Here is a 144,179-nt window from a genome sequence, read left to right as displayed (position 1 = left end):
GATAAGAGCGTCTGCTAAATGACTTAAATGTAAATGTAAAATTAAATATGCATATATTCCGCTATATACATGGGTGTGTGTATGTGGACTTCCTGAACTGCTTGGTTGCTTCAAGGGTTCAGGGTGTGTCGAGGCTATATGCAATCCCACTGCAGCTCAAAAAAGATTTTTTTTCCGAGTAGCCTATTACCTAATAAAAGCTCTGTACATTTACGCAGATCTTTCGTATGTTTTCTCATAAAATCGTGTTCCCAATACTACAATAGTTGTTTCCACATAATATATCGATTATTATATTTCTCTGTGAAACGCTTTCCAAAAGCCAATCGAAATAACAATAGATGCAACAGTTTCAAATATTAGTAAAGCCTATAGGTTTCTACCATGATTTATCTGACGACAATAGGCTGAAATACACAATTACAATATAGTCAACACATGTATATTCTGACATGGAAAAAAATTATTAAAATAAAGAAACGGCCATCTTCAGTCACATCTGTAAAATAAAACGCAGCTTTTTGGGGCTTTCATTTTCGCCATTCATCTAACATTTGCACTGTCGCCAACGTCCCTTTCACCGACTTAACGTCACATCCCTGCTATGTTCCTATTTAAATGCTTCACTTCCACTACGTTAAACAGATATCATATATTTATAACAACAACGATAACAAAAAAGAGAGCGTCTACAACAATGGAACTACATTGGCATGAAGATATTAGCTGAGCGGTCTGGCGTTGGCTGTCGGCCCGGATTTCAGGCCAGTCATCCCGAGGATGCAGAAGAACCATTCAGGGAGGTCTTCCGCGGTTTTTTTCCGAAGGGGAAGGGTCTGGTCGGGGCTGGGGCCGAGGTGGAGGCTCCATTGACGGGTTTGGAGATGTGGGGGAAGTGTGGGTGTGGGGACTGCACCGGGGTGCCAGGGCTGGGCAAGGAGGAGGAGGTGGAGGGGATGCCGGCAGGGCTGCAGGCTTTGTCGCTGGCTGTGTCGCTCTCAGCCGACCGACCAGTGCTGTTCTGGCCCTCCTGCTGCGGATGACTCTTCTTCATCTTCTTACAGCTAGGTCTGACGCGGTACTTCAACGGCAAAGGGCCATTCTGCAAAATATTTGTAATATTTAGAGCTAATTTGCAGGGCAAGCATGATTTTTTTTCCCCATTCATGGACAATAAAGCTTTTCAACTCTGAACATTCATGTATTCCACACTCCAAAGTAGGCCTAGAAAATATCACAGAGCCAAAGGTTGAAATAAAAACTCATGCAATAATTAATTATTTACAAAGAAAACATATCTTCCAACTTGTTAAAAACGTTTACATTGCCTTAATTAATATATCAAACATTAACAAGAAATATCAAAAAAAAAAAATGATTTTGAAAAATCAATTCAATATACCTCTTAAATTATAAACGTCTCCACTGTATTGGGGGAGGTGTATTGGTTTGGGATAACTTCATTGTTGGGAGTTCACATTTTTCATTGTTAAATTGTAAATAATGCTCAAAATCAAAACCTCATTCAAATGTTTTTACAAACTTCCCCTTTAATTTCATGTTTCTTACCCTTCTCCATGTGTAGATGTAGGCTATGTCCATTAATGTATAGTAATCTTTCAGTGGCTCATCTTCATACATCACTTCAACCTACATTGTAGAAATGACAAAATTATTTATAAAAATAGGCCAACGTATTTTTTCTACTGAACTTCCATTGTCCTTCAAGAGTTGCTGAATATATTTTATATTTTTGATTGGTTCAAGAGCAGCATATGAGAGAATGATCTTGCAGTGATTTGTACTAATGTTGTTAAATTCATCTTATAAAAAATAAAAATGGTGATACAAGAGTTATGGCTGCCTTTGTGTCATTTCAAATAACCGAACAAATCAAATCAATCAATTTTTACCTGATAGGTACAGGGGATGTCCATCTTACTGCGGAGGAACTTCCTCAGGTGCATGATGGTCATGGCTGCTGGACACTGCAGATACCTCTTATTGTTCACCTGGAGGAGGACACAGCTATTTAGATCAGCTCAAACCTCCATTTTACTACAGAAGAACTGAGCGATTTCCGCTTAGATAAGCCAGCTGCAAAGTCAAAATTGGCTACATTGTAAAAATTAATGCAAACAAAAATGAGCTTTTTGGTTAAGGTTAGGTTTAAAATCAGATATTATGACGTTGTGGCTGTGCCAGCTAGTGACCACTCTGCAGAGCTGCCTCCAGAACAAGATTCATGACTAAAAAAGGCTAACCTGCACTTTATACAGTACCCTCATCTACAATAAAGTAGAAAAGAAAATGGAGATGAGACATGCAGTGAGATTTGAAGACAAGCTCTTTAAGGGTCCAGATTTAAGAACAATCTTATATCAGAAACCAAGCAATAGGCTCTGTGCAGCAACAGGGTCTTAGAACTATCTGATATGGAATACTTCTGAGCTTCAGCATTAGGCAGCCTACCGGTTCTTGAGAGGGTTGGTCCTCAGCCACGCCTGTCTGTTTAGCCCTGAGAAAAACAATGTTACACTTGTTTTACAAAATGTGTTAGAAAACATCTTGATAATGCACTGAAGATTTTCATGGTTTGAAATTCATGTTAAAAAAAATTTGAACACTACTAAAACCAAAGTCTCTAGATTAAAATGATTATAGAAAGGAAAACATATTTAATGTATTGTAATGAAACAGGCAGGGAGTGTGGGTCAAACCCTCAACCTTCTGGCCCCAAGCCCAGCGCACCGACTGTGCCACAAAAGCATGGTTGAGTGACAGCGTCGATATCTGTGCTTATAAACCAGGGTCCCTACAGAATAATGTATAATAGACACTAACACACAACTGACATAATCAGTTTTTGAACACACTGAACTAATCAATATAAGTATACATCTATAAAATGTTCTAATATAATTGTCTTCCTTAGATCTTATGATGAATCCGTAGCGAACTAGATTTAATACTTATTTTAAAGCCTGGCTGTATCAGACTTGTTAACGTACTTGTTGTGATCGAAGAACTCAATGGAGAGGCTGATGATCTCATCATCTGTGATGATTCTCTTGTCCTCGTCCGCCACCTCCCCTCGATCCTCATTAGACCTTGTCGTAGCTACACACACAAAATCAACAAGTTGCATGAGTTTTCCCCAAAACATGGAAAACCGTGAAAGTGAGAGCTCAGAAATCCTATCATTATAGGAGAATACTATCAGCTAATATTGAAGTTAATTTTAGTGGGTTTGAAGAGGGGAAAACCAATAGAATCTTACTGGAGCAGGAAATAAATACAGACCATTATTTTAGTTGTTGTTAAAAATAAAACGACTTAATGACAATTCACTTTTTACATCTCCAGTGGACTTGCACCCTGACTGACCTACGAAAGCAAAGTAATGAACCCTTTTCTTAACATTTACATTTTAATCGTTTAGCAGATGCTCTTATAGGGTAGCTAGGTGAGACAACCATATATCACAGTCATATAAGCAACAACAAAAAAACGAAATAAAGAAACTATCAGCAAAGTCAGTGTAGAGACTCACCATCTACAGAAGGGTGATCCGTGTAAAAGTCTCTCCTTCTCTTCATCTCATCTAATGGGAGAGAAAAAAACTGTCACAAATGTTTATTTGAATAGGGATAGAGATACAATTGAAAAATGGAAGTATCAATCGTCTGATGCGTTGCACCCTTTGCTTTAACTATATAGCACCCATTTCCAGCATCAGTCCAGAGGTGGGTTTTAACCCATTTTCCAGGGGAGACAAAGCAGCAGCTCCGATATTAAACAGGATTATCAACCATTCAGGATTAACCATTTAGTAGATACAGAATACATATGTCACAGAGAACAAGATAATGACATGACTGATAAGAGGGATTTAACACATTCCACTTACTTTTGAAGAGACCAGGGACCAGCTTGTAGACAATGTCTTGTAGGGTTTTGTCAGACCTTGAAGAGTTTTCATAAATCAGTCATATTGACCCATAACTCATTGCATGCTATGAGGTTTTAATAAATTGACGGATGTTGAGAAAGTAGCAAAGTTTTAATGGAACTAGACCAATCCTTTGATGATGTCTAACTGCACTGGGTGGATTGGATAATAGCAACAAACAGCAGAAATGCGACATAACAATTTAAGGCTATAGAACAAATGCAAAAGAAACAAAGTGATTATTTACCTTATATTGAGCAGAGGCTTGGTTTTGTGCACTGGCACATCACAGATGGGGCAATACTTGCTGGTCTCCAAATAGCGCACAATGCACATCTTGCAGACTGAAACCCAAGGGAAAAAACTCTGGATCAGTTTCTCAGTGGATAACACAATGCACTACAGTCCAACTATGAAAAATGCCTGTTACATTTATCAGATAGCAGAGTTATTCATTTCCCCCCCAAAAACGATTTGCTTTGTAGCATCTAGTGAATTAGACATAAATAGTGTAGCCAATGCAATTATGTGAAAAGAGAATGTGAGAGTGAAATTGGCCTACAAATACTTGAGTAATTAACTAACTACCTATTTGTGTGAATTTGCAACAGTCATATTTATCATGATTGGTCCAATTCCCATGTCTGTATTCAGCCAAGTGTCACTCACATGAATGGAGACATTCTATAATGGTGGTGGCATCGATGAAGTATCCACCACACAGCACACACATGAGGTGGGGGTTCAGCTCAGTTATCTTTATTCTGGTTGTTCGATGCATCGTCATGGAAGGAAGAGACCTGTGAGGGAGAGAGGACCACATAGTCACAATCTTACAGGAACAGTAGCCGTTATCTTGTTTATAAAAACATCACAAAGACTTTATAAGTTGAGGATACTTTTGAGAAAAAAGAAAAAAAACTGCAACAATGAAAGCCTATCATTAGATCGGGACTACAGATCTTTCACAGCTTGATAAAGTGGTCGTTCATTGAACCGCTTTAAACCCATTTGGATGGATGTTTTGTTGTTCTAGTGTTAAGAGAAACACCATACTTTATGCTAATAGTATAATAAGCAGGGAAGGGGTTGGTCGTTTTTCAGACGCTGACCCAGAGGTTGATTGATAGGTAACAATTGGTGGGAGTCGATCCGTGTGGATTTGTCGAGGGCGCAGCTACAGCCGAAAGAGCTGCGTTACCATAAATCAATCCTTTCATTGGGATGGTTCATATAGCCTACCTCCCAGCGCTCCTCTATAGATAGATATGGGAGAACGGAGGTCGTTCGTCGCTCAGGAAATGTGATAGTAGCCTAGTCATATAAAACACTGTATAGACTCACGTAGACCTATCCAACCTACATCAGGGTGTCTATTCTAAAGCGATTCAGTGTAGAAGTGCCAAAATACAGAGGGGTTCGAACTTTCTAATATTGGAATCCGATGATAAGGCGCAACATCATTCCGGTCAGTTGCAACATTTTATATCACATTCGTCAATGAATAATTCGTTCAACTCTCGAGGATGCTGGAGACGGTAAGCGAATTCACTCGGTGTCAGGTGTAACCACACACTTGGAAGGTCTTACCGTTTCTATGGCAACTTAGGTTGCACTATTTGGCATCTTGCCAGGGAACAATACGGAGAGACTTGCTTCGCCCGAGACCCGATAACGGCTCGCGTTGATGATGATGTGACGGTGAATAATATGAAAATAAATATCTGTCCTTCCATCGCGAAGCGAATAGTCTACAGTCCGTCCCCACACTATGGCTGCCATTTTGTAAAGAACGTCTCGCTCGAAAATCATAGCGCAATTCCCGACAGGTTTGAACAATTTTCACACCGACGCCTGTTACATTCGGTTCCTATGTCGCCAACCGTATAGGCTACCCATGCATGCCTTGCGCATTAGTTTTGATAAATCTAACAGTTTTCCGTAGCTTGTGTCGTTTCCGTGTGTATGTTGCACAGGCAGCCTGGGTGCACCGCACAGTAGAATAACAACATGACTCGACCAAGTATTTTCTCTACCCGTATGAAGTTGAAGCCCGAGAGAAACATCGCTACTGCTCATCCAACACGACATGGATCACTAATGAAGTCAGATTCAAATAGCCAGCAGTTAACAGCAATGTGGAGTAGAAAAAGGTTTTAAAAAACGACTGTCTGGAGGGAAATTATGAAATAATTTGCACACTATTCGTCTAGTTGTGACGCCTTTTTGTAACCTAGAAATTTGTGTCTTCTTCACAATAGCTTTTTGTATTTCTGCCGCACATGGGATGCGATCACATGGGCAGTCCAATTAGGATATTTTTCCCACTAATTGGTCTTTCGACCAATCACATCAGATATTTTCACAACATATATTTTTCAGAGCTGATCTGATTGGTCAAAAGATCAATGAATGTTGGGCTGCCTGTCTAAACGCAGCCATGGTGACTGCGGTGCCAACTCAACGACTCTGGGTCTGTCTGTTCCCAATGTTTGAGCCCTCAGTTAAAACATGGGGGAGATGACTGATTCTGCGTGTCAGATGCTTTTGGCTTGCTGGCACTAGGAATAAACTCATGACAAATAAAACTCATGACAAAACAAGAAACATAGTGACATGGGCACTGGGTCATGCCTGCATCAAATGTGACCCGCGCAATATGTTGCATGGTGGCGCTATAGAAATAGGAACGGATTCTGCGTGTAGCCTATGGTGAAAAAACCCTACGGGGCTTGCAAACAGAACCATCGTCATTTTGTACGGATGCACCTTAATTCAAATAGATATATAGAAACACCGATATTGGCTCTACCAACAGGTCACTGGTGTGGAATATACCAGCTCTTCCTGTCAGTAAAAAATATATTTTAAAAGGTGTATTTGAATGTAACGCAGTGGAGGACCCCACAATGCCATTACAGTGGGTGTCACGCATCGTGTGCAATGCAAACAGCTAGCCTGTTACGCCATCAATCGATTAACTACTGATGTTTGCACAACTGTTACCACTGGTAATATAGCAGAGCCTTTGTAGAGTAAATTATACAATGCTTCAACATGCATATTGAAACTTCATCTACAAGCATCATTATGTAACACATTTATCCGTACAGGACACAGCCAAACAACCAATAAAGAACTGAATAAAAATGTATCCTAAAATCTATTTCCAGATACATTTTAGTTGAGAGACTCATAAGACAGGGTATTATCAACAACGATGTTGGCAAGATTGGCTCCCAATTGCATTATATCTAGCCTACTGTATTCAGCCCAACCTTCTGGGTCATGAACTGTGTGCTGCAACCCAGGGTTTCTCCATCTAGCTAGAAGGAATGGCTGAAAATGTTAAGTAGAATAGGGGGGTCCTTCCTCCAAAAATGTGGATGTACACAATTTTTACTCTGGTAATGTAGTATGAATAAAGATGCATATCACCTTTTTCTCCATAAAGTTAGGCTAGTCTTCGAGGGCTGTGGTTGTTTTGATCTATATATGCTGCACCATTCTATCTATTTTTGGATGGAACCTTAATCTATTCAACAGCTAGATTTTCATTACCATTTTCAGAAGACTTAGCTACAGACGAGGCCTCACTTCATAGAATTCATCAAGAAGTCAGCGGTCAATGTCGAAATCTCTATTTATCTGGCTGTGCGTCAAAGTTGCATTCCAACAAGTAGCACAAACAGAAACCTTGTATCAACACAAATCAGCCTACACAAGAATTTCAACTAGCACCGACGTTGGCAACCTTCATCTCACAGAAATCCTCTACGGGTAGGTTGTCAACTGTCAAACAACGTTAGGCTATTTATCTTTCCCACCAAACAGTTCCCTTCCACATTACAGATAATCTCACACGTGATAACCTGGTCATAACGAGATTATTACGAAGGAAAGCATAAAAATATCAGACACCATGGATCCATGCAAACACATATCAAACAGAATTTTCCACCACGGAGCAAATCTTCTGACATGTTTGATCTTTGCATGGTTGGTTTTTACATATGTTCCTGCTTTATAAACTTGTTATGCGCCATTGTGAGTTAACAATAAGCGGTCAGATTGTTGCTTCCAAAAGTGAGAGGGGAAAAAAAGAAAAATCCTCTAAAAACTAAATGTTGGCAGATGGAGGCACATAGCCTGCCCAATAATGTCGTGACGAAACTCAATATTAAATATCTGCCTTTTACAGAGAATTCAAAGATGGTTGGCTAATTGAGAGGACCCTTGTACTGAATCAGTCAATGGACCTTTGTACCATCTTGACATCATGGTAAGAAAAATCAGAAAATTGGTTTTACGTATGATTAATGTTCGCCAATATCGTTACGTTGTCATCTTGCGTGTAGGCCTATACATTCAAATTCTTCTTTAACAACTAACTAACTGATCGTGATGATATTTCAGTAAATCATTTAAATGGTTTACCCTCCACCAGGCTACAGAGGACCCGTTCACCAAGAGGGAAGTTAAGTTAATAAAAACAACACTTGGCGACATGTGCGTAATGTAACCACACTGATCTATCCCCAACATCCAAAAGATCATATTTCTATAAAATGGGGACAGTATATGGAACCAAACCAACCAGGAGAACCATTGGACTGTGTGCTGCCGTAAACACCTCACCCATCTCGGTCCTGTTCGATTGAGATCACAGGCTTTGTGGAAATCTAACTAATGTCACAGAAACACTCTCAATGGACACTCATAACAGATAATTACATAAAATACAAAAGAATGCAATGCGCTGGTCTGTTGAGCGCAAAACCAAGGCGTGTGCAAGAAGGGAACACAATTTTAGAAGCAGTACGAGGACAGAGCTCCACGTCCGTGAGTGCGAGACACCGTCAAAGCCCCACATCCACCACAGGCTGGAAACACATTTAAACCCGCAGAAAAACACATATACGCGGCGAAAACTCAATCGTTATTCATCCATTGGTAAGAAAATATATCGAATAATACATACCTAGAGAGACTGCTGGCGATCTGTGATACTGGAGACGGAGAGACAATGAAAGTTAGGAGGCGATCAGCAGAAAATGAATACGAGAGCCGCCATCTTGAAACGAGCTGCAGACGCTGTCAATTGCAGAAAGCGCAAGGCAACCCGTGGCTCATTTCAGATGCGTACAATTCGAAATTTTCTCCTTCTATGCACTTTGGGCGCGTAGTGTCCTCTGTTGTCGAAGATTTCAGACTTTTGTCTGTGCGTTCCGAACGTGTTTGTGTTCCCGATGAGACTCCTCGAAAAATGCAGCAGTGTGGCTCAGTGGAAACTGACACCGTCCCCAAAATGGCTTGTAGTTCGCCCGCCCCGCTTTGGTCACGTGGTATCATTCCTTAAGGGTGGCCTGGAAATTAGTGTCGGTGTATTCCGGGGCTTGCCAATTCACGATGCTTCTTAAAATGACACAAATAATATGTTATCATGTTGACCGATCTCGTAATTTGATTTGAACATTGTAGTTGTGTCACTAAAGACTACAATAGACATCACCGATGTTTTCTAAATAATAGCCAGTGTGCGTTTTTCCAACCATGTTTCTATTCTGTGCCTCCCGTGTCCATTTCCAAAGGCATGAGCTTGCAAAATGCGTCTTTGTCATACATGCGTTGGTTAGGCTACCATTTCCAAAGCCGATAGAAAGCTGGGGCTACTGTGTTGATATTCCATAGCCAACGACCCCATAGAATACTAATTCATGATCGAACTGAAAATGGGGGCATTTAGGAATTTGAAGCATCGCTAATAGGTTGGCTACTATAAGAGACTCTGAACCATAAACTATATGCTGTTCAATTCCCTCTGGTGAGCCGGAATATGATTTAACCAATGCATTGCCACCTGTTTGTAAACTAGATATTCTCTAGGCTACATATCTTTGATATGAACTATGCATTAGACTATGGGACACAAGTATGCTATATAGCCTACTTTAATATCATTTGGCTCCTCTCATCTCATGCCTGCAAATTACAAGAAAAAATAAACCCAAGCATGCATTGAACTGTTTTATTGATAACAATAAGCCTACATCATTGCAGAACGTATACAAATATATTTAATTACGAATGAAATTAGTATAAAATACAAAGCGGATATCAACGCCGCTGGAAATCTCTGAACTTCAGTGCTTTCAGGAGCGAGATGAGGGGAGCAGAGGAGATCACGTGAGAACCCGGATTCCACAGTTCGTGCAGGGTAAACTCACAACTGCGTAGCCTTCTCAAGACTCTTGGCAGCGTCTTTCATCTTTCCCACCAAATCCTGAAAGCAAAGTCACATACACAGTCCGTACACTTCCAAACAGAGAAAAACGGAGACTGAGTCACACACCATTTAATGGTTTCCCTCACTTACTGGAAGAGTTTTGAGCTCTGTTGAGTGTAAATTATAACCTTGTCTCAGTCTGTATCCTGTCTATCAGATTACCAGGATATTTTACACTGAAACCTGTCTGGATCGGAGTCAATTCCATTTAAATTCATAACGGAATAGTCATCATAGTAGGTCTGAGTACACTTCGTTCATTAGTGAATATATTTTAGATTAATTCTAAGGATGTTCACGTCAACTGAAATGCAATGCAACCGTTCTTGTTCACCTCATACCCAAAAGAGGTGTAGACAGAGCGTCCCGAACATACACATTACCAAACTTCCTTCCTTAGAACTGTGTCTTGGCACAACGTAAACACATTTCAATATATATATATATATATTGCCCCCTATTTCAATATTATTAAACTCTGGATAGAAGCGACAGCTACATGGCTAGTGAAGAAGCCAATCCATGAGATGACACGTTGAAGCAGACAACCTCAGGTCTCAGTGAAGATAGACATAGACCTACAATACATTCGGGATTTGGCTTACGTCGAAATTAATTGAGGAAAAGTAAAAATAACAAGCCACAATTTAGACTTTTTAAGATAAGTTCATAGGCTAAACTTAGATCCTGAGACATCACTGCATGCCCTGTCACTCAGCGGCTCTGCTTATTTCTTGCCATCAATATTCACACAAAGTAATGGATGATTTGGAAATAGACAATTCGAGTGACAGGGCATGCATTGTTTTCCTGTTAAATATACATTTTTTAAAATAAATTAACAAATGTGTAAACAAAGGTTGAATCAAAGTCTGCAGAACACTATTGAAATTCCAATACTGCACATGGATTAAAATACACTGGATCCATTTGCAAATTCAGATTTTAATCTCTGCTCAATCTGGCAGAAGGACACTCATCTCGACACAGAACATTGTTGAAAGACATGTTATTCAAGAAAATGTTTAATAATCGTTTGACAAACGTTAAGTAGGACTAATATGATTTATTTGTACTAATTCACGTGGACCTAACGGCTAGCCAATAATTATATATAGATCTGTAAAGTATGCTGAATTGGAAAATACAGTGTAGGCTATCTATTTAAATCAATTGCCACGTTCAAGAGTGCATGTAAAACATTATCACAGATATTCTGTGAAATTACCTTATTCAACTAATGGATACCCCCACATTCCATTTGGCTGTAACAAAACATTAGCTACCTGAAGTTGTTCTATAGTGCAGCTAAAATTGACTTCAGACGATCCTCCGTTGTTGGTATTCTGTAAAAGTATAGGCTTACGTTTGTAATGATGACACGTTTTAGATCACTGGGTTCTGGAAAGGGACATACCTCAACGTTTAATGAAATCAGATAGGACGGCTCGTTGACCTTATGTACATGCCCGTTCTGTCATGGAAACAAAATACGTTAGGGCTATACGTTAGTCACCATAACAGCTCTAAACCATAATTATCTGATCCTATTGCAGTTTATTATTACCAACCAATACCTTGATAAGGTACTCCAGACGCCATGACACGTCGTTGATATGAGGAGGGCATCTCCCTATACTAAAAGGACAACCAAAATACAGAATTACCAATGGGCTACAGATACACACAATAGGCCTATATTAAACAAATATATTTACAAGGCAAGAAGCATCCCATGAATACAGATTTATATAGGCTGTTCAACGGTAACCTTATTCATTAAAAACCTTTGTTTATTTAACCCAGAATCATTCCACATATTAGGCTAAGTGATCATATTACGTGTGTTAAAATCAAACACCAAAACGTCTTGTCACGGCTGGAGCCCTATGGGCAACAGTTTTCAGCATTCTGAAGTTTGGTTGTCAGGAGGAAGACAAAAGGGGACAATCGTGGTGATTAATTACAATGTAAAAGCACCTATCAATGCGCTACAAACAAACGCTCATCGTAAAAGAACTGCGCTTTCTCCAAGGAAAATAAAACGATTCAAAGTTTGTGAAACAAATTGTCATGTCACATTCGCAGGTTCATTCCCTAATCTTAAACGGTTAAGAGATCATGCATGGTAAAAATATGTCACAAATAAATGTGAACCGAGTTAGGCTACTTCCATTCCCTAGTCTGCTGCACTCTATGAAAGTGAAGCACAAATATTGAAGACATATGGTCAATGTGCTGACAGTTTCTATAAACTTTTTGAAGCTCAGTTGGTTGAGCATGGTGCTTGTAACGCCAGGGTAGTGGGTTCGATTCCCGGAACCACCCATACGTAAAATGTATGCAAGCATGACTATAATTATAATAATAATAATAATAATAATATAATATGCCATTTAGCAGACGCTTTTATCCAAAGCAACTTAGTCATGTGTGCATACATTTTTTGTGTATGGGTGGTCCCGGGGATCGAACCCACTACCTTGGCATTACAAGCGCCGTGCTCTATCAGCTGAGCTACAGAGGACCACATAACTTTGGATAAAAGCGTCTGCTAAATAAATATGTATATACATAAATACACACCACACAAAAATAAAATGCAACAATTTCTAAGAATTTACTGAGTTACAGTTCATTTGAGTGAATCAGTCAATTGAAATAAATTAATTAGGCCCTAATCTGTGGATTTCACATGACTGGGAATACATATATGCATCTGTTGGTCACAGATACCTTAAAAAAATTGTGTTCGTTGTCAGTAGTTTATGCCTCCCCATACTGTAACCCCACCACCACATGGCAGTCTGTTCACAACGTTGATCCTCCACACAACGCCATACACGTGGTCTACGGTTGTGAGGCCGGTTGGATGTACTGGCAAATTCTCTAAAACGATGTTGGAGGCGGCTTATGGTAGAAAAATGAACATTCAATTATCTGGCAACATCTCTGGTGGACATTCCTGCAGTCAGTGTGTCAATTGCACGCTCCTTCAAAATTGAGACATCTGTGGCATTGTGTTGTGTGACAAAACTGCACATTTTAGAGTGGCCTTTTATTGTAAACTAATTTGTTCACAAAATTTGAGAGAAATACCTTTTTGTGCGTATGGATCATTTCTGGGATATTTTATTTCAGCTCATGAAACATGGGACCAACATTTACATGTTGCATTTATATTTTTGTTCAGTGAGCTAAAATGTGTAAAATTATCACAATTAGATGCAAATATGCAAAGCAAGATTATTAAGTTGATTCATCCGAGTTTATGAAAATGTAGTATCTATATTTCCTGACCTCACACCGAAAGGTTTCAAAGAATTTCAAACAAAATCGGTGGTTCATTTAAATGTAACTGTTCAATACATTTGAAATAAAAAACAAACTGTTATTGCCCAACTTCAAACCATTTTTAATTATATATAATGAAATAATTCACTATTTTTTTAGGCTGTACTTGATGTTTCAATGGGGATGGATATGTGTATTGGGGAAAATATATAATATTACTGGAAAAGTTCAATAGAATGGATTAATAACATTTGTAGATCTACAGAGATGTTAATGAAGTGTAAACTGCATGGTCAACGTGATGTTCCATGAGCCATATAGAGAAGCCATATCAAAAATGTAGGGCTCTGATAAAGTCTTGTCTGTGTCTGCATTGTTGGCATGTGTTAGAATGTGACTATGTTCCCACAGTTTACAAACGTTTAACTGTACTGTGGTGACCCAGAAGCCTATCTGTACAAACAGACAATATAGTAATTTATATTTAAATCTAATACTTTAAATTCAAGTAGATTTGTCCAGTCAAAGCTTCAGCCACAATAGCCCCACAGTCATGAATTGTTATGGCATTTCAAATAGGCCTACTGGAAATGAAAACATCAGAAAAAGTTACTAAAATTATCTCACCTTGACAATAGAGTTTCCAGATCGCTTTTATATTTCTGGAGAACAAAGAAACAGTCAGTTTGGGGTTGAGATCTGGTATGGATTTGCATTTCTTTACATTAAGGTAATTAAGATGTTAAACATAATAAGGTGGTCACCTGGTATGTGATGTAGAACACATCTGTTCTCTCCGCATCAAACCTAACATCCTCCAGGCACAAGCTGTGATAAAATCAGCTCAATCATTTATCAATTCTGTAATCATAATGAACACACTTCTTTTTGCCTCATGTTGGCCTACGGATTTTATTTTGCAGGTGAAGTGGAATGCTCTTGATAAGAGTACTCCACATTTTGTTGTGTAATTTTGCCAAGCCCCAATATTGTGTACAGTAAAGAAATGTCAAGGCCTATTCACACTAACTCTTTCTTTTTTCTACTAGCACTGACTTTGCTGATAGCTACTTTATTGAAGATAAATGTACTTACTATGACTGAGATGTGGTTGTCCCACTTAGCGGTCTTAAAGGGCAACTCCACCACTTTTCAACCTAATTTTCATTATCTCCAGCACAATACCAGTGTGTACATATGCATGTGAAAATGGTGCATTTCTACATTTAGTAGAAAACAATAAAGTTAAGTTCCACCCGATGAAATGATCAAAAGTTATAACATTGTAAAAACAGTGATTTTCAAACACAGATTCGCAGTGAAGTGGGGAGCAAGAAAACCCCCTCCCTCTGATTAGAAACTCATTTTTACTTTTAATCCTACCCTGTGATAACACAAGCTAGGTTTCCATCCAATTGGCGACAGACTTTCATGCGAATATTAGAAAATCAGCAAAAAAACTTGCTTTAAATAGCAAATGTGCCTACTCTATAGTCTAGCCAACAGTTCGCAGATACTGTGCGGTTAGGCTAGTCTACATGATGAGATTATTATGGATAAGAGCAAGAATATGTTTATTTGTCAAACAGCAGTCAAGCATCTATCATCTTGTCACCAGAATAAGACCATTGATATTTATTGGAAAGGAGCATCAAGATTACCATGCACTTTCACCACCCTGTGAAGTCCACCATAATTTATTTAATCTGTAGCCTAATAAACTGCATGTTTTCCCAAGTCAGTGTGTGGACCACTTAACTGGAGTCACGTGATGACATGTTTACTTTGATATGATTGTTATTATATCAATATTTATACATAAACGTTTCCACCGCCATTTCTCGCATAATTAATTAAAGTGGTGGAATTGCCCTTTAAGATGAATGCACTAACTAAGTCGCTCTAGTAAGAGTGTCTGTTAAATGACTAAAATGTAAATGCATTATTTTCTAACCTCGACCCCAGTCTCTGGGGGACGAGATTAATGATTTAATAACTTCAGAGTGATCAACCCCCATTAGCAATAATATAGCAGGCCAAACCAAGCGTTACCTTATAGTGGATTTGTCCACGTTTTGTTTGACCCCCTCCAGTATGCAGGTGGTGGCAGCTGTGTGACAATGTTTCAGCAACTTCTGGTCAATATGTTTCAATTCAGGTTGATCTACCATCAGAGAAAAACATTGACCAGTTATTCATCACACAGATCTTAAAGAAAAAAATCCAGTCAAAAACGATATATATATATATATTAAGGTATTAGTCCACTGTTAATACCTATCAACAGTGGACTAATGAAAAAAAATACCAAAATATAGTTGGAGAGGATTTTTCCTTTAACTGTAGCCTAATGCCTCTGCGAGCTGTTGTATCGTTTTATAGTGGGTCTAATCATCATTCAAGTGTATCTAATCATCATTCAAGTGTATCATCCAGTTTTAATAACCTAAACCTAACCGTTTAGACAGACAATGGGATGCAAATGTACAACATGCAAGACGCGCGCAAACACACACACACATATTCAATACCCCAATTAAATAAACAATTTAGGTTGAACATTTGATTAAAATTTCAAATTTAGTCATTAGGGAGAAATGTCACTTGCACGTTTTCAGTTCCAGATTGCTTCCTACATTCTCATTTTCTAGCCTATATTTTTGAACGGTAGCCTAGCCTGCCTTCTCAGTTGTAGCCTGATCAGTAGTCTTATTTCCTGTAACTACCACTTGAAACATAGAGGATACAAACACTGTTACATTTGATTCATTTCAGATCCACGGGTGTTAAAAAATTGTAGCGTGCATTCCACACTTTTCAATGCGAGCCTTCAAGTCAAACTGAGAAGAAACCGGAAGCTGTGAAAGAAGCAGAAACAAAAGGCGACGGTAGAGAGAGAGCAGAGCAGGCTTACCGAGAACACTACGGTCGGCATGGGCGCTTAGCAAGCTGCGAAAGGCTAACTATCAACACGGAGAAGGTTTTCAGGTCGAAAAGCGTCGGGTCTGCTAGAGACTGCAGCCCTTTCTGCACGGACTCAGACAACTCCATTTTGAGACAGAAACGACCCACGAAACCGGATCACGTGACGCGATCAGCTGACGCAGCATGCAGAGCAGAGGAGAGGGCAAAGCTCACACGTCGTTCATTCACGGCTCGTGGTGGAGTGAAAAAATGAACAGCTTCACAATGTATCACGTCTGTTTGTTTCATTTAGGCTACAGTATCTTTAATTGAGAACACAATTTATATAGGCATAGTTTATTCTCAAGTGGGCCTACATAATTTGCAGGATTGGGCATGTGAGGCTACAGGATAGACTCAGAGTCACGGCGTATTTTGTTGCATCATCAAATCAAATCAAACGTTATTTGTCACATGCTTCGTAAACAACAGGTGTAGACTAACAGTGAAATGCTTACTTATGTTGCCTTCCCAACAATGTAGAGAAAATATATATATAAATATTAGATAGAAAATAACACGAGGAATAAATACACAATGAGTAACGATAACTTGGCTATATACACAAATGTGCAGGGGTACGAGGTGATACCATTCCACTAATTCTGCTCCAGCCATTACCACAAACCCGTCCTCCCCAATTAAGGTGACACCAACCTCCTGAGACATATAGGTAGGGATAAAGTGACTAGGCAACTGGATAGCTAATAAACAGTAACAGCAGCTTATGTGATGAGTCGAAAAAGTTAGTGCAAAAAGGGTCAATGCAGAGAGTCTGGGTAGCTATTGGTTAACTATTTAACTAACTATTTAGCAGTCTTATGGCTTGAGGGTAGAAGCTGTTCAGGGACCTGTCATTTCCAAAGGTCTTAGAGGGTGTCCTGATAGTAGTCACATTATTGCACTCAGAAAAGGTTTGAGGGTAGAATAATAAAGTAGGCATACTCTAATTTTGGTCTGGACCTTAAGTGTAGCATGCTTCTGAAGACAGGGCAGGGATTCCCCAAACTATTTTGGATCCTTACAGGGATCTTGTTTCCCCTTATTGAAAATCTGTTTTTCAACCCAGAGGAAGGCCCATCACGTTTAGACTAATTAGGCTATCTGAATAGATATTTTAAGGAGACAGTTGCATTGATTGAGGGTAGTCTGGTGGTAAAACAATATTCAGAAAACCGCCCCAAAGACAACATAGATATTTTATCTTCTGTCTGAAAAATCTTGTTTCTGATGCAGACAGGGAGAATGGGTTGTCCAGGACTGGACTGGCATCAGACAGACACCTCTACCAGAGCAGTGTGTCTAGGGTTTTATCTCAGCAGGGTGTGCATCTACAGGAGAAAGACAACCTGGAGCTGATCAAGGTCAAAGTTCATGACCTCTCACCTGGCTGGCTCTCAGGGGTCATCCCAGACAGTGCAAAGGCCCCCCCAATTTTTTTTACCCTTCATTTTTTATTTGCCAATATCCAAATGTAGGATAAACATTCAGTATTGCAAACTGTATTGTTGTTCTTTTCAGGACAATAGGCTATAACTGAAGTATTTCTGTCTTAATGAGAACTAGTTTTATTTTAGTTTTACTCAGTAACAACCTGAGTTGTTAACTCTTCTCTTTTTTTTTTCTCCAGGGGCAATAGGGACACATCTCAGAAAAATCCGTTTTTGACACTGGACCTCATATTTAGCCTTCTTATTTAGCCTTTGCTTCATTTTTATTTTTTACCTTGTCTCTATCTGGCTCGGTCCAGCGCCCTATACTCTAAATAGCATACTTTTGTCCTCGGGATTCCGCTGACCATTAATCAACCGCGAGCACAAAGATTAATCTAAATTTGGCCCCTGTCACTTCTCGAGCGCAAGGTCAATAATCGAATCTGCATAAATCTGCATTATAACCACTGACTGTCATTTGATGCCAAACCGATTTCCAATTATCAACACCATTCAGAATAGCATAGCCTATATAGCCCACATTTACATAATAATAACTTTCAAAGATAAACAAACAAAAAAACTTGTGAACAAAATATGTTGGGTGTAGGCCTACAGCCTAATCAATAGACTATGCTCTCCACATCCAAAACAATTAATTCACATCCGTTAACTTCATATATTACTTTTTGCTGTTAGATGTTTGGTGACATCTTGCCTGATAAAGTTTCCAGGTGATTCCCCAAACGGAAGAGGCCTTTATAGCCTATTTTAACGGCTCCTATTTCTGGACAAACCAACAGAAGAATATCGATTGGATTGCTAAAGCAAGGTAGGCATATAGTCTTAATATCAAAATCGAAAGCTGTTGTTTAGAAGTTCTCGTTTAAAAAGTTAATTCGTTTCAATTGGTCCCTCAAGTCATGGCAATTTAACGTTGGATATCACTGATTAAATGTGTTTTATCTAAATCTGAATTTATCAAACTCACAGCTCATTCTTTTATAGGTTGAAATTGTCAGTTTGGCCACACTGACCATATCCAAACTAAAGTCATTGAATATAATAGACCTTTCCAAACCGTTATTTTAGTATTTTTCAGTCGCTTAGTCATGCATGGGAGAGGCTAGGACTCGGGAGAACAGCTGCTAATGCGAAAGTAGAGATCAACAAGTCCTATGAAACTCTTTTATGTGTTTGTTTAACTTTTACTCTAACATTCATACTCTCAGGTCAAGAAACAAACATAAGGCTTTGGAACCCTGAACATGTCTGGAACCGAGAGAGATGTTGATGTTTGTCCATCTTGCCTTTATCAAACCAAGAGGCAAGATATTTTATATTAGTTTAAATAAAATATTATACATATGTTTTTCTCAAGTCAATTACTAATAATCATCTTGTGGCTTCCATGGATTCAGTATTTGGAGATGGTTTCTTTCGCTTTCAATTCTTCAGCTGAAAAATAGGAAGGGGTCATCGAATATTTTACGTGAAGATATGACAAGTTTGTCAACCCAAACTAACCTCACTCACATTATTCAGAATAAAAATAGCCTACACACTGCGGGTCCAGAGAGGATTAACTCGACAACATGTGAAAGATAAATTAAATAGGTCTACAAGCAAACGTGTGTAGAAAAAAAGGACAAAAGCTCTGTGGCATAATTTGAGACTTTCGGTTTGGTCAATAACTGCAGGTATCACGGACCCAGATTAAATAAATGCATTTGGGCCTAATATGGTTCAACGTAATATGATTAAATGAAAAGTAATGAAAGTTCATTTAGACTTCTGATCTAAAGACATCCCATGCGACTCAATCAACTCAAAACGTTTTAATTGAAGATTGGCCTATTCAGTATATGGTCTTGGAATACTTTAACCAAATGCTCTATAGTGTTGATTAAATCATGCCATCTGACATTGGTGGATTGCTTTAAAAATAAATAAACGATTATATATTTACATTAATATAAATTGTCTTTATTAACCACCTAGCCTACACATAAGTATGTGTTAATGATCTGTTAATGATCAAATTGATCAAATTGATTAATTATGACTTAGGCCGTCATTGTAAATAAGAATTTGTTCTTAACTGACTTGCCTAGTTAAATAAAGGTAAAATAAATGTTAAATTTAGTTTTGGATGAAAGTTAAAAGTTCTGAGGGGAGACTTCATGTTGTTATTTGTTATTACATGTTTTAAACGCCCACACCAGTAGAAAGCCACTTTTTCGAGCTGAAAGACGATGGCCAGAACTTACCTATGATTTAAGTCAGTAAGTCATCGTTTTAGTCAAAGTATGATATATTTGGGCTTGAATTCTGATGAATCAGAACTGCCCCCTTCGTGCAAATTCGCCTGAATGCGGTGTATTTTCCTATGATATGATGTACAAATTATTTTCAGCCTATATTTCGTTTCAGGGCTGGGTTTTATTTGAACGTTACCACCCACCAGTATCACATTGTTTCTTAAATCAGAAACAGCTGCAAAGTTTTTCCTCTTTGCGACTGAGATGAGCCAAACATCCTTGTGTCCACTTGACCGCTTGAGCCATAGAGCAAATGAAAATAGCGTGTGCAAACGTATGTTTCTGCACCTCCACTTTTTTTTTAACCAGAAAAGTATCATAATTCATTGGATAATTTGTAAATGTTCACTTATTGTTTAGCTACTTGGTCACCTCCTTGACCAATGCCCTTCTCCCCCCGATTGCTCAGTTTGGCCAGGCGGCCAGCTCTAGGAAGAGTCTTGGTGGTTCCAAACTTCTTCCATTTAAGAATGATGGAGGCCACTGTGTTCTTGGGGACCTTCAATGCTGCAGACATTTTTTGGTACCCTTCCCCAGATCAGTGCCTCGACACAATCCTGTCTCAGCGCTCTACGGACAATTCCTTCGACCTCATGGCTTGGTTTTTGAACTGACATGCACTTGCAACTGTGGAACCTTATGTAGACAGCTGTGTGCCTTTCCAAATCCTGTCCAATCAATTGAATTTACCACAGGTGGACTCCAATCAAGTTGTAGAAACATCTCAAGGATGATCAACGGAAACTGGATGCACCTGAGCTCAATGTTGAGTCTCATAGCGAAGGGTCTGAATACTTATGTAAATAAGGTATTTCAGTTTTTTATTTTTAATACATTTGCAAACATTTCTAAAAACGTGTTTTCGCTTCGTCATTATGGGGTATTGTGTGTAGATTGATGAGGGAAAAAATGTATTTAATCCATTTTAGAATAAGGCTGCAACGTAACAAAATGTGGAAAAAGTGAAGGGGTCTGAATACTTTCGATAGTAATGCCTTCTTCTTATTTGTTTTCCTTGACATGGTCAAATAACAAGCGTAGATTGGTCACTTTTTTTCTGATTTGGCACACAGAGACCAGAGACCTTGAGTAACTATAGGTGGCGCTGTTATAAGCATTCTCACTTAAACCCTCATATCCGTCGCCCCATTTGACCTAGAGACTTAAAACTTTGTATGTAGGAGTCTTTCCTCGTGCAGAACAAATTTGCCTCAAGGACCCATTAGGTCCTTCAGGATAGATTTTCTTCCATCTTGGACATTTTGGAAAACCTTTGAAAAATGTATTCTCATGAACCATAAGTCCAAATAACACCAAATTCGGTTGGTTAAGATATTGTTTAAGAGATGGCTGAGTTATTGATGAATCAGGAAATCAGATTTTATGTGTCAATTTAAATCCTTTGTAAATCCACTCCACAATGGCCTATCAACTTTCAACTTTTTCGGGTCATCAAAGACATTACCACAATGAGCCATTGTTTGGCATTGCTATCTTAACTTTTTGAAAATGTAACGCTTTAAATAATCATAGAAAATCTTCTTCTCATAGACTGAAAGTCGGATTCACTCCAAATTTGGTATTTGAACTCCTCAGAATAGTCTCTAAAGAGTTTGAGAAAATAACATTGATCCATTCAAAGATGGCCACATTATACCAGTAGATGCTGGTATGCTAATGTTTTAAAATATGCAAAAAATACTTTAAAAAGGTTATTCTCATGAACCATAGGACCAAATTACACAAAATGTGGAATGTAGGCCCATGGCATGTCTTAACTTAGTTTGAGAAGCTAAGGGATTAGTAAAAAGAAGATGGCTGAGTTAGATTGTAGGTGTCCATTTAAACTACTGTAAATCATCTCCACAGTGGTCTATCAACTTGAAACTTGTCATTGCTATTATGGACCTCCCTAAGATGAACCACACTGAATTTGGCATTGATATCTAAAAAAACTAGGAAACTATTAATAACTAATTAGCATATGTAATGGTCATGCTCAAAATCATCTGCAATCATCTTCTCCTCATGAACCACACGTCAGATTCACTACAGATTTTGTATTTAGACTCATTACATCAGCCTTAAATTGTTGCTGCATTCAAATATGGCCGCACTCTACCTATAGATGCACATTAGCACATATGCTAATGCTAAAAATATTTGTAAAATCTTCAGTCAGATTGACTCCAGATTTGGTATCTAGACTCAATGAATTAGCCTCTAATGAATTTGAGAATGATTAATTGCTGCATTCAAAGTCGGACATGCTACACCACTAGATGGCACCACATCACACCAGGGCTATAAGAACTGAACCGATAGACATGGGGCCATGAAATGTTATAAGTAACCTTATGCATACACTGAGTGTACAAAACATTAGGAACACCTTCGTAATATTGAGTTGCACCCCCTTTTGCCCTCAGAACAACCTCAATTCGTTGGGGACATGGACTAAAAGGTGTCAAAAGCGTTCCACAGTGATGCTGGCCCATGTTGATGCCAAGTTGTGTTTGGTTGGCTGGATGTCCATTGGGTGGTGGACCATTCTTGATACACACGGGAAACACACTGGAAACTGTTTTGTACACTCAGTGTATGTCCTTAGAAGTTGTTGTGTGAATATAGTCACTGCAACCTTAGATGGCTAATCAGTTGGTGGCACTATAGATGTCATTGACACCAGTGGCACCATAGGATACTAGAGCAATAACTACTGATCGAGTGGACTTTGTCTCATGCAAATTAAAATTTGATTTCAATTATGTGGACGAACAATGTGAAATATTGTGATTAGTAGATCTATATAATTACATATTGTTGCCCTATTATGTGGTCTGAACACAAATATGTGTTAATAAAATATGTTTCTTCAACAATGAGGTACAGATTTAAGAGTTATTCTAATTTCTGAGTGCACTGTGCATTCTGTGAGGCACGAGGCAGCAAACAAAGAGAGGGGGTGTGTTGTGCCTCCGGGGTGGCAACCTGCCCTTAATCATATTCTCATGGCATTGAAGCTATAACGTGGCCTACATATATATATATATATATATATATATATATATATATATATATATATATATATATATATAATGCCAGACAGTTATGACCAAAGCCATACAAAGTTAGGTCATCGTCCACTTCGGTTAGATTTTTAGTAGACACAAATAAGGCATGCATTATTAGAAATTACACAGAGATACAACTAGGCTGCAAGATTGAACGTTTTTGTAATACTTCAGAAGAAGCCTAGAAGGAGCATTGAGTTGGAAATTATTTTTTTATAGGCCTAAAGTTTAGCAGTTTAGGTGTGATGTCCAGCCAGGTCGCTGAAGATCCACTGAGAAATTAGATGTCCATCCAGGTAAGCAGGACATCAGGAGATGACTTTAAAACCGGCCACTAGGGGCAACAGTGAGTACTATTACCATCAAGTAGGCTTGCGCGTTGTGGACAGAGATGGCAGATGGGCGTAAGCCACAAGCACTAGACACAGTTTATTTTTTTTACCCTATCTCAAAAACCAAACCTTGACCCTTAACTTAACCTTTCGGAATTACAGTTTTTTTCAACCACTTTGGTGCAATTTTCACAAGTATGTGGTACATTTTCAAAACTCTAAGCACATTTTAAATTGACTGAGTACAACAAACACATTCACAAAGTCACTTGTTCATGGCACAAAATCACTCTTTCCATTAGGATACATATTCAATCTAGGTATCTGCTTTTCCAAATGCAATATTCACTACTTTTCAATATGATTTTCTTGTCATTTGTTAACAATACAATTAACTATCACTTAGTCAAACTGCTCAAAACTGATAACTACTGAACTAAAATTATGTATTGCCTAGTTAACATATATACTTAGCTATTTGATTTTGAATTTTAACACCCTTTAAGGTATCAAACAAATATATATAAACAATTATTGGATGAAACATTGAATTGTGCATTACTGCTATTAGCCAATAGAAATGCATTGAATACCAGATTCACTACATGGAACAACTGATAGTCCCCCAAAAAATCTAAAGGAAGTTTGTTCTGAAGTGTCTGTCCTATATCTGAGAGATATAAGAAAGATCAGGAAACATACTTTTTTCTTTTTTACTTAGAATTATCCCCTTATTTTAGGCAATAAACTATCTCCATATATACTTTCATTAATTTTTTTACTGGTACCAGGACCTTCAGAAGAGTCTTGTGAGGCTTGTGGGCAAAACGGAGAACACCCCCGTGTTTGTGAGAGTCTCATCTTTCAATAGAGTGGTCATAAAAGTTTGTAGGCCAAACATACGATTTTGTGAGAAGACTGATTTCTGGGATGTCTCATGGTCTGACAAACACCACTCTAGCTCTGCCACCTTTCATTGCAGATGCAGAAGGGCGATATCGGGGATGTGGTGGATTGAGACGCAGCCCATGGAAAAAAAAACATATCTCTAGCTTAAACAGATGGATTTTTATGGGGATTTTTGTATTATGTTAATTAAATTTCCGCAGGGATGCGACCATTGTAGGTTAAGGGTTGACTCAGAATGGTAAGGGTTAAGGATTGGAATAGGCTTAATTATAAAAAAATTTAACAACTTTATAGCGCTGGATTTGAACATGCAACCTTTGGAATCATAGGCAAATGCTTACCGAAACTTACTTGAAGGTAACTGTGCTCACCGTTGCCCCTAGTGGCCGGTTTTCACGTCATCTCCCAAAGTCCTCAGATATTGATTGACGTCGAATACTGACTTGTATCAGGGTGACCTGGCTGAAATACTACCTCATCATTCTCCATCAGCCAGTGTGCTTCAATAGGACAAAGTGGAAAGAGTCACTCATCAGCAAGTGTGCTTCAATAGGACAAAGTGGAAAGAGTCACGCTATGTGCTACCATTTGAAATTAAAGTGTAGGGTACAATGCACTGCTGAAATATCTGGGTTGAATATAATAATATATTTCACTCATTATCTGAATTTCATTGATACACTGTAAGCTGATGAATTTCAAGCAGAGAGACAGGCGATACTGTATCAATTGACAAGTCATGTAGAAAGGTGATCTTGTACAGTACAATGTTGCATGGGGCAGAAATGGCATACAACACCGTGCTACGTTTTCACATTAGCCAACTTCTTTACAATACCCCTATACGTATACCTATGTACTGTATATGGATAATAAAACTGTAAGACTGACATATTTATCAACATGCTCACAACCTGCCATTGGATACAAACATATATATTGTTTAATTGCATTTCAAGTTCTAGTCAAATACTGTATGAAAAAGTATATTTACCATCTACTATTCCTTCTATTCAGCACTTCAAAAAGAACAGTCTAAATACAAAATCTGGAGTGACTGTATCTTGTATTTTTTGTATTGGATTAAATGGTAGTTTAAATTACTAAATGATGAACCTATACCATTATCTGACTAAACTAAATGTTCTCAGGGTATTTAACAGGAGAGAGAGAGAGAGAGAGAGAGAGAGAGAGAGAGAGAGAGAGAGAGAGAGAGAGAGAGAGAGAGAGAGAGAGAGAGAGAGAGAGAGAGAGAGAGAGAGAGAGAGAGAGAGAGAGAGAGAGAGAGAGAGAGAGAGAGAGAGAGAGAGAGACCACCCTACTAGAATCTGAAGTCAAATGTTTACTGTTTGCTGATGATCTGGTGTTTCTGTCCTCAACCAAGGAGGGCCTACAGCAGCACCTAGATCTTCTGCACAGATTATGTCAGACCTGGGCCCTGACAGTAAATCTCAGTAAGACAAAAATAATGGTGTTCCAAAAAAGGTCCAGTTGCCAGGACCACAAATACATATTCCATCAAGACACCGTTGCCCTAGAGCACACAAAAAACTATACATACCTCGGCCTAAACATCTGCGCCACAGGTAACTTCCACAAAGCTGTGAACGATCTGAGAGACAAGGCAAGAAGGGCCTTCTATGCCATCAAAAGGAACATAAAATTCGACATACCAATTAGGATCTGGCTAATAATACTTGAATCAGTTATAGAACCCATTGCCCTTTATGGTTCTGAGGTCTGGGGTCCGCTCACCAACCAAGAATTCACAAAATGGGACAAACACCAAATTGAGACTCTGCATGCAGAATTCTGCAAAAATATCCTCCGTGTACAACGTAAAACACCAAATAATGCACGCAGAGCCGTTAAATTCTACAACCACCTAAAAGGAAGTGATTCCCAAACCTTCCATAACAAAGCCATCACCTACAGAGAGATGAACCTGGAGAAGAGTCCCCTAAGCAAGCTGGTCATGGGGCTCTGTTCACAAACGCAAACAAACCCCACAGAGCCCCAGGACAGCAACATAATTAGACCCAACCAAATCATGAGAAAACAAAAATATAATTACTTGACACATTAGAAAGAATTAACAAAAAAACAGAGCAAACTAGAATGCTATTTGGCCATAAACAGAGAGTACACAGTGGCAGAATACCTGACCACTGTGACTGACCCAAAATTAAGGAAAGCTTTGACTAGGTACAGACTCAGTGAGCATGGCCTTGCTATTGAGAAAGGCCGCTGTAGGCAGACCTGGCTCTCAAGAGAAGACAGGCTATGTGCACACTGTCCACAAAACGAGCTGGAAACTGAGCTGCACTTCCTAACCTCCTGCCAAACGTACGACCATATTAGAGACACATATTAACCTCACATTACACAGACCCACAAAGAATTCGAAAACAAATCCAATTTTGATAAACTTCCATATCTATTGGGTGAAATACCACAGTGGGCAATCACAGCAGCAAGATTTGTGACCTGTTGCCACAAGAAAAGGGCAACCAGTGAAGAACAAACACCACTGTAAATACAACCCATATTTATTTATTTTCCCCTTTGTAGTTTAACTATTTGCACATCTTTACAACACTGTATATAGACACAATGACATTTGAAATGTCTTTATTCTTTTGGAACTTTTGTGTAATGTTTACTGCTCATTTTTTAATGTTTATTTCACTTTTGTTTATTATCTATTTCACTTGCCTTGGCAATATGTTTCCCATGTAAATAAATCCCCTTGAATTGAATTGAATTGAATTGAGAGAGAGAGACAGAGAGAGAGGTTTTTGTGCAGAGTGATTCTGCCCCCTACGGGTTCTGAGCGTGTCTTTCTCTCTCTCTCTCTCTCTCTCTCTCTCTCTCTCTCTCTCTCCAAACCATTTCATATAAATAAAAGTAATTTATTTTAGCAGGGTATATGAGTTGTCTGTCTATAAAAATCTTTATAGGCCTAATTGAAATGATACTTTTTCATTTATTGATGTCTTCGTGCTCCTAATGGTTTAATTTGTCTATAGCCTTTGTGTTTTAATTTGTCACTGTAATGCCAACGACTCATTTCCACAGTTCTGTTATAGGCCTAGTTCCACAAAACCTTGAAATCGATAGACTGGTCATATCCTATATAGTCCTTTTATATTGATCCTTGCGAATGAAACGTCAAGTCACACGATATAAATATCGTTGTCATCCAAGCAGCCATTAGATATCTGGTGACAGGAATTTATATTTATTTAATTTAGTGGGACATTTAGATGGATGATAAGGCCTAATCATGTTAAATGACGCACTCATCTTATGTATCTGATGAAAAAATGCAATGCACGACAAGAGACAGGGAGAGCGAGGGAGGGAGAGGGAGAGGGAGAGGGAGAGAGAGAGAGGGAGAGGGAGAGGGAGAGGGAGAGAGGGAGAGGGAGAGGGAGAGCGAGAGAGGGAGAGGGAGAGCGAGAGAGGGAGAGAGAGAGAGAGAGGGAGAGGGAGAGGGAGAGAGGGAGAGGGAGAGGGAGAGCGAGAGAGGGAGAGGGAGAGGGAGAGAGAGATGTAGGAACGGTAATGATCGTTTCCTCGTCAAGTATCTCATTAACATATCTAGGCATAATTAAATTATATGAATTTCACCAGAAGCCTTCAGTATTAAAGGTGCTTCCGCCTTCATTGTTCTGGTGAAAACCACGAAGAGACGCATGCGTGGTGAGAACAAGGGATATGCACGGCTGAATCCGACATTCTTTGTCTTCAAATATAGTCTATTTGTATGCATTTTCATTAGGCTACATTAGCCGATAGGCTATACCTCTGTAAATACTCGTATACAGTAGGATGTGTAGACCACTTGCCCGAGTGAACAAAGAACTCACACACAACACACACGCGCGCGCACTACACGCACGCGCGAGTGGCCGCTGGGTGGCAGTGGTGTGGTTTGGGTGATGAGCGACAGCCAGCCACCCCCTCCCCCTTACCTCTCTCTCTTTTCAGCTTGTATAGAGAATCAATGGAGGGGAACAAAGAGCGCAGAGAAGGGAGGGGGGGAGCAGGGACTGGATCGACAGGAATTTGAATATGTTTCCAAAGTTCTCATCATTGATCGAACTGGTGCACGGTCTAGATTGCCCTCCACACACACTAAGACCGTCATTTCCACAAGGGGTGCATTGCCAGTAGGCCTGTAGGCTACAATAGTTCATGGTTTGACAGACATATTAGCGACGAACAGTTCTTGCTTGCACTTATTTATGGCCTAATTTGTGTTAGCCTATACAGCATATAGAGATCAAGGACTTTGAAAGGACAGGCTTCAATGTTTAGACCTAGGCCTATAATGTTAAAGATTTAGGCCCTATACAACCATCTCTTTAGAATAGCTAAATATGAAAATCCCATCAGTGTATGAATCAGTAAACGAGGAGCCCATAATGTTATCATTTGACTGTGCATAGACAAGTAGCCTATAGGACACAACAACAACAACAACAACAACAACAAAAACAACAAACCAGTATTCACCGTGTAGGCTTGGTCAAGGAGGACACGAGCTGCACTGGCCGGGTCATAGGCATGCATTTTGTAAAATCCATAGTGTAGAATATAATATCTATCTCATTTAATGCATCTAAATATCCAACCAGTGCACGCAATATTTGACCTGTAGTTTTTTTTTAATGTAGCCTTTATGTTTTGAAATAATGGCTACATTATTATTATTATTAGGTTATTATTATTATTATGAGGCCTATTATCATTATATAAATAATAATATAATAAAGACTATAAAGTTACCGATAGGCTATTGTAAAATGTAAAATGTAAAAATGCTATTGCTATTACGGCCTATTGTTGTTTTACTATTAGGCTTTAGCATATTGTTTATCTGATTTATTTAAGTATGTAATGACATTGCATCATATCCATTAGGTCATTTAATTTTGCTATAGAGTAAAACTTGTTTTTCTCTTCCTTTTCCGCAGCGGTTTTTCCTCTCTCGATCTAGCCGGGGAAAAGCAGCTCTCTTCCCGGCTCTAGCTTCTCGCAGCAGCCGCCCTTGCACGCACAGATTTCGATGTGAAATCCTATATAGCTTTACCGGGTTCCACTGTGTAATAGTCTAAATACCCCGCCGCCAGTGATATAGGCATATGTCAAGACTGCAGGAATACGGTTAGTTGCCTACATGTTGTCAGACTTGAGACATATCCCTCGATCCACCGCTATACTTTCTCCATTCACAATCGTAAGGCACGTTGCCATCATTTCTGTCGCACGTGCAGCCAATTCTCGCGGGTGCACACCGGGCAGCATGCGCAGCTCATGCAGATGTGCTAACGCTAACATGTAGGTCTACTTTTGTATTTCCGTATTTCCAACATTATTTCGGGTAACTTGGTCCGTCTGTTACATTTAGACTCTTGCCTCTTCTACAAAAGCTGTTCACTTTATTTCCCCTTGAAATTAGCATATTTATAAATATTAGATGGTTGAATAAATGGCTCATAGAAACACATAAAATAGAACATACAAGGTCAGGACCATGATTGTTTAATCTACTGAAGAACATTTTGGACAAAAGTGCAAAAAAATGTGCGCAAAAAGTAAATAAATAAAGAATAAATGTATAGGACCTAGGCCTGAATAACTAAAAAAAGTCACGTTTTATATAGGCCTATATTTGGTAGTGTGAAAATTGTTTTGTGTGAAAATTAAGCATATCGGCCTATATTTGATATTAGATTATTTTCCAAAAGCAACAGTTGCTTTTCCTTTGCATTGTCTGTGCATCCTGAAATACTTTTGAAATGAACCAAAAATGGCATGCTATAGGCTATCTGAAATCTCATTCATTCATTAATTCAATGTGTGTGTGTGTGAGTGTGTGTGTGTGTGTGTGTGCGTGCGTGCTTGCGTGTGTGCGTGTGTGTATGTGTCAGTCATTACCTCCGCCCTCGGGCGATATTTGCCCCCGGCGTGGTGCATGTTCCCCGGGTTAAGGTCAGCCAACTACCGGCTCTGTGGGTGTGGGTCAGACCGGGGCTGTTGGACAAAATGGAAGCGGGTGTGATGTGTAGGCTACAAGCCTACCTCTTGATATAGGCTAGTGGGGTAGGTAGGCTAAGTCTGCACCTTCGTCTCGCTCTCTTCAAACAGTGAACTCACAGCTCTAGACGTGCTAATCATAGTACTCAATTCGATTCCGACCCAATTAAACAATGGCCGAGGCTGCGGATCCAAAGGTAACCGCCCCATTCCGCACCCCTAACCCTCTTCTGCAGAGCTAAAGAACCGATTCACGTTCTGCACATGTGTTTCTTTACCTCTACTTTATGCACAAATCTGTGGTCACCATCCACAATCAGCTCTCACAGTCTCACTGCAGAATTAGACGTTTAACCACGTTTCTCCAAACATCAAATTTCGAAGTTGCTCCAAAGGTCAAGTTTTTGACATCCTGTAGGGCTTTCACTCACTGCTCTAGAATGTAGTAAAATAGGGATAAATTCAAGAGGGTGCTACTTAATTAATGTCTAAACATAGTTTTCTTTGCCCTATGTCATCATGATTCATATTAAACTGTTCATAAGATTTTTCTCTACACTATTATAACCTTAATATGCTTGTAGTTAACAGTGTTGATTAAATAATAACGTTAGTTTGTTGTGACCGTTGCTAGTTAAACCGCCCAGGTCTTGGTTGGATCTCTTCCATTTTCCTGCATTGGGAGGTGGTAACATTTGTGGTGTTTCTGCGGTTTGAACCAATCCAGATCAACTTGATACCCTCCTCATTTTCATCACCAGATCTGTGGCTTTCTATTCCTCTAACCCAGTCAATCAATGTTGAAAGGGGCCGTTTCTATTTAAAGGGAAAGACTCAGAAATACACTATGAAAACTGGAACAGATTGTCTTCGGGGAGGTTAGATATTGAAATTCAGTCTGTTAGCTTTGTAAATTAATAATTATATAGACCCAATTTTGTTTTGTATTCCGTTGATTTCATTTAGAAAAACCCCATGTTATCACACAGGAACCTGCAGCCACTAGCTAGCTTGTCAGTTGACTTTCGAAGTTAACACCGTTCTGCCCTCATAGCAGTGACAGAGTTCTATTGAGCAGCGACCACTTTTTGACCATGGCCATAATGACATTCTATTCACTCTAATCATGCTAAATTCTCTGAGTAAATAATCTGTAACTTGTGAACCCTATATTATGGTTGAGACATAGGGCTTGGATTATTAAAACAAAAATGCAATTCTCTATTGAATGAATATATATTTTTATAAACATTGAATGAAATAATAATTTTATGGGTGAACACCCTACATCCTGGTTTGACCTCCTGCTCAGTATCATTTTGTTTCTCCAAGCATCCAATTTAGAAGGTTAAGGGTTAAGGGTTAAGTGTCCACCACTGGGATCGAACATGCAACCTTCTGATCCAGAGTCATGAGATTACACTGATCCAGAGTCACGAGATTACACTGATCCACCACCACTGTACACATCACCCTAGCAAAACCCAAGCCTACTTGATGGTAATAGCGCTCACTGATGCCCCTAATGGCCAGTTTTGAAGGCATTTCCCCACCTCCTCAGGACATGGATAGACATCCAATTTCGAAGTCACTCTTGAGCGATCTGCCTGCACCATCACCCTCCCTTCACATTTCTCACTGTCAATCACTAATGATAATTTTTCACATTTTACAGGTGAAATGTCCATGCAGAATCTGCATGCCACCATTTGTTCTCAATCATTTTCATAGAAATATGCATTTAGATCTTCTTGGGTTATGTACAGTGTTGTTTTGAATTATGTACAGTGAGCAAATTTTAGAGCACATTGCATTAACAAACTGTAGCATAGCCTACCTGTGTTTTTTTCCCCCAACCAAAGTACATATTGCGGATTCAAAGGAATACCACTATTATATTTTTAATGTAATTTATTTGCAGGCAGAAACTGCATCAAAAGTCCCACATATTGTACCTATAAATGTTAAGATTATTGATACATTTCCTCCACGCGAACTTTGTGAATAATAATTTATATGGAGTTGTATATGCAGAGTAAAAAAAGAGTGAGTATGAATGATTATGAATCAGGAATTAGACGTTGTTGTTGGTGTTGTTGTTCTTCTTCTTCTTCTTCTTCTTCTTCTTCTTCTTCTTCTTCTTCTTCTTCTTCTTCTTCTTCTTCTTCTTCTTCTTCTTCTTCTTCTTTTGCCGCAAACCATCCGTTCTCTCTCTCTCTCTCTCTCTCTCTCTCTCTCTCTCTCTCTCTCTCTCTCTCTCTCTCTCTCTCTCTCTCTCTCTCTCTCTCTCTCAATTTAAGGGCTTTATTGGCATGTGAAACATATGTTTACATTGCCAAAGCAAGTGAAATTGATAATAAACAAAAGTGAAATAAACAATAAAAAAAGGAACATTAAACATTTCAAATGTCATATAATGTTCAAATAGATAAAATACAAAAGGGAAAATAAATAAACATAAATATGGATTGTATTTACAATAGTGTTTGTTCTTCACTGGTTGCCATTTTCTTGTGGCAACAGGTCACAAATCTTGCTACTGTCTCTCTCTCTCTGGCTCTGGGTCTGGCTCTCTCTCTCCCTTTCTCTCTCTCAGAGGTAGTAGAGAGAGAGAGAAAGAGAAAAAGGGAGCATGCTTTTCCCATGCTCTCCCTCATAGGCAGGCGTCCACCAATGCCCAAATGAAAGTGATTTTACAATCAGACAGGGTGAAGGACGACCCAGGGCCTCTCAGGTTCCTTGTGCAGGGGGATCAACTTTACATTTACATTTACATTTACGTCATTTAGCAGACGCTCTTATCCAGAGCGACTTACAGTTAGTGAATACATTTTTTTTTTTTTTTTTTCTTTTTTTTATTTTTTTTTTTATACTGGCCCCCCATGGGAAACGAACCCACAACCCTGGCGTTGCAAACGCCATGCTCTATCAACTGAGCTACATCCCTGCCGGCCATTCCCTCCCCTACCCTGGACGACGCTGGGCCAATTGTGCGCCGCCCATGAGTCTCCCGGTCGCGGCCGGCTGCAACAGAGCCTGGATTCGAACCAGGATCTCTAGTAGCACAGTTAGCACTGCGATGCAGTGCCTTAGACCACTGCGCCACTCAGGAGTGGCGCAGTGCTACATGTGCTACATGTGCTCTGAAAGAAGGATGTTTCTTTGTTCTGTTTCCCCAAGAATCTCTGCTGCATGTGTTTGTGTGTGTGTGTGTGTAATGGTGTTTCCATTTTTCATTGTAGATTTTTTTTTAAAACATTGATTATCCTTTTCCTCTTTTACAATATTTTGTGAATTAAAAAGCAAGTTTGCGGTTTAAAGATAAAGATAACTAGATAGCTTGTAATTTGTGCAGAGGAAGAAAACTTACAATAGAACACTTATTATCAGGGTATTGGACAGGCATTATGTTTCACTAACTGGCATTATGTTTCACTAACTGGCATTATGTTTCACTAACTGGCATTATCTTTCACTAACTGGCATTATCTTTCACTAACTGGCATTATGTTTCACTAGCTGGCATTATGTTTCACTAACTGGCATTATGTTTCACTAGCTGGCATTATGTTTCACTAGCTGGCATTATGTTTCACTAACTGGCATTATCTTTCACTAACTGGCATTATGTTTCACTAGCTGGCATTATGTTTCACTAGCTGGCATTATGTTTCACTAACTGGCATTATGTTTCACTAACTGGCATTATGTTTCACTAACTGGCATTATCTTTCACTAACTGGCATTATCTTTCACTAACTGGCATTATGTTTCACTAACTGGCATTATCTTTCACTAACTGGCATTATCTTTCACTAACTGGCATTATGTTTCACTAGCTGGCATTATGTTTCACTAACTGGCATTATCTTTCACTAACTGGCATTATGTTTCACTGACTGGCATTATGTTTCACTGACCGGCATTATGTTTCACTAACTGGCATTATGTTTCACTAACTGGCATTATGTTTCACTAACTGGCATTATGTTTCACTAACTGGCATTATGTTTCACTAACTGGCATTATGTTTCACTGACATTTTTGTTGTTTTGTTCAGAAAATGAAAGTGACTAACCACTACTCCTGACAGGCTTGGAAACAATACGTTGAATGTAAGATGTAAAAGAGGAACATTTTAAATGCTTCTTCCCCTACACAGTAGTCTGGGCTAAACCAGAACTTACAGTAATTACAAAAGGAAATATTGTATGTCATTGTTGAGACGCTAAAGGAGGATGACTGTGTAAACGACGTTAATATGGTCGATGTGAGGAGAAATCATATCCCCCAGATTCTACCAGTAGATTTTAGAGTGAATACGCTCCCAGTCACAAAACCCCCACAGATTCTACTAGTAGATTGCAGAGTGAACAGAGCCACAGGAGAGGATGAAGTTTGTGTGTGTGTGTGTGTGTGTGTGTGTGTGTGGGGGGGGGGGGGTATAGCATAAAGCAACAATATGTTTATTTCTGATGGAGACAAACAAAATCTATTTTCTGTCTGATTCTATTTTCTCCTGTTTCTTTCACTGTCTGTTCATCGATCTCTCCGTGTCTCCTTGCCTCAACCCCTCTTCCATCAATCTATCCATCCTTTATGTCTCACTCCATCCCCCCCCCTCCCCCCCTCTCTCTCTCTCTCTCTCTCGCTGTTTTGCTTTTGTCCATATCAGTCTGTCCATCCGTCCATCCCCGGCCTCCGTCCGCAATGAAGGAGGGATGTGTGTGTGTGTGTGTGTGTGTGTGTGTGTATGTGTGTAAGGCAGGGCAGTGCGACAGAGGTCTGATCCATACTAATGTCCATTGATAGGAAAATCAATGCTGCATTGATCCAAGGGAGAGAGAAAGAGGGAGAGATGGAGGGAGAGAAAGAGAGAGAGGGACAGAGAGGATTAGATGAGTTTGGGAGGGGAGAAGGCCAGAGGAAGGAAGAAGACAGGGAGAATTGGAGAGTGAATGAGAGAATGAGAAAGGAAAGGAAGGATGAGACAGGTGGGAGGGATGGAATGGGAGAGAGGGATGGAATGGGAGAGAGGGATGAAATGGGAGAGAGGGATGGAATGGGAGAGAGGGATGAAGAGCAGGAATGGGAGAGGTGGAGAAGAGATGAGAGAAAGATCTTCAGATGATTAGACCTCTGTGTATCTCAGCAAATACTCTGCAGACCTCCCTCTCCCTCTCCCCCTCTCCCTCTCCCTCTCCCTCTCCCTCTCCCTCTCTCTCTCTCTCTCTCTCTCTCTCTCCCTCTCCCTCTCCCTCTCCCTCTCCCTCTCCCTCTCCCTCTCCCTCTCCCTCTCTCTCTCTCTCTCTCCCTCTCCCTCTCCCTCTCTCTCTCTCTCTGACTAGAGTAGTTGATCAGACTACACATGGAACCTGAGAAGAGAAAAATAAGCGGAGAGAGAGAAATGAGGAGGAGAAGAGTAAGAGAAGGGGAAGAGAAAATCAATGTTTCACAGACAGACAGACATACAGACAGACAGACAGACAGACAGACAGACAGACAGACAGACAGACAGACAGACAGACAGACAGAGGCTAATGGGGCTCTGAAGTAGAGGACATTTTTCCCTGATTACCCCGTGGTCCCTGAGAACCCACAGTTCTAGAATGACGAATGGAAATTATCAGTTCTATTAATTATATTCTATCAATTCTAATTCTATAGTGAAACAAAGCTCAACTGAAGGATCACAGACTGACCCGACCCAACCCAGAGAGCATAGTGCTGTTTACTACTGCATTTTATTGAGGAAATTGGAGCGTAAGCAAGGTTACACAACCCACTCCTGTCCTTGGTCTCAGAGAGAATTTAAGGTAGATAAACCTTTTCATTGGACAACATGATTCCTTTATTATCATTACAGAGAAATATGTGTCTGACCTCGCAGGTAAAGGTTTTAGACATCCAACAGTATGATGCATGATGACAATGTACCCCTGAACTGCTGTACATATACTATTCTATCCACGTATTCTTCAGATATTCTTCAGATATATTACATATTCTATCCATATACTGTCCATAATGTCTATACGTCCCATCATATGTATATATTTATACTACGGACTCCGACATTGCTCGTCCTAATGTTTCTATATTTCTTTTACTTTTTTTAGATGTGCGTGTATTGTTCGATATTACTGCACTGTTGGAGATAGGAACACAAGTATTTAGCTACACCCGCAATAACATCTGATAAATGCTGTATGTGTATGCGACCAATAAACTTTGATTTGATTTGAATTGAATTGAAGGAGATATAAGGAGATAATTATGAAAAATAAAATATGTTTCTGTTGCTTGGAAAATATATGGGTTTAGACTGGTCTTCCTCACCCATAAGGGCGAGGCGCCATGGCAATGCATCCAATGTCATGAATGCTGGCTACTAACTAACTTTTTACTTAGCTATGTCACGTGTACGGCGTTCTCTCTCTCTCTCTCTCTCCGAGGTGACATTGGGCACCATGGTAACGGCACACTCTGTTTACGCAATGTCTCACTTCATCACAAGCTGTTGATGGGTTTGATTAGCATGTGTGTGTTCTCCTGGTTACACACACACAAACACACACACACACACACACACACACACTCACACAACTTTAAAATATTATCTTACTCTTTATTCTTCCTTTTGTTCTGTATACTCTGTTTTATTTTTTAGGAACACAGCTGGTGCAGACTTTGCACTAGAGACAAAGCTTAGTAAAAACTTTTAACAATTAAACGTTATTTTGATTAGTGTACCACCTGGACAATCTACGCGAACATCACTGGAAGATGTACTAGTGATGCTTCATTGTCAAACTCATAAACATTTCAGAAAGAAAAAAAATGTGTACTTTGACGCTTAACGAAACATTTGATCAGAATCCTTTTTTTTGTCACAGAGCTGACCTCATACACTTCACCGCTTAAGTCATTGAAATTGGTGAAGAGGGAGAGAGGGAGGGAGGGAGGGAAAGAGAGAGAAAGAGAGAGAGGGGGATGGAGGAAGGGAATAGAGAGAGAGAGGGGAGGGGGGTAGCCAGTTGAACCCCCTGCCGGGCAGAATGAGGGAAGAATAGATTCCATACCAGGAAATCCATTAGAGCTTGGAACGCTGCGGAGCACGGAATACAGACGGCTGCCATGTTTTTAAAAATCCCTCATTAACTGTAATTTATAAATTACAATCAGCAGCATGGCCAGAATGACAAGCAGAACATCAGACTGACTGAATAACTGGGAGCATAGTTAGGTATAGGATGGAGGAAGAGAGAGAAGGAGAAAGAGAGAGTGGAGAGATAAGGAAAAGAGGAAGGAGTGTGAGAAGGGAGCGAGGGAGGCCTCTGGGAGTACAGAGGAGTAGTATGAAGTCCCCAGACACTGAGCTAAGGTCCGTTTTGAGTCGTCCCCCTCTATTGGGTTCGTTACAATTTGGGGGAGGGTAAGCTGATCTTAGATCTGTAAAGAATGGTAACTTTTACATTCAGAAAAAAAGGTGCTATCTAGGACCTAAAAGGGTTCTTTGGCTGTCCCCATAGGATAACCATTTAAAGAACCCTTTTTGGTTCCAGGAAAAAAAGCTTTTGGTTCCAGGTAGAACCCTTTTGGGTTCCATACAGAGGGTTCTACATGGAATCCAAAAGGGTTCTCCCTGGAACCAAAAAGGGTTCTACCTGGAACCAAAATCTGCCGTTCTGCCCTTGAGCAAGGCAGTTAACCACCCACCACAACAACTGCTTCCCGGGCGCTGATGACGTGGATGTTGATTAAGGCAACCCCCGCACCTCTCTGATTCAGAGGGGTTGGGTTAAATGCGGAAGACACATTTCGGTTGAATGCATTCAGTTGTGAAACTGACTAGGTAGCCCCTTTCCCCTTCCAAAAAGGGTTCCTTCTCTCGCTCTCTCGCTCTCTCGCTCTCACTCGCTCTCTCATTTCAATTCAAAGGGGCTTTACTGGTATGGGAAACCTATGTTTACATTGCCAAAGCAAGTGAAATAAACAAAAGTGAAATAAAACATTGCCAAAGCAAGTGACAAAACAAAAGTGAAATAAACAATCAGAAATTAAAAATTACAATCACAAAAGTTTTAAAATAATATATATATATATTTGTAATGTTATATAATGTTATATATTAGTGTTGTAACAATGTGCAAATTCTCTCTCTCTCTATCTCTCTCTCTCCTCTTAAAATTACTGGTTTCCAATCTTCACCCCACTGTCAATCTCTCTACTCCACCCCTGAATGAGAGAGCAAGTAGAGAGGAAGTGGAGAATGAGAGAGAGGGAGATGGATTATGGGGTGAGAGAGACAGAATTAGGGGGGAAAAAGAGTGAGAGAGAGAAAAATAAAGAAAAAGGGTGGGACAGTGGAAGAGGAAAAAATAGAAAGGAGAGGGTGAAGGGGCCTCTGAGAGGGAGGGAAGAAAGGAGGGAGGAGAGGAGGTTAATTTGCACATATTAGAGAGGGCAGGATTTTTCATTAAAAAGAGATTGAAGTTGATATATGCCTGTGTGCTCCTGACACACTGTACACTCTGATTGGGTAAGTCCTTCACAGAACAAAGGAACACCCCCCCCACTCTCTCTCTCTCTCTCTCTTTCTCTCTCCTTCTCTCTCTCTCACACACGCGCTCTACGGCTGCTAAAGACAGCTGTAGCTCCAGCAGCTCAAAGCCTACGAAGCCTTATAACTGTGAATAGAAGCATTACTATTAAGCCCTCAATCTCTTCTGCTCTCTGTCTCTCTCTGGCTCCATATCTGAGGTGATAGAGACTCCCCTCGTTGCCATTCCATGCCTCTACTCCCTGCTTAACCAGCTGTTGGGCGTATTTGTGTGTGTGTGTGTGTGGGTGTGTGTGTGTGTGTGTGTGTGTGTGTGTAAATAATGTTAAATCACAATAAGAAACAGCTCTGTCCTTGACGGACGGACTGACTGACTGACTGACTAACCGACTGACTGCGGGTGCAACTAGCTCTCACAGTCCCATGTCAGAATTAGACGTTCATCCATGTTTCTCAAACATCTAATTAAAAAGTTGTTGCAAACGTCAGATTTTTTATTGTATAAGGTTAAGTTTAGGCATTAACTCTTAATTTTTAAGGTTATGGTTAAGTTTAGGCCTTAACTACAGAATCTTAAGGTTAGGCATGAACTCCGAATGGTTAAGGTTTAAAAAATATAATCTAAAAAACAACTTGCTATCACTGGATTCGAACTTGCAACCTTTGGAATCTTTAGATTTTTGCAACCTTTGGAATCAGAGGCAGATCCTTATACCCATCCACCATCCCCGTCCACAGCTCTCACTGTTGCCCCTGGTGGCCGGTTTCCACGTAATCTCCCAACGTCCTCAGACATGGATGGACGTCGAATACTGGCTGGTATCACGGGTGACCTAGCTGGGGGGTGTGGGGGTGCAGAAGTGGAGTCTTTAAAAGAATGAATAACATTCAGAATTCAGAATAATCTGAAAGTTTCAACTGTAACTCTCTCAACTTTTCATGTATACATTATCTAAGCGTCTCTTTCACTCACTGTCTCTCTCTCTCTCGCTCTCTCCCATCTCTCTTTCACTCTCTCTCTCTGATGAACTCTCATTAGTAGACTGTTATCCTTGAAGTGCCGTTTTGTTTTATAAGTTATGCAATCACATCCCCATAGCAGCACCCCCCCCTCCCCTCCCCTCCCCTCCACCCTCTTCTGGTACCCCCTCTCACCCCTACTCCCATCTCCCTTTGTCTGGCCATTGAAAGGCCACTGCTCTCTCCCTTTCTCTCTCTTTCCCTCTCTCTCCCCATCTCTCGCTCTGCTCTCCTCTCCCTCTCAGGTTTGCCCTGCACTCTCCCACATAATAAAAATAATACATGGAATAGATCTCTTTCCACACACACACACACACACACACACAAACGTTACAATGTCAAACTTCTAATTTGAGTAATGCACTTTCCATCTCTAATTGAATCTGCCTAATTGGAGGGTGAGTCTTCAGGTTCTGTGGTTTGGTTCAATTCTTTAACTCCCAGCTTTTCTACTGATTAGTGTATATGGTTGTCTGAGAGATCCACTGGTCTTGGTCCACTTGAAGTGTATGTGTGTATGTGCTTGCGTGGTTGTGTGGTCTCTAGGGCTTGTAGATAATGTTGACAAAAGGTCCACCTGGTGCCCTTAGATTAAGTTTCTCCACCCTCGTCCTCCATTAACCCCCTTGTTGTCTTGGGAATATTTAGAGATTAGGCACAAGCTTAATGATACGATTTTAACGTTATTGTCTGTTGAGAGGCTTGGGGGAGGCTGTAGAAGTGAAGTGATATACAGGGAGGCAACAGTTGGGCTGAAGGTCATCTTAATCCAGCTAACCTGACCTAAACACACTGTTGTCTTTCAGAGAATCAAAGAAGAACAAATATCAACACTAACCTCTAGAAGCCTTTATGGCCTGGTGTGTTCTTTCTTCCTTATGGCATTGACTCTCTCCTTTCTCTTTCACGCTCTCTCTCTCTCACTCTTGCTCTCTCTCTTTCTCTTCTCTTCCTCTAACCCTAACTCTGTCTCTATTATCTTTATGTGTGTGTCCTTGGAGGGAGAATATGATTACGATGTGAGTGTTTCTCTACCATAGCGCTTGTCTTCTGTAAGGTCCAAGGTGACACAAACACACTGTAGGAAGGGCTGTCTCATCAAGGACAGCAATATACTGGAATACAGAAAGGGCAGCCTGAATACCTGAATATACAAAGAGTTAATTAGAAGACCCAATGTATTTAAAGACACACACACTCTCTCTCTCTCCCTCCTCTCTCTCTCTCTCTCTCGCCTGTCCTTTCTTTACTGAACCTCCCCAGTTTTTGACTACATTCCACGCTCAGCGCTGTGCTCTCAGTATCTTTCTCTCTCTTTCTGTGCATCTGTGTGTATGTGTGTGTGTGTGTGTGTGTTGGGGTCACTGGACCACATGTAGTGCTGCCTTTCCCCACCCTTGAAGAGACTGGTGATAGGTGGAGGGGATGGGGGAGGGGTCAGAGAGAAGAGAGGGGGTGTTACAAGGCCTAGATTGTAGGCTGCAAAACAAATAATGGAAAATTGCATTTATGCACAAAATCTATTCACACATCCATACTCTCTCTCTCTCTCTCTCTCTCTCTCTCTCTCTCTCTCTCTCTCTCTCACACACATGTTTGTTTTACTATCCTTGTGGAGACCAAACAATTGATTCCCATTCAAAATAATATTTTTCCTAACCCTAAACCTAACCATTAACCTTAACCACTACCCCTAACCCTAATTGTAACCCTAACCCTAAACCAGCTTTTTTCCTTGTGGGGACCTGCAAAATGTATTTTCCTTGTTTTACTATCCTTGTGAGGAATTCTGGTCCCCACAAGGATAGTAAAACCCAAAACACGCACACAGGGCCTCCCTGCATCTCCATAATAAATGAACTCCCACGCTCCTGCAGGTGAATGGGTCTCTGTGTGCGTGGCGCAGCCTGCGGGTGCCTGACTAAAACGAATTGCCCTCCTCATGTCTGGAGATTACACCCATTTTAAATCCTATCCCCTTGACATCCGTTACAGCTGGAATTATTTAACATAGCCTTATAGGAACGACTCAGGCCCTTCCTGGACTAGGTTCTATTATTAATTATTATGAGTCCAATAATGAGCCAATGACGTGTCTATTTTTACCTGATGATCTCAGATCTATATCCCGTCACATTCATCATAACCATGCAGGATTACATTAATATCTGCCATCCTAGGGTGTCTGGGTCATGACAGTTCATCTTTCATCCTGATCCTGAACCGAGAAACACACAGGCCCGACCAGACCCGGTAAACAGACCCATTCACCCATGCAGCCTACACTGACTTCATAACGTGATATGTTCTATTTATCCACCAATCACAGTAATCAATTGATTAATCAATTAATGTTGATCCTCACAGGGGGAACTTAAAAGCATGCTATTGCTAACATTGACCTGCATTGGTTTTTGGTTAGGAGTAGGCCTTAACTAAACATGAAAGCATTACAAAATAAAAGTAGCCTAATATAATCTCGTCAGAGAGTGCTCAGAGTCAAAGTAGATACAGTTATTGAAAATGAAAAGGCCTATAAATAGATGCGTGTAGCGTTGGCTAAATTAGTCTAGATGTAGCTAACCTGCTTCTACAGTGCTGCTGCTCACGTTGTCTCATGCGACAACGCACGTTTGTGTTTACTGTGTTGCCTGTATTTCCCCATTGCGATGGTGAAACACATGCACGGTAAATTATGCATTTAGGCTATATTAGTTGGATTTCTAAATAGCATATTTTCAGAGTGCAAAGTCTAAATTTAACGTAAAATAAACAAATACATTTCAGAACAAAATATCTGGTTTATTTTAAGGCTCTGTGGGCTGCTATAGCCTACATTGAATCGTAGTTTAGTGGTGTGTTCTGCCGTTTTCCAGTTGTCAGCGGGGTGGAGTTGATCTGTAAACCGAGCGAGGTGCAGCGGACTGTGGTTATAGCCCACAGTCCTAACCGTTGACTTCGGCTCCAACATGGAAAACGAGAAACTGAAGACTGATCACCGTTAGTCAGTCCGTGTCTGAAATGTCTCACAGTTTAAAACAGAGTTGCACTATAAACAATATATTCTAAAAACAGTCGATGGGGAATAGCAGAAATAAAACAAACCGACTGTTTTTAGAATATATTGTTTATTGTTTTAAACTGTGAGACATTTCAGACACGGACTGACTAACGGTGATCAGTCTTCAGTTTCTCGTTTTCCATGTTGGAGCCGAAGTCAACGGTTGGACTATAACCACAGTCTGCTGCACCTCGCTCGGTTTACAGATCAACTCCACCCCGCTGACAACTGGAAAACGGCAGAACACACCACTAAACTACGATTCAATGTAGGCTATAGCAGCCCACAGAGCCTTAAAATAAACCAGATATTTTGTTCTGAAATGTATTTGTTTATTTTACGTTAAATTTAGACTTTGCACTCTGAAAATATCCTATTTAGAAATCCAACTAATATAGCCTAAATGCATAATTTACCGTGCATGTGTTTGACTTTTGTTTTCACCATGGCATTTAAAATAGGCCTATTATAATTGAGTTTACATGATCAGATTTTGTGTTTGTAAAATGTCAAATGTATTTGTTCAATAACAAATAGTGTAATAATTTAAGGCACTTCAATCATGAGGTTTTGAGTGATCATTTCCTAAATATTTCAACAAATTCTAAAATGGACATGATTTCATAGGCTACACACCAAGCCTTCCAATGTATTTGTTGCTTGATATAGAATGAGAGAGTAGGGGTAGAGGCCTTCTCCCCTCTCTCTAGCAAGCTCTCTCTTCCCATTCTCTGTGAGCCCTGGGCAGGCAGAGTGGCTGGGAAATCCCCCTGCTCTGGAAGAGGCCTGCTGGGGTTCAGGAGTGGACTACAGCGAGATGAAGATTAGGAAAAGAGAGGAGACAGAGAGAGATTAGTGTCAGATGGAAGCTTTGCATACTGTCTGTACTGTACATACACACACACTAACATCCTTCACTCAGTCGTATAGGTAAATAGCTAGAAAGGACATTAGAAGTCTGTGTGTGTATTGAGGGGAAGAAGTATAGGACAGAGTAGCCACAGAGAGTAGGAGTAGTAGTTCTAGGAAGAGATGAGTATGGAGAGGGGTAGGATGGGGGGATGGACAGAGGAGTGTCAGTTAGCAGAAGAATACAGGCTGTCTGTGTGTGAAGAGGGATGAGGGAGAATCCTGCTGCTTCTCCTCAGGACCATTATCCTACAGGAGAGGAACCTGTGGGGGGTATCCTATACACATAGGTCTGATCCCGTCAGCTGCTCCCAAAGGCTTCAGTGCTTTCCTCTCTTCTATTCTCCTCTCCTCTTTCCCTCTACCCTCTCCCCATACCCTTTCTCTTCTCCTCCCTCCCTTTTACTCTCCCTTTTTCCTCTCCTTTCCTCCGTTCCTGGCCCTAAACACCTCTGTCAGAGCGATCTGGTTCTATGCTGAACAGGAATCTTGGCCAGGCAGTTTTCAGTGGATCATCCCCCTCACGACACGCACACAGGATTAACCCCCTCACGACACCCATCCCATAATAATTTAAACCAAACTACAGCTGCTAATGGTTTTCCGCCGCACTCTTGAGTTATTCTAACTGGTAATTATATGATTAATTTGAATGACTAAATTGAATAACTCATTAGATGTTTAAATGAATTACTAAATGCATGTTTAATTATTACTTAGGACTTCTTTTGAGCTCTTCATCTGGACATTTTGGGCCAGTTTCCCGGTCCCAGATGAGCCTACTCCTGGACTAAAAAGCTCAATGGAGAATTGTGTGTGAACCTGCACCCCTGATGTTCTGGGGCTTAGTGTTTGACTTTTGATCAGGCACCTCGTTGGGCAGCATGGTTGTCCTCCCTTAGCTGTCCCCCCCCCCCCCCCCAGCTGTTCGGGAAGCAGTGGCTGCTGGGAGGTTATCAATGATGGACGCCAGCTCTGCTCACACTCCTGAAGGGGAATGCTGTGAATGGATTGAATGAGAGGGAGGAGAGGAGAAAGGGGTGATGTCGAGAAGAAAGACGGGGGAGGAGAGAAGGAAAGTGGTAGACAAGGAGGTAGGGAGGGGGCATGTTTAAACAGCCTGGACTTGAGTGACAGGGCTGATAGAGGGTGGGCGGAAGAGGGGGGTTGAAGAGTTGCTGGGGGGGCTGAGATGTGAGGGGTAAGTGAGCTTTTAATTTCCCCGAGCAGAAGCAGATGTAGCAGAATGGTACACACACACACCGCTAGGCAGCGGGAAGGCATCAGGGACAGGGGAGCACAGTGTGTTTGTGTGTGTGTGTGTGTTTGTTGGGGCAGGGGACCCTGGACCAGTATAAAATGGGCATGCAGAAACTGTTAAACACTAGAGAGAAGACGGCTAACGATAGAGAGCGAGAGTCAGTGTTTATCATCATTTCATCCGTCCAGAGATAGAGGTTACACAAAGAGAAACACACGTTATTAGACAGCAGGCTTAGAGGAGGTAGATCTGTTCTTTATTCAACCAAAGTGTAAAAATGCTGTTGACAAAAAGCACTTGAACAGGGCTGTTAATCAAGCTTTAACTGTCTTCCCACTAGCTACACTGTGACTCCTCATCTTTTCACCAACAGTCTCTTTCTTTCTTTATCCAGAACATATAATTATTTTGGTGTTTTGAAATACAAACATTTGAGGAGGTTTTATGATTTTTCAGTTGTACAAAATTGATCCAAACAAAAGTGAACACAGATGGAAACGTGGTGCCCAGAGGTGGCGTATAAAATGATGGTGCAAAACGAATAAAAACAACAAACCAATGTCCCTGCACATATAAAAATAAATTAATACTTTGTGTCCAGTCACCATCGCCTGTTGTCTGGTAAGATTTTCACACACAAAATTAGGCTTCATTGGCTATCCTTCACACCAACACGGCCAATCACAATCACTTATTTACACCCCACAGCCAATGAAAAATATATATTTATTTACACAAACGACGTCAAAACTGTGGCATTGAACCCACGCCCCTTCCCACAATAACAGCTATGTACACAATCACCACCACCAACCACCTCCATCCGCCAGTAGTTCAATCTAATCTCAATACACAACTTTTTTTCCCCCCATCAAAAATGTTTACAGCAAGATTTGGGTGTGAAACTTTAAACAGTAGTATAAAACAAATGTTTGAAGAACAGTGGGTACTTTGAAAATATAGCATCCTGTACCCATTATTACATAAACAAATGCTAAATAAATAAAAACAGAATTTATAAAGTTGGCTTCAGTATTTTGTGAACGCATCAAAATACATTTCCTGGCTTCCAGCTTCTCAGAATGTTGCATGATCTGTTGCCTGGTCAATGCAGCTTGACAGCCAGTAATATGGTGAGAATGGATGACTGACAGGTCGAGGAGCATGAGTAACCCCGCCCCCTCGGCCTTAGGCACTTGGGGAATGGACCCTGACTTGCCAGTCCTGACTGTTGTGGATTCCTATTGGCCGATGCTGAGGGTTGAGGGACCCTGATAGGCTGGTGTGTGAAGTAGGTAAAGCAGAAAGAGAGTCATAACAAGGCTTCCATGGCTGAGCGGTCAGTCAGTCTTACATTAGAGTGGTCTCTGGTTAGGTCTTATGCTGGTCCATACACTCAGACAGACAAGAGGTAACAGCAGTTACATGTCCAGTGCAGGACTCCTCCATCTCATAAAACTGTAAAATGTCATAGTTCCCAGACCTCATCTCTCCAGCAGAGCTATGAGTCATCAGTCAGCTGTGTTAGTGTCCTCATAGTTTTTGTAGTTTAAAGTAATTGTAGTTCTGTGGGCTAGCTTGTGTGCTGAACGCACAGTACTGATCAGAGTTCATATGATGGTGGAGACCCCTGAGAGATAGAGAGAGATGGATAGAGGAGAGACAGAGATAAAAAAAAAAGAGAGAGAATGAGCAACAGAAAGAGCAAGATTGCTGTTTTGTGGGTCAGGTCTTCTCCTGTCCAGTGACTCCTACAGCCTTCTCAGCCAGCCGGGGCTTCTGTGCAGTGGCGTGTGTGTGTGTGTCGGGGTGTGAGTGTGTGTGTGTGTGCAGTGCCAGGAAGGGGTTGGCGGTGATGGTGCCCTGGCCATGGGAGGAGGAAGGGAGGGAGGTGATTGGCAGCTGAGCGGAAGAGAGAGCGATGGAGGGAAGCTGGGAGGAGGAGGAGAGAGACTGGAGTTGGTGGAGGTCCTGTTGTTGCTGCATCAACTGGTACAATAACACCTGCTGCTGTTCCTGGAGGGAGGGGGAGGGGGAGGGGGAGGGGGAGGGGGAGGAAGAGGAAGAGAGAGAGGGGGAGGGGGAGGAAGAGAGAGAGGGGGAGGGGGAGGAAGAGAGAGAGGGGGAGGAAGAGAGAGAGGGGGAGGGGGAGGAAGAGAGAGAGGGGGAGGAAGAGAGAGAGGGGGAGGAAGAGAGAGAGGGGGAGGAAGAGAGAGAGGGGGAGGGGGAGGAAGAGAGAGAGGGAGAGGGGGAGGGGGAGGAAGAAAGAGAGGGAGGGGGAGGAAGAAAGAGAGGGAGGGGGAGGAAGAGAGAGAGGGAGGGGAGGAAGAGAGAGAGGGAGGGGAGGAAGAGAGAGAGGGAGGGGAGGAAGGGAGAATTAATCATGTGACCTTGGAACTCTGATAAATAAGCCTGCTGTGTTTAGTACAGTGGTGCTAGGTGTGTGTGTGTGTATGTGTTTACCGCAGAGGGCTGTGAAGACAGTAGCTGTTGTAGTTGGTGCTGGTGCAGTAAGAGCCTCTGCTGCTCAGACAAGGCACCCAACCTGAAAACACACAGACATATACACACACAGTTAGAAAACTACAACACACATACACTCTCTCCCCTGCTTTTAGCAGTAGCTGAGCTGCAGGAGAAAGTATAAGGGAATCAATTTGAAGCCAAAAACAGACAGACATTTCAATCAATGGAAGGACAGGCAGACAGAAAGACAGACTACCAGGTAGCCAGGCAGACAGACTCAGACAGACGTATGTAGTGTACCTACCTGTTGTTAATGGAGCTGGAGATGGGCAGAGTGGCGCTGGTTCCCGGTGCAGAGGTGTGTGTGTGAGTGTATGTGTGAGGGCTGGAGGTAGTCTGTATGACTCCGTTCAGAACCCCCACTACCCCCCCCATCCCTAGCCCCGCTCCCCCTCCCAGCATCATGGTTCCCATGGCAACCCCGTTGAGCTGAGGTGGCTGGGGGGGGCTGTGAGAGACGGAGGGGGGGGTGGACAGAGAAGAGGTAGATCCACCACTACTACGACCACACGACACGCTATCCTGAGAGAGAGAGAGAGAGAGAGAGAGAACTTTGTTAACCAGTATCTCCTATGCAATCTCTTACCATTCCAACAGCCCTCTGTAATGAGAGTATAACAACTAGTGTGCTAGCTGGGTTCACTCACTATGTGCTGGAGCTTCAACTGCCTTACCTGAGCAGGTATGGGTAGAGAGGAGTCACTCTTCACATCTGTAACACACAACATCACACAGGCAGGCAATGAGAGTGACAGTTTGTATGCGTGTTTGTTAGGGTGAGGCGGTAATAGGAGTGTGTGTACCTTGGGCAGCAGCAGTAGGAGTGAAAGGCACAGACAGCTGAGCTGACAGGAGCTGCAGTCGTTCTTTCTTCATGGTGAGAGTTTTAATCTGGTCCTCTAGACGCCTGTTCTCCTGCTGCAGCTGGTGGAGGGACTTCAACATCCCCAACACTACCACAGAGAGAGAGGGAGAGAGGAGAGGGAGAGAGTAGGAGAGAGGGAAGGAGTGACGGGGGGACGGGATGGGGGGGGGCACTATATTAAACCAATACAATTTAAGTATCCAAACAATGCAATGATAGGCGAGTAGATTATATTTGATGAATAAAGTAATGTACGTGTGTGTGAGCTCACCATCTCCCTGTGCTCCTTGCTGCAGTAGGAACTGTTGTCCGTCGCTCCACTGTCTCTCCAGCAGCTGTTCTATAGAGGTGGCCACCGGGGGTGCTGTGTCTCCTCCACCTCCCTGACCTGACCCTAGCCCCCCCAAACCCAACCCTGACCCCAACGACCCTGCTGGGTCATACCGGATCTGCAGCCCACCTAGAGGAGAACTGGAGGGAGAGCGGGAGGGGTGGGTGAGAGAGGAGGGTTGGGGGGGAGAGAGAAAAGGATATTAACAACCAAACATAACATCAATTTGTCCTTAAAGTGTGAGCTATTGAAAAGGGGGGAGAGAGAGAGAGAGAGAGGTGTGTGGTGGGCACCCACGGTGCAGTAAATCACTGAGTTTAGACTGATGAGTGAAAGAGAGAAATAAGATGGGGAGGAAAAAGAGAGAACTACACACAACGAAACCAAACAACTTATTGGAAAATTCAGCTAGTAAATGTTCTCCCCCTTATGGAGCAAAGGGAAGATAGCAGAATTAGGTTGCTGATAACATTCTGATTTGTTTCATCCTTCCAACAAAAAATCCCAATATGACATTTCACTTTTCATTTGCATTGTGGGAGAAATGTATATTTAATCTGAATTTGACCTAAGAAGTAAAGCGTTCGGAAAAGTGATGTCAAGAGAAGAACACACAAGTGAATACACAGCAGGAGTGAAGCCACTGTCCACATAAGACGGTAAAGACCCACATCATACAGAGTCCTATTGTTTTAGAAATATATTTTTGGCACTGAATAAAGCCAACTTACACTATATATACACAGGGTATGTGGACACCCCTTTAAACACACGCTATTCACCATAAAAACAGAGAAAAAGGCAAACTATCTTTGTAAAAAGATAAACGAGCAAAAAGAAACGCAAGCCCAGAGCTGAAGGACCTTTCCCACCATCACAGAGGAGAGATGGAAACACCTGCAGGGAGAGGAGAGATGGAAACGCCTGCAGGGGGAGGAGAGATGGAAACACCTGTAGGGGGAGGAGAGATGGAAACACCTGCAGGGGGAGGAGAGATGGAAACGCCTGCAGGGGGAGGAGAGATGGAAACGCCTGCAGGGGGAGGAGAGATGGAAACACCTGTAGGGGGAGGAGAGATGGAAACACCTGTAGGGGGAGGAGAGATGGAAACGCCTGCAGGGGGAGGAGAGATGGAAACGCCTGCAGGGGGAGGAGAGATGGAAACACCTGTAGGGGGAGGAGAGATGGAAACACCTGTAGGGGGAGGAGAGATGGAAACACCTGTAGGGGGAGGAGAGATGGAAACGCCTGCAGGGGGAGGAGAGATGGAAACACCTGCAGGGGGAGGAGAGATGGAAACGCCTGCAGGGGGAGGAGAGATGGAAACACCTGCAGGGAGAGGAGAGATGGAAACACCTGTAGGGGGAGGAGAGATGGAAACACCTGCAGGGAGAGGAGAGATGGAAACACCTGCAGGGGGAGGAGAGATGGAAACACCTGCAGGGAGAGGAGAGATGGAAACACCTGCAGGGAGAGGAGAGATGGAAACGCCTGCAGGGGGAGGAGAGATGGAAACACCTGCAGGGAGAGGAGAGATGGAAACACCTGCAGGGGGAGGAGAGATGGAAACGCCTGCAGGGGGAGGAGAGATGGAAACGCCTGCAGGGGGAGGAGAGATGGAAACGCCTGCAGGGGGAGGAGAGATGGAAACGCCTGCAGGGGGAGGAGAGATGGAAACGCCTTTCGGGGGGGGGGGGGGGGATAGAAACGTCTTTGGAGGGGAGAGATAGAAACGCATTTAGGTGGAGGGAGAGATAGAAACGCCTTTATGGGGGGGGGGAGAGAGAGGGAAAGAGACCAGAAAGAGTGTTTGTGGGAGGGAGAGAGAGAAACCCACACACATAAGAGGCCAGCAGAGGGGAAGAGAAGAGAGGAGAGGAGAGGAGAGGGGGATGGGCAGAGATTTTTTTGTGTGGAATGTAAATAAGGGCTCACTGGTAATAGGGGGAGTGTGTGTGTGCTCACTGGGTAAAAGGGAAAAATGTGTGTGTGTACTTACCGCGGACAGAGGGTGGTCTTGGGAGAGACTCGTCTGGAGAAGCCCGGAGCTCCAATGCTGTTTCCATCTCCTACCTCCTGATCTATACACACACACAAACAGTAAACAACACACTTACCACACTGTGATTGCGTCTCTCTCTCTCTCTCTCTCTCACACACACTTTCTCTCGCCATCTCTCTCTTCTCCCTCCAGGCCAGACGTCTCTTTTCATTTTCCTCTGCCAGAGTAATAAATCACACACACACACCAGCATGCACACACACACACCAGCATGCACACACACACACACCAGCATGCACACACACACACACACACCAGCATGCACACACACACACCAGCATGCACACACACACACCAGCATGCACACACACACACCAGCATGCACTCGCCTCCACTTAAGAAAGTCAATCTTAACTCCGATTTTACCCCCTTCCCCTCTTTTCTTTTCCTTTATTTTGAACCCTTTCCATACTTCTACCAGCAGCCCGTCATTCAAAAGCACAAACACGCCCACGGTCAGTTGCAATATGGTTAACCCCTAGAGATAAGGGAGGACCAATGGCTGCAGGTGGTACTGAAACACCAGGAAACACTTTATTCCCCACTTTTCTCCTGCTCCTCCCCCTTCAGCCCGCTCCCCCCCCTTTCCTCCCACTCCTCTCCCTTATTCCCGCCCCTCCCCCTTTTCTCCCACTCCTCTCCCTTCATCATCCCACCCCTCCCCCTTTTCTCCCACTCCTCTCCCTTCATCCCGCCCCTCCCCCTTCATTCCGCCCCTCCCCCTTCCCCCCCCCTTCAGCCAGCTCCTCCCCCTTTTCACCCACCCCTCCCCCTTCATCCCGCCCGCCCCTCCCCCTTTCTCCCACTCCTCCCCCTTCCTCCCCCCTTTCTCCCACTCCTCCCCCTTTTCTCCCGCTCCTCCCCCTTCCTCCCGCTCCTCTCCCTTTTCTCCCGCTCCTCCCCGTTCCTCCCGCTCCTCCCCGTTCCTCCCGCTCCTCTGCCTTCATCCCGCTCCTCCCCCTTTTCTCCCTCTCCTCACCCCTTTTTCCTCACGACCTCCACAAGCACACCACCTTCACCACCCACTCACTAAGTGCTGTATGTGTGTATGCATGTGAGTGTGTGATGTAACCTGAGCAGTGGGTCAGTGGGTGTTGTGATCTCTGAACCCTCTGTAGACCATGGAGCGTGATCTATCCATGATCAAACACACACACACGCACACACACACTCACACACACGTTGGTGCCAACCTGCGGGGGAAGCCTGAGACTGTGCGATGAGAGCAGCCATGGCAGAGTTGGGGTTGAGTCGGTTTCCAAACATGTGGGAGGGAGCCATGTTGAACACTGGACCTGGTAACCCACTCACCTACAGGGGAGAAAGAGAGACTCAGTTACAATACATGTAGGATGACTGGATGGAGTTGGTAACATAAGGGGAGACGCACACACACCCACTTCCTTATTTCAATTTGCAACGCACGCACACACACTGTGCTTGGAGTAGCTCCAAGTCCTCTATATGTAGTAAATAGGCGTGATATCCTGCTTCCCTGGGCCCCCTCTCCGCTCAACTATGTATGGGAGGTGGGGGTCAGGGAGTGTGTATGTGGGGGGTGGGAGTTGGAGTTGGAGGGTGATTGGTGGAATTAGAGTATGACCGCCCCCCACCCCCCTTCTCCTCCATGGTGCCTGTCAGATCACATCACAGTAGAGGAGACAGAGAAGGGAGGGGGGGAAGGGGCAGAGAGGGGGACAACTGGGCAAATAGAAAGAGAAAAAGAAGAGAGGTGGAAAATAGAAGCCCCTGCTCATTTGGAAGGTGGACGGGCTAAGAGTTCAGGGGTCAGAGATGGGGGGCGTAGCTGGAGTGGTTCATGATGTTCTATGGAACGATATGAAACATGAGCCCATAAAAAACTTAGGGCTGGCACAATTACCGGTACAGTATAACTGTGTAAACGACAATTATGGATGAAGACAGTCATGAAAATAGAATCGCCTTCATAACCGTAAAAATAATCAAGTATATATTTTGTTTTTAGGTGTGTGTGGAAAGAACAGCTGACTGAAGGCAATCGTGCGGTTGAGTCCGTTTCTGCCTTAACATGGACTCTACAGTAACATGGACTGTATAACTTGATGAAACTTTGTTGCTCCTTGCTGAAACAAGCAAGGTGTTGTAGCAAACAAGTCTTTGGTTGCCAAGGAAATGCCTCCCCTCCCTGCAGCAGCAGTCAGGAGTGGAGAAAATGTGTTTAGAAAAAAACGAGGGCTGTCCAACTAAACAAAATCTTGGTCGACCGAGAGCCATCTGTTCTTTCGACCAATCGATTGGTGGAAAAACGTGTGTTGTTCCATATATAGACACATCCTATGTGTTTTAATCACATTTCAATTTATAAAGCCAGGCACATGTAACAGTTAGGCTGTTGATTATAGACCTAATTAAGTTGGGGTTTCCTCTCCTCACTTTTCTTAGACAATTAAGGCAAGGGCTGTTTTCTCGTCTCCTAACTCCGCCGCATTGTTCTCAACACCAATATGCTGGGTAACTTTGCTATTATGCACATAGCATACAGTGGGGAGAACAAGTATTTGATACACTGCCGATTTTGCAGGTTTTCCTACTTACAAAGCATGTAGAGGTCTGTAATTTTTATCATAGGTACACTTCAACTGTGAGAGACAGAATCTAAAACAAAAATCCAGAAAATCACATTGTATGATTTTTAAGTAATTACTTTGCATTTTATTGCATGACATAAGTATTTGATCACTTACCAACCAGTAAGAATTCCGGCTCTCACAGACCTGTTAGTTTTTCTTTAAGAAGCCCTCCTGTTCTCCACTCATTACCTGTATTAACTGCACCTGTTTGAACTCGTTACCTGTATAAAAGACACCTGTCCACACACTCAATCAAACAGACTCCAACCTCTCCACAATGGCCAAGACCAGAGAGCTGTGTAAGGACATCAGGGATAAAATTGTAGACCTGCACAAGGCTGGGATGGGCTACAGGACAATAGGCAAGCAGCTTGGTGAGAAGGCAACAACTGTTGGCGCAATTATTAGAAAATGGAAGAAGTTCAAGATGACGGTCAATCACCCTCGGTCTGGGGCTCCATGCAAGATCTCACCTCGTGGGGCATCAATGATCATGAGGAAGGTGAGGGATCAGCCCAGAACTACACGGCAGGACCTGGTCAATGACCTGAAGAGAGCTGGGTCCACAGTCTCAAAGAAAACCATTAGTAACACACTACGCCGTCATGGATTAAAATCCTGCAGCGCACGCAAGGTCCCCCTGCTCAAGCCAGCGCATGTCCAGGCCCGTCTGAAGTTTGCCAATGACCATCTGGATGATCCAGAGGAGGAATGGGAGAAGGTCATGTGGTCTGATGAGACAAAAATTGAGCTTTTTGGTCTAAACTCAACTCGCCATGTTTGGAGGAAGAAGAAGGATGAGTACAACCCCAAGAACACCATCCCAACCGTGAAGCATGGAGGTAGAAACATCATTCTTTGGGGATGCTTTTCTGCAAAGGGGACAGGACGACTGCACCGTATTGAGGGGAGGATGGATGGGGCCATGTATCGCAAGATCTTGGCCAACAACCTCCTTCCCTCAGTAAGAGCATTGAAGATGGGTCGTGGCTGGGTCTTCCAGCATGACAACGACCCGAAACACACAGCCAGGGCAACTAAGGAGTGGCTCCGTAAGAAGCATCTCAAGGTCCTGGAGTGGCCTAGCCAGTCTCCAGACCTGAACCCAATAGAACATCTTTGGAGGGAGCTGAAAGTCCGTATTGCCCAACGACAGCCCCAAAACCTGAAGGATCTGGAGAAGGTCTGTATGGAGGAGTGGGCCAAAATCTCTGCTGCAGTGTGTGCAAACCTGGTCAAGACCTACAGGAAACGTATGATCTCTGTAATTGCAAACAAAGGTTTCTGTACCAAATATTAAGTTCTGCTTTTCTGATGTATCAAATACTTATGTCATGCAATAAAATGCAAATTAATTACTTAAAAATCATACAATGTGATTTTCTGGATTTTTGTTTTAGATTCCGTCTCTCACAGTTGAAGTGTACCTATGATAAAAATTACAGACCTCTACATGCTTTGTAAGTAGGAAAACCTGCAAAATCGGCAGTGTATCAAATACTTGTTCTACCCACTGTATGTATATACACACACACACTCACACACTACCGTTCAAAAGTTTGGGGTCACTTAGAAATGTCCTTGTTTTCGAAAGAAAAGCAATTTTTTTTGTCCATTAAAATAACATCAAATTGATCAGAAATACAGTGTAGACATTGTTAATGTTGTAAATGGCTGATTTTTTAAGGAATATCTACATAGGCGTACAGAGGCCCATTATCAGCAACCATCAGTCCTGTGTTCCAATGGCACGTTGTGTTTGCTAATCCAAGTTTATCATTTTAAAAGGCTAATTGATTATTAGAAAACCCGTTTGCAATTATGTTAGCACAGCTGAAAACTGTTGTGCTGATTAAAGAAGCAATAAAACTGGCCTTCTTGAGACTAGTTGAGTATATGGAGCATCAGCAATTGTGGGTTCGATTACAGGCTCAAAATGGCCAGAAACAAATAACTTTCTTCTGAAACTCGTCAGTCTATTCTTGTTCTGAGAAATGAAGGCTATTCCATGCGAGAAATTGCCAAGAAACTGAAGATCTCGTACAACGCTGTGTACTACTCCCTTCAAAGAACAGCGCAAACTGTCTCTAACCAGAATAGAAAGAGGAGTGGGAGGCCCGGTGCACAACTGAGCAAGAGGACAAATACATTAGAGTGTCTAGTTTGAGAAACAGCTACCTCACAGGTCCTCAACTGGCAGCTTCATTAAATAGTACCCGCAAAACACCAGTCTCAACGTCAACAGTGAAGAGGCGACTCCGGGATGCTGACCTTCTAGGCAGAGTTGCAAAGAAAAACACATATCTCAGACTGGCCAATAAAAAGAAAAGATTAAGATGGGCAGTCTGAGATATGGCTTTTTCTTTGCAACCCTGCCTAGAAGGTCAGCATCCCGGAGTCGCCTCTTCACTGTTGACGTTGCGACTGGTGTTTTGCGGGTACTATTTAATGAAGCTGCCAGTTGAGGACCTGTGAGGCGTCTGTTTTTCAAACTAGACACTAATGTATTTGTCCTCTTGCTCAGTTGTGCACCGGGGCCTCCCACTCCTCTTTCTATTCTGGTTAGAGCCAGTTTGCGCTGTTCTGTGAAGGGAGTAGAGTACAGTCATGGTCAAAAGTTTTGAGAATGACACAAATATAAATTTTCACAGTCTGCTGCCTCAGTTTTTATGATGGCAATTTGCATATATTCCAGAATGTTATGAAGAGTGATCAGATGAATTGCAATTAATTGCAAAGTCCCTCTTTGCCATGAAAATAAACTTAATCCCCAAAAAACATTTCCACTGCATTTCAGCCTTGCCACAAAAGGACCAGCTGACATCATGTCAGTGGTTCTCTCGTTAACACAGGTGAGAGTGTTGACGAGGACAAGGCTGGAGATCACTCTGTCATCCTGATTGAGTTAGAATAACAGAATGGAAGCTTTAAAAGGAGGGTGGTGCTTGATATCATTGTTCTTCCTGTTATCCATGGTTACCTGCAAGGAAACACGTGCAGTCATCATTGCTTTGCACAAAAAGGGCTTCACAGGCAAGGATATTGCTGCTAGTAAGATTGCACCTAAATCAACCATTTATCGGATCATCAAGATATTCAAGGAGAGAGGTTCAATTGTTGTGAAGAAGGCTTCAGGGCGCCCAAGATTGTCCAGCAAGCGCCAGGACCGTCTCCTAAAGTTGATTCAGCTGCGGGATCGGGGCACCGCCAGTGCACAGCTTTCTCAGGAATGGCAGCAGGCAGGTGCGAGTGCATCTGTATGCACAGTGAGGCAAAGACTTTTGGTGGATGGCCTGGTGTCAAGAAGGGCAGCGAGGAAGCCACTTCTCTCCAGGAAAAACATCAGGGACAGACTGATATTCTGCAAAAGGTACAGGGATTGGACTGCTGAGGACTGGGGTAAAGTCATTTTCTCTGATGAATCCCCTTTCCGATTGTTTGGGGCATCTGGAAAAAAGCTTGTCCGGAGAAGACAAGGTGAGCGCTACCATCAGTCCTGTGTCATGCCAACAGTAAAGCATCCTAAGACCATTCATGTGTGGGGTTGCTTCTCAGCCAAGGGAGTGGGCTCACTCACAATTTTGCCTAAGAACACAGCCATGAATAAAGAATGGTACCAACACATCCTCCGAGAGCAACTTCTCCCAACCATCCAATAACAGTTTGGTGACGAACAATGCCTTTTCCAGCATGATGGAGCACCTTGCCATAAGGCAAAAGTGATAACTAAGTGGCTCGGGCTTAATCCCATTGAGAACTTGTGGTCAATCCTCAAGAGGCGGGTGGACAAACAAAAACCCATAAATTCTGACAAAGTCCAAGCATTGATTATGCAAGAACGGGCTTCCAGGATGTGGCCCAGAAGTTAATTGACAGCATGCCAGGGCGGATTGCAGAGGTCTTGAAAAAGAAGGGTCAACACTGCAAATATTGACCCTTTGCATAAACTTCATGTAATTGTCAATAAAAGCCTTTGACACATGGAATGCTTGTAATTATACTTCAGTATACCATAGTAACATCTGACAAAAATACCTAAAAACACTGAAGCAGCAAACTTTGTGAAGACCCATACTTGTGTAATTCTCAAAATGTTTGACCATGACTGTACACAGCGTTGTACGAGATCTTCAGTTTCTTGTCAATTTCTCGCATGGAATAGCCTTCATTTCTCAGAACAAGAATAGACTGACGAGTTTCAGAAGAAAGTTGTTTCTGGCCATTTTGAGCCTGTAATCGAACCCACAATTGCTGATGCTCCATATACTCAACTAGTCTCAAGAAGGCCAGTTTTATTGCTTCTTTAAATCAGCACAACAGTTTTCAGCTGTGCTAACATAATTGCAAAAGGGTTTTCTAATGATCAATTAGCCTTTTAAAATTATAAACTTGGATTAGCAAACACAACGTGCCATTGGAACACAGGACTGATGGTTGCTGATAATGGGCCTCTGTACGCCTATGTAGATATACCATTAAAAAAATCAGCCGTTTCCAGCTACAATAGCCATTTACAACATTAACAATGTCTACACTGTATTTCTGATCAATTTGATGTTATTTTAATGAACAAAAAAATTGCTTTTCTTTCGAAAACAAGGACATTTCTAAGTGACCCCAAACTTTTGAACGGTAGTATATACACAGCTCTGGAAAAAATTAAGAGACCACTGCAAAATTATCAGTTTCTCTGGTTTTACTATTTATAGGTATGTGTTTGGGTAAAAATAACATTTTTGTTTTATTCTATAAACTACTGACAACATTTCTCCCAAATTCCAAATAAAAATATTGTCATTTAGAGCATTTATTTGCAGAAAATGACAACTGGTCAAAATAACAAAAAAGATGCAGTGTTGTCAGACCTCGAATAATGCAAAGAAAATAAGTTCATGTTCATTTTTAAACAACACAATACTAATGTTTTAACTTAGGAAGAGTTCAGAAATCAATATTTGGTGGAATAACCCTGATTTTCAATCACTGCTTTCATGCGTCTTGGCATGCTCTCCACCAGTCTTTCACATTGATGTTGGGTGACTTTATGCCACTCCTGGCGCATAAATTCAAGCAGCTCGGCTTTGTTTGATGGCTTGTGACCATCCATCTTCCTCTTGATCACATTCCAGAAGTTTTCAATGGGGTTTAGGTCTGGAGATTGGGCTGGCCATGACAGGGTCTTGATCTGGTGGTCCTCCATCCACACCTTGATTGACCTGGCTGTGTGGCATGACGCATTGTCCTGCTGGAAAAACCAATCCTCAGAGTTGGGGAACAATGTCAGAGCAAAAGGAAGCACGTTTTCTTCCAGGACAACCTTGTACTGGCTTGATTCATGCGTCCTTCACAAAGACAAATCTGCCCGATTCCAGCCTTGCTGAAGCACCCCCAGATCATCACCGATCCTCCACCACATTTCACAGTGGGTGTGAGACGCTGTGGCTTGTAGGCCTCTCCAGGTCTCTGTCTAACCATTAGACGACCAGGTGTTGGGCAAAGCTGAAAATTGGACTCATCAGAGAAGATGACCTTACTCCAGTCCTCTACGGTCCAATCCGTATGGTCTTTTGCAACCCTCAGCCTGGCTCTTCTTTGCTTCTCATTGATGAAGGGCTTTTTTCTAGCTTTGCACGACTTCAGCCCTGCCCCTAGGAGCCTGTTTCGAACTGTCCTCGCCGTGCACTTCACCCCAGCTGCCGTTTGCCATTATTTTTGTAGGTCACTTGATGTCATCCTACAGTTGTTGAGTGACATTTGAATGAGTTGGCGGTCATCCCGGTCAGTAGAGTCGTTTTCGCCCTCTGCCGGTCTGTAGCTTTGTTGTCCCCAATGTCTGCTGCTTGACCTTGTTCTTATGAACCGCCGTCTTTGAAATTTTAAGGATGAAAGCAACCTGACGCTCACTGTATCCCTCTGCCAGTAAAGCCAGAATTGAACCCTTCTTTTCCTCACTCAAAACTTTCCTTTTCAACTCTTTTGGCATGGTCAATATTTATTTTTTGATTAATATTACTTTTGAGGTACTATTAGCACTGTTTTTACCATCCAGCTGATCCTATTGCAAGAGAATAGTGATGACCACAGCAGTGGTTTTTATACTTTTCCTCATTAAATAAGATTTGGTTCAGGTGAACACCTAATCAGTACCTAATTCAGTAGAATGAGGTGTGCCTGTGTTGGAATTCAACAGACACTGGAATGGAATGGCTGTCATACATGTAGAGATGCTGATTTAGGAAAAATGTGCAGTGGTCTCTTTTTTTTATTTTTATATATATATTATTTTTTTTTACAGTGACCGCGGGCATTTGGCTGCCCAATAACCATCATCCAAAATTCCAAGACTGTCACAGCCCTAAAAACTCCTCTGTCATCCTTTTCTAAACCTATTTAAACTTAATTTAACTAGTATGTCTCTGACAGTAACGTTGATCTGACTCTGTTCAGTACAGGCCTAGTCTGTGTGTGTGGTGTGTGTATGTACTCACATGGGGGGATGCTGTGTTGGTCATGGGGGCTGTGGCAGTGAAGGGGGTGGGAGGAGCTAGGGAGGGCGTCGGCTGTTGCTGTGGCAACTCAGAGTTAGCTCCACTCATAGAAGCAGGTCCCGCCCCTGACGACACGTCACCACTGGAGAACGCACCTACAAGGATTGACATCACCGTCATCATCATACCTTTTATTATCATCATCATCATCATCACTATAAATCCTTTTTCATAATCGTAAAATAAACTCATCATTGTCTCGTGTTTATATGAGTTGTATGCAGTACAGTAGTGAGTGTGTGTATGGTACCATTAACGAGTGGGCTGGACCAAATCAACAACACATTCTCACACATGCCAGGGGTAGGCAACTAGATTCAACCGCAGGCTGATTTTTGTTGGAGTGGATGGTTAGGGGGCCGGAATATAAAAATTAGAATTTGTACACCGCAAATTGACCACACCTAGGCCCAAAAAGAGACTGCCTTTGAAAATAACAATAATTGCATACCTTAAATACATTAAGACACAATCATATGTCTCTTTTTTTAAGCGTGGGAATACTTGGGAACAGATTTCCTAAAATATTTTTTAAATATTTTTTTTATAGCTGAAAACAAAAAACTACGGGCCGGTTTTGGCCCATGGCTGCCTGTTGCCGACCCCTGCTGTACACAAACACACAACCACATATTAAAAACACACCCGCACACACACAGGCATACACACACACACACACAGTAGGTGGCCTGTCCTGCCACTGACCCAGAATAACAAGCAGAAATCTGATGACTCACACGTTGTTCTAACACACACAGCTTTTCATACTGGGGGGAAAGGGGAAGGCTCCATTCATATTCATGTTACTCCCCCATCACATGCCCTCTATCTGTTAAGTTGTTGCTGCTGCTGTTTTATTGATTTCACACACACACACACACACACACACACACACACACACACACACACACACACCCCATAACCGGTATAAACTCTGCCCCTGCCCCTTAGTGACCTCTAGGGAGGAGGGGTGAGAGGCCCCCCTCACCCCACAAAAGGCTGAATGGCTGTGGGCAGCACACATTCACTAGAGGAACAAGAGTGCTTTGTGCCTGAGAGAGAGAGAGAGAGCGAGAGGGAGAAGGAAGGAAAACGAGAGATCATGTACTGCAGAAACTCCAAGACTACTCCTCAGGTCATTCAAACACAATAGAACACAGCTCATAACCTATGCAATATTGTTGAAAAAACAATCCACAATTACCAGATATTAATGTTAAAATCAGACTACACTGACTAAATTACACTACTTCATCTGATGCCATCTTAAATTATATACAAATCTAACATTATTACAAGCCAGTCTTGTAATTGAAAATTCAAAAAATGGGGTAGACATTGCTACCCTTACCCTATTGCTATCCATATCCCAAAGCTATCCTCCATTTACTACTGAGCCAATAAATTAATGGTGGGGTTACATTTATCATGTCTACACAGGAATACATATGCTTTTATGGCCTCTAGTTAATCATCAACAACACAGAATAAAGGATGGATGGGTGGGTGGGTGTGTGTGTGTGTGTTCACGTTTTACTATACTTGTGAGTACCAGAACTCCTCACAAGAATAGTAAACCAACTAAAATTCAGAGAAGAAGTGAGGACATTTTGCCGGTCCTCACTTGTAAAAAAGCAATTTTAGGCTTAGGGGTTAGGTTTAGGAGTTAGGGTTAAGGAGAATAGTCCTCACAAGTATAGTAAGACATAGCTCTGTGCGTGTGTGTGTGGACCAGCCCCATTGGCGTAGGACTGTCCAATCGGTAATCAATCAAAGTGATCAATAAGGACTTAACAACATCACCATTCCTCACCCCTCTATATATCCCCCCCCTCCCCGGAAACCCCTCACCCCTACTAACCCCCCCTCAGCCCCTCACCCATCCTCCTCAGGCCCGGGACCACCACGTCTCAGCCTCCAATAACGTGTGTGTGTGTGTGTGTGTGTGTGTGTCAGGGTTTCTGTTAGGAAAATGTAACGCCTTACAATGTGACCGGGAAGATTTTCATTTACCGGCCATTTGAGATATTTACCGGACCCATATGCATTGGGTGCATAACCCATTAGGGCATCCACCCACGGTGCTCAGAATGACAGAAATCACATTTTGATTACGGAAATGCATCTTAACAGAACATGCAACTCATGTAATGAAGCAGCCAATAAAACGTCATTTTCAAACGTTTGCCAAAATGCAATTTGTGGGAAAACACACCATTCTAAACAGCGCACCTGATAGAAGTTCCATATATGACAGAGATTAATATTTCTGTTAGAAACTTAGAAAGAGTGGGAATCTAAAGATGCAACAACTAGGATGGGTTGCTAATATGAGTAGGATTCAGCCTTTGGCTTTTGGACAACGAAAGAAAGTTGATCAGGGCATAAAATAAACACCCGCCAAAATCGGGTAGATTTAGGTATTGGCGAGTAAGAATGTCTATTTCAGCACCCACTTTGGCGGGTGGTCAATTTGCAGGGCTCTACAGTGCGAGCATTCAATTCGCGAATAAAAATGGTCAAAAATCAAGCATAAGCAAATTAGAGTTAGAGTTACAAAAATGCTGCAATAGCTGTTTTCAAAGTATTTCTGCTGTTTTGTTTCACAGCTACTAATTGCACAAATAAATTATAATCCTATGTCCCACCTCTCGCAGCAACACTGCCTGGCAGGGGAGCTGAGCTCACTGAGTGAAGTGCGAAGTGCTGAGAGATTCATTTGGAGGCGTTGCACACAGGCAAAAGTTGGTCTAATTTGACTTTGTCCTCATGTTTCTTGGCTATTTACATTGTTTTGTTCACAAGCTCGGTTGTTTTTCAAATGTTAGTTTGAGTCTGCTGCTTCAACTGATAGCAAAGAGTACACAGACATGACTCAAGTAGCCCCGTTACAGGCCCTGATATTTTGATTAAAAAGACTTGAGGTCACAAAAAATTTAATGAAATTCAGCAATATACCACATCACTTCTTCCTAATACATTTCTTGTTTTAGAAAAAAAATGTAATTATTTTCATCTACCTTCCACAGTGGCTGGTGGACCCAAAATAAAATGTTAGGCCCTGGTTCATATGAAAACCAATAGAACAGGAGAGAAATGGCATAGCAGTGAGTCCAATAGGGAAGTAAATGGAAATAAATTTGCCAAAATTATATAATTACTCCTGTCTATACAGAAATAAAATACTTCAAAATACTTCACCAGAAAGCATGACAGCTACAGAGGAATTGATGATCATTAGTTTATTTTAAATTATTGAGTTTCGGCTGTCAGTGAAAAGCATAACAAATGTGAAGATAATGTGTCTTGAGCATAAGTTAAAATCTTGAGACAAGAAGGGGAGGGGTGTGTGGTGAAGATATAGGCGAGTCTCTCTCCAGAATGGCTCAGCTGTCTCCCGCCAATTCTTGCGCATTCATTGTTTCATTGTGTGAATTGTTTGCCCTTTCATACATTTTTATTTTATTTTTTTACATAAATTCCCCATTACGTCACCAGTAGTAAATGTAACGTTAATTCCCGTCATTTGGTTACATTAATTTCTGTTAATGCAAGTATTAATTACAGTCATTTACCGTTCTCATTCTCGGACTGGAAACGCTGTTTGCGGAGTTCACAACCCGCTATACTTGTGAGAAACAAGTTTTGGTTTATTTCATAACCATCATTTACGAGATTTGTACATTTTTTCATTGTTAGGAGTGCTCCATGTGAGCAATGAGCATGTATCTGTTTTCTCTGTCCTGATAATGTTGAACGAGCGCGCACACCTGAGCACGCATAGAATTACCTGGCCTGCTGCGCAGAAATGTAGGAAACTGTTTTTATTTTAATATCCATTGCGAATGATAATTTAAATGTAAATTATATATTAACTATAGTTCCTCACAATAAGCTATTTGAAAAATCTTTCCAACAATCTCCCCCTCAATAATCACAAATCCTCAGTGTTACATTGGCCTATAGGCTAAGAGTTCCATGCACTAATTACTTTAGCCATCAATGAATCACGGTGTATCAACGCGTCCATATGGTGGAGGCTGGTGATCTCGCATTAGTTGACTTTTAACTTTGAGATTTTTATCATTTTAATTCAGAATTTTATAATTAACCACGTGACAATGATTTTGAGAAACGAAAACGTTATTATTGAAATGAATCTGTTCCACAAAAAAATGCGCATATGAAAATCATAACTGGCACGCAGAATGGTAGAAATAATAATAATAATATGCCATTTAGCAGACGCTTTTATCCAAAGCATGGTAGGAACAATTTCAAGCTTCCCCAACATGAAAACTCACGCGCCGCCTATTAAGTCTTTATTAAATAATTGCCCCCACGTTTCCATGGTCGGATTTTGCCTATAGGCTACTTTGAAGCAAGGTAAGACATGCCTCATAATATTAAAAAAAACACACAAAAAACACAAGAAATAGAAATAAGGACAACGGGAGAAAGTAAGAAGCTATATACAGGGTCAGTTCCAGGGTCAGAAGCTATATACAGGGTCAGTTCCAGGGTCAGAAGCTATATACAGGGTCAGTTCCAGGGTCAGAAGCTATATACAGGGTCAGTTCCAGGGTCAGAAGCTATATACAGGGTCAGTTCCAGGGTCAGAAGCTATATACAGGGTCAGTTCCAGGGTCAGAAGCTATATACAGGGTCAGTTCCAGGGTCAGAAGCTATATACAGGGTCAGTTCCAGGGTCAGAAGCTATATACAGGGTCAGTTCCAGGGTCAGAAGCTATATACAGGGTCAGTTCCAATACCATATTTACAATGTGCAGGGATACTGGAGTGATAAGAGGTAGATATGTATAGGGCTAAGGTGACTAGGCATCAGGATGTATGATAAACAGAGTAGCAGCAGCGTAAATGAAGACTGTATGCAATTGTGTGTGTGTGTGTGTGTGTGTGTGTAGTCAGTATAAATGTGTGTGCATGTTATGTGTGTGTTGGAGTGTCACTGTGCGTGAGTGTGTAGAGTCCGGAGAGTGTGCATAGAGATAAATACAAGGGTCAACTCAGATAGTCTGTGTAGCCATTTTGTTAGCTATTTAGCAGTCTTATGGATTGGGAATAGAAACTGTTCAGGAGCCTGTTGGTGCACTGGTACCGCATTCCGTGCGGAAGCAGAGAGAATAGTCTATGGCTTGGGTGGCTTGAGTCCTTAACGATTTTTCGGGCCTTCCTTTCACACCGCCTGATATAGAGTTCCTGGATTGCAGGGAGCTCGGCCCAGTGCTGTACTGGACTGTCTGCATCACCCTCTGTAGCGCCATGCGATCGAGGGCGGTGCAGTTGCCATACCAAGCAGTGATGCAGCTAGTCGAGATGCTCTCAATGGTGAAGCTGCAGAACTTTTTGAGGATTTGAGGCCCCATGCCAAACTTTTTCGACCTCCTGAGGGGGAAGAGGCGCTGTCGCGCCTTCTTCACGACTATGCATGTATGGACCATTTTAAGTCCTTAGTGATTTGGACCCCGAGGAACTTGAAGCTCTCGACCCACTCCACTCCACTGCAGCCCCGTAGTCCACGATCAGCTCCTTGGTCTTACTGTCGTTGAGGGAGAGGTTGTTGTCCCAGCACCACACTGCCAGGTCACTGGCCTCCTCCCTGTAGGCTGTCTCATCGTTGACGGTGATCAGGCCTACCACCATCGTGTCGTCAGCAAACTTGATGGTGTTGCATAGCCACGCAGTCGTGGGTGAACAGGGAGTATAGGGGGGGGACAAAGCATGCACACCCGTTGGACAATGAGCGGTTTAAAATGACTGAATATGTCTGCCAGATCACCCAGTCTTCTGGTTTGGTGGAGACCCTCACGCATAGTATGGTGTTGTTATTGTCGAAGCGTGCATAAAATGTGTTGAGTTTGTCTGGTAGAGAGGCACCGTTGGGCAGATCATGGCTGGGTCTTCTTTTGTAATCCGTAATGGACTGTAGCCCCTGCCACATGCGATGGAGCCTGTGTAATATGATTCCACTTTATTTCTATATTGTCCTTTTGCTTGTTTGATGACGCTGCGGAGCTCGTAGCGCGACTTCCTGGACTTGTTCCAATTCTCAGCAGTAGTATCAGGGTTGTCTGCGATGGCCCAGTGTGCGGTAGCCCGGTCCTTTAGCGTAGCACCAACCTTGGTCTTAATCCAGGGCTTTTGATTGGGGAGGCAGCGAACCTTCACGGTGGGGACAACGTCACCGATACATTTCCTTATGAAGCCGGTGAAGGTGGTTAGCTCGTTGATGTTATCGGGGGAGTCTCTGAACATATTCCAATCAGCGCTAGCAAACTGACCCCTGTAGCATAATCTCTGATTCTGATCACCATTTCATAACGGCACGAGTCACAGGTACTTCCTATTTGAGCTTCTGCTTGTAAACAGGAAGCAGGAGTACGGAGTCATGATCTGATTTGCAGAATAGTGGACGAGGGAGCACCTTGTATGCTTGCTTGTGGGTAGAATAACATTGGTCTAGGACTATCGCCCCTAGAGGCGAAGGAGACATGTTGATGGAAGTTTGGCATCATGTGTCTTAATGATGAGGAATTAAAATCATCAAGACTACCACTGCGCTCAAGACAGAAAAAACAATTGTCGTTGTTGATGAAGAGGCACACAACTCCCCCTCTCGATTGTCCTGACTCTACTGTCCTGTCCGCTCGGTGAATGGAGAATCCATCCAGTTGGATAGCCATGGGGGGTATCTTGTCCAAAAGCCATGCTTCAGAAAAGCAGAGAATATTGCAGTTACGAAAGTCCCGTTGGTAGCAAATCCGCGTTCAAAGGTCATCCATCTTATTATCAAGTGACTGGCCAATAGAATAGGGAAGAGGTGGCCGGTTTTCCCTTCGCCTTAATCCTGCCAGGATTCCCCCTCTCTTGCCTCTTGGATACCCTGAAAATTGGGTCGGAATTACAGAAAGAGCCCAGGGCAGATGAGTCGAAGTCGTAATTGGGGTAAATGCTGATCTTATGTTCAAAAGTTCCTGTCGGTTATAAGAAATTATAGTGGATACATTGTGAAAATAAAGTACAAAAAACACAAAAATAATCACTAAATAGAAAAGTTGTATCAGAGCTCGCAGTTTCAATTACCAGTTGAGAAATAAAAATAGTAGCTCTTTTTAATTGTGACCCAAAACAATTTTTTTGCGCGATTGCATTTAGGATTGTTGAGCAATGAATGGCCTTATAAAAGCATGTTTTACTCCAGCAACAATCATCTGAGGAGCTGCAGGATAAATCCTGCTCAAAATAGGCTCTGTATGCTGTGCGTGTGATAGTTGTGTTGGATAAATAAGATACATGATGACTAACGAAAATACACATGCCAATTTAATTCCACAAAATTATACAAATTAACCTATAGACCGATAAGCATGATGGTGAAATGTGTTAGCATCGACTGGTATTTCCATCAATTAATAAAAAGCATTATTTCTTTTCTCCAGGTCATTTTGACCAGCAACAGTTCTACTTTTCGGCTTAAAAAAAAAAAATTGTCCAAAAGCCGGCAATTGCCAGCTAACGGAAACCCTGGTGTGTGTGGTTGTCTCCAATCATCAGGTTTCTCCAGGAGATGTATGCAGGTTTAGAGAGGGTTAAGCAGAGGAGAATACTACCACACGGAACAGCAGCCAACATCAGATCAGACGGCTGGAGTCCTGCCTGTACTGCAAAACATGAAGACCACTTTAACCCAAGCAACCCTCCTGAAGACATTAACCAGCACTGATTAACCTCCACGCACACAGACCCTCCGTACTATGAAACATTAACTCAGCCCAAATCTATCCCCCTTTCACCTCCATCCATCAAACACACACACACGTTCACACACACACATTCATTGAACTAAAACAAAAGAGAGTATGCCTATAGTGAGAAGCCTGCAAGGCAGACTCTAGACTGTGACCATTAAGCCACATTTTGAGACCTTGTGACTTGGCTGTGCAATTAAAAAAATGTATTGGTCGCATCGGTGCGGGCTGCACATTCATTCACCTCACTCAAAACGTCCTATTTTTTAGGAGGCTAAAACCATGATTTGGTCAAACAGTAAAGTACATTACCCTCATGATTCCTGTAATGAAATTGTCTGCCTGTCCGTCCCTGTTTTGCTGGGGCCTGCTGCTGTGTCGAGTGAGCCACTGTCTCTCCTTTCCCGGGAGGAAGAAAAGTGTTCTTATTGAATACAATTTTTCAATCCAATTGCTGTCCTGTTGTCACAGATGGAGAGAGGATGTTCTAAGCCTTCTGTAGGTATACTTTTTATTTCCCAACTCTCTATGAGCTCAATAGCAAGTAATCAAATCAAATCAAATGTGTCACATGATTCTTAAACAACAGATGTAGACTAACAGTGAAATGCTTACTTGCGGGCCCTTCCCAACAATGCAGAGAAATAAATAATATTGGTAGGGATAAAGTGACTAGGTAACAGGACAGATAATAAACAGTAACAGCAGCGTATGTGATGAGTTAAAAGAGTTAGTGCTAAAAGGGTCATATGCAGATAGTTAAATAGTCAATCAATAGCTACCCGGACTAACTATTTAGCAGTCTTATGGCTTGGGGGTAGAAACTGTTCAGGGTACTGTTGGTTCCAGATTTGGTACTGCTTGCCGTGCGGTAGCAGAGAGAACAGTCCATGACTTGGGTGGCTGGAGTCTTTGACAATTTTCAGGGCCTTTCTCTGACAACGCCTGGTATAGAGGTCCTGGATGGCAGGGAGCTTGGCCCCAGTGATGTACTGGGCCGTAGCCTTGCGGTCGGATGCCAAGCAGTTGCCATACCAAGTGGTGATGCAGCCAGTCAAGATGCTCTCAATGGTGCAGCTGTTTAACTTTTTGAGGATCTGAGGGCCCATGCCAAATCTTTTCAGCCTCCTGAGGGGGAAAAGGCGTTGTTGTGCCCTCTTCACGACTGTGTTGGTGTGTGTGGACCATGATAATTACTTAGTGATGGTGACACCGAGGAACTTGAAGCTTTCGACCTGCTCCACTACCGCCCCGTCGATGTGGATGATGGCGGGATTGTCCCTCAGTTTCCTGTAGTCCACAATCAGTTCCTTTTTCTTGCTGACATTGTGGGAGAGGTTGTTGTCCTGGCACCACACTGCCAGGTCTCTGACCTCCACCCTGTAGGTCGTCTCATCGTTGTTGATGATCAAGCCTACCACTGTTGCGTCGTCTGCAAACTTAATGATGGTGTTGGGAGTCGTGTGCGACCACGCAGTCGTGAGTGAACAGGGAGTACAGGAGGGTACTAAGCACGCACCCCTGAGGTTCCCCTGTGTTGAGGATCAGCGTGGCGGATGTGTTGTTGCCTACCATCACCACCTGGAGGCGGCCCGTCAGCAGGTCCAGGATCCAGTTGCAGAGGAAGGTGTTTAATCTCAGGGTCCTTAGCTTAGTGATGAGCTTGGAGGGCACTATGGTGTTGAACGCTGAGCTGTAGTCAATGAACAGCATTCTCACGTAGGTGTTCCTTTAGTCCAGGTGGGAAAGGGCAGTGTGGAGTGCAATAGAGATTACGTCGTCTGTGGATCTGTTGGGGCGGTATGTGAATTGGAGTTGGTCCTGTGTGTCTGGGATGATGGTGTTGATGTGAGCCATGACCAGCCTTTCATAGCAACAGATGTGAGTGCTACGGGGAGATAGTCATTTAGCCAGGTTACCTTGGCGTTCCTGACCACAGGGACTACGGTGGTCTGCTTGAAACGTGGGTATTACAGACTGGGTCAGGGAGAGGTTGAAAATGTCAGTGAAGACACTTGCCAGCTAGTCAGCGCATACTCAGAGTATGCGTCCTGGTAATCCGTCTGGTCCTGCGGCCTTGTGAATGTTGACCTGTTTAAAGATCTTACTCACATCGGCTACGGAGAGCGTGATCACACAGTCGTCCAGAACAGCTGGTGCTCTCATGCATGATTGAGTGTTGCTAGCCTCCAAGCGAGCATATTTACCTCGTCTGGTAGGCTCGTGTCACTGGACAGCTCACGGCTGGGATTCCCTTTGAAATCTGTGATAGTTTGCAAGCCCTGCCACATCCAACGAGCGTCAGAGCTGGTGTAGTAGGATTCGATCTTGGTCCTGTATTGACGCTTTGCCTGTTTGATGGTTTGCCGGAGGGCGTAGCGGGATTTCTTATAAACATCCAGATTACTGTCCCGCTCCTTGAAAGCGGCAGCTCTAGCCTTTAGCTCTGCACGGATGTTGCCTGTAATCCATGGCTTCTGGTTGGGATATGTATGCACGGTCACTGTGGGGACGACGTCGTCGATGCACTTATCAATGAAACTGGTGACTGATGTGGTAAACTCCTCAATGCCATATATTTTACAAAGATATTTGACATGGCTTTGAGATACGGAGCGCGCAAAATGCGCATAGGCCTCATTGGCCGGTAGGCTACAACTGCAACGTTATTTTGGACATTAAAATGTACTGCTAGATTAATACATGGCTACTATGACTGGGTATTATCTTTTTATCTGAAGCCCTATTTTAACAGTAAAACATAACAACAGTATAATTGTCTACCCAAAATGCATTACAATCACTGGATTAGGTTGCACATTAAAATACTTTGAATCACAACATCATTAGATAAAACAACTTATTTCTTCAATACCATCATTGTAGACTATTACACTTTTTTAATAAAGCACTGTGAATGACTTTATAACATGATAGGCCTACAAATTGTTTATATTGCGTGGATGCCGCGGAAATAAATAAGTGCGACCAAAAAATGGTCTGGTGTCACAGTTTTTCTGATGGTGGCACCAGCCAAAAAATAATTCTCACCAGCCAAAAAATAATTACTAGGCCTATCATGTTATAAAGCCATTCACAGTGCTTTATTTAAACATTCCAAATTGTAATTCTCCCATTCTCCTCTGCAGATCCTCTCAAGCTCTGTCAGGTTGGATGGAGAGCATCGTTGCACAGCTATTTTCAGGTCTCTCCTGAGATGTTTGTCGGGTTAAAGTCTGGGCTCTGGCTTGGCCACTCAAGGACACGCAGAGACTTGTTCCGAAGCCACTCCTGCATTGTCTTGGCTGTGTGCTTAGGCACTGTCCTGTTGTAAGGTGAAGCTTCGCCCCAGTCTGAGGTCCTGAGCGCTCTGGAGCAGGTTTTCATCAAGGATCTCTCTGTACCTTGGTCTGTTCATCTTTCCCTCGATCCTGACTAGTCTCCCAGTCCCTGCCACTGAAAAACATCTACAAAGCATGATGCTGCCACAACCATGCCTCACCGTAGGGATGGTGCCAGGTTTCCTCCAGAAGTGACGCTTGGCATTCAGGTCAAAGAGTTCAATCTTCGTTTCATCAGACCAGAGAATCTTGTTTCTAATGGTCTGAGTCCTTTAAGTGCCTTTTGGCAAACTCCAAGGAACTCTGGAGCGTGACCATCAGGTTCTTGGTCACCTCCCTGACCAAGGCCCTTCTCCCCAAATTGCTGTTTGGCGAGGCGGCCAGCTCTAGGAAGAGTCTTGGTGGTTCCAAACATCTTCCATTTAACAATGATGGAGGCCACTGTGTTCTTGGGGACCTTCAATGCAGCAGAAATGTTTGGGTACCCTTCCCTAGATCTGTGCCTCGACACAATCCTGTCTCAGAGCTATACGGACAATTTCATTTAACCTCATGGCTTGGTTTTTGTTCTGACATGCACTGTCAACTGTGGGACCTTATATAGACAGGTGTGTGCCTTTCCAAATCATGTCCAATCAATGGAATTTACCACAGGTGGACTCCAATGAAGTTGTAGAAACAGGATGGAACTGAGCTCAATTTCGGGTCTCATAGCAAAGGGTCTGAATAATAATGTCAATAAGGTATTTCAGTTTTTTTATTTTTAATAAATGTGTAAACATTTCTAAAAACCTGTTTCGCTTTGTCATTATGGGGTATTGCATGTAGATTGATGAGGAAATTTTTAATTTAATCCATTTTAGAATAAGGCTGTAAAGTAACAAAATGTGGAAAAAGGGAAGAGCTCTGAATACTTTCCGAATGCACTTTAGATACAAAAGTATGTTGCTGACAGTTGTATAAATTCGAGCACACAGCCATGCAATCTCCATAGACAAACATTGGCAGTAGAATGGCCTTACTGAAGAGTTCAGTGACTTTCAACGTGGCACCGTCATAGGATGCCACCTTTCCAACAAGTCAGTTCGTCACATTTCTGACCTGGTCAACTGTAAGTGCTGTTATTGTGAAGTGGAAACATCTTGGAGCAACAACGGCTCAGTAGCAAAGTGGTAGGCCACACAAGCTCACAGAATGGGACCGCCAAGTGCTAAAGTGCGCAGTGGGTAAAAATCGTCTGTCCTTGGTTGCAACACTCACTACCGAGTTCCAAATTGCCTCTGGAAGCAACGTCAGAACAATAACTGTTCAAATCAAATTTTATTGGTCACATACACATATTTAGCAGATGTTATTGCGGGTGTAGCAAAGTGCTTGTTCGTCGGGAGCTTCATGAAATGGGTTTCCATGGCCGAGCAGCTGCACACAAGCCTAAGATCACCATGCGCAATGCCAAGCGTCGGCTGGAGTGGTGTAAAGCTCGCCGCCATTGGATTCTGGAGCAGTTTAAATGCGTTCTCTGGAGTGATAAATCACGCTTCACCATCTGGCAGTCCGATGGACGAATCTGGGTTTGGCGGATGCCAGGAGAACGCTAACTGCCCGAATGCATAGTGCCAACTGTAAAGTTTGGTGGAGGAGGAATAATGGTCTGGCGCTGTTTTTCATTGTTCGGGCTAGGGCCCCTTAGTTCCAGTGAAGGGAAATCTTAATGCTACAGCATACAATGACATTATAGACGATTCTGTGCTTCCAACTGTGGCAACAGTTTGGGGAAGGCCCTTTCCTGTTTCAGCATGACAATGCCCCATTGCACAAAGGAAGGTCCATACAGAAATTGTTTGTTGAGATCGGTGTGGAAGAACTTGACTGGCCTGCACAGAGCCCTGACCTCAACCTCATCGAAAACCTGTGGGATGAATAGGAATGCCGACTGCGAGCCAGGCCTAATCGCCCAACATCAGTGCCTGACCTCCCTAATGCTCGTCGCTGAATGGAAGCAAGTCCCCACAGCAATGTGTCAACATCTAGTGGAAAGCCTTCCCAGAAGAGTGGAGGCTGTTATACAGTGGCTTGCGAAAGTATTCACCCCCCTTGGTATTTTTCCTATTTTGGTATTTTTCCTATTTTGTTGCCTTACAACCTGGAATTAAAATGGATTTTGGGGAGGTTTGTATAATTTGATTTACAATACATGCCTACCACTTTGAAGATGCAAAATAAATTTTTTGGTGAAACAAACAAGAAATAAGACCAGTAAGACCTGGCGGCGTAGTGTGTTACTGATGGTAGGCTTTGTTACTTTGGTCCCAGCTCTCTGCAGGTCATTCACTAGGTCCCCCCGTGTGGTTCTGGGATTTTTGCTCACCGTTCTTGTGATCATTTTGACCCCACGGGGTGAGATCTTGCGTGGAGCCCCAGATCGAGGGAGATGTCTTCCATTTCCTAATAATTGCTCCCACAGTTGATTTCTTCAAACCAAGCTGCTTACCTATTGCAGATTCAGTCTTCCCAGCCTGGTGCAGGTCTACAATTTTGTTTCTGGTGTCCTTTGACAGCTCTTTGGTCTTGGCCATAGTGGAGTTTGGAGTGTGACTGTTTGAGGTTGTGGACAGGTGTCTTTTATACTGATAACAAGTTCAAACAGGTGCCATTAATACAGGTAACGAGTGGAGGACAGCGGAGCCTCTTAAAGAAGAAGTTACAGGTCTGTGAGAGCCAGAAATCTTGCTTGTTTGTAGGTGACCAAATACTTATTTTCCACCATAATTTGCAAATAAATTCATGAAAATCCTACAATGTGATTTTCTGGAGAAAAAAAATCTCAATTTGTCTGTCATAGTTGACGTGTACCTATGATGAAAATTACAGGCCTCTCTCATCTTTTTAAGTGGGAGAACTTGCACAATTGGTGGCTGACTAAATACTTTTTTCCCCCACTGTATGTGACTTCTGAAGGTAATTGGTTGCACCAGATCTTATTTAGGGGCATCATAGCAAAGGGGGTGAATATATATGCACGCACCACTTTTCCGCTATTTATTTTTTAGAAATGTTTTAAACCAATTGACTATTTTGTGTATGTCCGTTACATGAAATCCAAATAAAAATCCATTTAAATTACAGTTTGTAATGCAACAAAATAGGACAAACGCCGAGGGGGATTAATAATTTTGCAAGGCACTGTAGCAGCAAAGGGGGGGACCAACTCCATATGAATGCCCATGATTTTAGAATGAGATGTTCGACGAGCATGTGTCCACATTCTTTTGGTCATGTAGTGTATTTTTGATATTACCCTAATAAAGTTTTGAAATGTTTGTGAAGGTTTGGTGTGGTGTTGCTATTGGACTATTATACTGCAGGCCTATGATATAAAGGCAGTGCGCACAGGTGCTCCAACTGACTTCGACAGTTGAACTTGAGGTGAGGAAGAATGTGTTTAGGCCTACCAGAGTTATTCCTATAACAATATAATGCTTATCTTTATAAAAAATATTCTAATTGCAAATTAACGAATTTGCCTCCTTCTGTATGCCTATATCTGTATAGCAGACACAGTAGCCTATCTGACAAGTATAAAGAAATGCATGTCGGTGTCGTAGCATGCCACCTGCATATCTCTATCTCTCTCGCTATCGCTCTCTCTCTCTGGGACTAGGCCTAAGCTTCTCTTCCTTTATATTTATTTTTTAAAATATTAATACAGAGGACACCTAAGCCAATAGGCCTATGCATGCAATGCCCTGATGCATTTAGTGCTCAAATCTCCAGCAGCTGAACCATGAAGAGGACAACTACTGTTTTAGTAAAAGCCACATTTTTGCATTTGCTACAGATCGAAACACAAGGAATAGTGTTTTTGTAATTAGTTTTAAGCTGTTTTTAAGGACACGTAAATGTGGCTCATTTGGCCAATATCCCTCGTTTATTCATGACGCTGGCTGCGTTGGTGGTCACTGGACGGCCTAATGGGTTACGCACCCAATGCATATGGATGACCAGTAAACTTCTCAAATGTCCGATAAATTAAAATCTTCCCGGTCACTAGTCTGGCGCCTGAAACCCTGACACACACACACACACACACACACACGCACACACGCACACACGCACATTCACAAACACACATTCACACATATAGCTACAGGTGAGGGGAAGGAAGGGAGAAGAAACATGGATAGCCTATAGAACAGGGGAGCACCTATAGATCCAGCAGAGGTCAATGAAACGCAGACCGTGGGGGATAGGACGCTGCCGGATTGGTGCACATTCAACAAACCTGATCTAACAAAGTGGATATTTGTCAACTCCGTCATGACTGATGTATTGTAACAGGCCCACAATGTGGTTACTAAAGTCTGATTTTGATATATTTGGCCGTTTTCGCTGCATAACATTTAGAAGTTGTTCCTTTTCAAGTTTAGAAGTGACTGCTAAATGCTAACTCCCGTTCGTATAAGCTGGTGGCATAGCTAGCATACAGAAATCGGTGGTGGTAGTCAAAGTAGTTTTTAACTGTAATGAAGTTGATTGGTGACAATGACATGAACATGTATTGGGGTTAAAATCCATACAAGCAATATACTCTGATTTTTACCATAACATACTGTGAAATACACATATAAACAACAGCGTAAATGTAGGCTAATTTTGCTTGGGGTCAATGAGCAGATTTGGGATCTTTCCCCCACGCGTTTCCATTGTTTGGTTAGAGTTCCATTGAGATCTTTACCGCATCTATAGAACAGAACAGGAGACAGCCTATAGAACAGGAGAGAGCCTATACAACAGGAGAGAGCCTATACAACAGGAGAGAGCCTATACAACAGGAGAGAGCCTATACAACAGGAGAGAGCCTATACAACAGGAGAGAGCCTATACAACAGGAGAGAGCCTATACAACAGGAAAGAGCCTATACAACAGGAGAGAGCCTATACAACAGGAGACAGCCTATAACAGGAGAGAGTCTATACAACAGGAGACAGCCTATACAACAGGAGACAGCCTATACAACAGGAGACAGCCTATACAACAGGAGACAGCCTATACAACAGGAGACAGCCTATACAACAGGAGACAGCCTATACAACAGGAGACAGCCTATACAACAGGAGAGAGCCTATACAACAGGAGAGAGCCTATACAACAGGAGAGAGCCTATACAACAGGAGAGAGCCTATACAACAGGAGAGAGCCTATACAACAGGAGAGAGCCTATACAACAGGAGAGAGCCTATACAACAGGAGAGAGCCTATACAACAGGAGAGAGCCTATACAACAGGAGAGAGCCTATACAACAGGAGAGAGCCTATACAACAGGAGAGAGCCTATACAACAGGAGAGAGCCTATACAACAGGAGAGAGCCTATACAACAGGAGAGAGCCTATACAACAGGAAAGAGCCTATACAACAGGAGAGAGCCTATACAACAGGAAAGAGCCTATACAACAGGAGACAGCCTATAGAACAGGAGACAGCCTATAGAACAGGAGACAGCCTATAGAACAGGAGACAGCCTATAGAACAGGAGACAGCCTATAGAACAGGAGACAGCCTATAGAACAGGAGACAGCCGATAGAACAGGAGACAGCCGATAGAACAGGAGACAGCCTATAGAACAGGAGACAGCCTATAGAACAGGAGACAGCCTATAGAACAGGAGACAGCCTATAGAACAGGAGACAGCCTATAGAACAGGAGACAGCCTATAGAACAGGAGAGGGGGAAGAGAGAAAGAGATAAGCTGGCAAAGAGGAATGAAAGAGGACACGGTAGAAATAGAGAATAAAGGCAAGAGAGAGAATAAGGGGAACAAATATGGTGATTATGAGGGATAGAGAGAAGAAAGCCAGAAGGATGCAGAGAGACATTTCCTGCAGCAGAAGGGAACTCCAAAGCATTGACTCAGTTGCCAAGCAACAGAACACAAGATGAAACGAGACAGAGAGCACTTCAGTGTGCGTGTGCTGGTTTGTTTCAGACGGACAGACACACAGACACACGAGCAGTGTAGTCCAGCAGGGTTCACAGCACTCTAACCCTCCTCTGCTCTCTAACAGTCTAATACAAGATCTACTAATTGCCTGTTCAACCCTCCTCCCATCTCCTCTTCCCTCCCCCTCTTCCTTCCATCTATCCTCTCCTGTGCTTTTCTATTCCCACCCTCCCCTTTAACCCCACCTTCTCTCCAGCGCTGAAGCTCAATACTCTCCAGTGGTTTCCTCTCATCCTTTCCTCAGCTGCTTTAGGCAGCTCTCTCCTATTTAGCCCACAGTCATCAGTCTTCACCACAACATTACACGGCTGCTGACACAAAACATGCTTTGATAAAATAAGCAATGAAAGAGAGTGAGGTAAGTGTATGCGTGTGTCCTACCGGTGCCAGAGGGAGTAGAGGTGACTCCGTGACACGGCAGACTGCCGTTCCTCAGTAGGGAAGGAGACTTCTGGATCCCACCGCTAATACCAACACCCAGCAGACCTCTCTCTCCTACTCTCTCTCCTCCACCTCCTCCGGGCCGGCCTGGCAGAGCGCTGGTAGAGGAGGGGGAAGGAGAGGAGGATGAGGTGGCGCAGAGAGAAGAGGAGGGGAGAGGTAGCGGTGCTGTGTGGTGCTCAGGTCCGTCTGTAGCCTTGCCGTCCGGAACACTAAAGCAGGGTCCGTATCGGTTCCTCCAGTTTCCTCTCTTCTTCTTCTCCTTCACCCCTTCTTCTCCTCCTCCTTCTCCTCCTCCCCCAATCCCTGGCCCAGAGGAGGAGGCAGCAGAGGAAGAGGAGGATGATGAGGGCCGTTTGTAGCCGGCTGTGGAAGCAATGTTCCCCGTCGGCTCGCTGTGAGAGTTCTCGTACAGTTTACCTCCGGCTACGCAGCCAGGAAGTGACATCATTGAGCCGAAGGTGCTGAGCGACGCCATGCACTCAGAGGCCGTGACCTCACTGGGCTTCACTAGGCAACGGCTGAAAGAGGGCGAAGAGAAGGAGTCCCCGCCTCCGGAGCGCAGCGACGGATCAGAGAAGCCCAGGAAGTCAGAGGTGGGAGGAATCAAGGTGGAGGACGTCTTATTGGACAGCAGGAGGGCTGGGAGAGAGAGAGAGAGAGAGGAGAAGCTGTTTGGAGACTTAAAACACACACAAGCTAAGTTTCCATCCGATTGGCGACAGATTTATGCAAATATTCTCAAATCTGCATAAAGAAAATATGCGCATTTTCCCACCAGTGGTGTGTTTCCACCAAACAGACTTACAATCAATAAGTGATGACATAGTGCACACAAAAGTACTTTTTCGCTTAAGTTTTCATGTACCGAATAAACATAGAAAAGTTCAATGTGTTTGCATCGCATTTTCAACTCTACCGATAGTTTTGTCACAAAAACTGTTTTGTTAAATAGCAAATGTGCCTACTCTGGCACGTGCGATCTAGCCAACAGCTCGCGGATACAGTGCGCGTAGGCTGTGCAGGTAGTCTAGCGTACATGATGATGACGATTTACTTGTCAAACAGCAGTCAAGCATGGATCATCATGTCACCAGAATAAGACCCTCGATATTTATTAGAAAGGAGCATCAACCGATGTCATGCACTTTCACCACACTGTGAAGTTCAACATCATTTATTTAATCTGTAGCATAATAAACTTTATGGTTTCCTGAGTGGTAGTGGGAGGACCACACACCATATCATCGCGTAACTCCAAGTTTACTTCAATATGACGGTTATTATATCAATATTTGCACACATAGGTGTTTCCACCATCATTTCTCACAATTTATTTTACCGCCACAAAAAGATCCCACCATGTCGAACAAACAAATGATCTGTCGCCATTTATAAAATTACACTGAAAATTCCTGTATCCATCACAGCTGTCGTTATTGTTTTTATACAGTATGTCTTTACTCGCATAAAAACTGTGGATGGAAAGGTGGTTCCACACACACACACCCTCTGGCACTGCCAGACACATAGAAGCACCAGTAACTGATAAGATAGCTATTTTAACTCCTCTCGCTTTCTTTCCCTCCAATAGTCATCCCCTTGGTCCTCAGTCTCCTGTTGGACTGTGAGACTGTTTCCCCACTAGATGCCACTTAAAACACGTCAGCCCTCCAGACTTGACCCCTCGAGGCTGACACACACACACACAAGCTGCCACAGGGGGCCGGAGTCAAGGGAGACTCATGGCGTCTGAGCGCTCTAGTGTGTGTGTGTGTGTGTGTGTGTGTGTGTGTGTGTGTGTGTGTGTGTGTGTGTGTGCGCGCACGGCGGAGCTCCCAGATTACAGGAGCCAGGGTCTAGCCAGGGAGACGACGCTATTATCTTGGCCATATGCTAACTCTGGCCAACATCCAACAACTGTCAGACACAGGCACGCCGCACACGTAAACAGTGCATCAATCTCACCTTGATGAAAGGTTCCAGTGGAGGAGGCGGCAGTGGAGGAGGTTGCCGTAGTGACCACAGCAGAGGGGAGGGGCTTCCCAGGTGTGAGGGACTTGCGTCCGCGCTGAACACCAATCCCTTGGCTAATGCTCTTCTTGCCCTGTTTGACCTCCGACCCCGGTTTGCCTTCTGACCCTGTGGGGGGGCAGTCCTTAGCACCCCCGGAGTGCACCGGCACTTCCTGGAAGTTGGCGGTGGTGAAACGGGCAGCACTGTCGTCCAATCGCTTTTGAGAGGAGGCGGGCATAGAGGAGACTCCTCCTCCACCACTGCTGCTGCTGCTGCTGTTGTAACTCTGAGAGCGGGATGAGGAGAGGAGAGGACAGGAGGAAAAGACAGGAGAGGAGGGGGAGTATGTGAGAGGTCAGTCCTGCATAATGCCTAACAGAGCTAGTCAATGTTCATCTGACATTAAACCCACAGAGTGAGACAGTGAGACGGAGAGACAGAGAGAAAGAAAGAAAGAGAGAGAGAGGGAGGGAGGGAGCTGGGCGCAGAGGAGGAGAGAGCTCACCTTGTCTGAGGCAACCATGAGAGTTGGCGCAAGGGAAGGGGAGAGCTCTAGAGTCTTCTTGTATTTGGGTTTGTGTCTCTCCCTCTCTTTGTGTTTCTGAGGAGAGAGAAGGGAGGGATGAGCGTTACGGAAGGACAAGAAAGCGGAGGATGAGACAGATGAGTGTCTGGGTTGCTCTGGTCCCAAACCTATGGCACTGCTTCTGAAAGAGAAAATTAGAGCGAAATAGAGAAAACGGATCTTTAATTCACAGCCCCAGTCTGAGGTGAAAGGATGGTTCTACTGCAATGAAAAGAGAATAAAAAAACAAAGTGCTTAAAACAGAAGAAAGAGATTAAAATCTGCAGACACTTGGTTTTTTGTCTTCTTAGTGAGAGACTCCACCCAACCAGATCCATGGCCTAAACCCCTTAGAACTCAATTTACACCCTTAGTTACACACACCCTCACTTCTCTCACCCCAGAGGGCCAAACCCCCTGCAGGTGTGAAAATATGCAGTGATCCTGTGAGACAACATGAGACTTAACATGCTACTGACAGACAGCACCATGACAACCATCGACCCTGCCCCCAGCATCCCTCTCTCTTTTCTCTCCACCAACCCTCTCTCTACCTCAATCCCTCTGTTGTCCTCCTGTCTTTTCCTTCACTGTAGCTTCCAATATTTCTTTCACTGTAGCTCCCAGGGTGTGTGGGTGTGTCAGGGCTGGTAGCTCATTGTAGCTAACTATACATGTGTCTGTGTGTGTGTGTGTTTAACAGGGTAGGTTCCCGGGGATTTCCCTTGTTGTTTCTCATTAACATTCCAGCGGTAGGTGTTGATGGACAGAGTTAGGCTGAGAGGGTCAAATGTCCACAAACACATCCACTTTTTCACTTTGCACACTTGGAGAGACTCCCCCCTTATCAGAGCTGGAGACATGGAGAAGAAAAGGGAGGGAGGGAAAAGAGGAAAACAGGGGGGAAATAATCCACCCTAGCCTGGCAGGAATTCCCTTGGGCAGTTTCCTGCAGGCTCTCTGACCAGCCGGTGTGTGTGTGTGTGTTTCTTGCAGACTGTATGAGTGGCCTGAGGAAGGAGAGGCTTTTAGCCCCTTGTTATTTGGCTGCAGGGTTTGGAAATAGATAGGCGCACACACACACACACACACACACATCTGAGCCTTCTGACCCCTGACCCTGGAATGTGGAGGGGGTAGGAGGGAGGGGTCCTCTTGCTAATGCAAATCAGGCTGTGTCACAAAAGCCAGGGCAAGGAAGGGAACACTAGGGACTGGACAAATGTGCCAACTCTGCTTATTTCACACGCACACACACCACCACTGCTCCATTAAAAGAATCACCCCAAAAAAACAGAGCAACAGGCTCACCCATGAGTCATATTCTAGTTGACTGACCATGTAATACAGGAGCATGCTCAATGCACTCACATATTACATGGTATTGTGAACAATGTTAGCTAAAAACTCAAGATCTCGAAAACATCAAGTTCAGAAAATCAATTGGCTTTCTTTCGCAGTCCAAAAAGAATTCAGTGAAAAAACTACCTACAACTGAAACACACAAAAAAACTGGCAATGGACTACAGGCACATTATCCAAATCAGGAAAAACTCAGACGTTTTATCGAATGAGGTGGAGCGATAAGGAGTGGGCCAATCGGGTGAGGGAAACAGATTGATGGAGCGGGTGACTTCCTCTGATGTCATAAAGGAAGAGGATACATGGCCAGAGACCATGGTCCTGTTCATACACCTTAAAGATGAGCTCAGAAACATGACATCAAAGACAGCGGAGCAACTTCCTACTTACAGACATTAACAACAACTAAATTCTAAATCGACCGAGACTAATTTTTTTGGGCTCTACTCATTCCAGGCCTTCCCTCACTTGAGGTGACACCCAAGAGAGGCAGTCTAGGCAGGTTAAAATGTTTATTGTTGATTTCTGGAAGCAGGAACTCCCGATACTGTGAACAAGTACATCATATTCCTGGGTCTACCTTTAACCATGCATCTTTCCTTTTTTCCATCCTATATGTAATCACTGATCTAATATGGATGGATAGGTGAAAACTAGGGTTCCACTACATAGATTATACCTACACTGTCATGTCAGATAAGTGGTAACTAAGGAAGGGAGGAAGGAAGGAAGGATGGATGGAAGGATGCATGTGTAAGGTATTAGAACAGGCCCACAGCCAGAATAGAGAATCGATGACGCTGGACAGAAAACCATACGCTCTCTCTCACACAGGAGTGGCGTAGTCGGCTGAGTGTCTATGCCACTAACAGGACTGTGACTGATTAACTCTGACTGGTTTATAAAGTGTTGGTTAGAGACCGAGATCCCTGGTGCCTCACATGATAATTCAAAGGACCTAGGACAAGGGTGTCAAACAAATTTTTCCCAGAGGGCCGCACATAAAATGTGTTCTAACTCTTCACCGTCAACATAAAAAAAAAAAAATTGTCCTCTATCCATCACTTTTGAAATGTTAGATGCTCACTGACTGTCTAGCTTTCGCATCAATGACTGTTAGCAAGTCGGACAGAAGAGACTATAATTGTAGGTCCATAATAATTTCTACCCAGTTTCGATTTGGATTTTGTCATTTCAATGTTGATCGAGATCATTTTTCCACAGGGGAAAAAATAAATACACTGAACAAAAATATAAAACGCAACATGTAAAGTGTTGGTCCCATGTTTCATGAGCTGAAATAAAAGATCCCCGAAATTATCTGGTCACACCAGAAACTGACTGGTTTTCTGATCCACACCCCTACCTTTTGTTGTTGTTGGTATCTGTGACCAACAGATGCATATCTGTATTCCCAGTCATGTGAAATCTATAGATCAGGGCCTAATTTATTTATTTCAATTAACTGATATCCTTATATGAATTGTACTCATTACAATCTTTGAAATTGTTGGATGTTCTGTTTATATTTTTGCTCAGTGTATATACATACATATATATACAAACACATACATACATACAGTTGAAGTTGGAAGTTTACATACAGTTAGGTTGGAGTCATTAAAACTTATTTTTCAACCACTCCACAAATGTCTTGTTAACAAACTATAGTTTTGGCAAGTCGGTTAGGACATCTACTTTGTGCATGACACAAGTAATTTTTCCAACAATTGTTTACAGACACTCCAACAACTGTTTACAGACAGATTATTTCACTTATAATGAACTGTATCACAATTCCAATGAGTCAGAAGTTTACATACACTAAGTTGACTGTGCCTTTACACAGCTTGGAAAATTCCAGAAAATGATTTCATGGCTTTAGAAGCTTCTGATAGGCTAATTGACATCATTTGAGTCAATTGGAGGTGTACCTGTGGATGTATTTCAAGGCCTACCTTCAAACTCAGTGCCTCTTTGCTTGACATCATGGGAAAATCAAAAGAAATCAGCCAAGACCTCAGAAAAAAAATCGTAGACCGCCACAAGTCTGCTTCATCCTTGGGAGCAATTTCCAAATGCCTGAAGGTACTACGTTCATTTATACAAACAATAGTACGCAAGTATAAACACCATGGGACCACACAGCCGTCATACCGCTCAGGAAGGAGACGCGTTCTGTCTCCTAGAGATGAACGTACTTTGGTGCGAAAAGTGCAAATCAATCCCAGAACAACAGCAAAGGACCTTGTGAAGATGCTGGACGAAACAGGTACAAAAGTATCTATATCCACAGTAAAACAAGTCCTATATCGACATAACCTGAAAGGCCGCTCCAAAACCGCCATAAAAAAGCCAGACTACGGTTTGCAACTGCACATGGGGACAAAGATTGTACTTTTTGGAGAAATGTCCTCTGCTCTGATGAAACAAAAATAGAACTGTTTGGCCATAATGACCATCGTTATGTTTGGAGGAAAAAGGGGGACGCTTGCAAGCCGAAGAACACCATCCCAACCGCGAAGCACGGGGTTGGCATTATCATGCTGTGGGGGTGCATTGCTGCAGGAGGGACTGGTGCACTTCACAAAATAGATGGCATCATGAGGAAGGAAAATTATGTGGATATATTGAAGCAACATCTCAAGACATCAGTCAGGAAGTTAAATCTTCGTCGCAAATGGGTCTTCCAAATGGGCAGTGACCCCAAGCATACTTCCAAAGTTGTGGCAAAATGGCTTAAGGACAACAAAGTCAAGGTATTGGAGTGGCCATCACAAAGCCCTGACATCAATCCTATAAAAAATGTGTGGGCAGAACTGAAAAAACGTGTGCGAGCAAGCAGCCTTACAAACCTGACTCAGTTACACCAGCTCGGTCAGGAGGAATGGGCCAAAATTCACCCAACTTATTGTGGGAAGCTTGTGGAAGGCTACCCGAAACGTTTGACCCAAGTTAAACAATTTAAAGGCAATGCTACCAAATACTAATTGAGTATATGTAAACTTCTGACCCACTGGGAATGTGATGAAATAAATAAAATCTGAAATAAATAATTCCCTCTACTATTATTCTGACATTTCACATTCTTAAAATAAAGTGGTGATCCTAACTGACCTACGACAGGAATTATTACTAGGATTAAATGTCAGGAATTGTGAAAAACTGAGTTTAAATGTATTTGTCTAAAGTGTATGTAAACTTCCGACTTCAACTGTATGTATATACATGTGTATACATGTGTGTATATATATATATATATATATATATATATATATATATATATATATATATATACACATATACATACTACCGTTCAAAAGTTTGGGGTCACTTAGAAATTCCCTTGTTTTCGAAAGAAAAGCATTTTTTTTGTCCATTAATATAACATCAAATTGATCAGAAATACAGTGTAGACATTGTTAATGTTGTAAATGGCTATTGTAGCTCGAAACGGCTGATTTTTAATTGAATATCTACATAGGCGTACAGAGGCCCATTATCAGCAACCATCAGTCCTGTGTTCCAATGGCACGTTGTGTTTGCTAATCCAAGTTGATCATTTTAAAAGGCTAATGATCATTAGAAAACCCTTTTGCAATTATGTAAGCACAGCTGAAAACTGTTGTGCTGATTAAAGAAGCAATAAAACTGGCCTTCTTGAGACTAGTTGAGTATCTGGAGCATCAGCAATTGTGGGTTCGATTACAGGCTCAAAATGGCCAGAAACAAATAACTTTCTTATTTTATTTTTATTGACCAGTCTGAGATATGGCTTTTTCTTTGCAACTCTGCCTAGAAGGTTAGCATCCCGGAGTCGCCTCTTCACTGTTGAGGTTGAGACTGGTGTTTTGCGGGTACTATTTAATGAAGCTGCCAGTTGAGGACCTGTGAGGTGTCTGTTTCTCAAACTAGACACTCATTTATTTGTCCTCTTGATCAGTTGTGCACCGGGGCCTCCCACTTCCAGCTACAATAGCCATTTACAACATCAACAACGTCTACACTGTATTTATGATACATTTGATGTTATTTAAAAAATTGACAAAATAAATTGATTTTCTTTCGAAGAAAATGACATTTCTAAGTGATCCCAAACTTTTTAACGGTAGTGTATATAGTACCAGTCAAAAGTTTGGACACACCTACTACACATTCAAGTGTTTTTCTTTATTTGTACTATTTTCTAATTGTAGAATAATAGTGAAGACATCAAAACTATGAAATAACACATATGGAATCATGTAGTAACCAAAACCGTGTTAAACTAATCAAAATATACTTTAGATTCTTCAAAGTAGCCACCCTTTGCCTTGATGACAGCTTTGCACACTCTTGGCATTCTCTCAACCAGCTTCATGAGGAATGCTTTTCCAACAGTCTTGAAGGAGTTCCCACATATGCTGAGCACTTGTTGGCTGCTTTTCCTTCACTCTGCGGTCCAACTCATCCCAAACCATCTCAATTGAGTTGAGATCGGGTGATTGTGGAGGCCAGGTCATCTGATGCAGCACTCCATCACTCTCCTTCTTGGTCAAATAGCCCTTACACAGCCTAGAGGTGTGTTTTGGGTCATTGCACTGTTGAAAAACAAATGATAGCCCCACTAAGCGCAAACCTGATGGGATAGCGTATCGTTTCAGAATGCTACGGTAGCCATGCTGGTAAAGTGTGCCTTCAATTCTAAATAAATCACTAACAGTGTCAACAGCAAAGCACCCCCACACCATCACACCTCCTCCTCCATGCTTCACGGTGGGAACCACACATGCGGAGATCATCTGTTCACCTACTCTGTGTCTCACAAAGACACGGCGGTTGGAACCAAATAGCTCACATTTGGACTCATCAGACAGATTTCCACCGGTCTAATGTCCATTGCTCGTGTTTCTTGGCCCAAGCAAGCCTCTTCTTATTATTGGTGTCCTTTAGTAGTGGTTTCTTTGCAGCAATTTGACCATGAAGGCCTGATTCACAGAGTCTCCTCTGAACAGTTGATGTTGAGATGTGTCTGTTACTTGAACTCCGTGAAGCATTTATTTGGGCTGCAATCTGAGGTGCAGTTAACTCTAATGAACTTATCCTCTGCAGCAGAGGTAACTCTGGGTCTTCCTTTCCTGTGGGGGTCCTCATGAGAGCCAGTTTTATCATAGCGCTTTATGGTTTTTGCGACTGCACTTGAAGAAACTTTCATAGTTCTTGAAATGTTCCATATTGACTGACTTTCATGTCTTAAAGTAATGATGGACTGTCATTTCTCTTTGCTTATTTGAGCTGCTCTTGCCATAATATGGACTTGGTCTTTTGACAAATAGGGCTAACTTCTGTATACTAACCCTACCTTGTCACAACACAACTGATTGGCTCAAACGCATTAAGAAGGAAAGAAATTCCACAAATTAACAAGGCACACCTGTTAATTGAAATGCATTCCAGGTGACTACCTCATGAAGCTGGTTGAGAGAATTCCAAGAGTGTGTAAAGCTGTCATCAAGGCAAAGGGTGGCTGCTTTGAAGAATCTCATATATAAAATATATATTGATTTGTTTAACACTTTTTTGGTTACTACATGATTCCATTTGTGTTATTTCATAGTTTTGATGTCTTCACTATTATTCTACAATGTAGAAATAAAGAAAAACCCTAGAATGAGTACTATAGATAGATAGATAGATAGATAGCAGGTAATCATTCTTAAAGTCATTACTTAACGTATTGAGTTCATATATAAATATATTAATATTTATAAATATACACTGACTGCGCAAGCAGCAGAACTTCTGGTTTCTCATTTTCCAGAATAAAATATCCACTTTTCATTACGTTCAGACCACATAATAGGGCAACAATACACGGAGTATACCAAACATTAGGAACACCTTCCTAATATTGAGTTGCACCCCACCCCCCCCTCTCCTTTGCTCTCAGAACAGACTCAATTAAATCGGGGCATGGACTCTACAAGATGTCAAAAGCGACCCACAGGGATGCTGGCTCATGTTGACTCCAATGCTTCCCACAGTTGTCAAGATGGCTGGATGTCCTTTGGGTGGTGGACCATTCTTGATACAGGAAACTGTTGAGCGTGAAAAACACAGCAGCGTTGCAGTTCTTGACACACTCAAACCGGTGCGCCTGGCACCTACTACCGTACCCCGTTCCAAGGCACTTAAATATTTTGTCTTGCCCATTCACCTTCTGAATGGCACACATACACAATCCATGTCTCTACTGTCTCAAGGTTTAAAAATCCTTCTTTAAACCGGTCTCCTCCCCTTCATATTCACTGATTGAAGTGGATTTAACAAGTGACATCAATAAGGGACCATAACTTTCACCTGGATTCAGTTGAACAGTATGTCAAGGAAAGAACAGGTGTTCTTAATGTTTTGTATACTCAGCGTATGTGATTATACAGATATACTAATCACAATATTTCACATTGTTCGTCTGCATAATTAAAATCTAACACTCATTTGGATGAGACAAAGTCCCACTTGATCAATAGTTATTGCTCTCGTATCCTATGGTGCCAATGACATCTATAGTGCCACCAAATGGTCTGGTGCAGCCTTCTAAAGGTTGTAGTGACTTTATATTCACACAGCTTCTAAGGACATATAACATAAAGGTTTACATACCAAATTTCATGACCCCATGTGCATATGTTCAGTTCTTAGTGCCCTGGTGTGATATGGTGCCATCTAGTGGTGTAGCATGGCCGAGTTTGAATGCAGCAACTATTCATTCTCAAATTAATTAGAGGCTAATTAATTGAGTCTATATACCAAATTTGGAGTCAATCTGATTTATGGTTCATGAGAAGATCTTTAAAGTATTTTTAGCTAGAATATGTCCTAACGTGCATCGATTAGGTACAGTGCGGCCATATTTGAATGCAGCATTAAAAAAATATGTAAGCCATTAAAGACTGATGAAATGAGTCTAAATACAAAATCTGGAGTGAATCTGACGTATGATTCATGAGGAGAAGATGATTGCAGATTATTTTGAGCATTATCGTTACATATGCAAAGAATGAGTTGTTAATAGTTTCTTGTTTTTTTTAGATATCAACACCAAATTCAGTGTGGTTCATTTTAGGGACGTCCATGATAGCGATGACAAGTTTCAAGTTGATAGGCCACTGTGGAGTGGATTTACAGTGGTTTAAATGGACACGTGAAATCATATTTTTTATTTGACAATAACGCATCCATCTTTTGACCAATCACTTAGCTTTTCTCCAACTAAGTTAAGACATGTACATACTGGTGTCATTTTGTCCTATGGTTCATGAGAATGTATTTTATCTTCGCTGTGAACCCCAACATTTTTTTGAAACCCCTGACCTAGGACATAAACTCACTCAAGCCAACTAACTTAGCTAGGGCATTTCTATCCTTAGCTGTATCTCTGTGCTGTGTGTTGTTCCCTCTGTCTACAGTAGGTGAGTGTGTGTATGTTCAGAGAGGGCGTATGGTTGCTGTGTCCATCACAGTCACGTAGAAATAGAGTTACTAGATGTTGGGGCTACCTTACCTTGTTGTCTTGGTGGTCAGGGGGTTTATCCGAACACTGAGAGGAAGAGTCACTAAGGCTCTGAGCCCTACTACCTCGGGCCCTGCTCCTTCGCTAAAAGGTAGAGAGGAACTTCACGTTACTAGAGTAGACCCAAGCTAAATAATGACTAAATAAATACATGAAAGCTAAATAATAAAAAATAACTAGGAAGTAGACGGACAGAAGACCTAAGTTAAATAAAGACCAAATTAATAAATAAAGGAAAGCAAAATATAGGTTTATTAATATAGTAAAACAAAATATCAACAAAGAGACATGGTTGTACAAAAAAAAAAAAAACTCTCTCAGGCGCAATATACCAGCAGCAGACTATTTCAAGTTGATTAGATTTACCACCAATCTATTCAAGGAAACAAACATTGAGCTAGACCCATTCTTGTTTACTGTAAGAAAACACCATAATTATTTATGGCCCCATTGACCGCATAAAGAGGAGTATTAATTTCAAAACATCACAATGTCACTAGTCCCAACAAGAAGACAAATCCAGTAAATGTCACTCATCAACCCATGTGGCGTCTTATGAAATCCATTCTAATAACATTGGTTTGTCTGTCCTTGATTCCTCATGCGTTTCTCATCTCCTCTATGCTGTACCAGCCTAATTACATCAGGCCATACAAAGCCATTACACAGGTTCAATAGCATTTCTTAACAAGCATTTGTTAACATTGTGTGTGTGTGTGTGTGTGTGTGTGTGTGTGTGTGTGTGTGTGTGTGTGTGTGTGTGTGTGTGTGTGTGTGTGTGTGTTAGTGCTGAGCGATTAGTGCTTTTTGAGGTCGGTTCAGTTTCGGTTCAGTTAGTAACAAATAATCACGTTTTCGATTTAGCTATTACTTTATTTTAAATTTTTTATTAAATGCATTATGAAATAATGACAAAATGATTTGAGCTTTTTAATGGGTTTTCAAAGCAAAAAATTGTGAACATTCAATTGCCAAAACATTCCATTGTCTCTGTCTGGTCCACATTGGGTAGACATTAATAGAGAATTAGGAAATTACTATGAAATAATAAAATATTTCAATTCTGTATATAAATTAGTTATTTGATTACTATTATTTTTCATTCCTTATATTCTTAATCTCATCTCTGCACAGGCAGTACCAGCCAGACAATCAACAATTTAACGTTATCTCTGTGCTCCCCATAAGGTACGGTCTTGGACCAATTTAGCTAAGCTAGTAGCTAGCTGGCTATAAATCGTAGCTGCCTAAGTATGCTGCAGAGCTGTCTGACGAAATCATTTGACTAGTTCTTTAAAGTAAATAAGGCATAATTTTAAGACTGCTTATTACCAACTACTACAACTTTCAATCGAGCAGAGCTACAGTGGGGGAAAAAAGTATTTAGTCAGCCACCAATTGTGCAAGTTCTCCCACTTAAAAAGATGAGAGAGGCCTGTAATTTTTATCATAGGTACACGTCAACTATGACAGACAAAATGAGGAAAAGAAATCCAGAAAATCACATTGTAGGATTTTTAATGAATTTATTTGCAAATTATGGTGGAAAATAAGTATTTGGTCAATAACAAAAGTTTCTCAATACTTTGTTATATACCCTTTGTTGGCAATGACACAGGTCAAACTTTTTCTGTAAGTCTTCACAAGGTTTTCACACACTGTTGCTGGTATTTTGTCCCATTCCTCCATGCAGATCTCCTCTAGAGCAGTGATGTTTTGGGGCTGTCGCTGGGCAACACGGACTTTCAACTCCCTCCAAAGATTTTCTATGGGGTTGAGATCTGGAGACTGGCTAGGCCACTCCAGGACCTTGAAATGCTTCTTACGAAGCCACTCCTTCGTTGCCCGGGCGGTGTGTTTGGGATCATTGTCATGCTGAAAGACCCAGCCACGTTTCATCTTCAATGCCCTTGCTGATGGAAGGAGGTTTTCACTCAAAATCTCACGATACATGGCCCCATTCATTCTTTCCTTTACACGGATCAGTCGTCCTGGTCCCTTTGCAGAAAAACAGCCCCAAAGCATGATGTTTCCACCCCCATGCTTCACAGTAGGTATGGTGTTCTTTGGATGCAACTCAGCATTCTTTGTCCTCCAAACACGACGAGTTGAGTTTTTACCAAAAAGTTCTATTTTGGTTTCATCTGACCATATGACATTCTCCCAATCCTCTTCTGGATCATCCAAATGCATTCTAGCAAACTTCAGACGGGCCTGGACATGTACTGGCTTAAGCAGGGGGACACGTCTTGCACTGCAGGATTTGAGTCCCTGGCGGCGTAGTGTGTTACTGATGGTAGGCTTTGTTACTTTGGTCCCAGCTCTCTGCAGGTCATTCACTATGTCCCCCCGTGTGGTTCTGGGATTTTTGCTCACCGTTCTTGTGATCATTTTGACCCCACGGGGTGAGATCTTGCATGGAGCCCCAGATCGAGGGAGATTATCAGTGGTCTTGTATGTCTTCCATTTCCTAATAATTGCTCCCACAGTTGATTTCTTCAAACCAAGCTGCTTACCTATTGCTGATTCAATCTTCCCAGCCTGGTGCAGGTCTACAATTTTGTTTCTGGTGTCCTTTGACAGCTCTTTGGTCTTGGCCATAGTGGAGTTTGGAGTGTGACTGTTTGAGGTTGTGGACAGGTGTCTTTTATACTGATAACAAGTTCAAACAGGTGCCATTAATACAGGTAACGAGTGGAGGACAGAGGAGCCTCTTAAAGAAGAAGTTACAGGTCTGTGAGAGCCAGAAATTTTGCTTGTTTTCAGGTGACCAAATACTTATTTTCCACCATAATTTGCAAATAAATTCATTAAAAATCCTACAATGTGATTTTCTGGAGAAAAACATTCTCAATTTGTCTGTCATAGTTGACGTGTGAAAATTACAGGCCTCTCTCATCTTGCACAATTGGTGGCTGACTAAATACTTTTTCCCCCCCACTGTACCTCACGAACTGTCTCTATCCCTCGTTGTTGTGTTTATTCCTCTCCCATGCGCTCTGTGTGTAGGCTATCTGTCTCTGTTCGAGCCGGAAAGAACAGGCGCAATGGATTATGGTCATTGTAGTTAATTACCACATTTCTCAGCTGAACTAGGTAGAATATTTGCCTAATGAAAACTACAACTCCCTGTAGCCCAGCGTCCCACATAGTTCTTGGAATTCAAGTAATTGAACCGAAGTCGGTCAATTAGTTGTTTAATAACCGGGGGGGAAATGTGTGTGTGCGTGTGTATTTTCCCCCTTGACGGATGTTAGGGGTGGAGCACAAAATCTGCAACACAGCAGGGGCTCTCGCTCCAAAGAGCTCTGAGGGAGTGAAAGAAGGAATGAGAGAGGGAGAGAGCATGTGTATGTGACTGGAAGCATTTATACTGTGTCTGTGTGGAATGGTGTATACTTATGTTAATTGGAAAGCATCTCTTTGGCCACTTGTAACCCTAACCCCAGTACCCCTCACCCACAGCCCCCTACCTTCTCCCAGCCCCCAAATTCTAACCCGGCATGGGCATTGCACACAGGGAGCTGGGGGGTGGAGGGGACAAAGGGCCTGGGAGGCACTGCTGATTAGATGGGGGTTGATGGGAGAGGGAGGAAGTGGGGCTGGAGGGGGGAGAGGGATGGGGCTGGGGGAGAGAGGTGCTGGAGAGGGGGAAAGAGAGGAGGGGCGAAAGAGGAGAGAGGGAATGGGTTGATGGTTGGAGGGAGAGAGAGAAGGGAGGGAGGGATAGAGAGAGCAAAAGGGAGGGAGAGAAAGAGAGAAGGGAGGGAGGGAGAGAGAGAGGGGCTAGAGGAGGTAGAGATGAACGGATGGCTCCCCTTTCAGTAGGTGTAATTGGCAGAGAAGAATGTCAAGTCATTCAAGAAATGAAAGGTATTCCCCAGTGTGTGTGTGTCCATGGCATGGAGTGCCAGTGTGTGTAGGGGAAATGCGGGCCTTCAAAAAGCTTACAGTTTTTGTTCTGACAGACAGAGGGTTAGGAAGCAAACTAGATTCCAGGTTTTTTAGGTAAGACCACTCTTCTTCCCCCAGCACAGTAAGAACGTTAGGAAAGTGAGACAGAATACACACAGAGAGAGATAGAGAGATATATCTTACCAGTTTGCTGTAGTGGTACTTGCAGTAGCCACAGTACTTGACGTTGTCTGCGTCCGACCCCTGCTCCTCACACAACAGCCCAGCAAACTGGGCACTGAGGAGAGGACAGAGAATACGTGTCAAGAGAGAGAAGGGGATAGAGAGATGTGACAAAAAGTGAAAGGAGAAGACATAAGAGACAAGATGATATACACTGAGTGTATAAAACATTAGGAGGAATGGGATTGTCATTAGGACTTGATGCTGTGGTCCATATGATTTATTTCTTTAAACCTATGACACCTGTATGTTTCTGCAATTGAAATGCATGTGTGTCTACATCAAAACGTTTTATTTGATGGTGTGTATGTCTGTAAGTTGTTACAGCATGTCTGATATTTGTCTCAAACATTGTTCCCCCTGCTGCTGTCTTGGTTGGACCAGGTCTCTCTTGAAAAAAATATTTGATCTCAATGAGACTAACCTGGATAAATAAAGGTTAAATAAAAAAGAATTAGGAACACCTGCTCTTTCCATCACATAGACTAACCAGGTGAATCCAGGTGAAAGCTATGATCCCTTATTGATGTCACTTGTTAAATCCACTTCAATCAGTGTAGATGAAGTGGAGGAGACAGTTTAAAGAAGGATTTATAAGCCTGGAGACAATTCAGACATGGATTGTGTATGTGTGCCATTCAGAAGGTGAATGGGCAAGACAAAATATTTAAGTGCCTTAGAACGGGGTATGGTAGTAGGTGCCAGGCGCACCGGTTCGAGTGTGTCAAGAACTGCAACGCTGTTGGGTTTTTCACGCTCAACAGTTCCCCGTGTGTATCAAGAACGGTCCACCACCCAAAGGACATCCAGCCAACTTGACAACTGTGGGAAGCATTGGAGTCAACATGGGCCAGCATCCCTGTGGAGCGCTTTCGACACATTTACATTTTAGTCATTTAGCAGACGCTCTTATCCAGAGGAGTCCATGCCCTGACGAATTCAGGCTGTTCTGAGGGAAAAGGGGGGCAACTCAATATTAGGAATGTGTTCCTAATGTACAGTCAGTGTATATTACATACAAATTGTAGGTTTTTGAATGAAGCTCACCATGTGAACACGTGTTAATAAAGTTGTAGGTATTTGAATGTGGCTCACCATGTGACATGGAAGGCTTGTCGGCAGCCATGTTTGTTACAGGTCATGCAGGCTCCGGTGGCAGCTTTACTCTCTCTGCCCTGGTCCTCACAGATATAACACTTCTACACACACAGAGGAAATAACAGTCACACACAGAAATGTAGGGATACAAACAGACAGAGTGAAGTGTGTGTACCTTGTTGTAGCGATCGTGGGGTACAGACTGCAGTACGATGGGTTCCATGGTGGAGACGTTAGCAAACTCCACTTCTGGGATATAGAGGGCACACACCACATGGGCCCAACCTATACACACACAGAGAACAAACATCAGCACACATACTATTACCTATTCAAACACACACCACTTGGGCCCAACCTGCACACAGAGGGAAGAAGCAAACAAAATCCCTTTCCATTTCAATCATTGTGTTCCTGGGAATGGGAAAGGTAGCTGACTAACTAGAGCAGGAAAGGGCAGTGGGCCAGTTGAATGAGAGGTCAGATTGTGGTGAATCCTATATCCCCCCCTCTGTTTTCTCTGTTTTCCCTTTATTCCAGGAACAACAATAAGCTTCAACTTACAGTTGAACCTCTGACCTGCCTTTGACCTAGCCGGGGGGTGGGGGGGGGGGGGGGACAGGGGGGGATGAGAGGGGGAGGAGGAAGAGGGTGTGAAAGGGGATGTTGTTGTTTTGAAGTCCCTCCAAGAATCTGGCAGAGGACTATAAAACAGGGCCATAAAACCATACAGTCTCCATGGACACGAGCATTGACGCACACAAGCTACTTGTTAGTTTGCAAGCTACAGGTAGAAACTTTGTACAGTTGGCTAAACATAGTGGTAAGTAGACCTAATGTACTTTTTTCTCCAACTAATACAGGCCTACCTAGCGAAGTTAGCTAACATTATCCCCTTTTCAACATTGTTTTTACGAGTGTTTAATTATAATTCCTGCTGACAGACATGATATAGGCAACAATGATTGATGGACCATGTCAAATTGGCTAGCTAGCTAATAACAGATCCCGTCAATGTGGCTAGTTAACAAGCTAACTTTCATGGGACAAACTATTGTTTGATTTGCTTGCCATCCGCACATTGACTCGGTACCGGTACCCCCTGTATATAGCCTCATTATTGTTATTTTGTGTTACTTATATATTTGTTACTTTCGTTTATTTAGTAAATATTTTCTTAACACTATTTTCTTAAAACTGCATTGTTGGTTAAGGGCTTGTAAGTAAGCATTTCACGGTAAGGTCTACACCTGTTGAATTCAGCGCATGTGACAAATAACATTTGATTTTGATTTGATCTATAGTGGCGATGACAGTAGTACGACTGACAACTTTAACAGGACGAGGACTTGCCGATGTCAAGCTCTTTCTAAAAGTCTCATCTCTGATGAAGCAAGCAAATTATGTTGTTTGCCTAGCTAGCTACATGCAAAATGGATAGGTACCTTCACGTATCTGAAATTACATGATTATACATGTTTACTGATCATGAAAAGCAGTTACTTGCTGTAAAGATGATAGAGCTAAATGTGTGCAATTGTTTATCATGGAATAATGTGGACACCTGCTTGTCAAACATCTCATTCCAAAATCATGGGCATTCATATGGAGTTGGTCACCCTTTGCTGCTATAACAGCATCCACACTTCTTGGAAGGCTTTCCACTAGATGTTGGAACATTGCTGTGGGGACTTGCTTCCATTCAGCCACAACAGCATTAGTGAGGTCGGGCACTGATGTTGGGCGATTAGGCCTGTCTCGCAGTCGGCGTTCCAATTCATCCTAAAGGTGTTCGATGGGGTTGAGGTCAGGGCTCTGTGCAGGCCAGTCAAGTTCTTCCACACTGATCTCGACGAACCATTTCTGTATGGACCTCGCTTTGTGCATGGGGGCATTGTCATGCTGAAACAGGAAAGGACCTTCCCCAAACTGTTGCCACAAAGTTGGAAGCACTAAATTGTCTAGAATGTCATTGTATGCTGTAGCGTTAAGATTTCCCTTCACTGGAACTAAGGGGCCTAGCCCGAACCATGAAAAACAGCCCCAAACCATTATTCCTCCTTCACCAACCTTTACAGTTGGCACTATGCATTGGAGCAGGTAGCGTTCTCCTGGCATCCGCTAAACAAGATTCATCCGTCGGACTGCCAGATGGTGAAGCGTGATTCATCACTCCAGAAAACGCGTTTCCACTGCTCCGGAGTCCAACGGCGGCGCGCTTTACACCACTCCAGCCGACGCTTGGCATTGCGCATGATCTTAGGCTTGTCTACAGCTGCTCGGCCATGGAAACCCATTTCATGAAGCTCCCGACAAGCAGTTTTTGTGCTGACGTTGCTTCCAGAGGCAGTTTGGAACTTGGTAGTGAGTGTTGCAACCGAGGACAGACGATTTTTACGTACTGTGCGCTTCAGCACTCAGTGGTCCCGTTCTGTGAGCTTGTGTGGCCTACCACTTCGCAGCTGAGCCATTGTTTCTCCTAGACATTTCCACTTCACAATAACAGCACGTACAGTTGACAAGGGCAGCTCTAGCTGGGCAGAGAAATTTGATGAACTGACTTGTTGGAAAGGTGGCATCCTATGACGGTGCCATGTTGAAAGTCACTGAGCTCTTCAGTAAGGCCATTCTCCTGCCAATGTTTGACTATGGAGATTGCATGGCTGTGTGCTCGATTTGATATACCTGTCAGCAACGGGTGTGGCTGAAATAGCTGAATTCACTAATTTGAAGGGGTGTCCACATACTTTTGTATATATAGTGTACATTCCATCTATGTTTACAGTCTTCGCTGTGACCTCCTGGTGAACCCAGAGAGGAGCTGCCTCACAGCCCTGTTAACCCAAGCCTGGCTCGCCCCCTAATAAACACACACAACAGGAGCACACATCCCATTAATGAGACAAAACAAGCATGTGCTAACCACAGAACCTTGTTAGAGGCCAACAGCCTGTGTGTGTCAATAGTTGATGGGAGTACTCAAATCAAGGAGGCTCCATATCAGCGTTTCACAAACTAGGGGTTGCGACCCCATGTGGGGTTGCCTGATTTGAAAATGGGGTTGCGAGATAAACTCTGGACGAAAAAATAAAATTGGGCTTGGCTCACAGAACCGGGGTTACGTCAGGAACCTCCTGTAGCCACTAGATGTGGTTGTAATAAACAGACCAGTTTCTGTTTTCTTCCTACAAATGTGGCTCTATCTTTTGAACGGTTTAAGCTACAAAATATTATGACCCCATCAATGAAAGATAAGACTCTCAGGAACATGTATATGTCTGTTCCCCTCTACAAGGCCCACAAGCCACGCAGGACTCATTCGAACAGAGTGGACAAGACCATGCACTACACCCAACTGTGGGAAAAAAGAACATCACTAGCTAGGTTTCCATCCTATTGCCAACAGATTTTCATGCAAATATTCTAAAACCTGCATAAAAACAATATGCTCATTTTCCCACCAGAGAAAATTGACTTGTTTGCGGATAAACGGCTGTGCGTGATGACGAGGTGCACATAAAAATACCTTTTGCGGTTCAATTCCCACGTACCGAATACAAAATACAAGTTAAAAGGTTTCCATCGCAATTTCAACTGTGCTGATGGCAGAAACTCGCACATGGCGGAGACTCGCACTTGAGCCTTTTACTTTCGGTTTTGGTCCACCAGCTTCAAAAAGCCGTAAAAATAATATATGTTGTTATTGAAAATGTTTTCAGCAATTTTGATGGTACAATGATTGCCTACAATATTATGTGCTTGTTTTCTCACATAAACTGAAATTGAGCGAACAGTGTAGCAACCAGGAAATGACAGAGCAATTTCTACATTGGCCACTTGACCCGATTCCCACTAGATAACACAGCCACAAAGTCAGATGCCGGCCCAGCAGCAGAAATCAATAGGCGAATATCACAGCCAATCACAACACTGGCGGGTAAGTAATACTGTGAAGGACTATCGTTCCAATATCACTGAAATTACAATGCAAAATTATATTTAAAAATCATTCAAGGGACACACAGTGAGACCCAGACCATTGCGAATTCACATGGAATTGTATTACTTTTTCGAAAGGAAAACCGATAAAAATGGCAGTTTAAACCTTAAGAACATTTTCCAATTTGTCACATCCCTACTCACAATATACCTATATCCCAGATAGATAGATGATTCTTACCTCCGTTATCGGTCCTCTTGAGGGCGCCGTCTTTGTGGGGGCACAGCTCACACCTCTGCAGAGAGAGAAACAGGAGGGAGGGAGACACGGGCAATTAGCAAAACTCTTTACCATGGAGATATACAGTGGGGAGAACAAGTATTTGATACACTGCCGATTTTGCAGGTTTTCCTACTTACAAAGCATGTAGAGGTCTGTAATTTTCAAAAATCCAGAAAATCACATTGTATGATTTTTAAGTAATTCATTTGCATTTTATTGCATGACATAAGTATTTGATCACCTACCAACCAGTAAGAATTCCGGCTCTCACAGACCTGTTAGTTTTTCTTTAAGAAGCCCTCCTGTTCTCCACTCATTACCTGTATTAACTGCACCTGTTTGAACTCTTTACCTGTATAAAAGACACCTGTCCACACACTCAATCAAACAGACTCCAACCTCTCCACAATGGCCAAGACCAGAGAGCTGTGTAAGGACATCAGGGATAAAATTGTAGACCTGCACAAGGCTGGGATGGGCTACAGGACAATAGGCAAGCAGCTTGGTGAGAAGGCAACAACTGTTGGCGCTATTATTAGAAAATTGAAGAAGTTCAAGATGACGGTCAATCACCCTCGGTCTGGGGCTCCATGCAAGATCTCACCTCATGGGGCATCAATGATCATGAGGAAGGTGAGGGATCAGCCCAGAACTACATGGCAGGACCTGGTCAATGACCTGAAGAGAGCTGGGACCACAGTCTCAAAGAAAACCATTAGTAACACACTACGCCGTCATGGATTAAAATCCTGCAGCGCACACAAGGTCCCCCTGCTCAAGCCAGTGCATGTCCAGGCCCGTCTGAAGTTTGCCAATGACCATCTGGATGATCCAGAGGAGGAATGGGAGAAGGTCATGTGGTCTGATGAGACAAAAATAGAGCTTTTTGGTCTAAACTCCACTCGCCGTGTTTGGAGGAAAAAGAAGGATGAGTACAACCCCAAGAACACCATCCCAACCGTGAAGCATGGAGGTGGAAACATCATTCTTTGGGGATGCTTTTCTGCAAGGGGGACAGGACGACTGCACCGTATTGAGGGGAGGATGGATGGGGCCATGTATCGTGAGATCTTGGCCAACAACCTCCTTCCCTCAGTAAGAGCATTGAAGATGGGTCGTGGCTGGGTCTTCCAGCATGACAACGACCCGAAACACACAGCCAGGGCAACTAAGGAGTGGCTCCGTAAGAAGCATCTCAAGATCCTGGAGTGGCCTAGCCAGTCTCCAGACCTGAACCCAATAGAAAATCTTTGGAGGGAGCTGAAAGTCCGTATTGCCCAGCGACAGCCCCGAAACCTGAAGGATCTGGAGAAGGTCTGTATGGAGGAGTGGGCCAAAATCCCTGCTGCAGTGTGTGCAAACCTGGTCAAGTCCTACAGGAAACGTATGATCTCTGTAATTGCAAACAAAGGTTTCTGTACCAAATATTAAGTTCTGCTTTTCTGATGTATCAAATACTTATGTCATGCAATAAAATGCAAATTAATTACTTAATTCCATCTCTCACAGTTGAAGTGTACCTATGACAAAAATTACAGACCTCTACATGCTTTTTAAGTAGGAAAACCTGCAAAATCGGCAGTGTATCAAATACTTGTTCTCCCCACTGTATACTATTGATACACACGCAAGCATGTACCCTACCTACTTTCTTTCTCTCTCTCACACACACACTTTTGGGTAATAACTGATCCAACAAATAGGTGTAAGGGGGTTCCACCCCATAGCTTTCACATTCGGTTCTGTCATACTACTATGCGGAAGTGAGGGCCTAGTTGAAATCAAGCCTCAGCTTCTCCTACAGTACAAACACACTATCTACTGCCCAAGACTGCTTCCCTTTCCCATGTGTCTGTGTCTGTGTGAGAGAGTTTTTCCTCTTCCTTTTCCCGCCAGTTTCCGTCCACACAATATCAAAGGAGACTATGACAGCACTGTTTAACCATTTCTACAACCATGATGAGGAAAGGACAGACAAACATGCCGTTTTTCCCCCTATGAGAAATACTCTGGGGTGTTTCTTAGGCATGTCTGTTGCTTCCACGGACATGACCGGCTCTGTCACTGTAATATTAACCAATGTACTACTTGTTTGTTTTGGATTCTTTAATACAAGCACCACATGGTACTCTTTACTACCAGGTAGTAAAGCTGGGTGATATGGACAAAACTCCATATCACCATAAATTAATGTGATAATGCTAAATAGCATAGGTTTAAGTTTATAACATTAATGTGCAAAAATTTCTTTTTTTTTATCCTTTAAACTACTACTAATAGTTGTAGCCATCAATTGTCCCACTAACAATCACCCACATTAGCAAAGTTATTTCATTTCAAACCTCACATTTCTCTAGTATAGGCTACTTATCGTAATGAACAACATATGCAAAACGCCTGCGATAAGTGATCGGTGACAATTTTTGGTTTATTGTCCCAGCTCTACCATGTAGTTGCCAATTGTGTTGAATTATTTGAAGTAAGTACCAGAGAGTACCTATTTATACCACATAATTTCCTAGAAAGTACCAGCTAAATACTAGTGGAAGCTCTATCATAAAATACAGTGCTGAGAATGCATTGTTGATATTCTATTGGTCAGACTCACCACTCTGGCTGCTCTCTCCTGAGATTCACATTTCCTGCAGAACCAGGGTCCAGTGGGCACCTGCACGATGCCATAGCACGCTGCAGAGAGGACAACACTGAGTTATTAACCACAATACCCTCATATCTCACACTAGGGCTGCACAATATGGGCCAAAAAATGTGACGTGATTTTTTTTAACCTTATATTGCGATTTGACTTGCGATATATCTCAAAACAATTGGGTGAACGGTTGGAATCATAAAAATAGAACAATTTATATTAAGAAGCTAAATGTAAAGCAGCATCGTTCTTGTTTGGAACAATCAGATGAGTGCATTTGACCTGACAGAACAGCAAGCAAACTTAGAGAATCTAATAGCGGGGAGGAGGAACTGCTCTGCTTGAGTGACAGGGGGTGAGGCTTTGTGTGTGTGTGTGTGTGTGTGTGTGTGTGTGTGTGTGTGTGTGTGTGTGTGTGTGTGAAGCAGCAGGTGTAGGCCTATACACCAAGCTCATGGTCAGACTGTTGTTGCCTGATCTGGACCATTCATGGTTGGATTGGAAACGTTTGTAGCTAATGTTCTGTAATATAACAGTGCCTTCGGAAAGTATTCAGACCCCTTGACTTTTTCCACAGTTAGTTAGGTTACAGCCTTATTCTAAACTGTATTATACAAATAAAAAATACAAACATCCCATTTACATAAGTATTCAGACCCTTTACTCAGTACTTTGTTGAAGCACCTTTGGCAGCGATTACAGCCTCGAGTCTTGTTGGGTATGACGCTACAAGCTTGGCACACCTGTATTTGGGGAGTTTCTCCCATCCTTCTCTGCAGATCCTCTCAAGCTTGGTCAGGTTGGATGGGGAGCGTTGCTGCACAACTATTTTCAGGTCTCTCCAGAGATGTTCAATCGGGTTCAAGTCCAGGCTCTGGCTGGGCTACTCAAGGACATTCAGAGACTTGTCCAGAAGCCACTCCGGCGTTGTCTTGGCTGTGTGCTTAGGGTCGTTGTCCTGTTGGAAGGTGAACCTTCGCCCCAGCCTGAGGTCCTGAGCGCTCTGGAGCAGGTTTTCATCAATGATCTCTTTGTACTTTCCTCCGTTCATCTTTGCCTCGATCCTGACTAGTCTCCCAGTCCCTGAAGCTGAAAAACATCCCCATAGCATGATGCTGCCACCACCATGCTTCACCGTAGGGATGGTGCCAGGATTCCTCCAGACGTGACGCTTGGCATTCAGGCCAAAGAGTTCAATGTTGGTTTCATCAGACCAGAGAATCTTGTTTCTCATGATCTGAGAGTCTTTTAGGTGCCTTTTGGCAAACTCCAAGCGGGCTGTCATGTGCCTTTAATGAGGAGTGGCTTCCTTCTGGCCACTCTACCATAAAGGCCTGAATGGTGGACTGCTGCAGAGATGGTTGTCCTTCTCCCATCTCCACAGAGGAATTCTAAAGCTCTGTCAGAGTGACCATCGGATTCTTGGTGACCTCCCTGACCAAGGCCCTTCTCCCCCGATTGCTCGGTTTGGCCGGGCGGCCAGCTCTAGGAAGGGTCTTGGGGGTTCCAAACTTCTTCCATTTAAGAATGATGGAGGCCACTGTGTTCCTGGGGACCTTCAATGCTGCAGAAATGTTTTGGTAACCTTCCCCAGATCTGAGCCTCGACACAATTCCTTCGACCTCATGGATGGGTTTTTGCTCTGACATGCACTCCCAACTGTGGGACCTTATATACAGGTGTAGGCCTTTCCAAATTATGTCCAATCAATTGAATTGACCACAGGTGGACTCCAATCAAGTTGTAGAAACATCTCAAGGATGATCAATGGAAACAGGATGCACCTGAGCTCAATTTCGAGTCTCATAGCAAAGGGTCTGAATACTTATGATAAATAAGGTATTTCTACAAACCTGTTTACGCTTTGTCATTATGGGGTATTGTGTGTAGATTGTTGAGGATTTTTTTTAAAATTCCTTTTAGAATAAGGCTGTAACGTAACAAAATGTATAAAAAGTCAAGGGGTCTGAATACTTTCCAAAGGCACTGTAACTCTGTAATACCAGGTGCAGACACAGTGACTGTACTGACCCAGTGACCTCAGGTAGTGTTCAAACCCTGTACACAGGCAGGCCTACAGTTCTGGGTCATGGAGGCTGGTTATGAGAGTCTGAACATGCTGCACTCCAGATACCTTTGCTGTCCTCTCGGATTATCTCACATCTCAGTCCACGTAATCCACTTTAAATCAACAGTAGGGCTGACCCAATTTAGTCGACTGTTTGGTCGATAGGCTGTTGGTCAACCAAGACTTCTTTAGTCAAGCAGTCGCAATTGCTATTTTTGTTCATGGTGCACAAGACACCGGTCTGATTCGCACCTGTCTGAGTGGACTGATCCATTGCAGAGGCCACGGGGATGGCACAGTCTATTACTCCAAGACATGTTATACTGAAATTGTATATGGTTATATTGTGTAAAAATAATGTTGCAACACTAATAAATCTAATATTATTTTATAACAAATGCGCTTTCTCCCGCGTTGGATACGGTCGCTGTCCGCGGTTCTGAAACATAATCTTCAGTGCGCCGTAGAATTGGTGCCTTTTCCTATGTTGCTATGTGCATTATAGCTAAATTAACCAGCATATTTTGATTGAGAACAATGCGGCAGAGGCAGCAGCAGCAAAGACAAGGAAACAGTCCATGCCTTAGCCTAATTGTCTAAGAAAATTGAGGAGAGAGGAAACCCCAACTTAATTAGGTCTATAATCAATAGCCAAACTGTTAAATGTGCCTGGCTTTATAAATCATCAATATATATCTACAGAAATAAGACAGACCTTGCTTCTGTTGCCTGTTTGAGTGTTTGTTTAATAGCATACTGATTCCGTGAGCACCAAGCCTCATGCAACGGCAAAATGTTGGATAAAGCATTTTCACAGATTGGGCTGTTTTTAATCTTTGCTATGCTGTAATAAAAGGCTACACAAATTGTTTTTGTTAGAACAGACTGGTATAACTTATAACTGATTTACTGTTGTTTACACTGTCCCAAACAGACAGAAAATAATATTGTAATCTAACAGCACCTGTTTGTCATACATAATATACACGCAGCTCTCGCTCCTATACCCTCCTTTTTCTTGATCTCCTTCTTATTGTTATTATTACTATTATTATTATGATCATCATTATAATAAGTAATGTCATTATCATTAGTAGGCTTAGTATAGCAGCCTTGTATAACCACCATCGAGCTGTAGGCCTTAGAGCGCGTCCTGTTTAGTCTTAATACTGTAACTTACTTAGGCCTATATTTCAATATATAGGCTACTGTATCAATCAATGATTCATTCGTTCGTGCCATCACACAGCATACAAGACATTCATGCTTTGAAATGTAATCAAGCATTTTAGTTTTACAATTAAATAACAACGGGAGCTTTAAATAATTAGCCTAAACAATAAACCGCAAACGAATGCATGCAATTGTTTTTAATCTGCTGTAATAAAGGCTTTATATATATTTTGTTAGATCAGACTCTCAGTTACACTTATTTATTTAGTGTTGTTTACACTGTTCCAAATGGTCAGAAAAGGTAATAATATTGTAAACTAACAGCAACTGTTTGGCACACATAATACTCACGCAACGCTTGCTCCTATACCTTCCTTTTTCTTGATCTCTAGTAGTTTCCACAATTATTTCAAATGTCTTCCATAGATCTGACTCCCCTTTCCCTCCTGAGCAACCAGTAAACATTCGCCTGTTTCGAGTTTCTTTTTCATGTCCTCCGCATCCATTTTGCTGTCACGTGTTACTGTGTTCAGAGTTTGTTATAACCAATTTATTGATGTGATTATGATAGACTATAGGTCAGGCCCTATTGGTCACATGCATGCTATGCTTACATGTTTCATGTAGAGAGAGCAAGGGTTGAGGGAAGAGTGAATGTTTTTCCTAAACAAATTAGGGATTTCAGTAACAGAACTTTTCACTCAGAAACAAGTAAGAAACGAAATGGCTGAAATGATTTTGCCGCTTTAGCACGGACAGGACAGAGCAATAAACACTTGCAGTGCTACCTTTTTGCTACAGTAGGGAGGAGAGAGAGACAACGTGGGCCAGTCACACAGGCACTGGCTATCAATTTTTTTCAGCACAGTGTGACCATCAGGCTCTTTCGAGCCATTTGTATGTCTTAATTACTTAATCAAACAGTGTGCTTAAAGCGTCAGACAAGCTCAGTACACATGTAGTTTATCTTATTCAAACACATCGGTTGTGTGTCTATTTATGGAAAAATAAGTTTTAACATTTCGATTGGTCGAAAGAACAGGACGACTCTCGGTCGACCAATATTTTTTTTTTGGGGGGGGGACAGCCCTAATCAACAGAAATAATCCACTGATAATAAAAAGGGTAACGTTGTCTATTGTTGTGGACAGAGGGGTCAGCGATCGTTATAACAGTGTCACAGTGTGTTGGTTAGCTACTGATTACATTTAGACCTAATTAATTCACATATAAAATGAGTGTGTATTTAATAACATTTTTTTACATTTTAGTCATTTAGCAGACGCTCTTATCCAGAGCGACTTACAGTTAGTGAATACATATATATATATTTTTTATACTGGCCCCCCGTGGGAAACGAACCCACAACCCTGGCGTTGCAAACGCCATGCTCTATCAACTGAGCTACATCCCTGCCGGCCATTCCCTCCCCTACCCTGGACGACGCTGGGCCAATTGTGCGCCGCCCATGAGTCTCCCGGTCGCGGCCGGCTGCGACAGAGCCTGGATTCGAACCAGGATCTCTAGTGGCACAGTTAGCACTGCGATGCAGTGCCTTAGACCACTGCGCCACTCAGGAGACAAGGGTCTAAAGCATGTACAAATAGCTGTGTTTAGTTATATGGGTATGAGGGCAGATATTCAAATCACCAGAATTATGACAACTAAGACACGAAGCATGACAATGATCACTAGTTTCTCTCTCTCACAAAGCCAAAATCACAGTATTGACTGGATACCAGTCGGTCAGCCTAGTTCTGATCGTGACTTAAGTCAACAGAATCTGAGTGCCGTTGACATTGTTGTTTGGATCTATGAAAACATCTGTCTTGTTTGGGTGTAGTGTGTTGCAAACAATCTTAAGCTAGCTACATAGCCTGGTTCGTTCTGTATAACAACTTAGCTAGTTCCCTAACAGCGTGGCACTATTGTTTACAAAACGTATCTAGCAATACATAGGCAAATATGATTTAGTAGTTGGCTATCATTACAGATATAATGTGGTAATGTGTATTATTGGGTAAGACAATATAGCTAACATGTTAGCTACATTCTACGAATTGTATAGCCAGGATAATATTACTGCCAATGTTGACAACTGCAGAAATTGTAGTTACTTTAGCAAACTCCATACCTACTAGATAGGAAGGCTAGCTAGGTAGCGTAGGTATGGAGTTGGCTAAAGTAATAAATGTCTGTAGTTGTCAAGATTGGCTGTAATGTTATCCTGGCTATACAATTCGTAGAAATCAGCTAACATGTTAGCTACTTTATCTTACCCAATGATAAACATTACCACTATACGAACGCACAACTGTGGATTGAATAGAACTAACGTTACCTAACTAGCAATATAACCTTGGCTACTGGCTACCTGAATTGTTCGCTATCTAGCTAGCTAATAGCTAAACTAACTAGGGTATGGGCATCACGGAAACCGTTTACCGTTTAAAAACCAAACGGAAGCAAACATTGAAAACGAGCGTTTCTATTGGACAAATGCATGTAGGTCACTCCAGGTTTCGTTCCGTTTGCGTCCATTTAATAAACGTTTTGCAACAGAATCGACGTAATGAATACACCCCAGCTAACGTTGATAGCTAGCCAGCTTCATGGCAGACGATCAGCGAAAGCTAGCCTTAGTGAGTTGTTAGCTAGCTCGCTAACGTTAGTTCTCGGATGTTAGTCAAGCAAATTTCATGTTACATGCATTTGACTTTATTCGGTGTTTACCTTGATGGACTGCAACATTGCAGCCGTGACCGTCACAGTAGACGAGAGGATTTTCTGCCCAACCTCTCTCGTCTGAGCACACGCAGCAACCTCCAATCATCTCCTTCATATTATTCGCCAAAAAGTCGTTGTCCGCTGCCAGGCACAGCTCGCCGGAGACCATCTACGGAGAAAGTGTACATGCGAAGACAACAAAGATGAGCCTAAACCTTTGCAGAAGATCCTCATCTACCCACTGTGACAACGCTTTAGGTCCCACTTGGCCGAAAGGTCATGTTTTAGTCGTGTTTACATTCCGTTTCGACACCGTATTTTTTCCACTTCAGCGAAGGCTACACACGGCGCGAGCGAGAAGAAGCGGCCCGTCGGGAAGTGGAAGTGCGTAATCACTAATGGCCCGTGACAGGGCAGAAAGGATGGATGTGATTGGCTCAGAGAGTGTTGCCAGTGTGCGTGGCGCCATTTTGACTCCACATGGCCTTTTAAAACGAATGTGTTTGCTTTGGAAACTTTTGTAACGCTAGCTACTGCCATGGGTGGTTTTTACAAATGGTGAATTGTGATTGGCAACATTGTATCCACCAAATACCAACATGAGGTATTTAAAAATATGAATTATGCCTACCTTATCATTAAAAAAAACACGTATGACTATTACTCCATTGTTTGTGTAGGCTATTGTTGTCATTGAAGAGTTTGTAAATAGCCTAAAGATGTAGCTAAGGCCTATAGTTTAAAACCATGTTTAGAAAACCTAGACATAATTTTGCTCTCAAAGAATATAATGTCATTCATTGAGCACTAAGACACTGTAGGTATAGAAATCAAATGCTATTTGCATATGAAAATGTCATGGTGCATTGCATGATGCATGTGTGGTCCAAGTTTTTTGTTGGTTGCACACACTATTAGCCTATACACATCTGACAGTGTGCCCGCTGCCTTTACATTAGGCCTGAATAAAACATAGACGTGTTTGTTTGTGTCACTGTCATTGCCTTGCCAATTAGGCCTATATGTCATCCTCTGTGTGTGTGTGTGTGTGTGTGTGTGTGTGTGTGTGTGTGTGTGTGTGTGTGTGTGTGTGTGTGTGTGTGTGTGTGTGTGTTGCAAAATGGATTAAGGAATAGGCACAGTGAGGGAGAAATGTATGTGGAACTACTCTTGGGTTAGAATGAGTGGGGTAATTGTATACAGTCAAATCTGCTCTCAAACATTGCTGATTGATACTTAAATTAGAGAAAAACATGAAATAATATTTTTACATATGTGTTTTTGTCTTTAACTCTTGGAAGACTCAATAGTCAAATTATGAGCTAAAATAAATACCAAATAATCTATTAACTGTTTTTTTTTACACAACTGGGCATATCAAATCAAGATTTTTTTCAACATTTTGTATTTTTATTAATCAACTCAATAAATTACTTCCCCTTTACACACATGAAATGCAAAAGCACACTTCTTTAAACAAGATTGCATTTCACTTTTGTTTTAAACGTTGTAATGACATAATCTTGGTTGAATCAATCAGAGAAACTGCACTGTGCATGGATATATTCTGCACGCGCTCTGCTGGCGGCTTGCATCACCGTCCGGGAGCCCGCTCCCTCCCGGTTTGGTTTCCAGAGAAACGTAATGACTTGCCAATAATGCGCGAGAGCACACGAGCGTCTTCCTGTGTAATATGGAGAGCGAGAGGTCCCCGGGAGTGGGCTCCCTACTGTTGGCTTTAATTTCAAATTGCTCAAATGCTCCAGTCCACACTGGGCTCCGCACAAAACAGGGGGAAAAGGGGAAGAGGAGGGAAAAAGAAAAAGGAAAAAAAGTGAATTGTGTGTGGCAGGGGAAAACCTATTAGAGTTGGCGAGAACAAAGGAAGGCGAGGGGGGGCAGCTGTAGGAGGGTTGGAGGCTACTGAAATAGCAAATTATTTTTACAACTTGCACTTGATTAAGTCTAAGTCTTTCCGTGCATGTGCTCTCTTCGTGCTCAGAGAGAAGAGGGTTCATGCATTGGCGAGAGAATACGACCTATTCGCTGCTTCCTATTACAATTCAGTGCCTCTATAACGGGTTTGCTTATGGTAACAATATAGCGAGGTTATCTATTGGCTTCATTTTAGTGACCAACACATATAACATATAGGCCTATAACAAACATAGGCCTATTATGTTATTAGGTCTATACGTTATTTTGTACTAAATAGTAGGCTAACCTTGCATGCACACATTAAATTAAGATTTTAACTTTTTTAGGCCTATAGTCTAATCCATGGCACAACATCACAGTTACTTTTGGTCATGAGCCTATATACAGTTCAAGAACTTCGGTAACCTATATTTAATTAAATCGTGAATATCCTCAATATTTCAAATTCCAAACTTGGAAATGGGCTATACATTTTTGAAAGTATTTAAAAATGTATTTGATAAAATAGCCTACTGAACTGTAATGTCTTCTTGCATCAACATCACATTTTACCATGTAAAATGTTGTTGGGAGTTCCACACCTCATGTGACTTGTTATTGTTTGTTGTGGTTGGTGTTTGAGACATGGGGGTGAGCTTCATGTTTCACTCTGACCTGACAGATGTTATCTCCACTGATGTAGTACACTGTAACGGTTAAAGAGAGACATTTGGAAGGAGAGACATTTCTACATCTGACCAACTTTCCCAAACATGTTTTCTGTCAAGCAGTGCCATGCTTCTTTGGACTCGGATCCAAATTCATCCAAAGGCTGAACATCTATTATGGTTGATATCTTGCATTTGATCTCAGATGTTATATATTTCTAGGTAAAGTTTTGCACATGTTTAGAATATTATTTATGATGTATAGTATTTGTCAGGGTCAGGTCTTTCCTGTTGAGAACCTCGACAACATAGCAGTGTGAAATGAAACCCTTTTAAAATGAGAAAAACTAAAAATGAATTTACCCCATTCACATTTCCAAAACAATGCATCTAAAAAAAAAAAGGAATGTTCTTCTCTCGTATTACACTTGGCCTATATGGTTTTTAACCGAATTAAGTAAACCACATAATTATATATTTATTGTCTTTGTCTTTACACACCCCTTTTGTATCGCTTGTCACATTCCATTAACTGTAGGCTACGTCTATAGGCCTATGCTCAATGATTGGGGAAATTGTTAAAAGCCTAAATATTTTTAAAGCTTAAAAATGTAGGCTACAATATCAATTATGAAAGGGAGATTTTTTTTCCTGAGTCAGTGACATGACAAAAAAATAAAACCTCGATCTAAGAAATGTTCAATGTTGTGTGAAAGAAATTGGGAAATTAGTAAATAATAAATATGTCTGGTAGGCTGCTTTCAAAGTGTATTTTAATCGTTTGGACAGCGTTTCGAACCAAACTGGGTCTTCCTCAGTTTACCCTCTAGTCCAGCACCTGGGTGTTTTTATGGATGTATATACCATCCCACAAAAGACATTTGGAAAACACCATCTACTATCAATGAATTATTGTATTAAATATGTCCTCATCATGTCCCCCCACATTGTAGGCTACCACTTCAGACAAATGATGGCCAACAGTATCTGGCAGTCAGTCCTCTGTTCAGTCGAGAGACTGCTTATTAACACGGGCAGAGACCATAGGCTACATTAAACCAACATGACACTGCATGACTGTCCTGTTCCATACGACACTCATGGTGATGGGGGTTGTCTTGCATGCAGCCTGTAGGCCTAAAGGCTGTGGGGATTAAGTGGGAAAACCGAAGGCTCCGCAGAGTAAAGACCTATATATAGAAGGCATGATGCACATGGTGGAATACGAAGTCAAATACATCGCATAGGCTACCTCTATAATTATGAATATTTATATAAAATATATAACAGCTAACCAACATAAATTAATTCATATGTATTATTTTTGTCTAAATATCGACCAAATAATTAGCCTATTTATTTTATCTTCTGTCGTATGTTAAACGTCTTACAATTATTTCCCACCCAGGCAACATTTTAAAACTTTCACACTGACTGTTCATGTCAGAAACCCTCTCTCTAGTTCAGAACTAGAACTAAACTGTGGATGGGACATCGGGTCTATGGGGGAGACTGAACCAGAGAACGTGGAGGGTAAACCAGGTTGAGGGGTGAGAAACTATAGGTGGAAAAGATTGTTTAAGACCAGCCTTCATCAAACTGACTTCAGACAGCCGAATCGGCCTTGTTGTGTATGATGAACATTGACGCTCGATCAACACGGTTAATAATTCATGTTCAGATCATGGAAGGAGGGGTAATGATAAACTCCTCCCTCCCTCCCTCCCTCACACACACACACACACAACCTTGTTCATTAATAAAAAGGCCACTACAGAAATTGGATCTTATTTATGTGTATCGATTGTTAGGCTGCCACTGTAATATCATATGAAGTTGTGGCTTATGGCTCTCCTGACAGAGATAAGTGGGAAACGTACCGTCAACTGCTAAGAAAGCTTTCATGATTGCATAATGTGCAACTTACATACAGTTTTCTATTTTTTACTCGAGTACCTTCTCCTTTGATCTATTCTTTGTTTTATTGTTCGCCTCGCCTCCATAGGTGGCTGTTGTTCATTATGAGTAGCTTGTTGACAAAGAGATGATTAATCAACATGGTTTTATATTGTCTGCACTCATTTTTAAATAATGAAACAACACAATAATCATCCAACGACACACGCACGCACGCAACCACGCAACCACACACACACACACATACACACATTCACCAACTCAAAGTTCTATAGTGCACGGAGCTGAGGATAAGCTGACGCATGGCAAGGCTTCAGTGCCTCATTCAGTCCTCTGTCTGTTGGTTCTAACAATAAGCCAAACGTATAATTACACGGTATGTAATGAGTGATTAGCGAGCTGGGCCAGAGTCTTCACAGCCCTATGTAGTCTGAGATATATGGCGTGTTGATACTCCTCCGGATGGAAGGCACATGTTAACCAGCTTTTAGTTAGCCTCTGCTTGGTGATAAAATCAAAATTGAATCAAATTCTATTCGTCACATGCTTCCTAAAAAATAGGTGTAGACTAACAGTGAAACGCTTACTATAATATGCATTGCGATGACCATCTCGCTCTCTCTCTCTCTCTCTCTCTCTCTCTCTCTCTCTCTCTCTCTCTCTCTCTCTCTCTCTCTCTCTCAGCTAAGGAAGCGCCTCAGAGAGAAGAGAGCTGCATTTTCCTTTCATCATCATCATTAGGCCATAACACTCCATGAATGAGTTTGGGCGCATTTGCTCTTCCACCCTCCACAACTGTTCAATGTATGAATCTGAATTACGAGAATGGGCTAACAGGTAGCCTTGCTATCTCCATATTTAGCTTTTTTATACTTTTTCCCAAATCATAGTTGACGTAGGTAGCTACAGTAGGCTAAACATAAACACTACCCGGCGGGTCTGTCCACTATGCAGCCGGCCTCGGTGTGTCCCAGCCCCGTCTGAGTGGAAGCGGGACGTCCCTATACAACCTCAGGCCTGGAGGATTAGTTCACGGGTTACACAATAGAGCCATACACCATCCATAGGCTACACACAGCATATTTCCTCATGCTAAGACCCATTGACGTCCTTATGAATTATTTATTGGTACGTTGATAGGTTACAAATCGCTAGGCTATATCCCTGTTCATAAAATAGACAGTGTTCATTTATTGTGCTGTGATTTGTGATATGTTTCAGATTTTAAAGAATGTTGACATTTGACAGACGAATATAGCACACGAATATTGTTGGTCATCAAAAATGGATGCACCAATTATTTGATTTGAAATGTGTTTTTTTTTTTATGAGGACTAATGTTAGATCAAATAGTACAATTATAATTCTAAAATGTTGGTCAAATAATCATGCTGCAACTATATTACCACACCACTGTCAATGAAATACAGTAGCCAGCTACATGATAATGGCCTATGTTTGATGATTGTAATGTAGGCTATATTAAATGATTGTATAGGACTAGGCCTATATTAAATTACAGTTCACATCAATTCAATTATTGATTTAAATAAAAGCAGCATGATTGGGCTATTAAGCTGGTAGAGATGGTATAGTGGTAAATTAATTGGGCTTTGAAGTAAAGACTGAGTTGCAAGCTACATGTTGAGCTTTCCCCTAGAAACATGAGAAAGTAAAAAACATGAAATGCACGCAAAGTTATGTGTAATATACACGAAAAATCTTTTTTGTGTGTGTGTGAAATAAACCTCCGTCCAAAACGTGTGGCATTCACGAAAGGTCAAGGGAATTTATCTGACAATAAATCACATTCTCCACATCTACTGGAGCAGTGGTGATGCGTCAGACTCTACTGTGGCAACAGCCTGCATACCTATTGGACATAGGCCTACATCCTCTCCTCTCTGGTGCCCACCCCCCCAGCCACAACACGCTCACACTTCAGGCTCAGATTGCATGTAAAATCGCATTGTTAGGAGGGATCGGACACAGGGAATTCATTTGTTTTGGCATGGCTAATGAATTTGTACCGTAAAAAGCCTATCTACAAGTGCCTCGACCAAGTGTATCCATTAAACTCAATGCAAAACAAATGACTTGGGGCAGGGTGTGGGAAAGGGACACGTTTAATAAAATACACACTAAATTGGGTGTTAGAGAAGCAAGTTGGTATCAAGGTTTAAGGTTTTGGGATTTCAGAGTTTGGGTACAGTGAAGCACTTTTAGAGCAACGGGTTTTCTTTCTACCAGCATTGCTTTTTAAGAAATCAACCGAAACACGAACGGGAGTTATTCAGCTATTTAATCACGGTTGAAAGATAGCCGTTTTGTGGTGTGGTTTTCCCACATGGGAAACACACACATACACCTAATATAATACAATAGCTACACCAACAGGTTTTAAAGTATTGTGCCTCAACATTTCCATGTGGGCATAATTTTGTTAAAATAACTGCATTTACGTGTGTAATGGAAGGCCGATTTGTGTTGTTTAATCCTATTGATTACACTCAAATATTCTACTGTCTGTTTGGCCGATAGGCCGATATTTTCTTCTTCGTATTCACTTCACAAGTATCTCAAATAGACTATACCTTCGTGCAACCACATCCTGTAGGCTGTAAAGTTCAAGAAAAGGCTTTAGAAGTGTAAACGAGAGGGAAACATTACTCTTGTTCTTTGTTCTTCATCGTTTTCCGAGAAAAGCGTGGACGTGTGTGAGAGTGCGTGCGCGTGTGTGTGTGAATGACTAAGTGTGTGTCCTCTTACCTTCCACTCGCTCTAATCTGCCAATCTCCTCCATCAGCGCAGCCATGTCCTCGCCAAAAGCACACGTGCACATTACAACAAACATATCTATCCGCGCGAGTGATGAATGTGCGCCCCGGGAAATGCACGAGGCTAGTCTGCCGGTCGGGTCTCTGGTCGCGGTATTCCCCCGGTATTATCGAGCTTCCATGCAGCACGCTGATGTAGCCTCGGCTCTGGCGCGTGAGTCATATGCAGTCCACCGGCCTGACGGGCTGAGCTCAGAGGGAGAGAAGAGAGGGACCGAGGGGGCTCCTCTCACAATGGGCCGGAGAAACGCAGGCAACAGTAGCCACAACTTCTGAATAGCATGTAGCAGCTGATGGGAATATCGATGTTAAATAGGTTACTGAACTGCAACACAAAACGAAAGAGCAGCCCAAACTTTTAGCCTTTATAAGCAAACAGTGTAATGGGTAAACAAATGCGTGGTAAAAAAAAATAATTGAACTTTCAAACTCAAAACGTTATGCAGAACAAGAAAATACCGAGCTGCAATAGGGAGGTTCATAAAGAGCACAGGGGAATAGCACGGACCATGAACAAATACACAATATATAATTTGGGGTTTCAAATCAAATCATTTATTTTTTTGTATTTTGGTTAATTCTTCAATAAAAATGTTTCATTGGTTCATTCTGTATAAAAATGATGCGCTGTAGGCTTCCCCATACGCTGAAATTACACAAATGAAATTCACAGTAGGCCTAATTTACCTTGTTAAACATAATAATGATTCGCGGGTCTTTAGCCTACAATATCAGTGAAATTATATTTACATTTTAGTCAGCTGGTTGTAGGCTATAGGTAACGGGTTAACAAGTTACCCCCGCCCCCCAAACAATATAGTCTACTTTGTCAAATTTTTTAATTGCCCTTTGGGTTCTGCATCATCACACCATTTAAATACCTGTTGCACGACCAAAAAAATACCTTATTTTTTACGCGCCATTGATTCATTCAGGGAACGTCCATAAATGTATATTCAAGTCAATGTAAGAAATTCTTGGAGAATGGATCGAGGAGTAGGGGCCTGCAAATCATCGTGTCAATTTCTGCATAATTTTTGATAGCCCTATACATGATTCCCCCTGCTCCTGTGAACGTGTCACTTTACTTAATTATTATTGTTTTATTCATAACAGGATCGTTAACCTATGACAGCAAACATTTTTGTTATAAGGGCTAAAAACGTTCAGTGTCCAATCAGACTAGATTTATTCTGTTGCCCTGTAAACCCTGTGATTTGCTGTATGCCGACATTCCCTCAACAGATAGGCCTTATATTTATGTCTGTCTGGCTACTTCTTCAGGCCGAGTGACTTCAGATGATGTTCCGAACAGAACAGTGATGACAATGAAGACATCTGTATAAAGTGTTGATGAAACTATGAACGTTTTTAAATCTGCAAGGCGAGATCAAACCATATGCTTTATCTGTAGCCATAGTGTGGGTAAATGCACAGAACGTCCAACCAAACATTGTAGTTAAACTTTTCTCCCGCCCGGCTATCCTTGGCTCCCCGTGGCCGGGCAGAGCTGGAGAGGTCGAGCCGTAATCCCCACCGATCAGGCCTCAGGGTGGAGCTCAGCTAACAGAGGACCCTTCTCCTTTGTCCATCCGAAGGCAAAACAATTATCCACACACACTGCAAAAGCTATAGAATACTTTATGCATGATAACTCTGTTCACTGAAGATGGTACAAATGGGAAAAGTAATGTGGACTGGGTTGAATTACAGTTGTCACACACACACACCCACACCCACACCCACACACACACACACACAGTATTTCGCTGCTAACAATTCAGTCCCATTCAAAATCCTATTTTCCCTAACCCCTAAAACTAACCCTATCTCCTAACCTTAACCCTAAACCTAATTCTAACCTTAACCCTAAACCTCCTAGAAATAGCATTTGACCTTGTGGGGACCAACAAAATGTCAGAAGTTCGTCAAATGTATCTTGGTTTACTATTATTGTGGGAACTTCTGGTCCCCACAAGTATAGTTAAACACGTACCCCCCCCTAAAGTTCAGCATCGATAGTAATGTCAGGTAATTTGGACTCCCGACTCCCCCCCCCCCCCCCCCCCCACACACACACACAGTATTGTACAGCTAACCTTGTGGGGACACACTATTCAGTCCCATTCAAAATCATATTTTCCCTAACCCCTAACCCTAACCCTAACCCGTACTCTTACCCTAACCCTAACCTTAACCCAAAAACCTAACCCTAGCTCCTAACCCTAATCCTAATTCTAACCTTAACCCTAAATACCCTAGAAATAATATTTGACCTTGTGGGGACTAAAAAAATGTCCCCAGTTGGTCAAATTTGTGTTCGTTTAAACACGTCCACAATACACACACACACACACACACACACGAGGTGAAATACCATATCAACAGGACAAGTATCTCATGCATATTGTGCCTTCGTCTACGGCTACTTAATACACATAGGCTACTTACCATGTATATACGCTACACACACAATTCAGGTAAAACCGCGAGCACAACGCTCAGCCTTTGCTCTCAGCAGGGAGCTACAGGCCGGGATGTGCTTCAACTTGTACCTGGCCCTGGATCACAGGCTGCTAAGTAAACACACGTAAATTAATGTGCAATAGTGGTCTAAAAGCGACTAATGACTTGACTGGACTGAAGCAGATAAGCGTAGTACAAAAAATGAGTCAGGAAGTTGTGTATTTCTTTATGTGGAGGTGAGACTGGAGTTCTTATGTCATTAAATATGACTGAGATCCAGTGAATAGGGTAAATCATCACAATTACAACAACCACTTCGTTGACATTATAGCCTATAATAATATAACATAAACAAACAAATAAAACACTCCCCAGTATAGCCTACTTTTCACAAATAATCGAAGTACATTGGAGCCCCTTAGTGGAAAAGCACCTACCAACAGAGCTACATCCCTGCCGGCCATTCCCTTCCCTACCCTGGAGGAAGCTGGGCCAATTGTGCGCCACCCCATGGGTCTCCCGGTCGCGGCCGGCTACGACAGAGCCTGGATCTCTAGTGGCACAGCTAGCACTGCGATGCAGTGCCTTAGACCACTGCGCCACTAGAGATCCTGGTTCGAATCCAGGCTCTGTAGTAGCCGGCTGCAACTGGGAGACCCATGGGGCAGCGCACAATTGGCCCAGCTTCGTCCAGGGTAGGGAAGGGAATGGCCGGCAGGGATGTAGCTCTGTTGGTGGAGCATGGCGTTTGCAACGCCAGGGTGGTGGGTTCGATTCCCACGGGGGGCCAGTATGAAAAATCAAAAAAGAATCTATGCACTCACTAACTGTAAATCGCCCTGGATAAGAGCATCTGCTAAATGAAAAAAAATGTAAATGTTATGGAATTAAACTGCAAGGACAGGATGTAGAATTCCAAAGTTCTCATCCCAATCCTCTGCATCTTGGTCAAGTATTTATAGACAAAGATTATATAGCCTATACCCTATGTGGAGAGATTTCGAGGGTTAGGCCTCACTATGGCTATTCTAACCCACGACCATGTGCGTCAGAAACAGTTCCCATGATTTGCATGTTCTCTTTTCGTTCAGTTCACAATTCAACCCGTCGGTTTAGCGCCATCGCCGGTGCTTTCTCCTGATCATCTGCGGGGTCACAGAGAGCTGCAGCTCGGCAGCGAAGCCTATACCGTAAATGTACCGAAATCAGCATATAACCAAGGGAGATATACTTGTACAGGTTAAACCGTCATCATGAATGATCATATATATCTCCTATGCATGCTTGTTGTCTCACACGCATGCTTGTTGTCTCACACGAACACAAACAACAACAACAACAACAACTACAACAACAATTAACAATCCATTACAGGCCTCTTTACATTAGGAGGAGGGCGCAGTTAGTGATGATATGGCACAGTGTCACATTTCTCCTCTCACCCTCACCCGGCTCTGCTCTCAGAATATCAACCCATTATCAACATATGCATGTGCATAATAGAGCCTTAAACAGTGTGTGTGTGTGTGTGTGTGTGTGTGTGTGTGTGTGTGTGTGTGTATTTTACCTAAATGCATACTGATATGCCTATGTGCAATAGGCCTATAATAAACCTGATATTAATTATTATCAAGTTTGCAGAAGAGGCAACTCTGAGCGTGCACTTTTACAGCAAGTGAAAGCAAGAGCTTTTCCCAGACTAAGCGCCCGTCACGTTGCTCGTGTTTTTATCGTGGTGGACCGGGGAACAGCAGACTTGGTGGCCGGGATAGAAATAGCATATCTGTCGGTTTGGAATGGGACCGCGAGAAAGACTGACCATTAATACCGAGGTGAATGACAATGCACGCTGCCCCCAATGTCTCTCCAAGCCCGAGAAAATAAAACTACACCGTATGGAACAACGCCAACTGTGAAGAGATACACACACACATACCCACACACATTCTAACACACGCACTCTACACACACGTGCATTGTAATGTTGTGATATAGATGTATTATACATTTTGAAGTGTATATATGTAGTGGTAGAGTAGTAGTGTAATAATGTGTTGTATGATGTAATGTTTTTGTTGTTGTTGATGCAATTGCCTTAATCTTGTTTGGACCCCAGGAATGGGGTTCCTTAATAAATATCAAATATAAAAGGAGGGCACACACAGACACACATTGACCATTCACCAAGTTTGCAACCTAAATGCATTTAACAAAATGTAGAATGGTATCGAAAACTAATCAAATATAACACAATTGTGTACGTAGGCCTATGTTTGTATTAATTCTGAAATAATAAAGCCGCCCACGCATATATGTGTCGCTATGCGTAACGGTTTGGCCAAATCGTCGTTAGAATGAGCTCTCCTTTCAACCTCGAAATTCACGACAGAACTAAAAAAGCTCATGCCAAAGAATAATTTCCTCGAGTACCCCGACATAATTTGGGAGTTCAAACAGCGTTCTACTCAGGTGAAAAATGTAAATCTCTTTGTCTGAGTCCATTTGAAAGAAGGTTACAACAAATGTTCACAATAGCATTAGCAAGGGGGTTAGCCAGATTGACAGACGTCTGAATTCAAACACGCCTGAATTCAACCATGTATGGTTTGGGAATCATATGACATCTATTGGCCTATATTTATTTGAAATAATATTTGTGCTCTCAATAATCCCACGTTGTTTGACTGACAGCGCTATAGGCATAAAGCCATAAATAGCCCACTAGCAGGATATAGGAGACGACTTGCCCGTTTCAGCAACTTCAGCTATACCACTTAATCTCTTAAAAAACAATATTGAAATATGAACTTTTCATAGCGGCATTATTTAGCATATTTAACAAACGGAGGTGGGGGTACAATGGTATGGTAATCAACGGGGGGTTTGAGAGGGGGAGGTCAGGGGGTGGAATATCCATTTTTATTGCATCACCTGTCAGCGGCGTCCAATAAGCTTCGAGTCTGAGGGCATTAATTGATGAAGGTGTCTCCGGGCTCGTGCACTTCCCCTCTGTCATTTTATTTGTGGCTAACCCCGAATCCAGGAGAGCAGCTGCATTTAGGCTCTTATTCTCTCTCTCTCTATCTCTCTCTCTCTCCTTCCATCCCTCCCTCCCACCCCCTCTCTCTCTCTCTCCCTCCCTCTCTCTGTGTAGCTCTCTCCCTACCCCTCTCTCTTTTTATCCTCTCGTTGTGGCAGTGGTGTACACCTTCCTGTCGTGGTGCCGGTCAGAGGGAGTGAGCTGGAGAGGAGGAGAGACAGGGGATAGCAGACAGCCAGCAGCCGGCCTGGCGGTAATCCCTCGCATTCCTCCACCATGCCTGGTCCGGGGCAGGGCCCGGGGACTGATGCTGTGAACCCATCCGATACCACTCCATTTAACTCTGCATCTCAAAGTTTGCCTGTCCATGACGCAGCGTGGAGGTAGGCTACTAGGACGCATAAGCAGCGGCCGGCGCGTCAGAATGCCTTGAGCTCTAAACAGGGAGTTTATTCCTTTCTTTTCGTGGCTGCATGTATACAATTGACCGAGCTAAATGCTGAGATTATTACAATAGAGAATGAAAAGCAACATGGGAGACCTGAAGTTTGGGTTTGAGGAAATGCAGGGAGTGAGCCTGGGATACCTGCTGATAAAAGGAAAACAAATGTTCGCCCTCTCCCAGGTCTTCACCGACCTGCTGAAAAATATTCCCCGAACTACCGTGCACAAACGCATGGATCACCTGAACGTAAAAAAACACCACTGTGATTTGGAGGAGCTGAGAAAGCTCAAAGCAATAAATTCTATTGCTTTCCACGCGGCTAAATGTACTCTGATATCACGGGAGGACGTGGAGGCGCTTTATTTCTCCTGCAAAACCGAGCGCGTGTTAAAATCCAACAAAAGAAAAGCAAAGAAGGTCAGTTTACCGGAGGGTGTGGGGGAAGGCAAGCTCCACGCAGACACGCACCCTGCCGGGTTATGGAGGGAGAAAGTTTGGTTAAGTTTGCACAGCGTTCCACAGACTCTGTCCCTCAAAAACAAAGCCGGCAAGAGAGAACAACCAACCTCCCGCCCCGACTCCAATCTACCTCAAATTTACAATAAATCCCTCGGTCAGGATTACTCCTCTGTCACCAAATCATCATGTAAACCCTTTAAAAACTATGAAACCACTCAAATACCGGGCAATTGCGTCGCGTTTAGCCAGGGACATTCGTTTTTCCGGAGTGTGGTGAGCAGGCAGCCGGTGTTGTTTCAGTCCGCCATTGCTGCTCAGTCCAGGCTCTCTGCAGCCGGCGACCTACTTCACAAAAGGAAGAGGAGGCGCGAGGGGGGCGGCGGCAGGGATAGGGGCAGCAGCGGCGCGAGGCAGTCATGGAGCAGGAGCAGACACACACACTCACACACTTATTCTCACATACACCACCCGGTGCTCCTCGTGCAGCCCAACAAGTGCTGCAGAAAGCCCAAAACACACTACAACCACAGCGGTACAACTCTGAGCCATTTTCACATTGGACACGAGTTTTACCTCGACCACCGAGCTCACCATCATCGTCACCCGCATCAACATGTGGGGGGTTTCCCGGAGAGCTACAGCAGTGACACAGAGTCCAGTTGTTACTCAGAGCGGCTCAACAACGACTCCGACTTCGGATCCAGTTTATCCACCAGCAGCAACTCTGGGACCTCTGATGAGGAGGATGAAGAGGAGAGCCCGTTGGAGAGCTCTGAGGTCAGTTCTGAAGAGGAGAGTTCATCTCAGTCTGACAGCAGCTCTGTGTCCAGCCAAGTGTCTGTTCAGTCTATCCGCTTCAGGAGGGCCCGGTTCCCCTCTCTCAACACCACCAAAAATATCACCACTAGAACTCTGCCTAATGCTCAATCTCTCTCCACTACTCTCTCCAGCACTAGAACTCAGTCGAACTCTAGAACTCTATCCAACAGTAGAACTCTCTCCCACACTAAAGCACCTTTTCTCCTGCAGCCTACCTTCCACTACAGCCATCAGCAGCAGCCATCTAGACCGGTGGGCCAGTTTGGAACCAGCCAGGTGGACTATGCCAGTCCGAGGGAACAACATAAATATGACTTTACAGCCAGGGAGGCCAAGCAGGATGCACAGGCACCCAGGTTCAGCTCGCCTTTCAACCGGGGGAGTTATTTCACTAAGAGGAGAGACAGGAAGGTTCCTGAGACCCAGGTCCTGTCCCAACGAGGGATAAAGACAACCGAACCTGTGTCCAGAACAGTTTATGCACTGAGCTGCTCACCTAATCCCAACGGGATCAAAGCGGTTCCTCCACACAGGACACCGGGACACGCAAAGAAATGCCTCCCAGTCCTGAGCTCACACTGCGCCCATGACAAAGACACAAAGTACCCCAAGCCTACAAACAACAAGGTTTCATTAGCGACAAATCTAAAAAGAGAGGTGAGAATCAGCCCCAACCTGAAACTGCCCTTTCTGCTCAAAACCATTAAGACCGAGCCGCAGGAGCTATCAGTGGCCGCGGGTCCCCTCCCTGAGCGCCGCAGGGCGGTCAAGACTCCCCCCTTCAACCTTCAGAATGTGAAAATCAAAGTGGAGGAGAGCTATGATGAATACGAACACTACAGCCAGGCCTCCGGGTTCCAATGCAAAGGAGATGAGGCGGATATCAACAATGGCCAATACCCCGGCGGCAACATCAAACAAGCTGCTGGCTGTTTCAACAACGAGACCAAAGCCATTGAAAGTTCTGCTGGGGCTCCCAAGTCCTCCTCCGGCTTGCAGGAATGCGGGAGCACTCAAGACACCCCTTGTCCTGAGGAGGGGGAGTATAAAAACGGAGCTGGGTTCAGGAAAAACTACAGGAGTCTGGTGCTGGGGAAGAAGCCTGGAATTTCGAGGGTGCAGCCGAAACAGAACGTGTCTAAAGTTGACAGGACTTTATCTTCTCGTCCCGCGGGCAAAGCCGAGATTTGTGAGGGAAATACTGAGGTCCTAACAGGGGCGAGTAAACGAAAACGCCCGTTCAGTAATGTAGCAGCCCCTCTGAAGAGGCCTTTCAGCTTCATGGCGAATTTCCCCGCTCCTCCATCCCTGGTAGTGGGCAGAGACGGGGATTTAAGCCCTGCTTACTCTCTGAACTCTCTGGGGGGACCCCGGCCTCCTCCTCGCTCTCACCCCGTGTGGCGGTGGCAGCCTGGCGGTCTGCCTGTCCCTCCCCCACCCGCTCAGAGAATCAGGAAATGTTCACGTTTTTTTATTTGACAAAAACAAAAGAAATAAAAAACACCTGGATGGAAACCTACCTTGACTACAACTTAAGTCTTAAACTGAACGGGAGGCTCTAATGGCTTGCGTCCTTCAGTTGTTTTTATTTTTATTTTATCATTAATATTGTGTAGTGGATTTACAACGTTCCTCGTTGTGGAGTTATAGATCAGTTATACACTGCTATTCTCCATATCGCGCGGACCATATTTGAGACTCTCTACCAATGCCATTGGGCGATCCCTCCTCATGGATTTATTCTGACGAACTAACTCTAAATAAGCTATCTATCATAAGCAATAGGCTACACGGTTTGGCAAAATGTGTTTACATGACTTCCTCTCGGATCTATTTTCTCTTCGCCCTGACGCTGAGCGGTTGGATTGTCCCAGGGTTTCAGTGAAGTAAACATTTAGTTGTGCTGTAGGCCTACTCCCTTTGTGGTGAGAGAAAGAGAGGGGGAGACTCCCTCCCATAAAAATCACAGCACTCCTATATGTTGGTCTTCTTTACTGTATTTTTCTGACATCAGCTTTAATTTGGGTAAAATTGGGTTTAATCAACAGATTCAGGGTTTTCCGTTGGTAACATGGTTAGGGCTACTACTATTGTCTGTCACCTTAGCCCTATTATGAGCTGTGGTTGTTTTTTTCCCTATAGGATTTCTAAAACCTTACAGAAACCCTAATTTTATGCTTGCCAGAGTTTGGGTAAATGTTATCTAATTCAGATAACTATTTTTGAATTCGATTAAAAATGTCAATTAATTTATCCAAGCAAGTCCAAATTCATAATGTTCTTTGGACAGGCTATATTGAATAAGGCAGAATTGTGAGGGAATTGACCCTTACTCTGGTCTGGCTGGTGCTTGCAGTTTTTCAGAGTGTTTGTGATCTGGTTTCCAGCGTTGTTTGTATTTATGAGAGTATTTCCTGGTAAGCTTATGTTTGGCTGTAGTCAGACAGCCACCAGCGCCCATATAGGCTCCAAAACACTGCAGGCCTTATGTACAGACAATCACACAGAGAGAGACGGCATTTTGATGGGACATGTTCCTTTATATTACACGTTTATTTGTCAATTAAAACATGCGGGGAAAAAATGAGAAAAACAGTGAAAATTACACTCCTGTCCAAGACACTGTCGTAATACCAGTTTGGGGTTTGCGTCACACTAAAACAAAAACCCAAACACACCAAAACGATGTCTTACAACACACCGAGCCTAATATAATTTAATTTATAAACAACACATGGAAGCACAAGTAGTAGGCTTACATGCTTTTCACTTTGACACACTCTAGGGTCCCATTTCCGCTTGACGATTGTAGGATAGCCTACATTATGAGAGAAGTAAAAATAATATACATGTAAGATAAGGTAGGCTGCTAGCTTATGTCCACTTAAATATTTCACCTAAAATGTATAAATGTATAATTGGTTATTTGTGGCCATCCATAGCCTACACATGAGGTTGGATTATTTTCTATTTGGGTCAACATGGTACTAGAGCAGTTTATCAGTTGTTTATTGTACCCTTGTATCTGCAAGAATAAATAAAATGCCCAGCACAGCACGTTGCTGTGGAATAGTTAGCTATTAGCCCAGTGGGTAAATGCATAATTACCAGTTAAATTCTGCTGTGAAGCCCGCGGTGCTGAATTGACCTGGGAAAATCTCCAGCCATACAAAATTATTAAAATAGAGTATACATATTATTACAATACATACATACATACCTGCAGTCAGTCGAAAATGTAGGCCCAAACACAAAGCTGGTTGTGTCCCTTTGTTATGATAGCATTGCACTCTGTTTTACACAAAAGTCCATGGCCTTCTCCATGTCCCCACTTCAACTGATATAGTCTATACGCTGTTTTCTCACATGAATCAAGTCAGAATAATATTGTCTAATTTTGCCACATAAACATGTATAAATCTAGCCTTTAAAAATGGACGCGCGATGAATGTAGGCCTATATGTCAAACTTTTTTCATTGACCCTTATTTTAAACATCCTGATGTTGCTAATTAATACACTCAGAATAGACCAAAAAATAAGAAGAAAATTCAGTCACATTTAACTGAAGTTGCACCTAAAAAAATGTTGATTTGGTGAAGTTGTGGCTAAGAGTTCGTTTTTCTCCCTGTGACAATGAGAGGCCGAGCCAGCCTGACAGATAACCACAAACAACATGCCTGATGATGTCAGGATTCTCACATCAACATCAGCAACAAAGACATTCGATTGGTGATTGTAGTTAAGAGGGAAAAACGCGCCGTTTCACCCAATGCTCAGAGTTTGAATAGATTGATCTGTGTGTGACATGCACCTCTACCACCCCAAGCCTGTAGGCTTCCCATACCATAGTGCGCACTTCCCTTGTAGCGAAGGTAGAGAAGCATTTAACAATGGCAAATTTGCCTCCAAACTAAACACAGCCATTTTATTCTCCATTTGAAAATGACGTAATCTCTCTCCAACCTAGAGGGAGTTAGGGGGAGGGGAGGGAGGGGGATCATATGTTGCACGAGGGAAGCTTCCACCACGTAATCCCGTGTAAAAGTGTACTGGGCCAGAGAAGGGATATACAGCGCAGCGTTCAGAGAGGGTACACACACACGTCCCTTTGTAGGTACTCGCCAATTCTCACGCCGATCACAGAGAACATCACCCGGGCAAGGAGATGGTGGTAGAGGCGTTTAGGGAAGACTAAAAGAGCTCTGACAGTGACGCTATCAATGTAAACAATTGCATGGTGTCTCAGCTCGAGGCACAGGGCTCTTTCTCCCTCTTTCTCGTTCTCCCTCTCGCTTTTCCTCTCAGCTCCAATCCTTATCTTAGCTTTTTGATACAATACTTGATTGAGGTCAGGGTTTTGACATTAAATTTGAAGTCACTGGTTGTTTATATAAAAAACGGAATATTTATTTTTGTGAATTACTGGGTTTTTGTATATCATTGTTGTTTAGGATAAAGCACTCGAAATGAAAAACTTGAATGTTGGATTTCTGAAGCACTTTCCCTTTCTTCCGAGTTATGAATTACTCATTAAAGACATCTGAGTGTGAGTGACGCTGCATTCTCTTTGTTGTGAGTTGAACAATAACACACTTCATTCATCTTGATATTACACTGTATGCCTATATAGACTGTAACGTCACCAAGAGGATACCATGTTGGCAGAGCATTGGTTCTGTGGACAAATGTGTAAATCAGTGCGTATTTTGGATTAGGATCTATTGGTGCAAGGGAACACTTTTACTATCCATTGGGTTACTGAAATGTAACTATGACCCACAGAGATATTACACTGCCATGCTTGATACACACTATAGGCCTACTTCTACGTAATTATTGACATATTGGCCTAGTGAACATATAGGCCAAGTCAATACAACAGTCTAGTACACACACTTCTAGACACAAACCTGTAGCACTCATGTGGGCCTATGAGTGCCATTAAGGCCGTACGAAGGGTTTCACAATTGATATCCACACGAATATATGATCGACTCGTAGTGCATAGTACCCATTCACAGCCGACAACATCTCCTCCGCCATGTTTGTTTCTCTGTTGCGGTTTTGATTAATGGGATTTTATGGTATGGTAAACCAGGAGGTTGATGGGTGGACCCCGGGGTAGAGGGCTGTCTAACCTAGGCCAGGCCTGTCTGCCTGGAGGCCCCGCGGTAGCCTACGGGTGGAGGTTAGCCAGTAGGCTGCAACAGACGACTATTGGAGATCAATTCCAGTGCGGATTGCGAAACAATAGACTGTAACTTCTATAGAATAACAGGAGATAGGCAGAGAGGAATTAAATGAGTTAAACCACTAGTTGGATTAAGAAAAAACTCAAGCAATTTACAAAAGGGGTTGACTATTCTATCTTGCGCCATCGCTGCGTGGGCAGTTATTGCATCCAAGGCACTCAATACAGTATTCTCCCTGCTGTCCTTGTTTAGAAAACCAAGTTATATGAGTAACGCTGAAGGACACAGCCTGAATCAGGGTCAGCACAACGCCCTGAGCTATCAGACAATTAAATACAAAAGACCGATCAAAGCTGTCAGTAGCTTTTATTAAATCTCTCAACTGTACAAAAATAAAATTAAAAAAAGATTGTTGCCTGTCATTAATTTCCTCTCAAACGGTAATTGAAAAGACTATTCAAAATCACATAACTCAAAATACTTATATGAATTAATGAACAAATAGAAAATTGAATTAATTAGGCTAATGATTTAGATTTTAAGTTTTATAGGGCCAATAGAAAACCCACACACAAGTTACTAGCTTCAGTAAAATACAATTTAATCTATATATAGGCTAGTTTTCATTGGTCACTTGTGGGAAACAATTGTGTCAATTACGCATCGTTAAAACAAACTTTTGATATAAAAGAATGGCTGCTGCACTTCTTAGCTTTCCTTTCCCATAAAAAAATGGACACACATTTAGTATCTCGACCTTCTAGTAAAATCCTGCATTTAAATCAATGGGAGATTTCCGTGAGAGTTCGGGTTACACGAGCATATATCACTTTGGACCCATCCACAATGGCTGTAATCAATAGGCAAATGCTGCCGGTGTTAACCCATCCCATGCAGTCTGATAATGCCTGATCCTACACACCATGAAGACCAGAAATCACATAGCCTATCCGTTGGCCAAGTTACGATATGTATTTTGTGCACTTAATCGTCCAAATTACCAATAATCTTCATGGAATAATAATAGGGCTTACTTTCAACACATATATTAGGCCTAGTTCATTCTTTTCAATAGGTAAATGCAGCCAGACCAAAGTAGGACTATGTGATCTTGCAGCACTAGGCCCTAGCTGACCATGTACAGCAGAAATCCACAACTGATTTGGCCATGCAGGGTGTTGCACCAACGCCTGAATCAAATGACCTAACTACTGAATAATGGTAATTCCATCCACGAATTGTATTAGTTCAATCATTTAAATAATTATATTCATAGAAGTATAATTATTTTGAAATGAATAGATATTGAAACCACCTAATTATGTTGCTATAGCAAGAAAGAAATAGCACTGCTGCCTTAGACACTATACAAATTCACCACTGCCACACATGATGATGTTGTAACCTGTACTTAAACTTCTAAAAAAGCCTACACATTATAGGAGAGTGCACCTAATATCTATGGAGGTGAAAACCAGTGAAAACGCAATTATCCTCTTCACATCCATAGCTCTATATAGGCGACCCATTACCCTGCATTTCAATCCTGCTACGGTATTTCACTGAACGGCTTGGAGAGTCTTCTGGAGGTGAGGGATATGCTTTTTGAATTTCACTCTCGTTCAGGGATGTAGCTCAGTTGGTAGAGCATGGCGTTTGCAACGCCAGGGTTGTGGGTTCGATTCCCATGGGGGGCCAGTATGAAAAAATAAAAATAATAATGTATGCACTCACTAACTGTAAGTCGCTCTGGATAAGAGCGTCTGCTAAATTACTGAAATGTTCATATTATAATGAGCTAGTCTTTTAAAAACGTACTATAGAGAGTTGCCTGTGTGTGTGCTTGTGCGTGCGTGCGTGTGTGTGACCTATATAACCTACTCCATAAGCGAAAGCTCGTAGACCCGGGGATTTGTACCGTCCAGCCCCGTTGAAACAGACGAATGTATATGCTAAACCGCTACACCACGAACCATCATTTCACCGAGAGCAACTCAACCTCAATCAGAACAAACGTTTTCACTTCAGTCCGTATAATTCAAAGACCGTATAAGTGAAACACCCATAGCTTTTATTGTCTCACTGACAATGGTGGTTATTTACTTAACCGACGGGCGTCTGTTTTACAAAGCTGACTTCTGTAAACACGCTGGTTTGGTCTCCATTGGCAGAACAGCAGAGTTAGCAGCCATGATAACAGAGGTGTGATCATAACAGCACATCTCCTCTTCACTTCCATATGAGACTGACTGCCTGAAACCTGCATAGAGCCCTGCAGTGGAGGCGAAGAGAGAGGACGAAACATGGGCATAATCTTTTCTAATGTTTAGTCAACTCGTGATTCAAATCTAAAATAGAAGAAATTCTCCAAAGTCCGTGTCTATACATAAACTAATCTATAAATTCATGTTAACCCTTTTTGAAAAATTGGTGAAAGTTTTATTTTTTCAGCAATTTTCTGTCATTAAGTTGAAGCTTTTTCTTCTGTAAATGTTGGTCGCGAGTAAACGAGAGCTGAAAAGGAAAGTAAATATGTAGTATTTTTTATGCAATTTCAACTTTAAGCACAAAACTATCTTATCTTTATTAGAAAATATAGTGGTGGGGAAATGTGTTTGTGGTTTATTGTGCAGGACACAATGCGTCCCAGATCGAAGCGCGCTTCATTCAGACTTTTGGAGACTTTTGCATTAATTTGATTTAAATCCCATTATTCACTTGAATTACCATAGTTGTTGAAAAATCAACCCTTGACTCACATTTCACATTTCACTTCAGCTATGTTTGACATCAAAGAAAGGAGTTATTGAGTATATATTTGCTTATAGTGGCATACAATTCTTAAAGTTCTCAGTGGCATGTTACAGCACACAGTATTATTATTGTGTGATTCCACAGAGTTGCTTCAGATTGTTCATCTGAGGCCAGAGAGATGCTGTGGACTGCCCAGCAAGATCACCCGTGATACAAATCAGTATTCGACGTCCATCGATGTCTGAGGACATCAGGAGATGACGTGGAAACTGGCCACTAGGGGCAACAGTGAGCGCTGTTACCTTGAAGTAAGCTTTCTAAATTGCGATTTGGACGGGGATGGCGGATGGGTAAGGGTCTGCCTCTAGTGCCAAAGGTTGCATGTTCGAATCAAGTAATATAAAGCCGCTTCTGAGAATTTTGTTTTAAGCCTATCCTAAATTTGAAGTTCGAGAAACATATGAGACCGTGAGAGCTGAGAGACTGCCTAAACTGTACACGGTTCTGCTGTGGCGAGGGACGGAGACAGAGAGAGACACCCACAAACAATTTGAAAACAAATCCAATTTTGATAAACTCCCATATATATTAGGTGAAATACCACAGTGTGCCATCACATCATCAATATTTGTGACCTGTTGCAACAAGAAAAGGGCAACCAGTGAAGAACAAACACCATTGTAAATAGAACCCATATTTATGTTTATTTATTTTCCGTTTGTACTTTAACTATTTGCACATTGTTACAACACTTCACATAGACATCATATTTTGTGAGTGCAATGTTTACTGTTCATTTCTGATTGTTTATTTCTCTTTTGTTTATTATCTATTTCACTTCCCATGCCAATAAAGCCCTTTGAATTGAATTGAATTGAATTGAATTGAGAGAGAGAGAGAGGAGGGGGGTAGAGAGAGATGCAGAGGCCCACGTAGCCCAGTCCACAATCCAGAAAACATGGTTGCCTGATCATCCACCTCCTTCTGCCGTAAACCTTAACCTCTCCACCGCGGTGTAGCTATATTTATTTCAGTCAGAGAAAGTTTGATAAATATACATTCATGGGTTTATGACAGGCCTATAGAATAACGTGTTCTACAGTTAATCCCTGGTGAAGGCAGAGACGCCTATAGGGCATACTGGAAGTGTTGTTGACTACTAGGGCATACTGGAAGTGTTGTTGACTACTAGGGCATACTGGAAGTGTTGTTGACTATTAGGGCATACTGGAAGTGTTGCTGACTATTTTCCTAATTTTGCCTGTGATGTACTGTGAATAAAATGGCAAAATTTTCAATGAACATAGGCCTATTGCATTTTCAGATTAAATGTTAAAACACACAGTCTCTCATTATAAATTAACTAGGCCTCATTTTAAAAGATAAACGTGCGGAGGTAATATGAGTTTTCTTTAGTCATAATATTTTTAAATATATAGCCTGTTCACAGTTATGTTGAAAATAACCATAGCTCTTAATGTGATTTCAATTAAGGTTTTATAATGAGATATTTCAGTCCAATACAAACAGGCCTCGAACAAAATTGGAGCGAATAATGTCATGAGAAGTAGTTCAAATTACATAACATGGTTCAAATTATATAACAATGCATGGATGCATGCGTCAAAAGACACAAAAGACCTCCAGCGTGAAGCTGAACGCTTGCTCGCATATTGTAGCCAATGAGTTCATGAAGCCAATTTATCTGGGGCATATTTCAAAGGCGCCTGTTTTCGTCTGGTTAGAATGACGTGATCCAAAGACATTTGGGAAATCATGTTGGTTTCAGAAGCACCCCAAGCCTTCAGCAATATAATCGACAGGTTGCAGGGAGAGGCGAGAGGCTTTTCCTGATCGCGAGGGAGCGGGGCTGCATAAGGGGCTCGTGGGTCGAGTGGAAAACCGCCTGGCGGAGGGCTTGAGCCTGGTCATGGAGCTCAGCGCGATTTTAAAGCTTCTTATGCTGGGAGGACAAGGAACATGTCGGGAAAGGCCTAGACAACTCCATGCAAAACGTCAGCCTCATGATTCAGCACAAAATCCGGATTGGAGTTCTGCGCATAAAACTACTGTAGGCCTATTCTGCACTGATCTCTTAAAGCTTCGGCTATACTTATATCCAGGCGCTGAGAGATCCCATAAGGGCCTATAGCCTAGGGTGTATTTAGATAGTTAAGGGTAAATAAAAATGAGTTACCATTTATGAGGATATGCTTAGACTGATTGCAATCCTTATTCAACTGTTTGTTAAAGGGCCAATGCAGCCCTTATAATCTCTATATAAAATATTTTCTGGGTAAGAAATAAGTACCTTACTGTGATTGTTTTTCAATCAACATTGTCAAAAATAAACATAAAAAGCTCTGTAGCAAGAGCAATTTGTCAAGCAAGAATTTGGCTAGGACTGTCTGGGAGTGGTCTGAATGGTGAGGGTAAAACTAAAAAGAGAGGGTTGGAACTCAACCCACCAAAACAGGTTGACATTTCAGGTGTCTTTTCAAAGCTCTTACACTAAAAGGAAATTATCATAATTTTCCCAATTCCACAGTATTATTCCAACCTCATTGTGTGGAAATATATATAAAACAGAGGAAAATCATGTTTTTGACTGCACTGGGCCTTTAAGTATAATTAGGCTTAATTAGCCTAAGTAAATACCTGCATTCATGTTCGATACTTTTTTATCATTATGTTTCAGGTCTTTGTATTTATACAGCTACATGTAGCCTATTTATATTGGTAATCAATACAATAACAGGATACCCATAGGCTAATCATTTACAAACATTTTACTAATATAAACTATAAGCCTAATCAGTTCATAAGCAGACCTTCAGCAAAAGTGTTTCTTATGAAAGTTACAGCCGTGGAAAAAAGGTCTGCCTCGCATCCTCTCCGAACAATCCCATTTCTGAATACATCTGAAGCGGATTAACACCGGAGCCCCGAGTGACCTCCTTCGGGGTTAAAGGACTGATTTCACAACGACCCCAAACAGGCATAAGATAAAGCCTACCATACCAATTTACAGGCATTGTAGTCCCTGTTTCATTCTCATTATTTACTATTATTATTCATATTATTTAAGAATTGTTGAAGGTATAGGCTATTATTCTCGTACGGTCCACATTTTTCCATCGAGTAATAATTGGTCTACCTGAATGTATAGTTTAAATTCCTCTAGTCCATTTCTAATCCTTATTTTAAGCTATAGCTTCAGAACAGCTGTTCTACAACTGACTTAAATGTCCAACTATAGCAGCTGAAATTATGATAGTGATTTCTCTTGAGTATTTCTCCTCTCTTGAAGCGCCACGGCCGATGACTCTAACATGATTATATTGATTATAGCTGAAATCTATATAACAGGGCTGCGATCAACTATTTTATTTATTTAGGCTAAATAATTGTATTTACCAAAAATAGTCCTCTCAGCAACAATTGTCAATGTTTAAATGGGATATTTAAAATGTACTGATGAAAAACAGCCATCGTAACACATAGGCTATAGAATTTACAGAAAAACATTAGGCTATTGGACAGAGAGATAGGCCTACATCAAATCACACTAAACTGCCCTGTGATGTTTGGAATCACTTATGCCAGATTACTTAATAGGCTATAGGCCTATAGCCTCTTACACAGGCAAATCTGAGGCTCAATATAAACTAAGTTAAATGTGTCCAGAATATTTGTTCACAATTACCTTTGAAATATAAATGATGTATAGGCCTAGGCTACAATACATGAATATTATTCTATAAATTGTTATGTAGGCCAACAGCAGCTACAAACAATATTCCCAACAGAATCCACCGAACCAGTGTAGCCTAATGCATCGGTTTTACTTTGACTATCTTCCATTGCATATAACGATAAAACGTAAACATTTTAATTGACAAATAGCCTAATACAAAAAAAGTATGTCGCTCCATTCTGCATTCTAAAATGACAGCTCAAACACGAACATTCTCGTCATTGATAAACACCATTGTCTGTCCGATAGGCTGTGGCCGCGTCCGCGTGCCCGCCTGCGGGGATTTATTAGGAACAATCTCGTCCAGCGGTGACCTTTGGCCCCTCATACCACGGAATCAGGCTCCGCGGTATGCGCTGGGTGAATGCCACGAACGTACCAACGAATAGGCCTATATAGCTACAAACAGTCTATTGATCTATAGCCAAACAAATTATTAGCTCATAGTTATTCATTAATTCATAGCAACAAATAGGCTAGCCTAGGCATATCATTAGGAAACATTTCCAAAGCAACGTTCAATTCATGGACACAACCTTGCCACAGTCCCTTCATTTTGAGATGAATTATATTTTATTAGGCCTATACTTTCTATCTTAATTTTTTCTTAATTAATAACTGAGTAGCTGAAAAGTAATTGAAGTCAAGTCATCAGCTTTGGAATGAGCATGCAGTAAAGCCTGAAAAGGAGTGCCACGGAAAACAGTAGGCTATTGAACACGAAATAAAAGGAGAAACATGAAAATGTCATTTCTGTGCCTAGCAGATTTGTGAGAAAAGAGGGATGATATAATTCATAGAAGCCAAACACTTACAGCCTAAATATGGACTAGTGCAGCAGGCTGATACTGTATGTCAAATACATTTTAATTGGAAAAGCTCCCTTTTTTTCACTTTAAAAGTTATATTTCTTAATAAGCACAATAGGACCCTTGGCTGTCTGGCTCTCCTATATCCTACCACTCAGGTTTCAGACAACTTTTGGACCACTTCTTTAAATTGGGTATTTGGGTCTGGAAGAAAGTGGAAAAGCAAGGGATTCAGTACACATTATATTTAACCCTTAAGGGAACGCAATGCATATAGCTGTTGTGAAGCAACGGAAATTCAACCCACCTCGTTAACGCTCCACGAAATCAAACAGGGCAGGTAGCTTAGTGGTTAAGAGCATTGTGCCAGTAACCGAAAGGTCGCTGGTTCTAATCCCCGAGCCGACTAGGTGAAAAATCTGTCGATGTGCCCTTGAGCAAGGCACTTAACCCTAATTGCTCCTGTAAGTCACTCTGGATAAGAGCGTCTTCTAAATGACAAAAAAACAAAAACAAAGAAAGTTATATGAATGAATTGAATCCTTATAATACCACGTGACTTGACCCTCACGGCGTTCCGGTTTTGATAAGATCTGCATGTCACGGTGGATCTCCGTTAATGATTTGGTTTGATTGGGGCTTGTTTGGAGGGTAATCCGGCCGGGGGACACGGAGCGTCAACGGACCTAGTCGAACAGTTTATAGGCCCAATACTTCAAATATGTGGAACTTCAAAATATGTAGGAAGCTACCTTTGCTTTTGCTGGAATCCAATATGGCTAACGAAATATCCCTGGTTCATAATGCATACAGGTTAAGCCTGCTGAAAAGAAGTCAAGCCCTTTTGTGAAGGTACTGTATAATACTCACCCATATGTCAAATTATACAGGCTATTCTTTGATGTGTTCGGAAACAGGCTGATGGTGAGAGGTGTCTGAAGCCAATCAAGCAATTATCAGGTAAAAAAATATATAGCCTATGATGTCAATTAAGGGAATAGCTAGTGAAGAACGTGATCCTTTTGGAGGTTGTGTTGAACTTTAGTGACATATTTTATGATCTAATTGTCTTAAAATTTGTTAAGGACGCGTTCAAAGTTAAGTCAAAATGTAGGCCTAATTATTTCCAAATTCTATTAAATAAATGGAATATTGATCAGTAAAATATCAAATCGATCAGCAGTCAGGGATGTGATGTAAAATCAGGAAATAAAGGCCGGTCCATTGAGATGATTTTTGAAATAAGACAATCTGATTCATTAAGAAAACGCACCTTGGGTGACACCTTGAAATGTTGCAGTGCCTTCACCTCAACTACCTCATTAGTCCTTTACTGGCTTGGTCATTTAAATGAATTTGGCTTATTTAATAAATACATATTTTACTGATTCAATAGGCAAGCCTATCCACAATATAGGCCGACTAAATGTTCTCAAGTTCTATAATAGCATTAACAAAACAAAAGTTTGATACCAACATTCTTACGCTTTAGCAGACTAGTTTAGGCTACTTGTGGTTTCGTGTAGACTATGCATATGCTCACAGTAGCTGTAACTGTTTATAAACGATGTGTAGGGATTATTACAGTTTCCGTTTATTACAATTCAATTATTGTTCTATGTGCATATCTTTGATCTGCAGGCTAATGTGCTGGTTACCAAAGTGATATAGGCTGTGTCCAATGTGGCTCAGTTGGTAGCGAATGGCGCTTGCAACGCAAGGGTTGTGGGTTCGATTCCCACGGGGAAAATATGCACTCACTAATGTAAGTCACTCTGGATAAGAGCGTCTGCTAAATGACAAAAACTTAAATGTAATACACATAATGCAACTTGAAACTGTTGCCAGTTAATTTTTTTTGTTAAAACTTAACTCTCAAACCTCATTTGACATGAAAATACCAACCTCCACCAATCTTTAACAAAAACCAGAAACAGTCGGTGAATAACTGGCTATATTCCCCCCCCATTATCAGTCCTGTCTTCTGTAAGAGAAACAAAACAAAAAAAGGCTTTCAGAGTGGGACAATTATGCTACTAAATCTAAATCGGATACTGAGAGTGAGTCTATATCAGCGATTTAGGCCTAAATCATCATAATATGGTAGTATTATAGCATTGGTAAATAATTTGATGAATCCTAATTGAATAAGCAGACAGGTCAGTAAGATAAAGGTGTATAAATAAATATGTGAAAGAAAGGATGGCAGTCTGAGAACAATAAGAATAGGGGGGAACATGGCTTCAGAATAATTACCCATATCAAAACCAGATATATCATGACTAAGTTAATGATTCATTTGCACATCATATTGTTTGTTTGAGCAGATTATTTGAGACTTGCTTACTTAGAGTTCAGAGAGAATCCTCGTTTCATATTACATCGGTAGTCATATAGTTCCCATGCTATATGGGGTGTTACATTCTGCAATTGTGTTTTAGAAAATACTCTAATGTGGTCAGTCCTTTATATGAAACATTAGAAACGAATTGTTTAGGAAAAGGATGGTTGACTGAAATAACTATTGAAAATAATAAAACTGCACTGATAATTGCATGGCGGGCATGGGCAATTAATTCAGTTAATGCTGATAAAAGTTCATACAATTCTACTCAAACGTATACATTCTGAAATATGTTCATATCTGTGTAACATGGATGTGACTATCTTTTTCATTCATTTAAAAGATAAAAACCAAGTCGTTATCATGCCCAGTTTTGTCACCTAGGAAAGGGTGACAGTTGAATACACAATGCATTGTTGCATAATTTTAACCTGACAATATGTCTGCATGTGTCACGAATTTATAACAGGCCTAGATTCTTGTTTTGAAAACACTTGTCATTACATTAGAACATTTTAATGGGATATCAGCTGTTACACGTTCTCTGTGCGATGTAAACAACGCTTACATAACGCAGTAATAAAATATTTCTCTACCGCGGGAGAGCGATCTGTTCTGCTGTGCTCGGTGCAGTGGTCATAGAAGGCTACACGGAGAAGATGCGTCTCTCTGCGTGCGTGCTGCACCCTGCCCCCCTAGATAGATAATGTTTTGTGAGCCTTGGTGGGCTGATAATTAACTGATTATGTAATATTGTATAATTCAACAAAAAAAAAACAGCAAGGACAACGAATTGCCTAACGGTGAAATGATTTGGACTTGATTCTGTCTGCAGTTAGACTATTTGTTGGTTTTGTTGAGTGAGAATATATCGCCTATAGCGTAGACGGGGTGTTAATTCTATCAAAAATGTCATTTTTAACAGTGAGGATAAAATTAGGCTTCCACTCGGAAATAAGACACACAGCTATTCCCCAGCCCCTAGTATGCGATGACACAATCTACGAGCGCCCCCTCCCGGCCACAGAAGGGTGTGACGCGCTCTCTTAAAGGGGATGTCAGGGATATCAGAAATGAAATTTAAGGTGGAACGGGAGAGATACAGGCGCATTTTGCAAGGGATTCATAGAGCCCGCAAGCGAGTTGGTGTAAGGCCTCCGTGGAGTCATGTTTCTTGCTATTTAGTGTTTTATACCTAAACACATTTACATTTGTAATATTGCCGTGTTTGAGTCGGCAGTGTGTATTAGCTGTTGATGGATTCGAAACTATTCAAGCTTCAATCTTGGGTCTATAATGAACTGCTCATAGGTGCATGGCAGTATATTAGATGTTGTTGCATGAAGCTAAATGATGCGCAGAAGTGATCCCCTATGCCAGGGTTCCCTGCATGCCGAATTTGGCCCTTAGGTGGTTTCATTTGGCCCCCTAAGTTTACTGAGCAAAAAAATAAATAAACGTTTTGTTTTTCACTTCATTTTTTCATTATTGGACATAAAAGACTAAAAACACCAGGAAATCAGCTCCAAGTGATTTTAATGTAAGAAATCTGTTCCCAATATTCTCACGCATAATAGAGAGACACGTGATTGTATACAAATGTAAGCAAGGTTTGAAATGGTTATGTTTTAGTCAAACATTATATCTGTTTGGGCTTCTTGTAGTCTATTTGCAGTTTACAAATTATTTGTAATTATGCTCATGCCCGACCATCCACTCAGCAAAAAATCGGCCTGCGGCTGAATCTAGTTGATGATCCCTGCCCTATGCTACCCCGTCACTATCAATAACAGAAACGACACCAAGGCCAGCCAGAGGCAATTGAGAAACATAAGGCTCTGTGCATAAACCTAATCTCAACCACTATTTCCTTTTTCCAGGTGATTTTTCACTAGTCTACTTAGCTAGCTAGCCTATACTCTCCACCAAAACGGTCACATAGCATACATTACCAATAGCTTCCATAATAATATAACAAAGACAGAAATCGGCCTATTCAAATTAAATTCACAGCAGAATCCGTAAGAAAGAACTGTGTAGGCATAAAAGCAGGAGGATACCGACTCTAATAGGATAATCGAAAAAACGTTAAGAAAAAATATTTAGTAAAAACTAGCCTACACAGTCTTTCTAAATGGGGTAATGGGCTATGCAGGGAATAGACCTACACTCTTACAAAAAAAGTTATAGGCCTATCAAGAACCTAAAAGGGTTCTTCGGCTGTCCGCATAGGATAACCCTGTGAAGAATCACTTTCCACAGAAAGTTCTACATGGAACCAAAAAGGGTTTACGTGGAACCAAACGGGGTTATCCTATGGGGACAGCCGAATAACCTATGTGAACCCCTTTTTTCTTAGAGTGTATGATAGCCTCTATATATACCTCTAATGGCTGGCTATCTGAACAGCGTGTTACTACTGGTGTTAATTGTCACAGCGTCTTATCTCACCTCAGACTTTCAACTCAGGTTCACTCCGCTGCTCTGGGGTTGACTCAACCACACTGGAGCGAAGCGCGCGCTGGGACAGTTTACCTGTGTATGGACGCAGGATTACATGTGTGTGATGCAGGATTTGGGCTCAACTCTAATCACAATCAATTCAATTAGCTAAATGAAATGAAATTACACAGATCCAGCCTACCTAGATCAATGACTAACTGGATATATGTTTTCTTTTCTTTTGGGGGCAAGACATTTACAGTAGCAGGTGAGCAAAACTGTATTAGCCTGGGCTAAATCTTAAAAATAAATTAAGAAAACTTTTGACAAAACAAAGGAATACATTTTACTTCATTCCTAAATACAAATAAAATCTATAACCATTTTGTGAGCATTAGTACGTGTATTTCGTTTCCTCATGTCCCTGTATTTGATCCTATGAGATTTATGCCGCAACTGATAAGTACAATTTATTAATAAAATCCTATCAAAGGGCCAAAGCATAATGAAATCCAATAGGCCTAATATTTGGTAAGATAATACATCGTTTATGTGGCCAAAAACACCTCGGTAACTCTGCTTAAATTACTTCCGATGGAATGTAACACCCATTTCAGACTGAATGAACTGCAATGTATATTTAACTTTACGCGAAAAGATTACTCTCCAGTTAAATAAATAAAAGCCCACCTTTCATAAACGAAAATGTAGAGACATTTCCGTAATAATTTAAAAATAATATACCTTTTAAACATCACCCTAAAGTCTAAAGGATGCAATATTTTTCATCAAATACATCAGGGCAAACTTAATTAAAGGGCTTGCAGGGACTAGTTTGTGTAATTGAATGCGCCTGTGACGGAGCTGGAAGAGGTTGTATGTCATTTGTGATTCTATTTTCAATCTCCTTTAAGTAGCATATAGTTTTAGTGGTGTCCTGTGTGTGTTTGGCCGCCTTAACACTTCCTCTCCCGAAAAAAAATAGACTTCTCAATGGCACTACCTGGAAAAACAGGAAACATTCATTAATAAAAGCCCACAAGACAGTCAGATGGTGAAAATAATGGGAATGCACAGTATTCTAAGCAGACAAAGTGCTTTATTGTATTTGAGCGAATGGAGTATATTATTATTATTATCATTATGTGTTGAACAATAAACATCATAGAACATGAGTTAGCCTCCCTCACAGAACACAACAGTTTACTCCCACTGACCACATTCACCAACAGCAGACAGCAATACACACACAACGCTTTAGCAACGCTTAGCAAGGACTCTGGGTCACCATTACAGACTTGACACAATCTACAGGGAAGATCTCTCACCAAAACCTTTATAGTCATCTAGTCGGTCTGCATATTCAATCCAACAAACTACTTATTTATTTTGTAACAGTATTCTGTTTTATTGGAGTTGATTCCATGAGTATTATCGACTTCAAATCCTTTCTGAGGGATTGAGAAAATTCAGCCCCTGCAGATTCTGTCAAGCCCAAGTCATCATGTCTTATTTCCCAAAACAGTTAAAACTCCACAGATAAACCTCACACCCGTCTGTCCCAATAGCTGTGAACATTAACACCCATCTGTCTCACACACACACACACACACACACACACACACACACACACCCCTCCAAACGTTCTCCCATTAAAAAATTTACAGATTCAATCAAACCGGTACATTTACACCGTACAATATTTTAAAGCTAATATGTGGGGTCGTTTTGACTGTAGATGGATGCACATAGATAGGAAAAGTTGCTTTTGGCAAAATGGTGGGTTTAGTAGGGCGACATCGGGACCTTTACGCAGAGGGTGAGGGTTGAAGGATCAGCCAACAATGGACAAAACCAGCCACCTATATCTTAATGGACTGGGGCTCAGTGGGGATGGATAGATGTATTATTGTCCAAGTCTGTGACATGGCAGCATCTTCTCTATGGATCCAGCCGCCATCCTCCTACAGCAAAAAAACCCACTGTTTTCGCTCAGAAAGTGTGCTCACCATGACTACAGGAAGCCATCAAGGCCAAACAGAGCTGTATCCTCTTTTTGAGTCCCATTCGTGAGGAAAGTGAGAGCCGGTCAGTGGGTGGGAGGTGGAGCAGGTAGACGTTTTCCCTTAACCTAAAAGGTTAGGGCTTAGTGAGCAGTGACGATGCAGTGACATTAACATAAGATGGTGGACAGGGGGAGCGACTCCTAAGAGTGTAGACTGCATCTGAAATGGCATCTGATTCCCTAAATAGTGCACTACCCTTTGACCAGAACCCAGCTAACCCTAATCCTAAACCTACGTGGGATGTTGTCAAAATAATTGCAATGTTATAGGGAATATGGTGGCATTTCACACACTCAAACTTGAGAAGAAGCCATCAGAGGACAAGCACGACGAACACCATCACGACAGTCACAGACACGGACACACACACCACAGCCACGATGCACACAAACAGGTCTCTACTGAGACAGAAGCAGCGAGGAACAAATGGTTAACATCAGCACAGCTGCCATCTCCACACCAGGGAGGAGGTAGACGTTGTCCCTAGACACTGATCTATGTTCAGATTTGCAGTTTCCCCCCAAATGGTAAGGTTAGGATTTGGGGAAGGTAAGCTAGATCAGTGCCTAATGACTAAGTTCTACACATAAAATAACCTCCACATCAGAGACGGACATTTTAGTTTTTTTGTTTGAAAACTGAAAGTCAATAAAATTGTCAATTTGACTCCATAACAATAATAGATTGAAAATACCTACTACATAGGGATGGAGAAAAGGTGGGAAATAAAAGTGGGGATACATCTCAAAGTAACCACCCTATTATTAAAATAACCTTTTAACGTTGTAAAAAAAAAAAAAAAAAATGTAAAAAATGTAAATAACTTGGAGGATAAAGGCACACCTCTTACACAGTGTATATGATGAAAACACAGTTTAAAGCATGGTAAGGAGAGACTCAGATGGGGTTAAGTCTAGGAGAGCTACAATAGATCTAAACAGCCAAGACATAGGAGAAAGAAACCGTATTCCTGCAACATGCATTTGTTTTGTTTTTACAGTACGTACAAGCATTGTACAAATTCAAGCAGTATCATTCTTCATATAACACAACACTGTCATTCACTCAAAGGGTGGTGCTTTAAAATACAATTATATTTAATGACTTAAATGCAATGTAAAAATATATGTGAATATAATCTATGCATCTAAAACAAAATGGAAGCTTTTTGCTTGGGTTAGAATAGTAGAGGAGGACGATGTCACTGGTTTAAGTTGGTTACCCATCACAGATACAACACCACAGACAGATTCTTCTCACTTGGTACAAGTTAGAGCCATATATAGAGACATAAACAGTATACACTGAGGAAAACATTAGGAACACCTGCTCTTTCCATAACATAGACTGACCAGGTGAATCCAGGTGAAAGCTATGATCCCTTATTGATGTCACCTGTTAAATCCACTTCAATCAGGGTTGATGAAGGGGAGGAGACAGGTTAAAGAAGGATTTTTAAGCCTTGAGACATGGATTGTGTGTGTGCCATATAGAGGGTGAATGGGCAAGACAAAATATTTAAGTGCCTTTGAATGGGGTATGGTTGTAGGTGCCAGGTACAACGGTTTGAGTATGTCAAGAACTGCAATGCTGCTGGGTTTTTCATGCTCAACAGTTTCCCGTGTGTATCAAGAATGGTCCACCACCCAAAGGACATCCGGCCAACTTGACAACTGTGGGAAGCATTAGAGTCAACATGGGCCAGCATCCCTGTAGAACGCTTTCGACACCTTGTAGAGTCCATGCCCTGACGAATTGAGGCTGTTCTGAGGGAAAAGGGGGGTGCAACTCATTATTAGGAAGGTGTTCCTAATGTTTTGTACACTCAGTGTGTATATGGCTCTGGTACAGGTATAATGATATTGCGTTTCCCTTGTTAAGACCACGGCAACCAGTTGGGATCGTGTGCATAACATTTGGTTCCTTTTTGTGCAAAATATACAAATTTACCAAGTCAATTCAAACCTGCCAAATTCAGAGATAAACAACAAGTCTGAATAACAGGCAGACAACAATGTTAAAAGGAGAGGCTGACAGGTTGGCATGACATCACCACTTAAACAACAAAAGCGTATTTTTCTACAACCCAGCACCTCTTCCCTACCCCCCCCCTCCCTCCCCCCCTCCCCCTCTCTCTCATCAAACACTGAGACACACGTCCGAGTCAGGCCTGAACCATATGTAGAGATCTTTGTCTGTCTCAGGGTTCTCCAACTCCGGTCCTGGAGAGCTACAGGGCGTGCAGGCTTTTGTTGCAGCCCAGCTTTAACACACCTGATTCAAATAACCAACTAATCAAGGTTTTCAGTCTGGACCACAATTAGCTGAATCAGGTGTGCTAGCGCTGGGCTGGAGTAAAAGCCTGCATACCCATTACCTCTTCAGGGCCGGTGTTGGAGACCCCTGAGACAGACAGATGTGGGTAAGACTCTGGTTCAGGCTGGTGTGTGCTGGTATGATGCCAGCGGTAAACACTAAGCTGTCTGTCCATCTTTCCTGAATGCACCCCTCCTCTCTCTCTGCTGCTCACTACATTCAGGCCCTGTCCCAAACCCACCTGTAGTCCCTCCTACCCCCTAGTCCCTTCCAGCCTAGACACTTTCCCTAGTCCTTACTACACCCCCTACATCCCCATCAGAAATCTTGGGGCTGAGTTTGATAGCTTCAAACAGTGCTTTTGTTGCAGCGCATGTAACAGAACAAGAGATCCTATCTTTAACAACATAAAAGTGCAACGATTTGTTTAAGGTGCTG

General features: G+C 42.2%; 4 protein-coding genes across 6 annotated transcripts in view; 1 reads left to right on the top strand and 3 right to left on the bottom strand.

The window, feature by feature from the left end:
* The window catches only part of LOC311109348 (polycomb complex protein BMI-1-A-like), a 9,455-nt gene extending 201 nt beyond the window's left edge, over positions 1–9,254 (bottom strand). The window contains exons 1-10 of the mRNA XM_084152200.1: positions 8,934–9,254; positions 4,622–4,752; positions 4,200–4,296; positions 3,911–3,966; positions 3,554–3,604; positions 3,012–3,120; positions 2,473–2,518; positions 1,914–2,012; positions 1,570–1,650; positions 1–1,102 (exon numbers count right to left, since the gene is read on the bottom strand). The exon at positions 1–1,102 is cut by the window's left edge and continues 201 nt beyond it. Coding sequence (XP_084008326.1) covers positions 770–1,102; positions 1,570–1,650; positions 1,914–2,012; positions 2,473–2,518; positions 3,012–3,120; positions 3,554–3,604; positions 3,911–3,966; positions 4,200–4,296; positions 4,622–4,739 — 990 coding nt within the window. The 5' untranslated portion in view covers positions 4,740–4,752; positions 8,934–9,254 and the 3' untranslated portion in view covers positions 1–769. The remainder of the gene's footprint in view (positions 1,103–1,569; positions 1,651–1,913; positions 2,013–2,472; positions 2,519–3,011; positions 3,121–3,553; positions 3,605–3,910; positions 3,967–4,199; positions 4,297–4,621; positions 4,753–8,933) is intronic.
* A 712-nt stretch (positions 9,255–9,966) lies between these two features.
* On the bottom strand, positions 9,967–16,583 carry LOC311109354 (COMM domain-containing protein 3-like; the record flags this gene model as incomplete). Its single annotated transcript, XM_084152205.1, is given in 9 exon segments — positions 9,967–10,235; positions 11,525–11,584; positions 11,656–11,712; positions 11,816–11,876; positions 14,160–14,194; positions 14,297–14,360; positions 15,585–15,696; positions 16,447–16,496; positions 16,498–16,583. Coding segments are annotated over 9 exon segments (585 nt in total). The 3' UTR covers positions 9,967–10,175.
* Positions 16,584–45,658: 29,075 nt separating this feature from the next.
* mllt10 (MLLT10 histone lysine methyltransferase DOT1L cofactor) lies at positions 45,659–107,865 on the bottom strand. Of its 3 annotated transcripts, none has more exons than XM_084152172.1 (19): positions 107,498–107,865; positions 101,482–101,561; positions 98,832–98,886; positions 94,827–94,936; positions 94,649–94,752; positions 93,515–93,608; positions 89,408–89,500; positions 80,443–80,538; positions 79,890–80,223; positions 77,862–78,563; positions 60,309–60,463; positions 52,402–52,519; positions 51,146–51,227; positions 49,087–49,286; positions 48,754–48,903; positions 48,598–48,662; positions 48,195–48,472; positions 47,888–47,969; positions 45,659–47,440 (listed from the first exon to the last, which is right to left on the bottom strand). In XM_084152172.1, the coding sequence occupies exons 1-19, from the start codon at positions 107,658–107,660 to the stop codon at positions 47,150–47,152; spliced, it is 3,252 nt and encodes a 1,083-aa protein (XP_084008298.1). In that variant the 5' UTR covers positions 107,661–107,865; the 3' UTR covers positions 45,659–47,149. The 3 variants fall into 3 exon arrangements, with proteins under 3 accessions (XP_084008298.1, XP_084008299.1, XP_084008300.1); XM_084152173.1 differs by having other exon boundaries at positions 48,625–48,662; XM_084152174.1 differs by lacking the exon at positions 89,408–89,500 and having other exon boundaries at positions 48,625–48,662.
* Positions 107,866–120,868: 13,003 nt separating this feature from the next.
* On the top strand, positions 120,869–123,538 carry LOC311109289 (SKI/DACH domain-containing protein 1-like; the record flags this gene model as incomplete). Its single annotated transcript, XM_084152120.1, has 1 exon — positions 120,869–123,538. One exon carries the CDS (start codon positions 120,869–120,871, stop codon positions 123,536–123,538), a length of 2,670 nt encoding a protein of 889 aa, XP_084008246.1.
* Between the last annotated feature and the right edge of the window lie 20,641 nt (positions 123,539–144,179).

This window comes from Coregonus lavaretus (assembly GCF_964263955.1).
Source record: "Coregonus lavaretus genome assembly, chromosome: 34".
NCBI classification, from domain to species: Eukaryota; Metazoa; Chordata; class Actinopteri; order Salmoniformes; family Salmonidae; genus Coregonus; species Coregonus lavaretus.
Note: the sequence above shows the minus strand (reverse complement) of the source record. Positions and strands in the feature narration are given on the sequence as shown.

Excerpts from the sequence above, each read along its gene's own strand:
- mllt10 (XM_084152172.1), bottom strand. The coding sequence starts at position 107,660 with ATGGTCTCCGGCGAGCTGTGCCTGGCAGCGGACAACGACTTTTTGGCG. Across the intron at positions 93,609-94,648 it reads CAAGCCTTCCATGTCACATG|TGCCCAGTTTGCTGGGCTGT; the intron begins GTGAGCCACATT and ends TCCTCTCCTCAG. Across the intron at positions 78,564-79,889 it reads CACTGGAACCTTTCATCAAG|CCCTCCTGCTGTCCAATAAG; the intron begins GTGAGATTGATG and ends TCTCTCTCCCAG.